Raw genomic sequence first — 144,179 nt, 5'->3', positions numbered from 1 at the left:
TAGAGCCCTGTCACGTGGCCCCCTACATTGGCCCTGCCAACAGAAGCAGATCCAGGCAGTCTCCTGCCTTTGGGCTTTTGCAGGCTAGAGTCAGGATCCTATCTCCAGGCCCCTCAATCCTCAAAGGATTCACATCAAGATCTCAAAAGAATTCTGAGTCAAGGTCTCTGGAGCGTCACTCCATGAGTCATGGCTGTTCCTCACTGAGTGAACAGTGAGTCCAAGCCACCAACATGCCCTCCAGGATGAAAACCATCCCTTCTCCCTTCCTTTCCATACACCCCGGAAGGCAGGTGGCTCTAGCTAGGATTACAGATTATGTTTCTGAGAATATATCTCAGCTTTCTGACTTGACCAAATATTTTAAGCATAATATCCTTCTATGTTATCATTTTAGTCAACTTACAGAGACAAATGTGATTTCATATCTATAAACATGAAGTATGGATTTTTAGATTAATTAGGATATATAATTCTGAGATACAAAAGTTTATATTCATAAACAGTGCGTCCACAATACTCAGGTCAAGGATGGTCTCACACTTGTACTGAAATTCATCTCTGCTCAATTAAAGTTAATCCTGAAAACCCTGTCAAACATATGTAATATCAGGTACTTAATTCTTTCATAAATTCTTATGAAAGTGATGAGGAGGTGGATAGATGGAGAGATGAAATATTTTTAACGCGCCAAATCTAGGAAGTCAACATGAAATTAGAGATGTATTTGGTTTCTTATGCTTCAGCATGATAGCTGTGACCTTGGGAAATGTCATTTAACCTCTGCTCGTCTCAATATCCTCGCCTGTAAATAGATACAAACACGGTCATCACAAAGCCTTGCTCTGAGCATCAGATAAGATAATCCTGGGAGCTAACAGAAGGATGTTAGTGAGATGGGGGCAGAAGTTCTGCCTCGAACAATTTCCATGGTTCCGTGACTCACTTTTACTACCTGCAAAATAGACATTGAAAGTCTTCTCTCCCGCTTTCCCTGCACGGCAGCACGTACAGGGCGTATAGGAGGCCCTTTGATTTCAGGCCCCAGGAGATCTCACTAGCTGTACAACCACAGACCAGCCACCCAAATCTCTGTGCTACAGTTCTCTCAGCTGTTTAAAAGGATAATGATGACTACCCCAGAGAGCAGGGGTAAGAATCAAACGTCTTAAAGTAGCACAGTGCCTAGAACGTAGCTAATAATACTCAGCCCAGGCAACTATTAGAATCAACAGTGTCTTGTGAATTTCCAGGGAAGAATACCATGGGGTTGCCTCTCTCTTTATTGCCTAGATTCAGTCGTTTCTGAATAAGCTCTGTTGCTATGGTTACCTTCCAAAGACACCACATTTGAAAACGTGTTGGGAGATAGGGATTGATGGCAGAAGGCTTTAGTAGAGGACACAAAGCAACTTCAGCAACTGAGACATTTTAATACATGTGAAGTCTTTCTCTTGGAAACCAAAGTCACATTTTGCCAAAATGGAAATGAACTCAGGAAGTGGCGTTTCAGAAGTTCTGCATTTGGCCAGCCTCCTTCCCCCATCACCAGGACCTCAAGGACAGGTATATCTGGCCCCAAACCAACTCCTGAGCATCTCAGTTTTCTCCCCCAGGATCTGGCAGTCTGAAGGATGTTGGTTGCCAGACAGAATTCATCAGATTCACTTCCCAGATGCTATCGCTTCTGATGCCGAATAAAAAATAGGTTGCCCAGAAATTGAGGTTGGAAAGGACAAGGGTATCTGAGAAATGCACAGTGATACACACAGTACAATAAAGGGCTATTCTTGTGAAAATTCATTAGCATATATATTTGGAATATTCCAGGGATCTTCACATCCCTCCAATCCCATACTTGGTCCCTGCAGGGGCCAGCCCTAACATCCCAGGCTAACCTATCCCCCACAGCAGTGTTATAAATGGTTTTCGATCTGTCAAAATCAGTCATGGCTCCAACAGGGAATGAATAGAAGTTGGCCTGACCACGCTTCCTGTTTCCAACTACAGCAAACTCAGGACCTGATGGGGCCTCACAGGCCAGAGTATTGTACACTCAATCCTACTAAAAAGACTCTTTCTTCCTGGTCATTTTTTCCCAGATGTCCCAGGGAGCTGTTCTGCTCTTATTTGAAATTCAAACCACAAGGAAGTCACCTCTAAAAACACAAAGTTTCCCACTTGCCTTTTCACGATGATGCAGCACCACCTAGGGGAGAGTGCCTTTCATTTCTTGCTCATGCACTATAAAATTCCTTTTAAAATATTGCAGCCACCCCTCCCCTTATCTACATGAGAAAGCCACAGAAGCTTCTCTGCACACATTTTTCTAGATCCATCTACAGATTTATGTCAACTGGAAACCCCAGTGGACTAATTTATTACACGATGATCACTGCTAAGGATTGTGGCTCACATTTACAATTGCCATGGAAAAATTGCTTTATTATTATCAGAACTAACAATGATTAAGCACCTACCACATGATAAGGTATATATGTTTGTTTCTAGTATATACAATAGTCCTTAGAATTGGGCATTGTATCTCCATTTTACATATGAAGAAATCAAGGCTCAGCCAGACAAAGAAACTTCCCCAGCATCCCAGACCAGGGCTGTCTTACTGTTTCCACTATAAAATGCGATCTCTTTATCCTAAGGTGAGTTGTGCCAACATGGCAGGGAGGCTGCTCATTTTAATGACTCTACAGCAGAACATTCAAATAAGTATTGTCTCCCAAAGAAGTCACTTTGAAGCCGCTACTGTCATGCAACTGACTAATGCTCCTAACATTTCTGAGTGTCTGTTTTGGGAATTGCCTGCAGAGCCCTGAGCTGCACAACACAATCTCCCGTTACATTATGTTACATGTTTAACCAAAATATGGTGGAGATACCATGATGTCAAGCAATGTAACTTTCCCAGACCCATTCTCTGTAGATTTTGATTCAGTGTATCTGGGAAAGGGAGCAACAATTTGTATTTTCATCAAGTATGCAAGTAAATGTAATCATCAGGAAAGTTCCAGAAATACAGGCATAATGATACATGCATGTGCCTTGGGGTCAGGAGGACTTGGATTACGGATCTAGCTCTGTCTCTTTATTTATTTGTTTTTTTTTTGTTGTTGTTGTTGTTGTTTTTTAATAGAGAGAGCACAAGCAGTGGGAGCAGTAGGCAGAAGGAGAAGAAGCCTCCCTGCTGTGCAAGGAGCCTGATGTAGGACTTGATCTCAGGACACTGGGATCATGACCTGAGCTGAAGGCAGACGCTTACTCGACTGAGCCACCCAGGCATCTCACTCTGTCTTTTTTCTAATTGTGCACCCCTAAAAAAGTCATTGAAAGCCCTTGAGTATCAAGTTCTGTTCTATAAAATGCTATTAATATGTGTTCATAGCCACCAGACAGGGTTGTGGTATGGACTGGATGAGATTACCAATGAAGGGCGCGCACAGTGAGTGCCCGGCTTATAGGAGTCGCCTTGTAAATGGTCATTGCTCTTGCAATATCACCAGTCTCTCGGTTCATCAGATTTGCCCTATGTGACTTTTTGTTATTTTCAAATATTAAATCCACAGTGAAGGGATATCAGGACACACAGAATGCACTACTATAACATGTGCTTAAATAAAAAAGTAAACAACTGAAGACTCTACGGAGAGGAGATGATAGATAACAAATAGAGACAGAAATACATCATCCGTAGAGTAAGAAAATGCTCTAGAAATGAGAAACTGACATTTAAAACAGTTTGACACTCAAGAGAATAACATGTTTCTGGGGGGGAATAAAACCCACAACACACTGACACTAGAGATGGAAAGCACCCGAGTGCGCGTGGATAGATGGATGAATAAATAAAATGTGGCATATGCACACAACAGGGCATTACTCAGCCTTCGAAAGGAAGGAAATGCTCACACCTGCTATCACATGGATGGACCCGGAGGACCCTACGTTGAGTGAAATAAGCCATCACACAAAAGGACAAATACTGTATGATTCCACTCATATGAGGAACCCACAGTGATCACATTCATACAGATGGAGAGAAAGTGATGGTTGCCAAGGGCTGGCAGGAAGGGTAATGCGGAGTTACTGTTCAGGGGGTACAGTGTCCATTCTACGAGCGGAATAGGATCCAGCAGAGCGAGGGTGGTGATGGCCGGGCCTCCATGGAACGTGCTCAGTGCCGCTAAACTGCACACCTACAAACAGTTCCAGAAGAGGTGTATTTACAATTGAGAACATTTTAAATTTAAAAGAAAAAAAACCCCACATGGCTCTCAAAATCAAAATGAAATTCGCATTAGACAAGTCTTGGTGGGTTTGTGTTTCTTAAAGCACCCGGTGAGAAAGGCAGAGAGTCCGTCCCTTTACAAAAGTGAGCACGTCCATGCACAAGTACTCTGACATCCACATCCTCAACACTGTGACCCACACTGCCTCGCTTGCTTCTGGTTTTCTTTGCAGCTACGTGTTTACCCACGTCAGCCAAGAAATATTGCTGGGCAAGGTAGGAAGCTGAGCCCTGTTCTGATCTCCCTGCCCTGGCCTGAGGTGGGGCTTGGAGGAAAACGGTTGTGGAGGCTGGTGCTCCCTGAGGAGGACATGGAGGGAGCTAGAGAGCAGAGGAGCCCTCTTACAGCCCTAGCCCCGTGGCTGTGGTGGGTCCTGCCTGGGGGCGGGGCACGGCTGGGTAGAGAGTGGGCACTTGGAAGGCACAGCCCCGTGGGTTGCACTGTGTGGGCCGCCCTCTTGCCTACAACCTGCAGCAGCTGCAGAGGCACGAGCAGTGGCTGCGACTTGATGTGAACCGTGAGCTGGTGAAGAGGGCATTGCCTGGTCTCCTTCGTCTTCGATTTTCTTTGAGGCTAGCATTTAATAAGGTAAGACAGGAGATTTTCTGATGAGTCTAAGTGACATCAAAGCTCTTCAAAGTTTCTGAAATAGGATAGCATTGGCTCTTTTGTCTAATTGAACCTGAAAGTTATGAAAAGATGAAAGTTTTATGTATTTAACAAATTCAATGTCTTTCCCCGTTCATTGCCCTTTTTTTTTTTTTTTTTAAATAGGAATGGATTTCCTAAAACGATTGGGCAAAAGTTAGATGCTATTCTCTCCCTCTTCGGGATGATGTGGGTCCTAGTGTACAGAGATTGCCTGAGATGGAACTGACGGATTTCCAGAGTTGAAAACTGGAGAAGTATGGTGAAAATTGGGTGTACAAGGAGAAAATAAAGAGAAGAGGTCTTGCCTTTCATCTGCCAGGGAACACTTATCGCTGCCTAGAAGACTCTCCTGAGGGTGAGGTACATGTAAAACCAGCTGGCAGTGTACACAGATAGCCTTAGTGGGTCTTACTAACATGCTGGATGTCTCTACTTTTGAGTGGAAGTCTTTAGAGCAAAATTCAGAAAGTGTTTTAAAAAGGTATTCTATTTTTGGCTCCAAGATAGATAGATAGACAGATAATATTCTAGTATCTTTAACAGAAACCATTCTATCCAGCGTAAACACAGTGTGCTTAGATGTTAACTTCTGGCCATTCACAGAAGCCTGCTTCCTCCTACAAGGTGACAGGGAGAACTCAAAGAGCAGCCTCCAGCCACTTCCAGGTGTGAGACTCAGACCACCAGCACAAAACGGACTGTCCAGAAGAGCTCCTATCTCTAATGACCGCACGGAGGCTGGAAAATCATGAAGACGTTTCCTGGTTCTTAGTTCTGGAGACCCAGCATCTTCGTCACAATCCCCACCAGCAAAAGAGTGCCCCACATCCTGCTGTACCACACCCTGGGACCTCTGCTATTGCTATTCCAGAAAAATCAAATGCTCTACAGTTGTTGGCAGAAAGGACGGTTTCCTCCTCATCTGGCCTTCTTAATCTTAAGCAGGTACATCAGCTTGGAGGAAGCCAGGTCACATCTGGAACTCAAGGCTGTAAGGAAGGTCGGGAAATGTATAGACTTCGTTTCCCTGTGTCCAACAGTGAGCCACAGCACACCCATGCACACAAAGGGGTTAAAAGTGTATCAAGAGATTCTGTCCTCCAAGCCTTTTGGGTAGCCACAAAGGGCTGGGCAGCCAAAGCAACTTTTGGCCACCTTACCTAGCGCTCCCCAGAAGGGGCAATCTAGACAGAGTGGGACCTGATGGCTCACCCCTCAGTTCCCATGAATAAAGATGAAAAGCATTGGCTTTCCCTGTTGTGCTGGGATGTATTATGGGAAGCCAAGAATGTGTCCAGTTACCTGGACAGCTACTTAAGAAGCCTGCTGCTGGCTGAGTTGCTGACCATTATGGACCAGGGACACTCCAGCTGCTGGATAGTTTCAATGGTGAGGTGCAGACAGCTGGGTTTGGGGAAGGCCACATCCTCATAAGAACAGCTCCAGGTAGATGCCCTAAAATCTCTTCTGTTGACTTATCTCTATTTGCTTAGAGACATCCAAACTAGTTGCAGGGTGACTGCTCTAACAACACACACACACACACACACAAACACACACACACACACACACACACACACAATCAGAACTTCACTATCGTGGAGCCAAAAATAGGATACCTTTTTATTTATTTTTTAAAGATTTTTTATATTTATTTAATTGACAGACAGAGATCACAAGTAGGCAGAAAGGCAGGCAGAGAGAGCAGAGGAAGCAGGCTCCCTGCTGAGCAGAGAGCCCGACGCGGGGCTCGATCCCAGGGTCCGGGGATCATGACCTGAGCCGAAGGCAGAGGCTTTAACCCACTGAGCCACCCAGATGCCCAGGATACCTTTTTTTTTTTTTAATTTATTTATTTATTTGACAGAGAGAGATCACAAGTAGATAGAGAGGCAGGCAGAGAGAGAGAGAGAGAGGGAAGCAGGCTCCCTGCTGAACAGAGAGCCCGATGTGGGACTCGATCCCAGGACCCCGAGATCATGACCTGAGCCGAAGGCAGCCGCTTAACCCGCTGAGCCACCCAGGCGCCCCCCAGGATACCTTTTTAAAACACTTTCTGAATTTTGCTCTAAAGACTTCCACTCAAAATTAGAGACATACTTTATGTTAGTAAGACCTACTAAGGCTATCCGTGTACACTGTCAGCTGGATTTACATGTACCTCAAGTATTTAGAAATACTTGAGATAAAAAATTCCATTGCATTTCAAACCCATTTGTATATCACCCAAAAAAATCCACATCACATTTGTCAATGACAGAACAAGAAGAGCTGTTAGGCCCTAAATGAAATTTTCAATTTTTGAATGGTTTCAAAAATGATTTAAAATTGTTTCATCAGCTACTTATGTAAACAAAGTTTCTTGTCAATGCTGACTACCAAGAATTCGAAGACTTCATCATTAAAATACCTTGATTGGGAACTGGATATAGCCATTTCAAGCATGCAACTTAATATTTAACAGTTATGGCTAGAAAGCAAGATCAAGTTTCTCATTAAAGTATTTCAAAAATATTTGGGGATTTTACACAATATCAGGATTTAAAATCTTCTCTAACTCTTTGGGTTTTACTGACTTTCATCCTTATTATAGCATACGAAGACAATATTTTGTTCTACTAAGTGCCAAACAAACACTCAAAATACTCTTTAGTTTAGTGTTATGAAAACACTTCATTTTCTATGCGCACCACGATGTAAAGGTCGGGCTTGGAATGGAGTAGAGTGAGCCACATTATCACATGGAGAATAAGATTTCACAGTAAAGTAAATTTATTTACTTACTATATTAACATTCTAAGCAGAGGATAATGTTCTTGGCTCCTTTCCCTTTTAAAATTTAGTTATCAGAATTTATCACATGTACCACCACCACTATTGTTCCGTCTCATAAAATACCTGCAAGAAATGTTCAGATTATTTATGGTCTCCCTCTGTATGTTACCAAATCATACTCACTCTCCTCTGTACAGCCAGCTCTGAAAACCCAACCCCATGACCCTTTCCCCTCAGACTTCCTCTTCCTTTCGCTTGGAGCCTTTTCACATAGCAGGTTATCTTTTGACAAATAATAATGGCATCTTATCTTGTAAGCAAGTTGAGAGGATCGCTACCTTAACTTCTTCATATCACCCATGATTCTGGGAATACATTAAGTAAGCTCTTCATGGTTATCACTAATTATTACAATGCTGTTTGGAGAATCAAGCATTAGGAATGAACTGAGATCAATTAATAATTTGTTTTCTAATACTCATTTTTGAAAATAATAAAAATATGGATAAAAATCACAATTCTATTCAGAAATATCACTCTCTCCATCTTTATCTCTTTCCTTCCTGTCTTTTTGTGCACATCTGTGCATTATATAAGCTGTATTTTTTTTAATAATGTATATGGAGTTGGTATTTGTTTTTCCATTTAATATAATTGTAGGGTTTTCCCCACATCCAGTAAATTATGCACATCCAGATATTTTACAAATATTAAAATGATGTCTTAGAACAGTGCTTCTCAAATTTTAATGAGCATACAAATCACCTGGGATTGTCACAATACAGATTCTGGTTCAATGGGTCTTGAGATAGGTCCCAAGATTCTACATTTCCAGGAACCTCCCAGATGATGCCGACACTCCTGGTCTATGGACCATACTCTGAGTAGCAAAGGCTTAGAAAATATATATATTCCAGTAGTGATGAACAGACATAATTTTCAATGTCTGGCTCATATGCAGTGAAATACCCCATCAATGGAGTGATAAGGATCCTTACAATGCAGGAGTAATACAAATATTTATCAAGCATGTACTATGTATGCACATAGGCACAAAGAACATTAGAAATCTAATTACTGGTCAATATCAATAGATATCAATATTTCCAAGACTCTGGATGCATCCAGCCAAAGAATATTCCATAGCGACAAAAACACAGACCAATGGTTTCCAGGGAACAAAGGGAAAGGCAAAGAGCGAGGAAACTTTTAGGGGTCATGGGTATGTGTTCATTATCGTGATTGTGGTGATGTTTTCATGGATATTTTATATGTAAAATCTGTTAGAATATATCAAATTACATTTTAAATATATGCAGTTCGTTGTCAGTTATATAATAAAGCCATTTTTTTTAACATGGGGGGGAGAGGAGGGGTCAGAAAGGTGTTTACATTCTACCAGCTGCGTATGCAAGTGCCCACCTCGTCACACCTTCTTCAGCAGTGCGGGAATTCTTAAAAGGAAGAAAAAAAGAGACTGCTGTTTTAAAAGACAAACATATCTCATTTTTTTGGAATGTGCATGGTTTTGATTAGTAGTAGACTGAAATTTGTGTTGATCAGTTCTTTGCTCATTTTTCCTTTGTTATATTAGTGTTTCTCATCAACTTATAGGAGCTCTTTAAATATTTGTCAAAAATGTACCATCTTGGGGCACCTGAGTGGTTCAGTCAGTTAAGCGAATGCTTTCAGCTCAGGCCATGATCTCAGGGTCCTGGGATTGAGCCTCACATGGCATCAGGCTCCCTGCTCAGTGGGAAGACTGCTTCTCCCTCTCCCACATGCCCTGCTTGTGTCCCCTCTCTCCCTCTCTCTCTCTGTCAAATAAATAAATATCTAAATAAAAAATCTATTTTTCCCCTTGACTTGTTTACCTTTGTGTATACTTCATGTAATTGTAATCTATGTAGATATTTTAAAGAGGTTCAAGACTAAAAAAAAAATAAGAATCTTAACACTGCTCCAAACACACACAAGACTCAGAACACAGAATTAGACATAAATGAAATTGAAGTCTTTTCCAAATACCTAATTTCTATTAAAGGTAGCTCACTTATTGCCACAGACTGCATCAGAAGCAAGCTATGGGGGGAGGAGTCAAGATGGCGGAGAAGTAGCAGGCTGAGACTACATCAGGTAGCAGGAGATCAGCTCGATAGCTTATCTAAACATTGCAAACACCTACAAATCCAACGGGAGATCGAAGAGAAGAAGAACAGCAATTCTAGAAACAGAAAATCAACCACTTTCTGAAAGGTAGGACTGGCGGAGAAGTGAATCTAAAACGACGGGAAGATAGACCGCGGGGGGGAGGGGCCGGCTCCCAGCAAGTGGCAGAGCAACGGAGCACAAAATCAGGACTTTTAAAAGTCTGTTCCACTGAGGGACATTGCTCCAGAGGCTAAACCGGGATGAAGCCCATGCGGGGTCAACGTGGCCCCAGGTCCCGTGGGGTCACAGAAGGATCGGGGGTGTCGGGGTATCGCAGAGCTCGCAGGTATTAGAACGGGGAAGCTGGCTGCAGAGACAGAGCCGAGGACTGAGCTCTCAGCTCGGGGTTACCTTGAACCGGTTGCAGGCTGGGTGAACTCGGAGCGCGGCTGGAGGCTGGGGATACGGGAGTGATTGGGCGCTGTTCTCTGGGGGCGCACTGAGGAGTGGGGCCCCGGGCTCTCAGCTCCTCGAGGCCGGAGACTAGGAGACCGCCATTTTCATTCCTGTCCTCCGGAACTCTACGGAAAGCGTTCAGGGAACAAAAGCTCCCGAAAGCAAACCCGAGTGAATTACTTAGTCCGGCCCCCAGTAAGGGCGGTGCAATTCCGCCTCCGGCAAAGACACTTGAGAGTCACTACAACAGGCCCCTCCCCTAGAAGATCAACAAAATATCCAGCCAGGACAAAGTTCATCACCAAGGTAAGCAGGCTCAAGACCTAGGACAGCAGAGGAATTGAGAGGGGGAGAAAGCAAAGCACGGAACTCATGGCTTTCTCCCCATGATTCTTTAGTCTTGCTGTTAACTTAATTTTTTTTCAATTTTTTTTCTTTTTTCTTCCTCTGCTAAATTTTTTAAACTTTTACCCTTTTCTTTTTTAACGTTTTTTAACTAGTTTATCTAATATATATATTTTTTCTTTCTTTCTTATATTTTTTCTTTGTTTTCTTTTTTTAATTTTTTTCTTTTTTTATCTGAAACTCTTTTTATCCCCTTTCTCCCCCCCCCCCCCACGATTTGGGGTCTCTTCTGATTTGGTTAAAGAGCATTTTTCTAGGGTCTTTGCCACCCTTTTAGTATTTTACTTGCTCCTTCATATACTCTTATCTGGACAAAATGACAAGGCGGAAAAATTCACCACAAAAAAAAGAACAAGAGGCAGTACCGAAGGCTAGGGACCTAATCAATACAGACATTGGTAATGTGTCAGATCAAGAGTTCAGAATGACGATTCTGAACATTCTAGCCGGGCTCAAAAAAGGCATGGAAGATATTAGAGAAACCCTCTCTGGAGATATAAAAGCCCCTTCTGGAGAAATAAAAGAACTGAAACCTAACCGAGTTGAAATCAAAAAAGCTATTAATGAGGTGCAATCAAAAATGGAGGCTCTCACTGCTAGGATCAATGAGGCAGAAGAAAGAATTAGTGATACAGAAGACCAAATGACAGAGAATCAAGAAGCTGAGCAAAAGAGGGACAAACAGCTACTGGACCACGAGGGGAGAATTTGAGAGATAAGTGACACCATAAGACGAAACAACATTAGAATAATTGGGATTCCAGAAGAAGAAGAAAGAGAGAGGAGAGCAGAAGGTCTATTGGAGAGAATTATTGGAGAGAATTTCCCTAATATAGCAAAGGGAACAAGCATCAAAATCCAGGAGGTGCAGAGAACCCCCCTCAAAGTCAACAAGAATAGGTCCACACCCCGTCACCTAATAGTAAAATTTACAAGTCTTAGTGACAAAGAGAAAATACTGAAAGCAGCCCGGGAAAATAAGTCTGTAACATACAATGGAAAACTATTAGATTAGCAGCAGACTTATCCACAGAGACCTGGCAGGCCAGAAAGAGCTGGCATGATATATTCAGAGCACTCAACGAGAAAAACATGCAGCCAAGAATACTCTATCCAGCTAGGCTATCATTGAAAATAGAAGGAGAGATAAAAAGCTGCCAGGACAAACAAAAACTGAAAGAATTTGCAAACACCAAACCAGCTCTACAGGAAATATTGAAAGGAGTCCTCTAAGCAAAGAGAGAGCCTAAAAGTAGTAGATCAGAAAGGTACAGAGACAATATACAGTAACAGTCACCTTTCAGGCAATATAATGGCACTAAATTCATATCTCTCAATAGTTACCCTGAATGTTAATGGGCTAACTGCCCCAATCAAAAGACAGAGGGTATCAGAATGGATAAAAAAACAAAACCCATCTATATGTTGCCTACAAGAAACTCATTTTAGACGCAAAGACACCTCCAGATTTAAAGTGAGGGGGTGGAAAACAATTTACCATGCTAATGGGCATCAGAAGAAAGCTGGGATGGCAATCCTTATATCAGATCAATTAGATTTTAAGACAAAGACTATAATAAGAGATGAGGAAGGACACTATATCATACTCGAAGGGTCTGTCCAATAAGAAGATCTAACAATTTTAAATATCTATGCCCCTAACGTGGGAGCAGCCAATTATATCAACCAATTAATAACAAAATCAAAGAAACACATCAATAATAATACAATAATAGTAGGGGACTTTAACACTCCCCTCACTGAAATGGACAGATCATCCAAGCAAAAGATCAACAAGGAAATAAAGGTCTTAAATGACACACTGGACCAGATGGACATCACAGATATATTCAGAACATTTCATCCCAAAGCAACAGAATACACATTCTTCTCAAGTGCACATGGAACATTCTCCTGAATAGATCACATCCTGGGTCACAAATCAGGTCTGAACAGGTATCAAAAGATTAGGATCATTCCCTGCATATTTTTAGACCACAATGCTCTGGAGCTAGAACTCAATCACAAGAGGAAATTTGGAAAGAACCCAAATACATGGAGACTAAACAGCATCCTTCTAAAGAATGAATGGGTCAACAAGGAAATTAAAGAAGAATTGAAAAAATTCATGGAAACAAATGATAATGAAAACACAACATTCAAAATCTGGGGGACGCAACAAAGGCAGTCCTGAGAGGAAAATATATAGCAGTACAAGCCTTTCTCAAGAAACAAGAAAGGTCTCAAGTACACAACCTAACCCTCCACGTAAAGGAGCTGGAGAAAGAACAAGAAAGAAACCCTAAACCCAGCAGGAGAAGAGAAATCATAAAGATCAGAGCAGAAATCAATGAAATAGAAACCAAAAAAACAATAGAACAAATCAACGAAACTAGGAGCTGGTTCCTTGAAAGAATTAATAAGATTGATAAACCCCTAGCCAGACTTATCAAAAAGAAAAGAGAAAGGACCCAAATAAATAAAATCATGAATGAAAGAGGAGAGATCACAACTAACACCAAAGAAATACAGACAATTATAAGAACATACTATGAGCAACTCTACGCCAACAAATTTGACAATCTGGAAGAAATGGATGCATTCCTAGAGACATATAAACTACCACAACTGAACCAGGAAGAAATAGAAAACCTGAACAGGCCCATAACCAGTAAGGAGATTGAAACAGTCATCAAAAATCTCCAAACAAACAAAAGCCCATGGCCAGATGGCTTCCCAGGGGAATTCTACCAAACATTTAAAGAAGAACTAATTCCTATTCTCCTGAAACTGTTCCAAAAAATAGAAATGGAAGGAAAACTTCCAAACTCATTTTATGAGGCCAGCATCACCTTGATCCCAAAACCAGACAAGGATCCCACCAAAAAAGAGAACTACAGACCAATATCCTTGATGAACACAGATGCAAAGATTCTCACCAAAATACTAGCCAATAGGATTCAACAGTACATTAAAAGGATTATTCACCACGACCAAGTGGGATTTATTCCAGGGCTGCAAGGTTGGTTCAACATCTGCAAATCAATCAATGTGATACAACACATTAATAAAAGAAAGAACAAGAACCATATGATACTCTCAATAGATGCTGAAAAAGTATTTGACAAAGTACAGCATCCCTTCCTGATCAAAACTCTTCAAAGTGTTGGGATAGAGGGCACATACTCAATATTATCCAAGCCATCTATGAAAAACCCACCGCAAATATCATTCTCAATGGAGAAAAACTGAAAGCTTTTCCGTTAAGGTCAGGAACACGGCATGGATGTCCATTATCACCACTGCTATTCAACATAGTACTAGTACTAGAAGTCCTAGAAGTACTAGAAGTCCTAGCCTCAGCAATCAGACAACAAAAAGAAATTAAAGGCACCCAAATCAGCAAAGAAGAAGTCAAACTATCACTCTTCACAGATGATATGATACTATATGTGGAAAACCCAAAAGACTCCACTCCAAAACTGCTAGAACTTGTACAGGAATTCAGTAAAGTGTCAGGATATAAAATCAATGCACAGAAATCAGTTGCATTTCTGTACACCAATAACAAGACAGAAGAAAGAGAAATTAAGGAGTCAATCCCATTTACAATTACACCCAAAACTATAAGATACCTAGGAATAAACCTAACCAAAGAGGCTAAGAATCTATATGCAGAAAACTATAAAGTACTCATGAAAGAAATTGAGGAAGACACAAAGAAATGGAAAAATGTTCCATGCTCCTGGATTGGAAGAATAAATATTGTGAAAATGTCTATGCTACCTAAAGCAATCTACACACTTAATGCAATCCCTATCAAAATCCCATCCCTTTTTTTCAAAGAAATGGAACAAATAATCCTAAAATTTATATGGAACCAGAAAAGACCTCAAATAGCCAAAGGAATATTGAAAAAGAAAGCCAAAGTTGGTGGCATCAGAATCCCAGACTTCAAGCTCTATTACAAAGCTGTCATCATCAAGACAGCATGGTACTGGCACAAAAACAGACACATAGATCAATGGAACAGAATAGAGAACCCAGAAATAGACCCTCAACTCTATGGTCAACTAATCTTCGACAAGCAGGAAAGAATGTCCAATGGAAAAAAGACAGCCTCTTCAATAAATGGTGTTGGGAAAATTGGACATCCACATGCAGAAAAAGGAAATTGGACCATTTCCTTACACCACACACGAAAATAGACTCAAAATGGATGAAGGACCTCAATGTGAGAAAGGAACCCATCAAAATCTTTGAGGAGAACACAGGCAGCAACCTCTTCGACCTCAGCCGCAGCAACATCTTCCTAGGAACATCGGCAAAGGCAAGGGAAGCTAGGGCAAAAATGAACTATTGGGATTTCATCAAGATCAAAAGCTTTTGCACAGCAAAGGAAACAATTAACAAAACCAAAAGACAACTGACAGAATGGGAGAAGATATTTGCAAACAACATATCAGATAAAGGGCTAGTGTCCAAAATCTATAAGGAACTTAGCAAACTCAACACCCAAAGAACAAACAATCCAATCAAGAAATGGGCAGAGGACATGAACAGACATTTCTGCAAAGAGGACATCCAGATGGCCAACAGACACATGAAAAAGTGCTCCACATCACTCGGCATCAGGGAAATACAAATCAAAACCACAATGAGATATCGCCTCACACCAGTCAGAATGGCTAAAATTAACAAGTCAGGAAATGACAGATGCTGGTGAGGATGTGGAGAAAACGGAACCCTCCTACACTGTTGGTGGGAATGCAAGCTTGTGCAACCACTCTGGAAAACAGCGTGGAGGTTCCTCAAAATGTTGAAAATAGAACTACCCTACTGGGTATTTACCCTAAAGATACAAACGTAGTGATCCGAAGGGGCACATGCACCGAATGTTTATAACAGCAATGTCTACAATAGCCAAACTATGGAAAGAACCTAGATGTCCATCAACAGATGAATGGATAAAGAAGTGGTATATATACACAATGGAATACTATGCAGCCATCAAAAGAAATGAAATCTTGCCATTTGCGACAACGTGGATGGAACTAGAGGGTATCATGCTTAGTGAAATAAGTCAATCGAAGAAAGACAACTGTCATATGATCTCCCTGATATGAGGACATGGAGATGCAACATGGGGGGTTAGGGGGATAGGAGAAGAATAAATGAAACAAGATGGGATTGGGAGGGAGACAAACCATAAGTGACTCTTAATCTCACAAAACAAACAGGGTTGCTGGGGGGAGGGGGGGTTGGGAGAGGGGGAGGAGGGTTATGGACATTGGGGAGGGTATGTGTTATGGTGAGTGCTGTGAAGTGTGTAAACCTGGCAATTCACAGACCTGTACCCCTGGGGATAAAAATACAGTATATGTTTATAAAAAAAATAAGAAATAAATAAAAAATTTAAAAAAAAGAAGCTGTATATATAAACACATCAACTTCCATCTTTCACATTCACTCTTTTGTTCAGTTGATACAGTAAAATAGGTGAGTTTCATCATTTCTACAGCATGGAGATAGTGATATTAAGATACAAAATATGTTGTGACTTGATCAAGAGTTGTCAGAATTTGGATTTATAAACTCCCATTTTATTGATCCTCTCTCACTGTATGAGAAATAGGTCTGTGAAATCAAACTGGGGCTGTGTGGTTGGGTTTTTTGTTTTGTTTTATTTAAGTCAATTGAATGAATACCAGAAAAGGAAAATATATGAATATTCTCCTGGAGGAATAAATTTCTCTATTCTGATAAGACATATATTATTAAGCTGTTTCCCTTTGCTGTACCTGGAGTCTCACAAGACTTTTTTACACTACAAACCAATAAAGAATACGGAGCCTAGTAATACTAGTATAAAAGAGGAATGCATTTTTTATCTGCCATGCCAATTGATACAAATGCAAAGAAACTACTTCCCCAAAAGCTAGTTACAAGTCTTCCTGAAACTGTCCAATCTTTTGACCATGAGACATAATTAGCCACTAGAAGCAGCAGATACATGATATTCAAAGAATGAACCTTCATTTCTTAAATAAAATATTTTCAATTCTCATTCAGAAGCTTCTAAGGATTAAATCATTTGACCAAAGACACAAAACTCAGTGCTGTCCAATATGGAACCAGAATCCATTTCCTGAGACCCAAGCCAAAGGGCAGTAGAGGATGGAATGATGTGGGCCCTGACATTTTCTAAATGCAGGCTGGATAAGCGCATAAAATCTCTAACAGTTGAATAGTCCTGTGCTGGAGATTTTTTATGACCGACCCAGGGTTCAAGTCTCTCTTAATCCTGTTTCAGCTCGGGTTCACGCTCCAGCCCTGCCCTATTATCTGCACAGTCATGGCAAATAATTTATCCTATTAGAGACAGGGAAATGTGGGCCCCCCCAAGAGGATCCTACTAGCAGCTACACCTCAGTGAGTTAACTAAGATAATGAAAAGAGAGCACAGGTGAGTACTTTGCTAGGTCTGGCGGAGAGCAAGGTGTCCAGGAATTGCAGGTCTGTGTATGTGGGATATCTTAGTTCAACTGGGCTGATGTTAACAGAAGCCCATCAACGTGGTGGCTTATCAACAGTAATTTATTTCTCACAGTTCTGGACGCTGGGAAGTCCAAGATCAAGGCTCTGGCAGACTCAGTGTCTGGTGGGGGCCCTCTTCCTGGCTCACAGATGGTCATCTCACTGCGTCCTCACATGGGAGAAGCAACAAGGGAGCTCCCTGGGTTCTCTTTTATAAGAGGAGTAATACATTTTATGAGGGCTCCACCTTCGTGGACTAATTACCTCCCAATGCTCTACCTCAAATACCATCACGTGGGGCTTAGGTTTCAACATATGAATTCAGAGGCGGGGACATACACATCCAGTCTCTTGCAAGGAGGTAAAATCATACCAACTTAATATGGCACTCAGGATTCATAAGTGAAACTCACTGTGTCTGCAGTGAGTCAAACACTAGGTAGACAGCTAAACCGCAGTTCTGAACAAATATTTCAATAAAAGAATTAACAAACATAATTGAAAAACAGTCCTCAGGTCTGACTCACAACATAACTCAGCTATTTATTAATCTAAAAGACTTCATGAAATGGTAGGAGGAGGAAAGGGGAAAGAAGGGAAAGGAATGATCTCAGCAATGGCAAAAGTGATAGCAATCCGAAGCCTAATAAATTTGGACTCCTTGACATCTCTGCACGGTCTCTTCTGTGCATCTCCCAGAGTGGCCCACGAACCACTTCCATCTCAAATGCCTGTTGCAAATGCAGACGCCTGACCCCCGCCCATTCTGCGCACGCTACTTCATTTCTTCTTACACACGCTGTAGTTCGAGCACTTGGCTAAACTGTCATGTGGTCAACACTGAAAAATGTGGTCAATGCCCGAGTCCCAGAACAGCTTATAGCAAAAGTGCAGATGTACAGACTTTGAACACAAGACCTGCCCAAGCCACCTCAGCCGTAGCCCATCACAACCAAGGAACCAGAGTTTAATGCATAAAAGCTACAGAGCAGAAGTAAAACCTACAGCCCACGAATCTGTCAAATATCTGGGACCTAGAGAACAGGTATGGTTGGAAAAGTGAGCTGTCTGGAGTCACCTTCGAAAATGCCAAGAACATTTCTTCCACTCTTAAAACTGATTTTAACGGTGAGCTGAAGCGTCACATTTGCTATGTTGAGCAGTCAGGTGAATTCTATTGACAACTCAATTGTAGTCTTTATTAAAATTATTTTACAAACTTATGTCTGCTAATACGAAAAGGCTGCTTTGACTTTAACACGTGCTTTGCAGATTTATATCAGCAGTAAGAAAGGCTTCAGTTGAGTAGAGTTTGGTCTTCAAAAATGTGATTACATCCTTCTTCTCCAGCCTTTCCACCTCCCAATTATGGACCTTACCAAAGAAAGGGGAAAATCATCAGTTTGCAAGAAGACAATGACATGTAAAATAAAAACTAGTTTTGAGATCCAAGCATATCAAAGTAACATCAAGCCAACTTTAAAAAAAAAACAAACAAGTTATCACTACATCTGTATCTTCAGGGTAAATACCCAGTAGAGCAATTGCTGGGTCGTAGGGTAGCTCTATTTTCAACTTTTTGAGGAATCTTCATGCTCTTTTCCGGAGTGGCTGCACCAGCCTACATTCCCACCAACAGTGTAGGAGGGTTCCCCTTTCTCCTCATCCTTGCCAACACCTGTCCTTTCCTGACTGGTTAATTTCAGCCATTCTGAGGTGGTATCTCACTGTGGTTTTGATTTGTATTTCCCTGATGCCAAGTGATGTGGAGCACTTTTTCATGTGTCTGTTGGCCATTTGGATGTTTTCTTTGCAGAAATGTCTGTTCATATCCTCTGTCCATTTCTTGACTGGATTATTTGTTCTTTGGGTATTAAATTTGGTAAGTTCTTTATAGATTTTGGTTACAAGCCCTTTATCTGGTATGTTACGTGCACCTGCATGTTTACAACAGCAATGTCCACAATAGCCATTATGGAAAGAGCCTAGATGTCCATCAACAGATGAATGGATAAAGAAGATGTGGCATATATATACAATGGACTACTATGTAGCCATCAAAGAAAAACCCCAAATCTTGCCATTTACAATGATGTGGATGGAACGAGAGGATATTATGCTAAGCAAAATAAGTTAACCAGAAAAAGACAATTATCATATGACCTCACTGATATGAGGAATTTGGGAAACAAGACAGAGGATCATAGGGGAAGGGAGGGAAAAATGAAACAAGATGAAACCAGAGAGGGAGACAAACCATAAGAGACTCTTAATCTCAGGAAACAAACTGAGGGTTGCTGGAGGGGAGTGGAAGGGATGGGGTGGTGGGGGGATGGGGTGGTGAAGGGATGGGTGGCTGGGTGATGGACATTGGGGAGGGTATGTGCTATGGTGAGCGCTGTGAATTGTGTAAGACTGATGAATCATAGACCTGAACCCCTGAAACAAATAATACTTTATATGTTAATTTAAAAAAACAAGTGTTATCTTATAAATTACTCATATTTTAAAGGTTTAGTAAGACTATGTGCCAGGGTTGAAGAAAGCTCTACCAGTGAAAATTCTAAAAACTTTAAAGGCCCTCTAATGGGTGCAAAACTCTTTTCTTGGGATAATCTTCCTGAGAATCCATATAATATCCATTATATGGATATGGGGGGAAAAGTCTTAAATAGTAGCCCATTGAGAGAAACGTGCCATCTTAACCTCAATAATCCTTACATAATCCACGTTTGGATACAGAAGCACCATAATAAAGATGACAATTTCACACTTCACTTATGTGCAGGACCAAGTGAGTGGCATTTAGACAGACATAGATGTAGATATTGACAGAGATAGAGAAATATACATGCAGATAGATAGGTAGATAGATTCATTCATAAGGTTCTTTCTCGATACAGAGACATCTGGAAAGGCTGGCCTAGCAAAGCTGCAGAGCTCAGAATCAAAATGAGGTGTGAGAAGGAGAAAGAACTCTCTAGTTCTTTAGTTCTACTTCTCTAGAATGCCCATCTAGTTTTTCCCAGTGACAAACATCTGACAACAGCCTCACACCAGCCCATGATAACACAAAGCTTTAATTCACATCTTTACTTCCCTTGTTCAAGAAACTCTGGAAATTGAGTATCATGTCATGGGTCCCAAGTTAAATAAGAAAACAAATTATTTACATTTTCCTCTTAACAAAAAGGAATAAAGTTTACCAAATGTAGCACTTATAAGACTCCTAGTAAATGATAGTTATCCACTGAGTAGGAACCACATCATGCACAGAAATGTTCTTTTCCAAAGAAAAAATAACTAAGGTACTTATTCCAACATTGCCGACAATTCCTCTAGAGTCCTCGTAACCAAGCTCAACCCCAAAATCCCCAGCAGAACGGACATCAATAACTGAAAAGTATTTCGTTTGCATTTTTTTCTTACCAAGATTACGTGAAAACCCATTATTTTCAAATGTCGCAATTTCATAGCAAGGAATCCTCTGGGATGGGCTAAATCCAAACAGTAAGTAGATCTAGGAACACACAGTACAGCTACTCTGAAAATGAAAATGCACAAAAGGAGACCCATTACTAATGAGATTATATCTACAATCGTGCTGCATTCCTCTTCTTTGGAGATTTCAAAGTCGAGCTCTCTGCTGACCACAGTTGTCACCGTTCCCTCCTACCCAACTGTCCTCCACCTCCTTGTTACTTGGCCTCTGCAAATACTCCAGTAAACGAAGGCTACAGAAACCAAAAGCTCAGGGGGTATAGCTCAGTGGTAGAGCATTTAACTGCAGAAACCAAAAGCTTATAATAATGCTTTACATGATTATCTCTCAACCATCTTTAAGGATGGCTATATTCTTGATGAGTGAAATATCCAAATAAGAAAGCATTTTATGGCCTTTCTGTGTAGCGTTAACCTCTGTTCTAAATATAATTATTTATGCTACTAGAAGTATTGATGTAAATAAACCAAATGGCAAATGCTCTCGTACATACTGTCTCCCAGAGAGAGAAGCATTTAAAAACCAGAAAGGAGAGAGCAAATACAAAGAAAAAAACACCAAGAGAAAGGCCAGACTGTTAAAATGATAAAATCTGTATGTGTAATGAAACGTGGAAGGTGTAATTTGTTTTTTTCATTGTTCTTGGCCTTTTGGAAAGATTAAGTTGGTTGGAGGGAAAACAAGACCTTTGTATCCTTACTGTCTTCTGTTATACTTTGGCTGTTATCTGAGATAGCATAAAAGAAATGTTATTTTTTAAAGGAATGCTCATATTTCCTTACTTCTCCTCAGTACTTTAGGCTGGGAGCTACTATATTATTAGGCCCAAACAGTACAGTACCTGAAAACGAAAAATAATCTTTCACAGAGGTCTGAGAGAAAGCCTTTCTTTCGGGGGAAATGGGTAACATGTATAGGGAGGGTCACAGTGAAAAAGATGGCTGAGGAACAAGCCAGATGGACTGAGAAAAGGCGTAAAGGTTACAGAGTTGGAAGAGAACGGAAAGGCATGAGCAGACAGAGTGTGAAGCCCTACAGGTTTCCGCTCTCTGCCTCTCTCTACTGTAGTTATGTGCACATCCTATGCAGCAACGAGGACAGAAGTTCCTTGGGGTCACAATCCATGTCTGACTCGTCTTTGTGTGCCCCGCAGGGCCTAGTCGGGCCTTTCCACAAAGACTGACTGAACACGCGGTGTGTGCAACAGCACCTGAAGCATCTGCACGGATAGTTTCAACCATGTTAACCTTGTTTTACTGTAGTACTCGGCTTTAAAACCTAATCTGTAAAAACTGCCTATTTCATTACATGGCTCAACTCCAGTCCACTGTCTTTAAGGAACGTCTGCATTTACACCTACGCTGTAGATTAATGGAGGTAAGTCTCTTGGTATATCACAAGCTCTGCAGAAACAGGCCTTAGTATTGTTACTGCTATTTAATATGAAATCTTTGAGAATTAAACTCAGAAAGCTCAGCAAATGAATGAATGTCAGCAACCTTTGAATATCTGCAGCAGAAGTTACCGCGTCGGAAAATGGAAGCACTTGACTCCTGTTAATATCCATTCTGACTTCAAAATCTGAAAGAAAACAATTAATTTTTCCAATATTGCTCAAAGTGATATTCAGTTTCAAAATGTATACTAACACTACCAATAAGGATAATGGCATCAGACACAACATATGATGAGCTTACGATGGGCCAGACCCCGGTCTGGAGTTTACACGCATCATCTCATTTATTCATCACGGGAACCGTAGGAGGTTCCACTATGTTCACTGCCATCTTAAGGACAAGGGGAAGGAGGCGAGCACCTCGCGAACAGCACTAGAACGTACAGAGCAAGACTCCCAACCTGGCAGTCTAGCTCCGGAGCCAACGCTCCACTAACCTGCCAAGGAAAACTCTTCATCTTTGCCCGAAATAAAGGAAAAGAAGTAAAATATAAACGAGGAAAATCACAGAGCCCCATACCGATATGATAATTGTGTGGCAACTGTATGTCTTTTGAGAAGTATCCTTCTCCCAGAAGGCTACTTAGTGCATCTGCCACCTTCACATTTGGATATGATGTCGTGGATGGCCGTGGTGGCAGGTCAAAGTCTATGGCCTTGTGACAAGGAATATCCAGTTTTAGGCAAGCAGCCAAAATACGAAGCTTGTGAGCATTGCTCTCGTCACCTAAAAAAGGAGGAAGAAAAATACACAGTTAAGAAGAAATATTAACGTCAAGCTTAAGACATTGTATTAATGTACCTATATTGCTAATGATCTGTTTCTTATCAGGAGGAATCTCTGTGTCGCCCTCGTTCCCACAGAGCCTACATCGGTGCCTGGTATTTGATAATGTTTTAAAGTAGAGAAGATCTTTCTAGGTGACTTAGTGTAAACTCTTCACTGAATGATGATAAATGCCCAGGAAGGTTCAAATGCCTTATGATTAACCAGAGGCCAAGCTGGGACTCAAATCCATGTTTCCTGGGTTTAGGGCTGTTCCCCCCACTGTCACTGCCTAAAGAAAATCAGCCCGTGCTATTCCTGCTTCACAGTTTGACTTTGGAATTTCCTAACATTGTTTTTAAAAGAATTTAAACTTCTCTCTTCTCAGACACATTACTGAAGTTTGTACATCCAGCCAGATAGTGCTTTTCTTTGTAAAGACCCAAAGTCAACAATTAATTTCGTTCCAAGAGTAAGTTAAGTTCACTGCTTTGGAAGCTATCTGACTGCTTGATCTAAAAGCCTGTGTCCTCATTACAGGCCAGGAGTGACAAAGTGATGAGGGCTGCAGGAGCTCACTGAACTCAGCTCCAAAGGCGGTATGTAAGGGTTAGGAAATACAAACACCTCCGATCGAGGCATAAAGAACACGATGAACATGCAGCCTTTGCACAAGTGCAGACGGTATAAATGAAAGGAACAACGGGGATGTGTTCTGATCCCTGCTTCTACACGTAAGAGTCTGTCATTAAATAAAGGAGGCTGCATATGTTTGCTGGCTTGAAGCACGGACCTCTGACTTCACCATTTTGGGTCCTTTCCTCGGGAGCATCTGCATGTTTTAACTAACTCCGCTCTAACAATGGCCCCATTCAGAATCACAAGGTAGCTAGCTGGTGGGACTGCCTTACTTCGGCCACGACCGTGTGCTGACATCATACCTGGTATCAGCAGCTCCTTGATGACATCCTTTTGGAGGAGTGGATTGATAAGGGCCGTGGGGAAATGGTTCATCAAGCAAAACGAACACACAGCACTCAACAGATTTTCAGAAGAGATGTTGTGAAGATAACCAGTCAGAGAATTAGCCATAACTTCTTGGAACCTTCAAGGGAACAAAGAAAAGTCAGTTTTCAAACATAAACAGAAAACACGGTTGTGGTAGGGAAAGCGGGGTGTCAGAGAACCAATGGCTTTAAGGAGTCCAAAGAAAGGAAGTGAGAAAATCGGACTGGCAGGATTCGCATGTCTTTCAGGTCAGGTGCCTATCTCAGAATAATATAGATTCTCAATAAATCTTAGTTGGCTACTGCTACACGTCTTGTACAGAGTAAATACTTCATAGGCTGTGACTCATTTAATTACTATTAACACTTTATGGGGTAGGTATTCTTCTTCTTCTCATAATAAAGATGAGTAAACGGGTCCAGAGAGGTTGAAGAACTTGTCCAAGAACAAACAGCAGGAAGTAGCGGAGACAGCACTGGAATGCAAGTCGTCAGGCTCCAGAGCCTTTTAATCGTTCTCCTGAATTGTTACCATGAGTACGTCTGTAAGGTCTGGAATGCTCCCAGTTTTACCTGCAATTAAAATTTTCTAGCTATCAATATTCCGAGTTTAAAGAACTTCCAGCCTAATCCTACCACGCAGAACTAATGTTCTACAGTATGACAAAGCAGTTAAGCATGGATGAAGAAAGCGAAGATCAAGTTAGGTGGGGTCTCTTGCTCAGGGTGACATGACAACAAATGGCATAGACAGGTTCTGAACCCAGGTTAGGCTTAGGACATAAGCTATCTAACGTTCTGTAAGGAAAAAAATGAACGACATGCGAAGAACGGTGATGGCACATAGGAAAGGAAGTAGATAGAGCAGCTTTGCGGATAAGGAGAATTTCAGGAAGTGGAAAATGCAGTGAGCCCTTAGCACAACGAGGCTGTACAGGAAATGGCCTCAGATCAGCTGGGAGGTTCCATGGGCAGCAGCAGATGGCTGAGGGACGGAGTGGGAGGCCGTGACAGGCTAGGGCAGGACTGTGGGAGTTACTATGGTGTGGCAAGAAGGGAACAGGTCCTAGAGACAGCAGTGAGGCAAGAAAGGGTGGGCGGCAGATGACCGCATTTGGAGACTGGGGTGGGTAATCACCTCTCGGATCTTCTCATCCCACTTCTGTACCTCCTGCTTTAGTTAACATCCAACTTTACATCCTTCCCTGCACATGCTCTGCTATTTCTTTCCTCCCTAACTTGAATATGGTGTCGCTTCTGCTCAGAATCTTCTTTCCTGCTTACCTTTCTATGGTTGCCTCCTATGGGACCACCTCCTCCAGGCAGCACTGCTTGGAGGTAGCCCCACATCAGCAGGCTAGCGTCCTGGCGCAGGCTTCCTCTACTGTCATATATTCTGCATAAAATCTATCACTCCAATTTTCATGCTGTTTTTAACTGCCAAAATCTGTGTCTATCTCACCCATTGCCCAGAATCCTGGCAAAAAGGACTATGTCATGGGAAGCCTGGCTGGCTCGGTTGGTGGGGCATGTGACTCATGATCTCGGGGTTGTGAGGTCAAGGTCCATGCTGGGTGTAGAGATTACTTAAATATCTTTAAAAAAAAAAGGATTGTGTCTTACTCATCTTTGTCCTGAGTACCCAAGTACTTGATATAGGTTTTCTGGCTAAATAAACAAATTTAGAATGAGAAAGACACAAAGAAGAGAATGTTTGTAGAAAAAGATGAATCAAGAATAAGGACGTACAACAAGTTGTATCCACTAAATATGTATAGCTTTTTACATGTTAACCATGAGATGAATAAGTAAAAGTGGTTTTAAAAATCATTTCATACAGTTTTTAGTAAATAACTGATGGAGGAAGAAGAGCGGGAAGGGAGAGGGAAGGAGGAGCAGGAAAAGAGAAAGAAGAAGAAGAAGATCTATGGTGACCACAAGTAAGCCACAGACGTTCTGGAGTTCAGGAGCACACTGAGGCCCAGAGATGCAAATCTGGGATCATCTACAGGGTGGTAAGTACAGATTAGGAAGAAAAAAAAGGACTGAAGTGACAGTTGAAAAGCTAAATGTTTTCTTTCTTGGGTTTCAAACCCAGGAACACACTCTGGATTTAATACACACTCTCTCCCAGAAGCCACCCCATAAATAAAATTATTAATGTACCACATGTGAACATACAATGTGCTAAGCCAAATTTTCCACCACTCTCTGCTAATCAACTTCTCAAATGCTCTGAGTTAGCCTGCTTCTAAAAATCCGCCACTGCAGCCGAAGACACCATCATCCTCTCTCTCTCTCCCCTCAAGTGTTCCCTTGGTACATCCATTTACTGCCTTCCTCTGGAAGTCCAAGGCTTGCCTCCTTAAGCAGTCTGGAAGAACAGGGAACATGATGCAACCATGTGGACCAAGCTGTCTCTTGGGATGGCCACAGTGAGTTGAAAAACTCCTTAACCACCCAGTGTTTGTTCTCCTAATACCATGGAATCCACGTGGCTGTTCCTGGAGTTCTACTTACCACTCAGCTTGACACTGTCAAGAAAGTGCTAAAGGTTCACGGGAGCCAGTTGCAGAAGAAAACCAATCGAGGGGAACAGAAGACGACGGAATTTGGGGGATACTTGGAAACCTTCATTAGATGCCTATTCTGTGCCAGGTCCTATACTAAGTACAGAATAACAAAAACCTGGGTCTGACTCTGGAGAAGTTTCCAGCTGAGAAGCAGACACAGGCTTTCTGACAAATAATCACAGCTGTGTCAAGGTTCAACCAGAGATTCATATAAGATGTGACAAGCACAGGGGCTCTGGCGGCAACAAGCAGGGAAGGCACAGGAAATGCGGCACGAACCAAGTTCTTCAGTACAGTGTAGGCTACGGTGGGCAGTTGGAGGCCAGCACTTCTCTGGGTACGTACTCCAAAGGGAGGGTGTGGAACCTAAACTCAATCGGATCTCGCCTTTTAGAAATCCGAATCCTGACGGAAATCCTGACAGAAAACCGCTGAAGTCAAGTCGCTCACCTGATGGCGGAGATGGTCTGTGACTCTTGCCACTGAGACCCTCGGAACTGGTCTAGTTTATTCCTGCCATCCTGTGACTACCCTGCAACTCTTTCACACAGATTCACCCACTTAATCCTCTTAAAGACTCAATGTGATTAGGAGTAACTCGTATGTCTTCTCCCCATTTTAACAGATGAAGAAACCGAAGCACAGATCAGTGGCTTGCCAAAAGTTAAGTAGCTTATGAACGGCAGAGCTGAAGTTCAAACCCGAGTAATACATCTCCAATGTCTGCGCTTCTACAAAAATGGCATCTTACATACATTTTCTTTCATTTTTAGTGGACTCAAACTGATCCGGAGAGGTAGAAAAGATGTTCTGGGTGGAAAGCAGAAGTATGAAAGAGCCCAGCATGTCTGAGGAACTGCTGTGTTTGGTAGTAGAAATGCAAGGTTGTGGTTAAAAATGAAAATTATAGAAAGCAGTAATTTGGGACCAAATGAATAGTCACAGTCAAAACTGAACTATGAACTCAGGGACTGAGGGAATAAGCTAGGAGGGTTTCAAATGAAGACTCCTACGCTGAATTAACAAATAAAACCATAAAGTACAAAGAAACAAGCAAGACAAAGAAACAAACAAACAAAACAAAAAAAAACACAACAAAAATAACTTCACAAATAAAAGACTTGTTTCTTGATATAGATGGCAGACACTGATATGTTCACTTGTAACAATGTACTAAGTTTATGATAATATGTAACCTTTCCTTGAAGTATGTTATGTGGCAATAAAAAAAAATTTTAAAAGAACAAGTACATACTCTGAAGTCTGGCATTTGTAGAAGTGATTGAGAGAAGAATACACATGAAGAATACAGATAATGCTTTTCATGTTTAGAGAGGCAGGATCAGCTATCACTTTCTTCATGAACGCGTCCATCAGATCAGCATGTCGAAAGCCAAGGTTTTCAAATAAAATGAGGAGAAAGATCACCTTTAAAAAAGAATGAATTGAGGGAAAACTTTTTAATAATTATAGAATGCTACCAGTAATTTTTTTTGGAGCTCAAAAAATTAAAACAGCAATAGAACCGTCTGGATGAAGAGAATATTCCCTAAAAAGAAAAATTCTCTTTTCCTCACAAAATCTATTCTAGCAATTCCTGAATTAGGTATTAAGTTAATAAGCAACCTCTTTTTGTAAATGAGAACCAGAGCATACAATGGTTTCCATAATTCCATCTCACTTAAAAATAAATCCTTTCTTACATGCTTTTCATACATCAGATCTAAAAACTACTTTAATATACAATAGAATATTACTTAGCCATCAGAAAGGATGAATACCCAGCTTTTGTATCAACATGGGTGGGACTGGAGGAGATTATGCTGAATGAAATACATCAAGCAGAGAAAATCAATTACCATATGACTTCACTTATTTGTGGAACATAAGAAATAGCATGGAGGACATTAGGAGAAAGAAGGGGAAAATGAAGGGAGGGAAATCCAGGGGGGAGATGAACCATGACAGACTGTGGACTACAAGAAACAAACTGAGGGTTTTAGCGGAGAGGGGAGGGGGATGGGTTAGCCCAGTGATGGGTATTAAGGAGGGGATGGATTGCCTGGAGCACTGGGTGTTAAACACAAACAATGAACCTTGGAACACTACATCAAAAACTAATGATGTACTGTATGGTGACTAATATATCATAATAAAAAATACCTTAAATATACCTTTTCTAAGGTTTTTCAAAATGACCAACTCAATTTTGAACTATTCCCTCTTCCAAACCTAGACAGTTTCTACATTCAAAACATGTAAGAGGTAACTCAAAAATTTCTATATTCAATATTGAGTTGTACAAATGAGAACAGAGATTAACATACTGTGATTAAATTAAAATTTCCAGTTCACTTCTCATTTCCCTCTTGGAGATTCTCACTATTAGTATTTCTCTTTCCAAAACCAATTTCCATGGCAAACTCAATATGCACCTTACCCTCCTAAGTAAAGTGAACCTAGGGACTGAACACAATTACCACTGTTTCAGTACAAAAAGAAGCTTTTACCAGCTGCTTCATTAGATGTTCCTATTACTAATATAGCCCCCAAATTTAAAGGTCCTTACTCTGGAAGAAACAAAGCAACTTTCCATAAACAGAAGATAGACATGGCCACTAAGTAATGACACTTTGCACTTCAAAACTCTAAGCCTGTCACATCATCTGTTTTTACTATTCTAAGTCTAAAAAAGAAAAATAGAAAGACAGAAATAATCCTAAGTATCCAAGTTATCATGCTATCTTTTAAAAAACAAACAGAAGAACAAACTTTGGACTATAACATAGTTTCTCTTTCGGATAGATGGTTAAAAGATTAAATAGTATATTAACAGGAAACTTCTAGACAAAAATGATACGGAGCTATTCTTTCAAAAGTCATTTCAACATCGGAATATTCTGCTCTCTTAACTGCTATAAAGCTGATACAGAAATACCCAGAATGTTAAATGAATTCATCTGCTTCTTGAAAGTTTCTGAGGTTTATTCTAAACTGTCAGCAAACTTACTTGCTTTAACTTCCAGATGTCAACAGTCGCAGCCACATAATCTGCTATTCCCTTAAAAAGATCTAAATTATGGTACCGCAGGTCTCTGCAAGACTGCAATATGCTGATGAGTACTTTAAAAGGACACCCATGGATATTACCTTTAAAAATGAGTTAAATAGACAAACAAAAATTACCAGATAGCTTTGAATGTAAAATCCAAGACACTCTACACTCAAAATGTTTGTTTCTTTAGAAAAATATAGAGCTGTATTTTGTAAAAGACAAACACAACAAAAACTATAGGCAAAATTAAATTTAGATCTAATCCTATCATCAGTTATTGTCTGTATAACAGTAAAGTTTTTACAACAAATACAGTCCAGAACAGTAGATCAGATGCTAAAAATCATGAAAGAAAAATTCCCCTTACCTATCACCACCTTACTGCATTCATCCAGAAGAACAACAGAGCGGTGATTCATGGCAGCTAATGCCTCAAACATGTGCTGGCTATTCAAATCAGAAAATCTGTCTAATTCTCTCAAGGCTTTCATCTAAAGAAAAACAAACTTCAATTTATAATTTCTGGCAAAGTAAATTCAACTTTTATTTTTAAGTAAAAAGGATAAGGTTTGAGCAAAGTGACTCAAATAAATATAGAGGTCAAATATATACATTTATATATACAGGGGCACCTGGGAGGCTCAGTGAGTTAAGCATCCAACTCTTGGTTTCAGCTCAGGTCATGATCTCATGGGTGGTGAGAGTGAGCCTGGTGTTGGGGCCCCAAACTCAATGAGGAGTCGGCTTGAAGACTGTCTCCATCTGCCCCTCCTCTCTCTCCCGCATGTATTTTCTCTCTATCTCTCAAATACATACATAAATCTTTAAAAATACATATATATTCATATATACAAATAAATACCAATCTACTTCTATTACTTCACTCTAGCAAAACTGAACCTAAAAGCACGACATAAGAACTAAGAGCAGATAATAAGAAAATTTTTTTTTTCAAATCTTACCCACTTTAAGAAAATTAACAATGTGTTTACCTCCAGTTTCCTTTTAAGAGCAATTGGTGCATCTTTTCCAACACATCTTATCAGAGCCTGTAATGTAAAGACACGTTCTATTTTCCAGACTCGCTGATCAGCTAGTATCCTGTAATTAAACACAATAAATACCACAATCCTAAATTCTGAAAGCCAGAAGAATTATTTTAGAAGTCATATGGTCGAGCTCCTACTTCTAGGCGAGGAAGATGAACCCTACAGAAATAATCTACCTGCCCACGGGAATGTAAGTAGTTAAAGATTGAAGACCAACCTAGCACTATTTCCTCTCACCTTATTCTACTATCATGAACAAACAAACCACATCAGGAGATTATAGTAAGATATCCCAATGCATAGGCAAAGACAAAGGAAATTAAGTCTTATTCTCACTGACCTATGACATAGATCAGTTGCATCAATTTTATAAATTATAAAACTCAAGCTCTTTTTTTGGGCCAGGTCCTTATCATGTAATCCCACAAAGTACCCAAGTAACTGTTACGAGCTGAACACATGTCCGTGTGCTCCCAGCCCACATCAGTTATAAGATCAATTTAGAATTCAACGTCACCCATACTTTTTTTACGGTGGACCCTAAAAGGAGCATTATTTCTAGTGATCCAGAATCAGGATTTTAAGTTTAATAAGGTATTAAAGTCTCTCCCAACCCAAATAAGGCAAGTCAACTTTCATTGTGGTTTTTGATTTGAGATACACACGGAGCAGAGAATGCCACATGAAGAAAGCACAGGAGAGCGCTTACCGCAATCCTGCTCGAAGAACGTCCACATTCTTACACGGCTCCATTGCCTCTAAAATAGCTGACAAGACTGAAAGACATTTCTCGTCACACTCATTGATACGTTCCTATTGAAAAAATTACAAAAACACAGCAGATAAGCCTACTGCAGACTACCTCACCTAAGCAAAAGCACTGAACTGAAGCTTTCAATTAAATGATTTAAGTATCAAAGCAATAATTCATAGTCAGCCCACAATAAACATCTTTGAGAAAAAAATGTCATATGTAGTGAATTTTCCAAATAACCAATAAACACTTTTACCTATCAACACATTTTTTACATTTACCATTACCACTGAAAACCCACTTGATATTGATTGCATTCCTCTGCTTCTGAAATAACCTTTATCAAACACAGTTTTTACTTCTTAGGACTCAAGCTCAGCATGAAGACAAGGGGCAATCTGTTCATCCCTAAAGAACCTTAGACAGCTGGCCACGTATAACTTCTCTCTATGCTTTCCTGACATCAAACTGTAACTTCAGTTGTGAATCTTCTCATCCACACCTGCTATCATATTTTACCACCACTATCTGGGTATCAAGGGGAGCCCCAGGCTCTGATTTCTTTCAGATCTCTTGGGTTAAGGCACTTATTATCTAGATTCTAGAAATGGCAGACGGCATAATTCAGAAAGTTAATAGTAATGACACAGCTTACTTAGTGCTCTACAATTTAATCACAACCAATTCATACACCTCACAAGAGTAGTTGTCATCACAGGTGGGAAACTTGGGCTGAAAGAGGTATGCTTTCTTGCTAAAATGGCATGACTAACAAGGCACGAAGTCTCAGGTCAAAATCAGGTACTAAGTAGAAATGGATACGGCTGAAAGAAAAAGAAAGGAGGGTTTCCATAGCAATTCACAACATCCCATCAATATCTGCTGTGAAAGAAAAGACCGTTTAGCTAAAAGGCAAATTCACTAATGACCTACTTACCTTTCATTTTTAGCAAAAACATCTTCACAACAGTCTAACAGGTCAATGAGACACAACCATACATATATATATTCTGACTCCAAATATCCACTCATACCGGACCAATGCAGATGCTATGCTGATTTGGATACCTGTCCAAAATCTAGTAAAACCATTACCAACCAGGTAGTGACTTATTATAATCCTTTTTAAATAACTACATAGGGAATACAGTCTACCAAATAAACATGGATATATTGTGTGGTTTAAACACACACACACACACACACACACACAAATTCATTCTTTTTTTTTTTAAGATTTTATTTATTTATTTGACAGACAGAGATCACAAGTAAGCAGAGAAGCAGGCAGAGAGAAGAGGAAGGAGGCTTCCTGCTGAGCAGAGAGCCCGACGCGGGGCTTGATCCCAAGACCCTGGGATCATGACCTGAGCCGAAGGCAGAGGCTTTAACCCACTGAGCCACCCAGGTGCCCCTAAAAATTCATTCTTAATGAAGGACATACAGGAATCACAGTAACATAAAAAGTTAAAAACTCATATCCTTAATAATTTCATAATAGGACTATAGGGGCGCCTGGGTGGCTCAGTGGGTTAAAGCCTCTGCCTTCGGCTCAGGTCATGATCTTAGGGTCCTGGAACTGAGCCCCATATCAGGCTCTCTGTTCACCGGGGAGCCTGCTTCCCACCCCTCTCTCTCTGTCTGCTTCTCTGCCTACTTGCGATCTCTGTCTGTAAATAAATAAATAAAATCTTAGGGGGGAAAAAAGGATAGGACTATATATAAGATCATCCTCAAGAAATTTAAAAATTATTTAATTCTGATCACTGAGTCTAGAAGTCTGAGATGTCCACCCTTAAAAGGTAAATTATTACTTCAATGGACTATCATTTCTTCATCACATCTGGTGCTTCAGTGAGATCAAAGAGGACACTGGCTCCCTTGTTTGAAACTAAAAGTGGTTCTTCTAACCAATTTCACCCTTCCTCCAGTCCATTTTTACTCATACAGTGATCTAAAATATTTTAGATCATACAGTGATGTAAAATATAAAGTTGAACATGTAAACACTTTGCTTGAAATACTTCAATGGATCCCCAATGCCCATATGATAATTCTAAACTCCTTACGAGGGCATAAAAGGCTCTTTATGATTTAATCCCCCTCCGCCCATCTCCAGCCTCAGATCTTGCTCCTACAACCGTAACTGCCCCTCCCCAGTCACAATTACACAATTTCTTCCCTACTCCCTCAAACACATGACCTCAGCAGTCTATACTTCAGCACCACTGAACTACTTTCAGCTCCCCAAACCTGCTAAACTTTTCTTCTGGATGGAGAGGCAATCCTCTTCTTCAAATACTATCCCCTTCACTATCCATCTTTCACTCACAAAGTGCTGCTCATTCCTTGGACTCAACTTGGATATCATCTCCTACTGAGCTTAAATCCTTGTTTTACCATGAACTAGGGGTTTAATTCACCCAGCAAATTAAGACCTACAAATATGATAGTAACAGAAAGATAAACTTGGGCAGGTTATTCAACATAAGCCTAAATTTCCTACTCATTAGTAAGATGAAAGCAACTGTTTTACAAGGTACACTGAGGATTACATGAGGCAATTCTGTTTTCAAACTATATACATATATCTCTGCCTCAAACACTAATCCTGTATCCTCCTCCTGTCTCCTCTTCTCATCATAAAGGCCTTCTCCTAAATTAGAAGTCTGTTATACACTCCTACAAGACAGTATTTTTCTTTCACTGCGCTGGAATCTCTCCTGTGGCCATTATTTTGTCCATTTAATTATATTCCCTCGAGCTCAGCTCAGTTCCTATAATGTAGCAAGTGTCTTACTACATGACATTGGTTAGTTTTGCAATTGCCTACAAAATATGTCTTCTCCTTTACGTTCTAAGAACAAGAATCATGTCTCCTAATCTCTCTAGTAACAAGTGTAGTAAATGGATACATAATTGACACCAAATAAATGTTCACCGTATGAATAAATGAATTCACTAGCTGTTTGACTTCAGCCAAGTCATTTAACATCAATAAATCTGTTTCCTCATCTGCAAAACTGAGGTAAACATTGACCTGGCAGGGCTATTGAGAGGATCAAATAAGTAAAAAGTGTAGGTACTCAATAAATATTAGTTCTCCCCTCTTCTCTCTTTCCTTCAACTAACCAACCTTTTCTTGTATATTTGATATCTCTCATTTTAGTTTATTACTATTAGTCACCTCTGGCAAAGAAAAATGGTGCAAGCTTTCATAAATTTCCATAGCAAAAGGAAGGAAATACCTGGTTAACTTATGGTCTCTAAATCATATATATGCAGAAATAAATATAAACTACCTATTCCACTAATAATTTCTTCCAAGGAGGATACATCTCTATCTCCCCTCATTCTTTTAAGATGTGCCAGCCGTGTAAAATGATATTTACATTTCCTTTTGATTTTACCTGGACCACCCTCAGCAAAGTCTGTACCAGCAGAGTGTTCTGAGGAATTCCAAGCTTCACCATAGCATGAAGACTGAACAGCAAGTGGTCATAGTGCATGATCTTTGATTCTCTCATCATCTGTTCACACAGCTGATTAAATGCAGGGTGGTTAAACATCAGTTGCTTTTCAACACGCTTCTGGTCATCAGACATCCGTTTAGCAATTATCCACATTGCTGAAAAATAGTTACTACTGGGAAATGTAGGTCGTTCTGAAAATTTATCTAACACATCACTCAGAGAACTGCACTCCTCAGACAGTTTTTTATTGCTGACAGGGGCTGGTTTTGTTTCCCTGGTGAGCACATCTTCACTGGAGGCCTTATGATGAAATGCTGCCTTCTTCAATGCATCATCAGAGTCAAGAGAGTGTTTTGAATCAAATGACAGTCTTCTAGGACAAAGCGGTCTGTCGACTGTAAGGACTATTTCAGTGCCTATCCCCTTCGTTTGAAAATTATCTCCTGATTTAAAAATTAAGGCATCCTGAAATAGATGTCTAACAGATGACTGCACTCCATTACCAAAGTCACTTAAAAGAAGGTTTCTTGGGTCCCAGTTTGAATAAACAACTTTTGGTCTGGAAAATCCCAAAGGATATAGCCTTATCGTTCTGCTTGTAGGAACTAAAGTACTGAATTGTCTGAGGTTCCATAAAATGGCACCTGCTCTGTTATTCATTGTGCTATCCACTCAAACACTTTGAAATCACTTTAAAGTAGTTTCTGATACAATACCACTTCAAGAAGGAGTGAAAGAGAAGAAATGCCGTTGTTTTCCTGTAGGGAAAGGAGTTATAAAAGGAATAAAAATTAAAGCAAAGCTTTTACTTAATGAAATGAAATGAACTTAATAGACACCAAAGTGGGAACCTATGGAGACTTTAAAGATTAAAATGGTAAAACTACTATGGGGCACCAGGGTGGCTCAGTCGCCTAAGTGTTGCCTTTGGCTCAGGTCATGATTCCAGGGTCCTGGATACAGCCCCGCACAGGGCTCCCTGCTCAGCAGAGAGCCTGCTTCTCTCTCTCCCTCTGCCTGCTGCTCTGCTTACTTGTGCTGTCTCTCTCTGTCAAATAAATAAATAAAATCTTAAAACAAACAAACAAAAAACAGTAAAACTACTTTACCAATATGGGCTTCCTCCACTTCTCCCACAGTGTGTAAACTGTCTTAGAGAAGGTTACCTTGGAAGCAGTCATTGTATAAATGAGTTTTAAAAATAAATAAAGTGAAATTTCTGGTGAAAAGTGTTCCCACAAAGTTTCTTAAGAAAGGGATTTTATATATGATCTCTTTGATATGAGGAATTTGAGAGGGGGGTTAGGTTGTGGAGGGTAGGGAAAGAAAAAATGAAACAAGGTGAGATGGGGAGGGAGAAACACCATAACAGACTCTTAATTTCCTGAAACAAACTGAGGGTTGCTGGAGGGTGACGGGGTAGGGAGAGGGTGGCTGGGTTACGGACACTGGGGAGGGTATGTGCTATGGTGAGTGCTGTGAAATGTGTAAGCCTGGTGATTCACAGACCTGTACCCCTGGGCAAATAACACATTACGTGTTGGTAAAAATAATTTGAAAAAAAGGGGGGGAGGGTTATGTTACCATTGCTTTGGAGATGCCTTCAATGAAAAAGTTTTAACATTGACGGATCCTTTTCAACATGAAGATTTAGCAACGGCAAACCCGGACTTTAAGAATAGGGACTGGGACAAGAAGAACCGCTGAGGAAAGGAAGCAACAAACCAAAGTGATGCTTGCACGCGGCCTGTGATTGGGAGGGTGACACGATCGGCCAGTATCGCCAGATCTCATGAAGTGTTAGGAGATAATATTTCCCAAGCTGGGCCACCCAGTATTAAGCCACCTCCCTAAAGTTAAGGCCCAAGCAACTCCTGAGACCCTTCTCCAAAGGCAGGAAGTCTACGGTGTAGCACAGCAAAGTGCTCCGCCTATTCTCTTTGCCCACTCACCTGAGGTCAGAACCCCGTGGTCTATATAGACGCAGCCATGACAGCTTTCCAGCGAGAGGGGCGTATCGCGAGATTTTACGGATCCTTCATAGGCCAAAAAGCTTACGTTCGCGGTAGTCGGAGAGGTTTGCTCAGTGAAAAGAAAGTTTACCGAAGAGAATGATTCCTGTCGTTCGGGGTTCGGGGGTGGGGAAAAGCATGAAGCTTTCAAAGACAATGTATGATCGCGTGCCCCAACACCTAGCCTCTCTGGCAGGGTCCCAGACCCTCCGCTCAACTTCAGAGTGCGCCTACGCCACGCCGTGGTTGCCAGGAAACCGCCGAGCCGCGGCCGCTGCGGGTGGGTCGAGGATATAAAATGGCCAAATTCGTGCTTGCGGGTGAGTGGTCCCCACGTCCGCCCTTGGATCGCTCAGAGCATCGACAGCTACTCACCGCCTGTGGTCTCTGGGCAGTGATCTTCTTTTTTTTTCAAGGATTTTATTTATTTAATTGACAGAGAGAGATCACAAGTAGGCAGAGAGGCAGCCAGAAAGGAAGGGAAGCAGGTCCTGATCCCAGGACCCTGAGATCATGACCTGAGCCGAAGGTAGAGGCTTTTACCCACTGAGCCACCCAGGCGCCCCTGGGCAGTGATCTTCTTAACTGCCTTTTGTTTTGCAATTCCAAGCTCTATATGGACCACCCCAGGCTACTTATGCATTTATTTAAAGATGTTTATTGGGCAGGGTCCTGTGCAAAGCACTCCCTGATACTGGGGACACAGTGGGGGAAAAGATATACCCGGGCCCTCGACGAACTTTCAGGCTTACGGAGTACAGAAGCATGTAAACAAGTAATTTTGATTCACTTTAATTAATGAAATGAGGCAGATGTGCACAGGGCTCTGGGAGGTGTTCCAGGAGCTGATTTTTGAAGGGCTGGGATGGGGAGACCATTCCAGAGAAAGGCACAGAGGCTATAAGTCTCATAGCCTAATGGAGGAACTAGGTATGGAGGAAGTGACTGGATCTAGGGCCAGAATGGGAGAAGCAGCCAGATCCTTGGACTTAAAGTGCACACAACAAAGGTGTTTCAACTGAAAGCAATGACGAGTCTTAAAAATTCTTTAAGCAAGAGAATATACTTTACTGGGTTTGCATTTTAGGAAACCCATCTTTGTCAGCAAATGGAGGAAAAGGATGGAAAATATCACTGGCATTTCCGAAATGCCACTAAAGGGTCTTAGTAAAAACAACAGGCTATTTTACCTGCCTCTGTCCCTTCTCAGCAAGTTTCCTGAAAGAGTAGACTGCTTTCATACTTCAGGTCCTCCTTCTACTGAATCTGGCTTCTACTTCTGCCTCCTGTCAGAAATGGCCTTCACCAGAGTCACCAGTGACTTTTACAGAAGCTGTCTGGTCCTTACTGGAACTTTCTGATGCATTAACACAATTGACATCTCCCTTCTGCCTAGAAGTCTATTTCCTTTGCATCTTTATTCATTCAGAAGAACATTTTTGAGCCCTGACTGACTATATGTTGGGAAGGTAGCAATACAGACACATACAAAGAATGTTGTCTGTGGGCCAGTGGCAGAGGTTTCTATAGGAACAATAGCAGGGGCCTTTAGTCAGGCAAAACCTTCCCAGAGGGAGTGGTTTTTTAAGAAGAGATCTTTAAGCAGAGTTACCTACTGGAAAGGAGGTAGGGAAGAAGAGAGTGATTAATGGATAGGTGGCAGGGACTGGGGTTGGAGTGAGGAAAGCTAGAAAATGGAAATAGATTCAGTAGGATTATAGCAAAGGATACAAGAAAGAGAGTATTATGGGCTGAAGCCAGAATTAGATATAGATTCTTATGAGCCATGTTCAGTGTTCCGAAGTGTACTTGATCCAAAGTACATAGAAGACTTTTTGGAAGGAGAGGACATAATCAAATTTGCATTTTATTTGAATGGTGTTCTCTACGGAAAGAGAAAGATTGGACACCAAGACCCCAGTTAGTTGCGATAGTCCAGAAAGGAGATAGTGGTGGCTGGCCTAGGATGGTAGGCAATGAAAATGGAAGGAATTGAGTGGACTGGAGGGATATTAGGGAGGCAGAATTCATAGAACTAAATGTCTGATTGGGTGGAGGAAGGCAAGGGAAAAGAAAGAATTAAAATTATTTCCAACCAGTGGTTTGGGAAAATGGGCTGATGAGTCATTTAAAAAAAAAAGTGGAAAAGTAGGCTTAATACTCTGGATATTCCTAATTCTCTTAAATAACTGAACATAAAGAACATAAGAGAAGGAACAACTTTAATGGGGGAGTTGTGGCAAAATCTATCCTAGGTATGCTGAGGACCTATGAGACTTTCAGAGGGAGATGGAAAAATACAGGAAGGTATAAACATCTAAATAAGGCGATAGCTCAAAACTGGATGTGCAGATTGCTACTTGAACCCAGGAAATGGAGATCAGCCAGGAAGAATGCAGAGTATGCAGATGCTTTGAGGAATGCCAACCTTTTAGTGGATCGATAAAGGAATAAGAACCTACAAAGTATAGTGAGAATGACCAGAAAAGTAGGATGAAAACCTGAAGAATGAACCCAACATAGTGGGTGTTTCAGAAGGGTGGAAGAAGGCAAATGCCAACAAGAAAATGTCTACAAGAAAGGAATCGAAATGTAGCCATTGGATGTAGTGACATGGAGGTCCTCGATAAGCCTCTAGAGAACTGTGGTGAAAGCCAGGTTGCAGGGGGATAGGAAGTAAATGGAAATTGAGAACTGGTGATGGCGAGTGTAGAGAAATCTCTCAAGAAGTGTTAATAGAAGAAGACAGGTGGAACACAAGAGCTAGAGAGGGACACACACTTTATGTTTCTTAAGACAGGAGAAATATAAATGTAACTTGACTGTATTAAATAGGATGGAAAAGGACCATTAAGAATAGGGACAAGACCCGCATCGGGCTTTCTGCTCAGCGGCAAGCCTGCTTCCTTCTCTCTCTCTCTGCCTGCCTCTCTGTCTACTTGTGATCTCTCTCTCTGTCAAATAAATTAAAAAAAAAAAAAAAAAAAGAATAGGGACAAGATGGGGGTACCTGAATGGCTCAGTGGGTTAAGCTTCTGCCTTCGGCTCAGGTCATGATCTCAGGTACTGGGATCGAGCCCTGCATGGGGCTCACTGCTCAGCAGAGACCCTGCTTCCTCCTCTCTCTCTGCCTGCCTCTCTGCCTACTTGTGATCTCTAGCTCTCTGTCAAACAAACAAATAAATAAATCTTTAAAAAAAAAAAAAGAAGAAGAAGGATAAGATGGTAAAAGATATGTTAACCAATTAAGCAGAGTTGGGGGCAGTTCTGAGGGAGGAAGAGGGTGGTGTTTAGTGCCTCCGTGGTGAGGTTAGAGCTGAACAGGAAGTAGAAGCTGTCTTCCGTGAATAGGAGAAAGAAGGAAAGGATGAGTCCAGATGCAGACAGTCTTGAAGGTGTGATAGCAGGAGGTTAGGGGATTCCCCAAATGATGACATTTTGTATGACTTCGTTTTGTTTTTAGATCACTCTTTTTTTTAAGATTTTTATTTTTTATTATGTTAGAGAGATAAAGAGAGCACAGGCGAGGAGAGCAGTGGGCAGGGGAGAAGCAGACTCCCCACTTAGCAAGGAGCCCAATGCGGGACTTGATCCCAGAACCCTGGCGACCTTAGGTGACCATGACCTAAGCCGAAGGCAGACACTTAAACTACTGAGCCACCCAGGCATCCCTGACTTGGTTTCGGTTTTATAAAGCAGAAAGGAAGTTTATCTCTTCTGACAGTGTGGGAAAATGGAGAGAAGGAATAGGTTTGCAAGAAGTGGGCCACGTTTGCAATGGAAATTGTGGAGAACAGAAGAGAGTGCTGATAAGGAAAACAGCAGGATCTCCAGGCAGAGTTGAAGGCCAGTTGAGGCTGTTGACCATGAATTCATAATGGCACCTCTCTGCTTGCTTCTACCATGTTTCTCCAGGGGTGCTTAGAAACAGAAAGGGAGGTAACTGTGTTCATCCAGGGTGAGGGGCTTTTACCAAGCTGTTTTGCCAGAAACATAGTGGGACAAGATAATTTAAAACATGAGCCAGAGTGTGGTTTGAATTCATGAACCAGGGATTTGAACTAAACAGGGAGGCCAACAGACAGGGAGTGGTTGAGAGGGCTGATGAGTTAGAAGTCGCTATGGAGTGGAAGAACTCATGACTGGGAGTAACTGGGGAAGACTGTTGCAGAGGGTTCTGTCCCTCCTACTCGCATCAGATACCCAGTCCATCTACCCTGGCGGCTTTATCTTCCTGCGTGTTGATGGCTGCAAAATACATCTCTTAGGCCCTTACATGGGGCCTGCACTTCAGACTTGTAGGTACATAAGTCTATATATATATATAGGTATATATAGGTACATAGGATATAAGTCTATAAGTACCTATAGGTACTTATAAGTCTATAAGTACCTATAGGTACTTATAAGTCTATAAGTACCTATAGGTACTTATAAGTCTATAAGTACCTATAGGTACTTATAAGTCTATAAGTACCTATAGGTACTTATAGACTTATATCCACTTAGAGAGACTGCACATACCTCCAGCTGCACTTGTCTGTAATTAAACGTCTTACCTGTGGCTTCTGTCCAGTACGTGCAGGATCATCTACCCAAGCCAGAAATTAGGAGTTATCCCAGACTTTTTTCTCTCCCTCAGCTTCTCGTCCCTGCCCCCACAGTACTACTCCCCACAAAACATATCAAATCTACATGTGATTTTACCACCACTCCTCACTTCACCCTTTGCCTTTTAGTGGCTACTAATGAGTAGGTCATTATTAGTAGATCATGCTTAGTTAGTAGCATGGCAGCCCCTTAGAGAATGTGAGGTCTAGCATACTACTGGAGGAGAATAAATATCCAATAGCCTTTTCTTCTTTCCACATTTTATTACTTAAGATTTTGACCTCCTATGAGATAATTTTATTTTTACTACTGATATAGAAATCAGAAGTTTATATGGTGGCAGTTTATACTATAATTTTATGTTATAAAATGTATCATAACTATATGATTAGGTCTATAATTATACAACAAATACTTATAACTACATGATGGTTTCTGGGTGATATAAGAAAATGTTGCAAATTTGAACTCTTTTAGGTAGAGCAGAGTGCCCATATTATGCTAAAGCAGAACTCCTAGCAGACTACTTACAAAAGAATCTTCCTGATTTTCGGGTACATAAAATTACACAGCATCCTCAGGTTTGGGAGGTAAGAAGCCTTCGTTGTTTGTTAAACTCACACACTCACAAAAATGTGTTTTGATTTAATGAAATATTAGCCAGTATATCAGACGGACCTCCAATAATGGATATTCTTGTTCTACTGATATTTTAACAATAAAAAAATTAATTCCTACTTAGCAGATTCAGAACATTATGTGTTTTTTTCCTCGCACCTCGTAAAACAAATGAGGCCCTAACCAATCAGTAGAATAAATTAAGCTGTTTTTTTCTCCCAAGACTCCAGGTAACCTATATTATCCTTTTTAACATTTCATTCTCCTTCATGAAGCACTTGCTTATTTGAAATACCCTTCTTTGGGACTGTGTTTCCCCACAAACAGACAGAGATTTGGGGGAAGGAGTTTCCTTTACTGGGGGGGGGGGGGGGAGTCGTTACCCTTGGGAACAATGCCCTGGGAAGGAATGGGGACAGCAGAGCTATACAGTGGGAGAGGTTGAACCACTGTGGTGCCATGGCAGAGGGCTCAGCTAGCCCTGACCTCTGAAGCTGGGGTGGCCCTTCAGATACACCTCAAATACAGACAAGGGAGCAGGGCTTTTGTACTGACACAACTAACAGTCCTTGGATGCAGGCAGCTTCTGGGCAGGGGACTTAACTCTAGGCCAGGGACCCTCTCTGAGGTCAGTTCCTGGAGAGAGACCCAGCACTGAGCCATCATGTGACCCAGGGAATGGGTGTCTCAGTCATAAAGGGGGAATCTGAATGACATATGACAGGATCTGCTACAGCTCACCAATCGTTGTGTCTTTTGGATCTACATGCTCCATATAAGTTCACACCATCTGGGAACAGCTCTTCTGGGGTTCTGGTTGGTGTCTTTTTCCCTGGGGAAACTTGACAAGAGGACAGTCAGTGAAAGGAACCATAGTCTCTACTGCATATCATTTCAGGGCTGTAACTGACACTCATCACTGTTCTTATCTATGATCCAGTGTCGATCCCCCTCCCCCTCTGCTGGTCTAGGTGACTTCTGAGGTGTGATGACCTAGACCTGTATCTTCAGGGGTCTGAGTCCTAGTTTCCCAGGATGTGATTGGATGTGACTGCAGCAAGTGTACACTTGCTGTCAAAATTGAGCAAGGCAGTGCTAAGGATGCCCAGTGGCTCACCTAGATGCCTGCCCACATGTCCCTGATCAGCAGGGCCAAGTCCTCCTTCCAAGATGGTAACTCCTTTCCTTGACTGCTGTCTCTTGGCCTAGGGGCTCAAAGTAACCAAGCGGTAGCCATAGCTTAATGTTTAATGGAAGGAACTCTTCCTGATAGAAATACCTTGCACCTCTGGAATTTAAAACCTCCAGATCCATAGAATCTAGAGTTAAGTGAAGTGGACTTGGGGAAGCACAAATTCTCCAAGTGGGTCACTGGGAGTGAGAGTAAGCAGGATCACTCTTAATTCCATCCCTCCGTTCCTGGATTCATGTGTTTCATCTAGTGGGGAAAGCACTATACTGAATCATGGTGTATATTGCATCCTGAAAGACAGTGCTTTATCCTTATAAGGTAGCAACCTCTAAGCACCTTCAATGGACAGTCCTATCCCTCTCTCAGGTCACAAGGTGATGTAATATATGATAGGGCCAGTGCATCCCATGGTTATATGCCCAATCCCACACATGCTTTACTCCAGAGTGGTTCAAAGTGATGTTATTCAGAATCCCATGTTGCTAGGTTGAACATTTTATAAGCTCTGGGGCAGGGTGCTGGCCAAACCCTATAAGCATAAAAAGTAGTTCTTTGCCCAGAATCTATGTTGATTCCAGTCAAGATGAATCACTGCCCTTTCTAGGATGGAAGGGGTGAAATGTAATCAGCTTGCTATTAAGAGGCTGGTTAGTGTCTTTGAGGGATAGTGCCATTATCAGGGAGTCAGTGTTGGTCTCTGTTGCCAGCACATTGGACACTTAGCAGCAATAGTGGCTCGATCAACTTTGGTGAGTGGTGGCTTGTTCTCTAGGGCCGTAGCATAACCTCTGTCTCTTTTGTGAACCCATTGTGCCTTCAGCGAAGTGTCTTTATCTGCTGGATTTTCCCATGCTTTTATCACAATAGATGTCCTCTGGTGGGCACTGCCCCAGCCTCTTTTATTTCAGGATTCTGTCCTCCTTGATTCCACTGGGGAGTCCAGCTCTATAATAGCATGTCCCTCAATAGCTCTGGCCTAGGATGGACAGCAGTCTTTATCATTTTGATGAATGTGGTCGTCCTTCAGGCCCTTCTGGAGAACGTAATGGACTAGTCGGTTTCTAGTCTTCAATAGTAGCATATCCACTTCAGCATGCCCATTTTTCTAAGCTTTCTGATTCCTTCTTGCATTGTCTTCTGTGGTGTTCTGGCATTTCTGTTTCATTTAACGTGAACCATCACTTTGTCCAAGCTTTGGAGAGCCGTCCTAGCAACGTGTTACCACTGTCTTCTGAGTGCTTGCTGGGATATGCACCCTTGGGTTTGGAAGAGTGATTTACATTGATAAATTCTCCTTTGTCCAACTTTATATTCCACTCTTGATTCGGCACCCTCAGAGTCCAGTCCTATACTTAGTTCCCCAGTCTTACCAAGATGTCAACATGCCCTCACTTCATGCTGAAGCTCTTTTGGGACAGAGTCCCTTTCTTCCAGAGGCCCAGTGCTTCACTGGTCAGGCTATGTAATGATTAGGGGAACCACGGGGAATCCTCACAGCAGCATTATTTGCTTTAAAGGAAGATAAAAGCGGAAGAGACATCTTAAACATCATCAAGAGAAATTAGTTTCTAAGATTTTATGTGTAAGGTCGCCTCATTACCCATGCCTCCGATGACAAGAATGTTGTCGTGTACTTTACTCACAAGAATGTTGCTCTCTGTCTCTACTCAGCTCTTGTCATTGGAAGGTCTGGTCTACACAAACCAAATATTAATGATTTACACTTTCTCTAATGAATACTATTATAAATCCACAGATAAATTTTAACTCATTAACTCATACCCACATATTTAGACACTAATACCAAATTTAGGTGGCCCTAAGACTGGAAATATCTTACATAGAAGAGCAAAGGAAGAACCAGTTGAATTTTTTTTAAAAATCAGATAACTTGGAAGACTCAGCTTCTCTTTTAAGCTAACCACTTGCATTCCCAGTCTCCTCAGCAAAGAGAGCATCTTTCAGTACCTTGACTTGGTCAACAAATTTGAAGAAATCTTTCGTATTTGATTAATTAGCTATTTCACTCACCACTAATTTCTCTATTTACATTTTACAGTGTAAAGATATCTAAATTTTATTATGTATATTCAGTGGTAGGGAAAAAAAGACAAGGTAGTTCGTGTTTGAATTCTGCAGTATGGAACCGAATTCTGAGACAGATTCAATGGATGACTTCTCTTGGAATAGGAGTGGTTAAAAGATCTGTGTGAAAAGAATAAGTGGAGTCACAAAAAGTCCCCCATCATTTGGAGAGAGCTGTTGGATCGTGGAGGAAAGGGGTTGCTTTTGGGAGGATATAATGAATTCCTGGAATACGCCCAGGTATATGGATTAATTTTGTTTGTCTGCTCAAAACTTTACCATTCTCTCACATTGTTCTTGAAATGTCTTGCTTTCCAAAGTATTCTCTCTGTTCTCTTTATTCTTTTTTTTTCATTTTTTTAAATTAACATATGATGTATTATTTGATTCAGGGGTACAGGTCTGTGAATCATCAGTCTTGCACAATTCACAGCACTCACCATAGCACATACCCTCCCCAATGTCCATAATTCAGCCACCCTATCCTTCCCCCCACCCCCCAGCAACCCTCAGTTTGTTTCCTGATATTAAGAGTCTCTTATGGTTTGTCTCCCTCCCTGGCCCCATATTGTTTCATTTTTTCCCTCCCTAACAGTCATGACCCTACCCCCAACCTCTCAAATTCCTCATATCGGAGAGATCATATGATAATTGTCTTTCTCTGATTGATTTGTTTCACTTAGCATAGTACCGTCTAGTACTCTCTCTATTCTGTTCTGGCTTTAAACAAGAACTTTCCATTATAATCATTGTCAGTGTTGACATTTTCTTTCCTAATATTTAGCTTTACTATGGTGTCACCTCTAGCATGACCACTGAGCTGATGAAGTTAATTGCTCAAGAGAACCTGGAGACACATAAGGAAAAAGAACTGGAAGAAGAAACCAGGAAAGATCTCATCAATCCTTTGCAGGTTTGGATCACCAGGTGGGACCGTCGAACTCCAGGATTCATGAGATTGGGTGTTATATTTAGAAAGGACAATAGTTTGGGATTCAATCCATGGTGGAAGAACATCTGAATCTCAAGTTTGAGATTTGTATGTCTAGATATGTGAATATATACATAGATATCCCTCATTATAGCTTCACATTTAAGTTTTAGATTATAGGTATATGTATATACATACACACATGAAATCTAAGAGCAACTGTATAGCAAAGATCATTACGTCGATAACCCTGTCCTTAGCTCTTGTCCCCTCATTCTGTGTCTCTCATGCTATCTGCTGCTTGCCTTCTTGCTCTTTGCCCTGCCACCCTTCCCTCCCATTCCCTCACTTTCTTTCTCCTCTCCCCACTCTGGTCGCAGTGCCTGCTGCCTTCCCACTCTTTCCCACTTGCTAGAGCTATCCTCCTGTTGAGTGCCGGCCTCAGTAACCAATGTGTGGCTGGACCAGGCTGTGGTTCTTATTATGTTTGCAAGACCCCCTTAGCAATAACCATCAGGAAACATGGGGAAAGGGGGTTTGTTACCTACACATCCTGCAAATGACATGGCACCCCTGAAGCCACACAGTGAACTCACCGGTGGGGAGAGAGAGACAGACAGAGACCAGTCTCCCCGTCGGTGACTTCACTGTGAGAGACACAGAATGAGGGGACAAGAGCTAAGGACAGGGTTATCGACGTAATGATCTTGGAAAGCAAGACATTTCAAGAACAATGTGAGAGAATGGTAAAGTTTTGAGCAGACAAACAGAGAGAGAGAGAGAGAGAGAACATGTGAGCACACATGGGCCTGGGGCTTTGCTTTTATTGGGGTTGAGAGTGGGGGACTTAGGTTTTGTGGGCTCACTCTATATTGCTGAATTTAAAACTTAGGAGTGGAAACTTACATCTTGAAAAGAGAAAAAACAGGTGGCCCAGCTGGCTGGTTGTTGACATCAGAGATCTCTAAAACAATGGAGCCTCAGAGTGGGAGGACCCCTAGCTCCTTACTACTATGGCTGGCAGTCATTTATTACAGATAGACATCTTCGAAGCGGATACCTCCTCAGCAATCAAAACTTATAAAAAACAGAAAGCAAACCTGGCAGGGTTTATTACTATACCTCAGTTTTGCTCCTTCTTCCTTTTTCTTATCTCTTGCTTCTCACCACATTCAGTCTTGGGCACACCTTCCTTAGCACCTTTTGTCTCTGCACTCCCTCTCTCTCGGTGTCCTTTGCTGTTCCTCTTGCTCTCTACTCCCTCCCCAGCCCTCACTGTGTCTCTCACACACTGCCCTTCTTTCTTACTACACCGGCATGTATCCTAACATAATGCTTCTTTGGGAAATTATTGGTTATGAAATAGTTCAATACAGAAAAGAATTAAGAATGATGTACCTCGTTGTACAACATGAACCTCACACCCAGATTTAATAAATATTACATCTCCTTTAGATATTTTTGAATGATTAAAATGGAACAGATACAGTTGAAACCTTCATTGAACCCTTCCCTAAACCTGCTGTGAAAATCAAAAATGTCCAGATGCATTTCCAAACTCCCACCGGGCTGATTACACCTGTAGATTGGTAGCCAAGCTATAGAGTACCCAGATATTTGCTGAATTGTGGGTACAGATACATGATACCTAGCCTAGGCTGATCCTAGGCTTCTTTACAAGGATTTAGAAAAGATAGTCCTCTCCCAAAAAATGTCATTACTTTATAGATGAAAGTATAAAGTAGGAAAGAGCTATGGTTAAATAAAAAACTCGTTATTTCCTTGCCTTTTTATAAGAAAATGTAAATATGTAATTAAAGTACTATGAAACCATTCTTTCAAATTTTGCTTTCTCCATATTCTATTTTATTTGAAAAGCCTTTTAAACAAGTACATTTCTTATTTGGGGATTGTTTTCAGATGGCCAGAGCAAGGGATTAGTAGCAAGAACTTTCTTGCCTTTAAAAGTCTATGTCTATTTACAGGGCGTCTGGGTGGCTCAGTGGGTTAAAGCCTCTGCCTTTGGCTCAGGTCATGATCCCGGGGTTCTAGAATCGAGCCCCGCATCGGGCTCTCTGCTCGGCAGGGAGCCTGCTTCCCCCTCTCTCTCTCTGCCTGCCTCTCAGCCTACTTGTGATCTCTGTCTGTCAAATAAATAGATGAAATCTTTAAAAAAAAAAAGTCTATGTCTATTTAAGATATTAAACCACCCTATTAATGCACCTGCAGAAATATCTATTAAGAATAAAGGCTTAGCAGGAACAAAAGATTTAACTGTTCATAATCCGGCTTTGCATTTTTATTAGTGCATCTGGTCGTGTCTGCTACAACCTAATTCCCATCTTGACAAGTGGCGAAGTATTTGGAATGCACACGGAAATTAGCCTGAATCTATTTGACAATAAGCAGGCAGAAGAAGATCTCCACATTATCGTGACAGAGACGTGGAACCTGGTAGCCCCCTTGCTCCGGAGCATCTCCATCTGCACCCAAGTGGAGGATGCCTTCCGCCAGGCCCACGTGATCATCATCCTGGATGAGAACACTGACGGGGAGGTATACAGTCTGGAAGACTGCCTCCGAAGCCGGCTTCCTCTGTGTAGGCTCTATGGATACCTGATCGAGAAAAATGCTCACGATTCCGTCAGAGTTATTGTGGGAGGAAAAACATTTGTGAATCTTAAAACATTTCTGCTTATGAGATATGCCCCAAATGTGGCCCACAACATCATCGCCGTGGCGCTGGGTGTGGAAGGCCAAGCTAGAGCTGTACTGGCCAGAAAACTGAGAACAACCCCATCATGTGAGTGATCTTCTGTTTCTGATTCTGTTTATTTTAAGATTGTATTTATTTATTTGACAGACAGAGATCACAGGTAGGCAGAGAGGCAGCCAGAGAGAGAGGAAGGGAAGCAGACTCCCTGCTGAGCAGAGAGCCTGATGCAGGGCTCGATCTGAGGACCCTGGGATCATGACCTGAGCCTAAGACAGAGGCTTTAACCCACTGAGCTACCCAGGTGCCCCCTGTTTCTATTTTTCAACAATGTGATTTCAAATCTGCTAGGAAGAACACTGTGCCCCTTAGGATTATTCTAGATATTTGGAATAGAAAGTATGAAGCAGATACAAAGAACTCCCTACTGTGTGATTTGCCTGTGGTGCGAACATTTTTTTCTTACAGATTTTCCTGACAGGCTGACTTTTTAAACCAGTGTTTACTATAATAAGATTTCTATTTTACATGTTATAATTTGAAACCTAATATTTCAATTTTTCATAACAATAATCAACTAAGGTAATCCGTGTTTAAAAGAAGTCATCAGGGATGTGTTTAAGTGGCCCCACCCCACTCCCCACCCGGGTAACATCTGCAAGGTTACTAAACTTGTCCGCAGGGTCCTGCTATCTTGATCAGCCTCTGCCCCCAATTAATCTTGAAACTGGTAGACATCAGAACCTCATGAGGATGAGACTAGATCAGAAAATGGATTATGATATTTAAAAGGGGAGTGCTGTATTGGAAAACATTCATCATCTTTAACAAAGATGTTAGGTGTCGGTGCCTTTAGAGGGAGCAGGTGCAAAAACGCCCATTGAGAATGCAGGGAGGTACAAGGCATTCCCTCAAGACAGTGGGGAGACGATGAAGTATAAGCCTGGCATGCTCTAAATCAGGGCTATAAAGGGCTTCGGGGAGCCCCTAACACATTATAGCAAGAACTGTTTCACCCATCGCTTTACAGTGAGGCTCTAGAACCATCTCTTCTGGTATTCTTGCATACAGATCTTCAATGCCTCACCCCCAGGATCAGTGGTTACCCTAGCCAAGTTGCTATGAAATTTTTCAGTAGGAAAAAAAAAAAAAACATTTCTAATCATTGTATCTCTGTGCCAACCTTACATACAGGTATGTAGACACTGCTTTATCACAAAAGATTTCTGATATGTCTGATATGACATCAAAGTGCCAAGAAGAGGCAGTGTTACAAAATTTAAAACAAGGTGGGGACTTTGAACCAGAAAGCTGCTCTCATATGGGCCTGGTGGTGCCATAAATTGTATGCTCTCCTATACCCAAAGCCAATAAGCAATGAGAAGCAGAAGAAAGAGAAATGGAGAAATGTTGGGTAAAGGAAAGAGAGACTTTGGAGGGACAGCAGTCAATGGGAATGGTCTGCAGAGCACAGCCAACAACGCCAGTTGAGCAAGGGGAACTAACACCAATGATGTCTCCTTGACATCAAGGAGAGTCATTCAGGGAAGAGCCCAGATCCCAAGAAGGTAACAGATCTTTCCAGGATATCCCTTGAGTTTTGTTCACACCTAACCCTATTATGTGCGACATATCCCTTGAGTTTTGTTCACACATAACCTTGTTACGTGTGACATCAGACCATGTGCATTGGGTTGGTTGAAACTCTGTTACAAATGACAGCAAGTCCATTCAAAGAGGCTAGTCAGACAGAGAGCTTTTTTTCAGGCGTAGGTGGTTGCTGAGGCTCCATTGATGACATCAGGACTGACTTGACTCTCTCTTGACCTATTGCTCTGTTCTACTTTCCTCAGCATTGGTTTGATTCTCAGTCAGGCTCTCCGTATGAAGCGGCAAAGTGGCCACTGGTGTCTCCAGACTCATAGCTGAGCTTACCCCAGGAGAAAGAGGGCTTGCTCTCTCAAGTGTACAAAAGTAGCAAAATAATATCTCATTGGCCAGGCTTGGGCCATTTGCCCATCTCCAAATCAATCGTCATGGCCAGGAGTCTGGAATCTGGGACTCATGCCTATTGATAGACCTGAGGGGTAAGGACAGCCCCACCTAAACCATATGGACTGAAATTGAGAAAGGGTAGTTATTTAAAGGAAAACCAGGATGCTGTTAAAGAAAAACAGTAGGAAGCAATGTTAGGAGGAAAAACAGCAGATGTCCACTATGGTTTTCTCTAGCAGAGCTATATAGAGCCTGAAGTCTGATAAGAAAAAGTCTTTTCCCTACTGCCTGCCTTTGAACACAACCATGTGAGAATGTGATACTTGGAGCTGCTGCAGCTGTTTTAGGACCATGAGGGGCAGGCCAAGAGAATAGCATCTTTGAGCTGCTGAGTAACCACCAGTGTTACTGCCTACCTCTACTTGTTATTGTCTGAGAACAGTGAGCTCCTAGATAAGCCAAGTCAGAGAGGGTATTTCATTACTTGAAACCACACATCAATCTTACCTCATGCATAACAGTAGAGAATTTAATCTCCACCGTAGGAAGTGGTATGACTTTGGAAAGTCTTTAAGCAAAAATATAAGTTAATAAATCAATAAAATTACTTATTTTCACTTCAGTTACAACATTCCTAGAAGATCCACAGTTTTAGAATCATAGAGATTTTAATCCCTATTTCTGTCTAACCCCTATCCTCTTATTTTCCTTCACAGGGCTTATCACTTTGTATAGTAGTTGCTTTCTTACCTGCTCCTCTCCACCCCCAGAATGCTGCAAGGGTTTGGGGTGATGTGTTTCCTTCTAAACCTTCCACTTAAAAATGCCTCACACATAGAATCTAATTCAATTATTGATTAGAATGTTCCTGGGGTCCTCTCATTATAACGCCTTCCTTCTGCAAGGAAATGAAACCCATCCAGGAGTTAAGTGATTTGCCCAAATTTCTATTCCAGTCTAGAATCAAGAACTCTTTGTCAGAACCAAAGCAGATAAAAAGTTCTAATGGTAAGCAGAGTGTTTACATTAGGACCACACCAGTGGTATAATTTTCAGTAGCAATGTCTTCCAGGGAGCATTTCAGTATTTCTTGAACTCACTTATATGGTCTACATATGAGCATGATTAGGAATTGCCAAACCCTGATGATTCAAGGAATCATCCATGTCATTTGTACATTCAGGGGAAGCATAAACTTAGATCATTTTATAGCAAAAAGATCAATCCTAAAACAAACAAAAAATAGAGTACAGGCCATTTTTCTTTGATTCATGCTCATTACTATGTTAATTTTAAATTTCTTTTTCTTCACAGGCATCAAAAATGTGATAGTTTGGGGTAACATTAGTGGAAACAACTACATTGATCTGAGAAAAGCCAGGATTTACAGATATGAGAGTGCTATTTGGGGACCTCCTAACTATTCACGCCCTGTTTTGAGCTTGATTTTTGATAGGTAAGGTATATTTCTAAGAGAGGTATACTGACAATGTTGGAGACATATATAATGTTTATTAAAATTCTTTAAATCATCTTAGAAGTCTTTGTACAGCAATGATGTGACAGTGACTGTTCACACTCACCTTTGTTTACGTGCTCTATTGAATTCAGAAAATTCCACGGAACCACAACTGGTCAATCCCCACGCCCAATTTGTTTGATTTTGCAGTTATGAATTTTTATATTTCAGAGTATCCCTAAAGTAGCTCACATAGCCCTTTAAATTTATCTCTCAAGCAAACATATGCAAAATGAGTCTTATTTAACACAGAGAGAGGGAAACATGTATCCAAATTGAAACTGGTGGAAACATTTTCGAGAATAAGGAATTAAGACAGTGAGCGGGCCCTGGCCATGCTGGACGTTCTGTCCCAGGAGAGGCAGGACCGAGGATTGGGAAAGAGCGTGATCTCTAGAACCAAGCTGCCTGGGCTGGGATTCTCAAGCAGCTACTTCCCAGCTGTGTGACTTTATGTTATGTAACTCTGTGCCTCAGGTTTTTCATCTGCAGAATGGAAATGGTCTCATAGTCTGGGTCTTACAGGGTCGTTAGGGAGATGAAATGGCTTGGTACAGCCCCAACAACCCTCTCCCCACTGCAATCAGCACTATCTTTATGACAGGGCGGGGGAGGAGAGAAGGGAAGGAGCGGCTCTGAAGCCTCTTTCTAAGCCTTGCAGCCCCTTTCCAGCTATGACACTTCCTTTCCATTGCCCTTTCCTCAGGCCAGGGATACTTCATCCTTGCTCAGAAATGGTGTGCCCCCAAGCCCACCCTCCTGGTGCCTGTTTCCTTTGGGTAAAGGCAGTGTCTCCTGGAGCTGTAGGCGCTGGCTTAGGAGGAACAGCCCTTTATCAGCTGGACGACTCCCTGAATTTGAACTTTAGATGATAACAACGACTTAGTTATTCCCCCAATTCTCAATGTGCATTATTCAATGTGTTAGGATATCATTTTCTTTAGGATAAAGGATACCACTGGTTCCAAGATAACATCTGCATGAAATAAATTCTTTGTAATGAGAGTGACTGTTCTTGCAGTCTGACTACTTTTCTGTGTTCCTATATTTCTATTACCATGTTTTTCATTTGACACTTCAGGATTCCTTTCTGTGCCATTTCATTGCTTTTCGATTGACCTTTTACAGGACTGAAGAAGCTTGAAGAAGGAAGGTGCACAGGAAGTCATATTTCTCTTTTATGGAGACGATTTCTTATACTGAGACCCATTGACCCAAGGAGCATTGTTTTATTCCCATTCCTCCCTCCATCGTGAAATCATTTCTTTCTTTCCTTATAGTGAGTGGGTAAACAGACAATATGTAGAAACTCTTAAAAAGCTGACAGCCACAGGAAAACAATTTGGAGCCATCTTAGCTGCGCACAGTATAGCTACTACATTGAAATACTGGTACCATGGCTCGCCGCCTGGGGAGATCGTGTCTTTAGGAGTACTAAGTGAAGGTAACTCTGGGTTGGTTGGTTGGTTTGTATCTGGTATTGCTTTCAGATCTCCCTGTATACCTGTGCTCCTGCTTCTGAGTCCCCGCCTTCTGCCTTACCTGGTCTGTGAGCTGATGGACTTCCACTGTTTCATATTCACGCATTCATTCACTCACTCACTCAGCCGTTCAGAAAGTCTGTGACGTTTCGTGTGAGTGCACAGGGAACTGGCACAGCGCTGCTGCCTTCAGGAGACCTAGAGCAGAGGGGAGAAGAGCCAGCTACAAAAACCCGAGTTCCACTAAGCTGTTCTCACTGTATCCCAGCTGAGGAAGGAAAAGCAAGGTCGATTTTAGGGAGATGGCAGGAAGAATCAGGACGGACTTCGATAAGGTGGTGACCCTCCAGGAAGCCTTCAAGTCTGAGTAATGTTTACCTGACAGGCTAGTGTAGGAAGAACATCCCCCAGGGGCCACAGTGGCAAAGGTGTGGGGTCAGGATATGAAGGGCACATCAGCATGCAGACCTTAGGGCACCAGTGGGAGCATGGAAAGCTTGCTCTCCGGCTGCAAATACTGTGTATGTATTTTTTTTATTTAATTTCTTTTCAGCGTAACAGTATTCATTGTTTTTTGCACCACACCCAATGCTCCATGCAATACGTGCCCTCCCCAATACCCACCACCAGGCTCCCCCAACCTCCCACCCCCTGCCCCTTCAAAACCCTCAGGTTGTTTTTCAGAGTCCATAGTCTCTCATGGTTCATCTCCCCTTCCAATTTCCCTCAACTCCCTTCTCTCCATCTCCCCATGTCCTCCGTGTTATTTCTTTTGCTCCACAAATAAGTGAAACCATATGATAATTGACTCTCTCTGCTTGACTTATTTCACTCAGCATAATCTCTTCCAGTCCCGTCCATGTTTCTACAAAAGTTGGGTATTCATCCTTTCTGATGGAGGCATAATACTCCACAGTGTATATGGACCACATCTTCCTTATCCATTCATCCGTTGAAGGGCACCTTGGTTCTTTCCACAGTTTGGCGACCATGGCCATTGCTGCTATGAACATTGGGGTACAGATGGTCCTTCCTTTCACTACATCTGTATCTTTGGGGTAAATACCCAGTAGTGCAATTGCAGGGTCATAGGGAAACTCTATTTTTAATTTCTTAAGGAATCTCCACACTGTTCTCCAAAGTGGCTGCACTAACTTGCATTCCCACCAACAGTGTAAGAGGGTTCCCCTTTCTCCACATCCTCTCCAACACATGTTGTTTCCTGCCTTGCTAATTCTAACTGGCCATTCTAACTGGTGTAAGGTGGTATCTCAATGTGGTTTTAATTTGAATCTCCCTGATGGCTAGTGATGATGAACATTTTTTCATGTGTCTGATAGCCATTTGTATGTCTTCATTGGAGATGTATTTTTACAGCCTCACTGCTTTCGTCAGCTAAAAACTATTTCAGAGGACTTCAACCATTTTTGAAGAGCAGGAATGAGAGAAGAGATGATGTTCTGGGTTCTGGGTTCTATCTAAAACATCTGTTCCATTCTGTTTTACTTTCTCCCTGTGTAAACTCATTCACTGCTAAAGCTTCCCACCTCAGCCTCTCTTCACACTGCCACCTGAACATAATGTTGTCACCTCAGACCAACATAGACCAAACCAAACTCATTGTCTCTCCTCTCCAATTGAATCTACCTCTTGTGTTCCTTATGTTGTTAGTGGAACCACCATCCTGCCTTTTATTCCAGGGCTAACGGTGCAGATCAAGGAAATCTCTCCAAATCCCCCAAGTCAGAAGTCATCTATCTCTCCTCTGTACATGAATAGCATTTTGTTCCTCTGTCAGGGAGCACGTTCCAGCCTCCTCATTGGTGGTGTGGTTCATTGTGTAAGTCCCCTCCATTAGAGTGCATACACCCTGGGGGCAGGGCTCTGGCTGGGTCTTCCTTCACAGTTAGACACTCAGCAAATCTTGTTTCAGTTGCAGTAAGGTATATGGGCACACTTTTAATGAATAAGGTGAATCAAATCAGTATGTTACCTTTTTAGTGTAATAGGCATTTAAAACCTTATCTTTACTTGCTAATAATTTAATTAATCTCTGTAGTAGTTTACCAATAAAAAATGCAATATTGGGGGCGCCTGGGTGGCTCAGTGGTTTAAGCCGCTGCCTTCGGCTCAGGTCATGATCTCAGGGTCCTGGGATCGAGTCCCGCATCGGGCTCTCTGCTCCACGGGGAGCCTGCTTCCCTCTCATTCTCTCTCTGCCTGCCTCTCTGTCTACTTGTGATCTCTCTCTGTCAAATAAATAAATAAAATCTTTTTTTAAAAAATGCAATATTGGAGGTGAAGAGCAGGTAATCCCTGTCTCCCTGAAACCAGGTAGTTATACTCTCATATGTTGTCCACCCATAAGGTTGGCTCTTTATAGATAAAAAAGAGAGTGAAGAGAAAACCACAGAAGCCCTTTAATGAAAGGTCTTTTAGGTCCTGGTTTGTTCATTATCCTCACATTTTTGTTCTACTGACAGCATGATGTCTGTAGACATCTTTAGATGACTAAAATGGCAAGAATAATATTCTCGTTTGATTGATGCACAAAAGGCAGTGGGCGGCAACTTTATCTGAATGTTGCGTAGTTAGTAGTAAGTATTGTCCATCTTTTTATTTGGAACACATCCAAACTGGGTCCTGGCAGCTGCCGGGAAATCATCAACTTCCCCAAACCCTTCTCTCTCCCACCGCAGCCTCACACCGTAGCTATGGGACCACCACAGCAGGCTAGAAGAACGCAGGGCCAAGTGGACAAATTACTTGAGGTCTTAGGCTACTGAGGGGAAAGGAAAGATCATAGGGAGCAGACAAAAGGAGTCCAAACAAAATGGAGGAGAAAGACTGCATGAGTCCCCCAGGTAGAGGCAGGGGGTCTGAACCAAACCAGAGGGGACAGAAAGGGTAACAAGAGGGAACAGTAGTTCTTCTTTCAGAGAGTAACAAAGGAGAGAGTTGTCCGAACTTGGAGAGATGCTCAGGCAATATTTCTAGATTAAATGTTTCAATCTTCCCGGGAAAGGAATTCTCAAAAATTTAGTTCACCATTACCAGTAAAAATCATGTACGATCTCTGTCCTTTTCTACAATGCTTTACATGACTGGTTTATTGTTCTGAGCACTTCTGTTTTGCTTTGCTTTCTATTTGCTTACTACAGGCCAGTTTGGTATTCCTGAAGGGATCGTCTTTTCTATGCCTGTAAAATTTGAGAATGGAGCTTGGGTAGTTCTTAAAGATCTCAAAGATATTGAAATCAGTGAACCAATAATGACCAGAATGACAAGTGATCTCATTCAGGTAATGTCCAAATAGATACAAGAGTGATGACTTTGATAATGACCATAAACTGATTCCTCTGGGCTAAGGCATACACTGAATTTCTCTGGGTTCAATTTATATCCTCTTCCTAAAAACAATCCGGAGGCAATAGGAGCTTGAAGAAGTCAACAGAAGAACCCTACTCATTACGTTACATAATGTGTGGCATGTTAAAGGTATTTGTTGGTTACTTAAAAATCAAGACCCAAAATGTTTTTCTATTGAAGATTAAGTTAGCAATTGTGGTCATTTACTTCTCTGATTCTAAAACTTTTCAACAGGAGAAACTTGTTGCACTTGGAGATTTGATCAGTTTTCAACCCTATCAATCAGGTAACATTTTCAATGTGATATTTTATTGAGCTGCTACTAAAAGACTATTAAAATATTTGTTGGGGCACTTGGGTGGCTCAGTCGATTAAGTACCTGCCTTTGGCTCAGGTCATGATCCCAGCGTACTGGGATTCACATCAGGCTCCCTCTGATAGGGAGCCTGCTTCTCCCTCTCCCTCTCCCCCACCCAAGTTGTGCTCTCTCTTGCTCTTAAGCTCTTGTCTCCCTCAAATAAGTAAATAAAATCTTTTTAAAAATTAAAAGAAAATTGTTAAAACTGAATTGCTCTTGAATATTGATAACTATAATCCACATTTTATCACTTTTAAATGAAATTATTGACAAAATAAACTGCCAAGTTCCATGTGTCCTTCAAAATAAAACATCTCATAAGAATGCTAAAGAAATCCCTTCTTAAAAACACGATGACCTTATAAATTAAATGTATGTGTAACATATGTATTCATGTCCCAGACTTGCTGTAACGAATGACTACCAACTGGGTAGCTTCAACAACAGAACTTACTCTCTAGTGAACAGGTGAGACTAGCAGACCTAAATCAAAGTGTTGGCAGGGACGTGGTCTCTCAGACGGCTCTAGGGAAGCACCCTTCCCTGCCTCTTCTGCTGGTAGTGTTGGTGTCCTGGGCTATGGCTCATCACTCCAGTTTCTGCCTCTGTCTTCATGTGCCGATCTTCTCTCTATGTGTGTCTTGTTTCTTCTCCTTAAAAGGACACCAGTCATTTCAATCCAGTACAACCCGATCATAACTTGGTTAAATCTGCTAAAACCCTATTTCCAAATAAGGTCACATTCATTGGTATCAGGGATTGGGACTCCAACACATCTTTCTGGGAACACAGTCCAACCCACAACATTCCATTCACTTTTAGATCACTTAAAAAAATACATTTTAATAAGCTCATTTTCTCACTGGCACTTTCTCCAATTCTAAACTCATAAGGAAGTGCTATCATCTTTCTTTAATCTCTAAATACTGAAAATATTTAACAACAAGTACGTTACAGATTCCACTCAATCCAAGTAGTTGCTGCCTCTCAGAATGAATTAACTGGTAAAAAGAACCTGGTAGGGGACAGCAGACTGACCTTGGTCCAGACCAGAGAGGGTTTAAGTGAGGTCAAATATGGCAGTGCGGAAAGGGCAGAGAGACCAGACCTCAAGGAAAAGATGTTTAAGGCAGAGGATGGGCTTTGGGAATTCAGATCTTGTTCTGCCTAGTGGTCAACTCACTGGAAATGGGCCAAAGGAAATAAAGGCCAGAGCAGCCTGGAATCCAAGGGCAAAGACACAGAAGTCTGAAGAGCAGTTGGTTTTCACTGGAACTCTTTTATCCCCAGAGTTTAGAAGCCCTCTGTGCGGCTTCCTGCTTTTGCAGAGGAGAGCTGCAAATTCCTTTTTCTGAGAATGGGCTATAAAGCAGTCAGTCTAAATTTGACTCCTTTGACTGGTAGTTAATCCTAAATTTTCCATAATACTTGCATTATAGAGGGTTTGATGAAAAAGAATAACCTGATTTTATGCTATTTTCATTAACAAAGGTCAAGGTATAGATACCTAAATAGATAGCTAGCTAGATAGATAGATCGATCAATCTTGATTCTGTCAACTTCAGACATTGCCCAAAGCACTGTTCCAGAGATTCCAAGATCAGAGCATTGAAAATAATCAGAATTTTGCACAGTTTGGAGATCTCTGCTTATTAGCATATCAATGAGATGATTCATGCATGAGGTTTGTTTAATCTTTTTGATTAATTTAATACTTAATTTCTTGACTTTAAGAGACTGACTTAGCCAAAAGCTATGAAAAGACCACCTTACCTACCTCATACAATGACCAGGAAAATCAAAGAGTTTCAGATGGTAGGTATATCAATTGAAAAAAAAAATGTCCTTTTTAATCCAAGGCTTAACACTAAATTTTGAAGAAAGGAATTTGACCATCTATTAGCCACAAGATAGGAATTAAGTCTTTTATCACTCTCATCCTATATTAAACAACCAGGTCGTATTTAAAATCTATTAAAATCTTGAAGAAAATTACCAGATATTTGTTGAGTACTTTCTGTATGCTGATCACTGTGAGAGACACTGGGGACACAATGACAGAGTTATAGCCACAAGACATGTCTGGAGAAAGGAGCCCTGAGAATACGAAAAAGTAAATGGCAGGATGCACAACGAATTAAAAAGTTCAATAAAACAAAGCAAGACAGATCAAAAAGAAAGAGAATATATGATAAATAATACAGAAATGCGTAAGGAAAGAGAGTTCCTTGTAATATATGAAGGAGAAGACTTAGTCATATCTTCAGATCTAGTTGGGACTTAAGATGGCTAAAGATAATCAAATGATCATTTATTTATTCAGTAACTGCTGGTTCTGTCACACAAGGTGCAAGTATTCTAGAGATCTATTGTACAACAATGTATACATACATATATAGTACAATGTATTGTACTGTACACTGAAAAAACATGCTTAAAAGGTAGATTTCATGTTATATGTTTTAGCACAATGGAAAGAAAGAAAGAAACAGCACCAGGTCCTAGGGACATGAATGGAAATCAAACATTGTTCTTGCTCTCAAGGTGCTCACCATCTAGCGTAGGAAACAGCAAAGCCAATAAAAAATACCCTGTTTAGGGGTGCCTCGGTGGCTCAGTCGGTTAAGCATCTGCCTTTGGCTCAGGTCATGACCCCAAGGTCCTGGGATCAAGCCCAGATCAGGAGCCCTGCCTAGCAGAGAGTCTGCTTCTCACTCTACCCCTCCCCTTCCCCCTCCTCCTCCCCCTGCTCATGCTGGCTCGTCACTCTCTCTCTTCCTCATTCTTTCAAATAAATAAACAAAATCTTTTTTTTTTTCCTTAAAGGGACGCTTGGATGGCTCAGTCAGTTAAGTGTCTGTCTTCGGCTTGGGTCATGATCCCAGGGAGCTAGGGTCGAGCTCCCCACAGGGCTTCTTGCTCAGTGGGAAACCTGCTTCTTCCTCTGCCTGCCTCTCTCTCTCTCTGTCTCTCATTCTCTCTGACAAATAAATAAATAAAATCTTTAAAAACAAACAAACAAAAACCCTATGCTGTTGAGAAAGAAGTGGTATGTATAGAGAGGTCCAGGTATAACTGAACCACATTGGGGCTCTCCTGACAGGGACAGCAAGGTTAGGAAAGGCTTTCAAGTACAAGGGACATGGGAGCTGAATCTGGAAGGATGAGTAGGAATTGCTCGTGTCATAGTGAAAAAGAAGCCTGCAGGTGGAGGAGTCAGAGAAGCTGTGAAATGTGCCCCACCAGGAGGAGACACGTGGGCAGAGGAGGCATTTCAGGCGGCCAGAGGTGTGAACCTGAGGCAATCTAAAGTTGTATTGAGAAGACGATAAATGGAGTAGCTGGCATAGAACAGAAGATCCTGAAAGGATAAGGAGGACTGGAAGAGGCACGGGAGGTCATCCAGTTTGGTTGCTTGAGAGCTCAGCAAAATGGCTGGTAGGTGGCGAGACAAGCATGAAATGGATGCCGTCAGGCTTAGAGAACTAATTTTGCTTTCTCGTTGGCCCCTAGAGGATGATGGAGTCGCCCAAATCACTGCCTGGAGGAGTGTGTTGGCTCAGTTCCAGACAGAATAGGTATTTAAAGAGGTCCCGTCAGACAGTATCTCTAGATATCTGGGTGGCTGCACTGTTGTTCCAGTTGGCCCAGCTGGTATTGAGCAATACTCAGGGAAACAACTGAGGGCTCCAAGGCCCTGGTGAGAGAACTGAGAAAAAACTGTCAGATCTGTCATGACCAAGGTGACTGGCATCTTTCCAGCATGGTTGAAAAAGAGTAGAGTATGTATTCCAGAGTTTAGGCATCAGAACGATCCAAGTTGTTGGTTAAAACGTTAGATTCTTAGACCCTCTACTAAGACATAATCTTACACAGACAAAGGAACATTAGTGGTAATAAAGTAGAGAAAATGGGGCTGATTTCAGGTTGTTTGAGAGGCTGCATGTTGAATGAGCATTAGACTCAAATATCACTTGATAGTGCTTTCCACACTGGGCTTAGTGGGTCATAAAAAATTTTGTGGGCAGGGCGGCTGGCAGCTCAGTTAAGCATCTCACTTTTGATCTCAGCTCAGGTTTTGATCTCAGGGTCGTGAATTCAAGACCCATGTTGGCTCTATGCTGGGTATGGAGCCTATTAAAACAAAATTAAAAAAAATTTGTAGGTGATTAAATCAGTTTAACAACTGCATTTTTTCCTTGAACTGGAATAAAAGTGGTAAGAAAAGAATAAGTGAAAAGACCAGATTTTTTTCCCAGTGCACTAGAATACAATAGAAAAACAAAGATGAGTAGAAAAAATAAGAAAAGGGTAAGTTCTATTTCATGTAACTTCTTCTGTTTTATTGTAAGCACACAAGTGCATGTACTGGACTATAATGTAAAATGCATTTTTAAAAAAATCTTATTTATTCACTTGAGAGAGGGAGAGAACAGAGGGAGAACGAAAAGGAGAAGCAAACTCCCCACTGAGCAGGGAGCACAATGTGGGTCTCAGTCCCAGGACCCTGGGATCACGACCTGAGCTGAAGGCAGATGCTTAATCAACTGAGCTACCCAGGCCCTCCTGTAAAATGCATTTTCTTACTGTGACTTATGGTCAATAAAGTTTGAAAAACACTGACCTAGAACATTTCCTGGTTGTTAGTTATATTCTAAATCCAGTATGTTTTAGCTTATTTTGGTTTCAGAATATAAAGATAGAACGTGTTCTGATCTAATCCAAGATGACGAAAAAGACCTGGTTATGTCAAACAGTAAGTCAATCAAATCACAAACCATCTCTGTAGTGCTAATGGTCATGGCTCATGTTGTCCAGTCTTAGAGAATAATGTTGTGGTCAGATGAACATAGTCCAGTTCCCAAAACTCCATATACGAGTGATCGGGCATCTTGCAGCTCCCCAAGAACAAGACATTCAGAAGAACTTGGAGTGGAAGGAACAGGATAGGAGAAAATGATACTAACTTCAAAAATCAATGTACTTTAGATACTAAAATCTCTGTTCTGCCCTTTCTCTATTTACAGCAGTGAATCTTTTAGATCTGACTCCTCAACCCACCTCTGAAAAGCCATTTGGTCAAGAAGCCATAAATGGTAGGTGGGGAAACAAAACATCAAGTAGTCTTTTCTTATTCTATTAATAGAACTAGGTAGAAGATATCAAATGTCCCCCAGATATAATTAAACCCTCCCCCAACCCACATCCCCAGCTTTGCTTGCTGACATTTTCGAAACCTCCCTTTCTACATTTATAACCAAGGCTATGGCAATGGCAACTGAATCCTTCCTGAAAATGTACAGAATGATGGGCTTTGGAGTGAGGCTAACTATGGAGAATTAGAATTGGTATACAGACAAGAAGCAGGGCCAAGAGAAGAAATGGAAATATGTAACTACAAAATTCAGAATGGGAAACAAAGGAACCTAACAACACTTCACGTAGAAATAGATTAAGGTCAGGAGGGAGGCCAGAATTAAGTTTTGCTTTATATAAAAGATCTAATGATGGTCTTGTGGTTTGATGTCCCTCATAGATAGAAACCCTCTCACACATACTCCCTCGGCTGAAGCAGATTGAATGCAGGAATCCAGGAAACAGGAGAAAGAGAAGAGCAAATGTAAAGCTAATAAAAACATAGGTTACTAATGGATTTTTAAATAGTTACACCTTTTCATTCTTCTCCTTTTACAGATTCTGAAGACAGAAGTGTGGAAGAGCAACAAAATTAGACCAACCATAAAGATATTTGGTGTTGTAATACATATGGAAAGACCCATAAATGCCTGTATTTAGGGAAGAATAGTTTAAAAGATTGGCTTCCACCTTAGATAATGTTATGCTAGACAATAACAGTAATAGTGCACACACAAAAAGTGAGTTCAATCATTTTGTGTTACCTGAATCCACTCACAGGTTTGCTTATTGTCCTAGTTTCTCATATAGTTTGGTGTCAATTGTCTTTTTTTTAAAATTACATTAAAATACAATGGTCAGTCATTGCATCCTTGCCTGTACATGCTTCTAAGAGAGCCTCCTTTCCCCCAGAGGCCATGCCTAAGGCAGGGACAAGAGCGGCCATGTTTGCTCAGCTGTTCTCACCACCTTGGCTTCAACTGATTGGGCTAGAACGAACACACCTTACTCAAGGGGAACAATTTAGATTTTCTCTCATGGTGTCAAACAACTTGCACTGAGAGAAATGGCTGAGTAAGTTGGTGTCTGGATCATGGTAAAGGCAGTGACTTAGAAAGAGCCACACAGTTCTGTTGTGAGGTCTTTAGAGCTAGTCAGGTTCACAGTTTCATAAGGTCTGCCTGGGTATTCTTTCTTCTAGGATTTACTTGGGATAATTATCTTTATAATAAATCATGCTTTTACTTTAGCTCAGATGGAATAGGTTTCTGTTTCTTGACACCAGTTGTGGCCTGAATAAATGGATTTTTCAAAGGAAAGCATAATATTTTTACCATATAATTATATAGTTTAAGTAAAAATTATAGTCTTTATTAAGGTAGTAGTAGTCAAACCAATGTGTTCATATATTTTCAAGCTAATAGAATCTTTTACAAATGCCAATTAGGAACTTTTGAGAGCCCAGGAGTTGCTTTAAAAACTGCTTATTTCTGTGCTTTCTCTGTAGTTTAAATAGCTTTTACAGTACAAATTACTTTCTGAAAATTCAGGAAATTTTCAGATGCTCCTTCATTGCTTCTGCACCATTATGGTTCGAAACTGTGCATGGAGCACTGGGTGTGCATAAACAATGAATTCTTACTCTGAAAAGAAATTTAAAAAAAAAAAAAGAATCCCAAAACTGTGACTAACTTGCTTGTTTCCAAAGTCAGCACCCCATTTGATGTTATTGTAAAGAAAACTTAATATCTGTCGGTGTTAAGGACTTTGGGTAAGGTTTTGTGCCCTGATCCTACCATTTCCCCTGCCTCTATTTGTGGTATCCTCAAGGGAGCATGAACACAGAGAACACTAACTGGATGGAAGTCTCATGGTGCTCTACACATCGCTGGGCAGGTGGTGATCATTCCTCCACGTACAGGGCTTCTTCATGGTAAAACTGAGCTAGATTAGAAAATGTGACTTAGACCACGAAACCCAAGCAAAGCTTCTTGTTTCTTCCCCCTTGAATCAGGTATCCCGATCATGTACCAGCAGAAACCAGATGGCAAAGCTGCAATAGAGAATATATCTATGAAGATCCACCACCTTTCAAGGCAGTGACCCTGCCCTTTAGTGATATACTTTCCAATGGGGGGAGCCCTGACCATTCAGATAGTCAGCAGCTTCTCTAGGTGGACATCTAGAAGGGGCTAGAGAGAGGGGCAGAATTTCGCCTTTGTAGAGACATTGTAGGAAATATTCAGCCCCAGCAGGCTTTTTTTCTAGCATGAATATGAGCTATTGTATGTTTGAACCACTACAGGATGACCAGGATACTCTAGGATAAATTCCCATAGGAGCACACAACAAATTGATATTAATCATTACACATAGTATCACACATTTGTCCCAAATGAATATAAAATATGGAATTACACCAAAAAGAAAGTATTAGTGTTTGCTATTTGTTTAAAAATAATGCTGGTACCATTTCAGAAACATCTATCAGAGAGTTTTGTTTTGTTTCAGCTAATGCACTAGCTGTCACAACAGCCTGATGTGAATAATAGATCAACCTGGGAAATCTCAAGTCTAGTCTTCCTATTAGAAATAACTTTAATATGAGGTTATTAAAAATAACTTCTCTCTATTATTGAAACTGTCATGATAAAGGCATGAGAGCGAAATATTCAGTAGAAAATTTAGATTACTCAGACAGAAGCAGTATGCAAATAAAGTAATTACTGATCACAGAAATACAGATTAAGTGTCTATGTCCTTATAACTATAGCAAGCACTGTTACTTGCTTTCCTGGCAGCCCTACCCCATTACCCTAACAGAACTCTGATTTTATTAGGATGTACAGTAGGCCCAAACCCAGGGCATGGATGTTGCTAGATCTAATCTAGTCCCATGTGCTGGTGGGTGGTCTGGGGGGCATATAACTTTTGTACGGTGATAGATAAGAAGTCTTCTGGATGGGGGGCAGATGGGAGTTGGAGATGAACGAATGGCATAGGAAAAGAAAGCACTCTGGCTTCCACCAACTTCCCTCCTGTGTAAAATGCTCTTCTACAAGGATATAATGCTTGCAGCTTGGGCAGCCATTTTGTGGGTGTAAAGAGACCCATCACCAGTATGATGCCACCAGGAGGCTGGCAGTGTGGAAAGACTTAAAAGCCTGCCACTTGGGAAAAACCTGGCACCTGGGACTGAGACCTTGATGAATTAAAAGTGCCTCTAAACCCACTCTGGACCAACTTAAGAATTTCTGTCAAATAAACAATAAACAGCTATGGTTTAGGCCCCCCGTTAGTTGTCAGCCAGTGGAGATAGTCATATATATAAATATATAAAACTGTACTTAACACTTAAACACTTAACAGCCAACAGCTATATAACTTGATAGAGAAATATCTTTCAATGTGTTATTATTATTTGTTTCAGAGGAACAAATAAGAAATATATTTAGATAATTTAAACAACTGACTTCTCCCACTCAGCCAGGTTCAAAACCTTTATTGACTCCTGTATTTGTAACACGCTCCCCAATTCCAGTTAGTAAATACATAGTTCAGTCCTAGACCAATGTTTTTCAACATTAGCATGAATCAGAATCACCTGTTAAAACAGATTGCTGGGCCCATCTCCAGAGTTTCTAACTCAGTAGGTCTCAGGTAGAGCCTGCGAATTTGCATTTTTAACAAGTTCTCAGGTGATGCTGATGTCGCTGATCTGGGGACCATAGTTTGAACAACACTGCCTAGCCTATGGGCAGTCACACCCTAAGGCAGCCACATCCCTGGTGCCTTCTACTTACACCTATACCCCAGATAGTTTAGTCTGAATTTCACTTTCTGACCACAGGATTCCTCTCCATACTTACCAGTGAATTGTTCTGGGCCTCTTTAATGTTACCCAAACTGGCCCACCACAATCCTATGAACCTTAGGTTTGCAGCCTGCCTTGCTTTTATACATATCGTCTACTCTGCCTAGAGTGTCCCCAAACCTTTTCTCATTGAAGCCTCTTTAGGTCTGACACAGTGGGTAGCTTTCCCTCTCTTGGCCAAATCATTATTTCTTTCTTTTTATCTCAGAGAAACGAAAATCATGGGACTCCAACATATAGAAATAGGTTAAAGAATCTTTTTTCCTCCCTCTACTCCCTACCAGGTACAAGTGGGAGCTGATGTCCTATATACTTGTCATTTGCACATTTGCTGGCCTTAACACAAAAAAACTTTAACTCTAAAAACAAAACAAAACATCTTTAACTCTAAAATTGCCTTGTCCCACAGCTGAATGCTCACTCATTCTGCAGAGGACACAGAAAGGTTATGTAAGCTTCTAGCTGAGCTGCTAGAAGCAGAACTAGTAACCCTCCCAAGAGTAAGCAACTGCTCTGTCCTTCACATTAATTTCTTTTGGGCAGAAATTATGAGCCCACAGGGACATCTAGTCACAACTTTCTCACTTCACGGTATGAAAAAGCACAATTTCTATACAAAGGGGTCATAAGCAGGGGTGTTGCAGAATACCTAGTCTCCTCCTTCCGATAGGTATGCTACCTGTCTCGGGGACAGCGGCCACAAACTGGAGTGTGTCTTGCTCCAGAACAATATGCAATGGTCACAATCAAGTAAGTCCACCAAGCAAATTTTCATCCTCATTCCCCAAGAGCTACCTCAATGTTTGAAAAATCCCATTATGAGCTCTCAGTCCCCATGCTGACTTCACCTACCCTCAGTGTTTGGCATGATTGATCATTTACGCTCTCTGATACACTTCGCTTGCCTTCCAGGGCATGACACTCTCATGCGTTTTTCTTCCTACTGAATGTCCATGAAGTGACCCCCATTCTTTCCACTATCCCTTGCTAGTTCCTTCTCTTCTCCCCTCATAATGCTGGAAAGACCCCAATGATCTGTCCTTGGTTATCTTCTCTATTTACATTCATCTATTCATGATCTCAACTTGTCCCATGACCTTACATGCCATCTATATGTAAGTAACTCCCAAATTTGTATTACCAGGCATTTATCTATTCCAAACCCGAGACTCATCTATGCTGCTTAATATTTCCAGTCAAATGGCTAATGGGTAAGAAAATTAACAAGTCCCAGATTTGCCTTTTAACTCCAACATCTCCCACCCCAAACCTACTCTTCTCACAGAATCTCATTAAAGAGAAACTTTATCCTTCCTCTTGTTCAAGCCTAATCCCTCAGAGTCATCCCTGACTTTTCTTTCTCTCACATTCTGCACTTAGTCTCTTAGAAAATTCTGTTAGCTCTACCTTCAAAATATTCTGGATTCTCCAGAAGCCAATATCCACCATTACCACCCCCTTCTATCTTTGACCTCCTATAAACTATTCTAGGATGGTGGCCAAAGTGGTGCTTTCTTTTAAAATATGAATCATATTCTACCTTCTCTGTGTTAAAAGCCTGTTGAGGCTCTCCATTTACTTCAGAGTAAAAGCCAAAGTCCTTACAATGACCCCAAAGGCCTTATACAATATTTATACCCCCACCTTTGTGTCTCTCTACTACAGACAGACCCATTCTCGTCACACTCTGCTCTGGCCACACTGGCCTCTTGGCTGTATCTTACATCTGCCAGACACCCCTCCCCTTGAGAACCTCTACCTGGAATACTATTTCCCCAAGTGGTATTTAACAAGCATCTCCACTTCAAGTCTTCACTCAAATTACTCTTTCTTAATGAAGCCTACATGTACCATGCTACTTAATACTGTAATCAGCCCTTCTTAGCAATCTCAAGCCTATACTTTGTTTTATTCCATAGCACTTAAAATAGTCTAAAATTATGTTGTTCGTTCTATGTTATACTTATATTGTCCAACTCCCACACTAGAATGAATGATCTTCATCTGTTCTGATGTTTTCTGAACATCTACAACAATGTCTGACATACAACTCTGATCATTATATGTTTTTGATCCCTCTCTTCTAAATTCTGACAATATTCATTATTATTTTTGAAGTATAAAAGAAAAGGAAAAACCAGTGAGTCTCCCAAGGAAGCAGAAAGGTTACTATTAAAGTGACACTACTTGGTAGAAACCACCACCAAAACCTGTTCTTCATCTTGGAAGTATTAGGAGTGTAGTTAGCGGGCACCATTAGTGATCCTCACACAACCAAGACAACAAGACTAATGGTAGAACAAGAATGCCAATTTATAAATCTGAGATTTAAAATAGAATTATTGAGATACCACATGTCCACAGGCCTAACAGTGAATTCACTTCATGCGCAAGACAAAATTATCATCAGAAGGCTTAGAGTCAGAACAAGGAAAATTATTTAGATGATTTGGAAATCTGATGACCTCAGACTCTAAGCCATATACAACAGAGACTGGTTCAGATGGGCAGGGTACTCTTTTCCTGCTTAATGCCAATCAGTTTCTCCTGATTCATTTTTTCAGCACATTTCTTCAGTGCTTATGACGGGTCATACAATGTGGGAACTGAACCCTGAGGATACAAAGCACAATTCTGCTCCCAGTTCTGAGTTGTGGAAATTTCCTCACCACCAAGCAAGACTCCAACACCATCTGGGTATACAATGGGTCAACTCAATTCTGAAACTGTCTACCCGGAGATAAGATCAGACCCCACAGGTTAAGAGCTCAGTCCTAGGAGACTGCCCCCCACCATCCCACTTCAGATACCAATCCAAAGTCCAAGTTGTCCCCTGTGCTTCTGAACTACCCGCTTACAGATCAAAGGTCACAACAACTCTCTCTTTGGATTCAATTAATTTGCTAGAGGGGTTCACAGAATTCAGAGAAATATTTTACCTACCAGGTTACCAGTTTGATACAAATCGATATAACTCAGCAACCAGATGGAAGAGGTGCATAGGGCAGGGTATGGGGAAAGGGCACAATACTTCTATACCCCCTCCAGTGCACCAGTCACTCCAAATCTCCACATGTTCACCAATCCAGAAGCTCTCTGAACCCCACCATTCTGAGTTTTTATGGAAGCTTCACTGCATAGGGATGAATGATTAAATCACTGGCCACTGGTGATTGATTTAACCTCTAGCTCCTCTCTCCTCCCTGGAAATCAGGGTTAAGTCTTAAAAGTTCCAATCTTCTAATCATGGGGTTGGTTCCCCTGACAACCAGCCCCCTTCCTCAGAGGAAGCCAAAAGTTGCCCCATTTGCATAATGAAACATATGTTAACTCTCCCACCCCTTAAGAAATTCCAAGGTTTTTTTATTTATTAGAGAGTGCAAGCAGGGGAGGAGGCAGAGGGAGGAGAGAGAGAATCTCAAGCAGACTCTGAATGCAGCGCCCAATATGGGATTTGATCTCATGATCCTGAGATCATGAACTGAGCCAAAATCAAGAGTTGGACACTTGATTGACTGAGCCACCCAGGTGCCCCAGGAAATTACAAGGGTTTTAAGAGCTCTGTGCCAGAAAGACAAAGACCAAATACATATTACTTATTATAAATCACAATGACACACAGGGACAAACAAGAGAGAAGAGTTCTTTTTCCTGCCCTTAAGAGACTCGCTTTCTAGTAAAGAAGAAAAATAATCAACAAATTAACATAAAAAAAGCCAAGATGACCACAGTTTGTGCTTATAGCTGTGAATAAAGTAATGTATTAAAGCTACTTCAGATAGGGTGGTAATGGAAGCCTAATGAAGCCTAATGAAGCCTAAATGAAGCCTCAATGAAGCCTAAAACATGAGTTTATACCCTTGATCAGAATCTCCCATCCCATCCTTTCCCCATTTCTGGAAACACCATTCTGCCCTCTATTACTACGAGGTCAATTTTTTTCTTCTTTTTAAAACAGTCCATGTATAAGTGAGATTGTGTAATATTTGTCTCTATGTCTGGCTTATTTCACTTAGCATAATATCCTCCAGGTCCAACCACATTATTGCAAATGGCAGGATTTCCTTCTTTTTTGAGGCTCTATAGTACTCCATTGTATATACATGCCACATACTCTTTATTCTTTATCCCTTAGCACTTAAACAACTTAGGTTGTTTCTATATTTCGGCTACCGTGAATAAAGCTATAGTGAACCAGGAGTGCAGAGATCTCTTTGAGAAACTGATTTTGTCTCCTTCCAATATACACCCAGAAGTAGAATTGCAGGATCATATGGGAGATCGATTTTTAATTTTTTGAGGGATGTCCCCATTGTTTTCCATAATGGCTGTGCCAATTCATCCTACCAACAATGTGCAAATGTTCCCTTTCCTCTATTTTATCTTGAGTCAATGTTAGTAACTTAATTTTTCCTTGAAATTGTTCATACATATGTAAGTATATATATATAATTATCCTGTAATTTATATAAGAGGGTACCTACACATTTTGGGGTGCATTGTGTCAAGAATCTTCTTCCTCTCTTGGGAGGTTGAGTCTTCAAATATATATGTAAAAAGCTATCAGATAGAGGGTAAAAAGAACATTGGCTGCCTCAAAAAACAGTACCTGTGGGGCGCCTGGGTGGCTCAGTGGGTTAAAGCCTCTGCCTTCGGCTCTGGTCATGATCCCAGGGTCCTGGGATTGAGCCCCACATTGGACTCTCAGCTCCGCGGGGAGCCTGCTTCCTCCTCTCTCTCTGCCTGCCTCTCTACCTAGTTGTGATTTCTCTCTGTCAAATAAATAAGATATTAAAAAAAAAAAAAAAGAACTACGCTTTAAAAAAAAAAAAATTACCTGTGCACAATAACCAATGGTGACCTAGTTTCTGGTTGGTGTGGAGCCTGTTAGGTCCAAATCAGGGCACATTGTATAGGAAATTTGAACCCTCTTCCTACCTGTTTCCTCAGGGTGGGCTACTCTGATTCAGAAGGTAAAGACTGATAATTGCAAATTACCATTTACAGAACTTACTGCCATGTCCACAAAAAATGCCTCCCTGTTGGTTATAAATGATGTAGCAAAATTGCAGTAACTGGTTTTGATTTATGACCCAAAGCGTTCTATGAAAGAGAAAAGTCTTAATGTGGCTAAGTCTACCTAAGCTTGAACCAGGAAGTACAACAGTAACTAAGACTTTTCAGTTAACAGAAGTAGGTGAAACCCAGTCCTGGTAGCTTTTATCTCAGTCAGTCTGAAACAGTCAGACGGAAAGCTCAGATGATCAATTGCTCATTTGCTTAAGTTACTTTCAAACAACAAACCTTAGTTCATTGGTATGTCCTTAAATATTTGTCTATGTAATTATGTCATTTTGACTGAAACTTCAGACAACTTTTTTTTTTTCTGCTAAGATTTTTGAGCCACATAATTAATCAGCACCAGAGAGTTGCACAAATCTCAACAGGGCAGCATTCACTAAAACATCCAAACGCCCTCTATTGCCAAGATATAATGGAACATAAAACTTATAAATATAATTTCAACTTTAAGTCTCCAATACTCAAAAGACATAGATTTCGTGTGAGATAAACTTACTCTCTTCCCACACTGTCTTATCTGATCCCAGAAAATCAATATCATTTATATAGGAAAAGGCACATGATGGGTTGTTTTCTCCCCTCCTCTTGATCCATTCTAATCCCATTGTTAATCCATTTTTCATTCTTTAAAATGTCTCAAGTTTATTTTTTAAGAAACCAATAGTGTGATACTAAAACTCTTCTTAAAGAAAGGAATACATTGGCTATCTTTGGATATCATACTGATTTTTGAAAACTGATTTTTATTATGAGACATTCTCAATGGATTAGTGACAAATTGTCATAATTGTTTTAAATGCTTCAGTTGGGACCATGGACTCCCAGGCATTCTGGCTTTCCAGGGCACAGAGAAGTAGTATATTTATGAAGTAATATACCTGTGCTTTGGGTTCTAACCCTTTTGAGAGACATTAAAATCAGCTCCTTACTTCTCCAGCACTCTGAAAACACTAGTGGTAAAGTTTTAATGCATTTGGTTCATTAGACAGCATTTTTTATTTATAAAATACTAGGATTCCAAAAGGTTTATTTTTATTTTTATTTATTTATTTATTTATTTGACAGACAGAGATCACAAGTAGGCAGAGAGGCAGGCAGAGAGAGGGAGCAGGGTAGAAGCAGGCTCTCCGCTGAGCAGAGAGCCCGATGCGGGACTCGATCCCAGGACCCTGGGATCATGACCTGAGCCAAAGGCAGCAACTTAACCCACTGAGCCACCCAGGCGCCCCAAGGCTTATTTTTAATCTGAATTTCTCAAAAATAGAGACATTTTCAGATGATACTAAAAATTTCAGAGGAAATATGCACAGATTATTACCATTTTGAACATTTGCCTTATATTTTGTGCCCTTCAAAAATGTGTAGCAGTACCTCTGTATTTATGAGAGAATTAATCAAATGAATTAGATTTCATTTCTAGGTCACTCTTATCTGGGATGGTTAGTAAGGTGGCCATTACCTGGGAAATGGAACCCATCTTACCATATCTTGATCTCTATGGCAACCCTTGCTCTCCACAACACCCAGAAGATGCTTTACTTGCCTCTCATACACATGAGAGCAATACAGAAATAGCCCGTTGAAACAGAGATGTAGGAGTGGCTTTAAATTATTCAAGATCTTTATTACTAATGAATGCACTTTTGTGAGGCCTTAAAAAGGGTTGTAGCCTCAATGTCACTGCTTTGCATGAAATTGCTGGGCAGTCAGAATAAGGCATCAATTCTCCATAGGAATGCCACATCTGGAAATCTGTTATTACTCAGCTTTTCCCTCTTCCAAAACTGCTGAGTAACCTATATAGGCTGTTTGGCTAACCTGCTTCCCAGTAAAGTAAGAAAGGTAAGGAGCTGGCGAGGAGGCAAATCAATTTCATCTCTTGCTGCACTGTGGATGGAGCGGGAGGCTGAACCCTCCTGCACCTACCTGGGGGCTTTGGGGAGAGCTCAGGGGAGAAGTTTCTATATCAAAAAGAGTTCTGATCTGATTGTCCTTGCTATAACTTTTCAAAACAAATCTTACGTGAATATATTTGGAACCTTCCCGGTTTGGGGCAAGTCTGGGATTATCACTTTTGCTGCCATTTTTTTTAAGCAATGAATGTAGTCAGTTTTTGTTTGTAAAATTACCATTAATTCATCCCTTCATTAGAAGAGGAGGAAAGTATTATTGAAATGTAATTATCATGTGACTTTTAAAAACAGTTTTCAACTGCTTATATTAAAAAATGTTTTTTCTTAGAACCATATAAGTTTTCTCATAGCGTAACCCATTAACCCATTCTTTTTGTTGTCAGTAAAAAATGTATATATATACATACATATGCATATACACATGGGTAATTTGAACAATAGTTACAACATGAAACAACAGGCGACTAACTACTTTTTTAAAAAAATAATTTTTATTTATTTGAGAGACAGCACTGAGGGAGGGGAGGGAAGGGGAGAAGTAGAAGGAAAGGAAGAAACAGACTCCCCACTGAGCAGGGGGACCAACACGGAGCTGGATCCCCAGACCCTGAGATCACAACCTAAGTCGAAGGCAGACACTTAACCAACGGAGCCACCCAGGCGTCCTTGACTACTCTTCTTAAAATAAAACATTGATTGAAATCTGTGTACACACACATATATACATATATGTGATAAGGTGTTCAAATGGATAGTATTTGTCAGAAATTTAATATGTAGATTATTTAGCATAGTACTGTTAGAAATTTAAACATTGAGAGCTACAAATTTTGTGCTTAAAAGGTCAAGTAAGCTGGGGGGAGGTGGGGTTGGGAGACGGGGAGGGGGTTAAGGACATTGGGGAGGGTATGTGCTATCGTGAGTGCTGTGAAGTGTGTAAACCTGGCGATTCACAGACCTGTACACCTGGGGATAAAAATACATTATATGTTTATAAAAAAAAAAAAAATTGGAAGGGGAGATGAACCATAAGAGACTATGGACTCTGAAAAACAACCTGGGGGTTTTGAAGGGTCAGGGGAGGTTGGGGGAACAGGTGGTGGGTAATAGGGAGGGCAGGTTTTGCATGGAGCACTGGGTGTTGTGCAAAAACAATGAATACTGTTACGCTGAAAAAAATAAATTAATTAAAAGAGAAAAAAAGTCAAGCAAGTTTACATTTTTTTGAAGTGAGATTAAAATTACAATGCTTCGAAAGTTCCAACTATTCACCATATTAGTTTCAGGAGCTGCTCGCAGTTTCAGAGATACAGCTCCAAATCCCCAAGAGGATACAAGCGTAAGAGGCATCTAGCCCCACATTTCTTATTTTTATCCTCCCAAGAGATTACACAGGGTCCCTGAAAACCTTTATTCATCGTTCCACAGGTGAAATGACTTTGTCTAATTGTCATTTTGTTCTCCCATCTTTCCCCTTCCAACCGCAAAACGTTTTGCTTAAAATATTGGTTTATTTTCTGTTGCAGGGACCCTCTTACCATCTGCCGTTCCAAGAAATTCCTGAAATGGACCCAGGTAAACAAGGTGAGTATCATTCTCAAGTTTCTGAGCATAGTTTGTAAACAAAAAATTGAGGCACAGATGTATTTTCAGACTTCTGAGTTGCAAAACAGGAGACATTTGGCATCTGGCAGAAAAAGAAACTAGTGGGTCATTAAGAAGATTTTCTTTCTTTTCTAAACAGAAATTTGTAATATATGGAAGAGCATTTGGTCTGTTGTCCCGAAAGCACCAACAGTAACTTAGCAAAAGACTTGTTCTCAATATAATTACACCTTAAATTACTATCCAAATACACAAAACGTAGCTTATCTAATTTTTGTATATTTTCATGGTTTAGTTCAAATGACATCACTATAGATATTTTAACATCAGGGGTAGGTTTACAGTACTCTGCGGGCCCAAAGTTGGGTGAAAGGTCTCACAGCTCTCACTGTATAAATATTTGATAATTGGGTATGAAGGCACTAATTCTCCTTTCTACCAGTACCTCTGAATGTGAGGGTAAGCCCAGGAGTGGCTTGTGATTTTTTTTTTTTTTACAGATTTTATTTATTCATTTGAGAGAGAGGGAACATGAACTAGGGGGAGGGAGAGGGAGAAGCAGACTCACCGGCTAAGCAGGGAGCCCAACGCAGTGTGGAGGGTGCCCGGATCCCAGGACGCCGGGATCGTGACCTGAGCCAAAGCAGACGCTTAACTGACTGAGCCACCCAGGTGTCCAAGAACTTGCATTTCTAACAAGTTCCCAGACCATGCTGACGCTCCTCACCTGGAACCACATTTTGAGAATCACTGGCCAAAAATATCTATTTTCGGATCATCCCACCAGAGATGATAGCCTGTTCATTAGAGTCTCAGAATCTGTAGAAAGTGACAAAATAAGAATCATTTAAAGCAAAACATGTTTCCCAGTCAAATTGCTTTCATGAACAAGACCCTATGTAGCTTGGATTATTATTTCTTTAAGCAACTAAAACTGCTTTCTGCATAGTTGTGGGCCTCATACATCAAACGACTGCTTCCTTTCTTGAGTTTTCTCCCACCAGCAGAAAAGGGGAAAAAAAAAAAAGCCTTTAGGAAGCAAAGCGGGTGGTGAATCACCTGGGATGCTCGTTCATTTTCCACGTTGCACGCGATCACAGCTTGCCGTGTTATGCTGCATCACTTCATCAGATGACACTGCAAAACACAAGCTGACAGGAGTGCCATGGGCCAGATGGTACAGCAGGTCCAGGATCGCTCTTCCACCAGCGGCAGCATCTGGGAAAACCTGCAGAGCCCGAGTTTGCTGATTCTCTGGATTCATTTGGTGCATCTGAGAGGAACCAGGGCACAAAAACTGGCCAGTTTCCAGAAGGAAAGAAAATGTGGGGCATTACAGTTTTGTAAACTATTTTTGCACCATTCTGGCTACTCTCGATGTGTTTTCCCTTCTCCAGATAGAGGGCAGAGGTGTTTCTTCTAACTTCTCCATAGTCTCACGCTGGTAAGCTGAAAACTGGAAAGTATTTCCAAAACATGGGGAAATGTTAAATAATAAAAGGTTAAGAGCAAATTGTAGCTTCTTTGATATGATTGCATCTGTTCAAAAAAAAAAAGGAGGGAAATAGGATGTGGAGGGTTCTTAAGATTGCTTGTTAAATGACATTTTTAGGCACATTTACCTGAGGTAAGTGTCTTCCACTCATGGTCACATACCAATCATTGAATTAGGGTATGTTCCAGGAGAAGCTTTTGCTGTGCTCTAACTCCCCAGGTGTGGATCTGACCTGATTTGGCACCATAAGCCCCTCAGTGGGTCAGCACAGTGCCTGGAACCCAATACCCACATATGTAACAGCTAGGACTTTCCCCCACAACACTCCAGGGCAAGAAACATTATTTTCTAAACCAAAACCAAGTCTTTGTAGCTTGGTGTGAAATTTAGACTCAGTTAGGCTTGGGAAGGAACCATTCCTTAAACACATGATAAAAACCTTTTAAGGTTCCTCCACTGAACATCTGATCTGAACTATTCAGGACTTCCTGTCCAGGCATCAGCCCCTCTCCCGCTTCAGGAAAGAGACAGCCATAGCTAGAGTGACCCTGAAATCAAGATTGGTTTTCAAAGCAAGGGAAGTCCAGAATGTGTATATGTGGCAAGGAGGAGGACCTAGGAGAGAGGACGAGGTTGTGGACACAGAAAGTGGGGGATCCCGGTGGTATTTATGTCAAGAACTTCTTCCTCAGTCCACCCAGCTCCCATTCAGCCTCCTTCTGTTGAGCCAGTGCACCTGTTCTGCTCTGGAAGAACAACTTGCCCTTGATCTTGGTCCTTGAAACTCTGTTAGTATTGAGTCAAACCCCCATTTCCATGAATAGCTTTAGTTCCTTGATGGGCCTTTCGTACAAAGGCCTGGGTGAGCTGACTTTACATAGGCCCATTAAACACAAAGAAGCTATTCAATCTTCCAAAGGAGTGAAAAGTTTAGACCTTGGAACACACACAGGAAGGAACACGGAAAAATTGCCTCTTCATCCTCTAAATTCTCCCATTTCTGCAAGAATAAGAAATTAAAATCAACATAAATTATACTGCCATATGGGTGTGAATCAATGAAAGCCACTGGGCAGCCCCCTTGTTTGTGTTTTGCTGTAGGGCTTGCTTAGCAGGAGCTAAAGGGTTGCCTGTGTTTCTACTCACACACGTGTCTCCAGCACACATACCTATTTATCTGGTGAAGAAAAGGAACTAGTTATGACTCTAGAGCTTTCTCTTCTCCACCACACTGTGAAAGGGATGGATAAACACTCAGAACCCGGTTAAGGGCTCAGAAATGTTAACCATTGTTGCAGTGTTCTTGGTGGTGGTAACTCTCTAAAGAAGGTATAATAAGGGGCGCCTGGGTGGCTCAGTGGGTTAAGCCTCTGCCTTCGGCTCGGGTCATGATCTCAGGGTCCTGGGATCGAGCCCCACATCGGGTTCTCTGCTCAGCAGGGAGCCTGCTTCCCTTCCTCTCTCTCTCTGCTTGCCTCTCTGCCTGCTTGTGATTTCTCTCTGTCAAATAAATAAGGAAAATCTTAAAAAAAAAAAAGAAGGTATAATAATAATTCTTTTCTGATCGTAAAAATAACGGACGCTCTCCATAAACACAATGAGGTGATATCAACAAGTAGAATGAAAATAACTATACAAAGAATTTGAACAACCAGAGATAACCTCTATGAACCGTTTGATAATTGCGCTGAGAAATTAAGCTCCAAGTGGCAAGGATTTGTATCTGTTTTGTTAACTGCTGTATTTCAAGGGCCTGGAATCATGCTGGGACCATATAGTAAGAGCTCAATAAATATTTGCTGAAGGAATGAATGGATAGAGAGCTTTTGTGTCATTTTTCCTATATGCATAAATTTTTGTGTGTACATGACTAGTATATATTTACAAAATTGAGTTTATAGTCTACACAGTTTTTTTTTATCCTGTTTGATTCGCAAGGCTGTTTCCACTTTTTAAAAATATTTTCTTTGTTTATCTGAGAGAGAGAGCACGCATGAGCTCTGGGGGAGGGCAGTCAGAGAGAGAGAGAAAAGCAGACTCCTTGCTGAGCAGAGAGCCCGATGCAGGGCCAATCCCAGGACCCTGAGATCATAACCTGACCCAAAGGCAGAGGCTTAACTGACTAAGCCACCCAGGTGCCCCAAGGCTGTTTCCTTTTTATTTAAAAAGTTTAGTAGACTCAGAGAATGTCCTGTAGGATCACTTGCAGCCTAGGACACTGCAACCATTATTTTTTGTTCCCAGGTAGGAAAGAAAGCTCTAGACTTTGATTTCTTCACCTGCAGAAATAACGACATGGCTACATGATCTCTAGGATTCCCTTCTCCGGTGTGGGATTTATCGAATGAGATGGTCCTTTATCCATGATATTTCATGTTTTCTTTCCAGATACCCTTAACAGTATTGAGAATTCCATTTACAGAACAGCCTTCAAATTACGAGCGGTGCAAACTCTGTGCCAGTGTAAGTACAGAATCTCTTTAAAAACTTGAAATTATCTTCTGGAGATTTTATAATTGTAAGGGAATTAATCCTATGGAAAAAATGGGAAATTTCAAACGAATGGATGATGGACATTTTGCTAGAAAGAATAAAAATTGTTCTAAGAATAAAAAGCTTCAAACAAACAAACAAAAAAAAAACTTGAAATTATCTGATCCTGATGTATGGTGTAAAATTCACAGAGAAAACAAGAACTCCCCCCATGCGAGTGACTGCCAGCTCCAGAAGGCTGGGTCTATGCATTTTCCCTATTAGTAACAGAGAAGATGGAGTGGGGAGGGTACAGCCTGTGTGTGCTACCCATGTGTAGCTTGGCTGTCCGACAAGAGAAAATAACTTGTGGAAGAGGTTTTTAAATTTTTTTATTTTTCCTACTTGGTTTCTGGACATTTTTTGTTTGTTTCCATTTCAGGATACCAATATTGACACAAAATAAAATTGTAAAATTAGTTTAGAATCTACACGTGTAGATTTAAGCATGAAAATTAAAAATTCCTTTTACCACGTAAGATTTGCATTTTTAAGTCATACCCCTCTATGTGAACATGCAAAAGTACATTCAGATGAATCATCCTTGGGCCACAAATCTTGAAACGATCTCAAGAATTGTCTGAGAACTGCTTTTTTGCATTAAATTTATATCTGGTTGAACGCCATGACTTTCTTTTCCTATATTGTTATCATGGGCAAAATAAAATAAAATACAGTAAAAGTGTTTCTTTAGTAAAAATTCTTCAAAATGAAATAAATTGGGTTCCATGTATGAAAAACAACAGGGATTCAACCTAAAGTTATTGATTTCTAGTAAGTGTTGAGTGCATTAAAAAAAAATTTCATGTGAAGTGATTTATGACATTTATCAGATCAGACCTTAAAGAAGTGTTATACCTATGACATTTGTCCTGAAGGTTGCAATTTTTGTCATAGTTTGCCTTCTGCCTAATAAGTTATTTAGACGAGTGATTTTAAATTGTGCTTCACAAAGTGCCCAAGGGTCAGAGTAGGGCAGGAAAGGAAGTAGAGGCAAGTGAGGGAAGGGCAAAAGACCATCTCTTCAACCAATGCAACTCGTTTTCTCTATTTTCCCTACTGCAAAAAGGGCCTTTTGAAGAAGAGACCCTCAGCTTAAAAAAAAAAAATTTTTTTTGACAAATTCACGTATAACTCTTACTTATTATTCCAGAGATCAATAAAAGGTAGACTATGCTCATCAAACATTTACCCTCAATTCTGCTATTTTCCTGGGGAATTTCTCCCATTAAAGAAAGTTAGTGGCAAATGTTCGTGTAAGCCTCCCTCATGAATGCCTGGGGTGTGGACTAATGGTAAAATTTGAGAATATACCTTTCTGAACGTTTTATCACCCCTGGCATTAGAACCTGAATAATACTCATGGGGAATATTAACAATACACAAAACCAGTATCTCAAAGTTCTCCCCAGAAGAGATATCCAAACAGTGATCTGAAAACAAGAAAGTCCCAATGCCTGAGATAAAGCACACCGTGAGCTCCAGGCGGCAGGATCTCAGGGCACCAATAAATCTTGTGGGGAGACGCACGCACACCACCATTATCTGTTTCACTGTAATACAGAACTCGCCGCAGAGGACAAGAACGCCTTGTGTACAGCGCGCCGGCCAGGGTGATGAGTTTTGTGACTGAATAACGATAAAACTGTTTGCACTTTCCACCACCTGCAGCCAGGTTTTTATTAAAGTCACAACCTAAAACCTACTCCTCGCTTCTGTACGCTCTTCCCTTGAAAGCAGGATCGGAGAACAAATAAAAAATTTTATTATACTTGCTAGATTTCTTATCTGTGAGGCTGATTTACGAAGTAGAGAAAAGCGCAGAGTTTTATCATTCCACAGACTGAAGCATTTTCAAGGCCAGCAGCTCTGGGCGCCACTGACATCCTCATCTCTCAGATGGTGCAAGTGGGTGTTTATTAATCTGGTCTGTTATCCTCTGTCTGCAAGAAACCATAGGGTTAGCTCTATTTCATTCTTCCTTGTATTCACTGCCTTGTAAAATTTTTAGGAGGTGGTAAAAAAAAAAAAAAGAAATCATTATTTTTTGTAAGCAACGTTCGCTTTATTAAGTGCCTTCCCTAGATAAAAATACCGATGGAACCAAGATCAACAGAAATATCACTGAGCCAAGGGCAGACGGAAGAGTCTGATAATTCAGCAACAGCACTTTTATAAAGATCATTGGTTTGTTAACTTAGGCAATTGCATTTTAACACAACATTCCTTCTGAAGCAAGGCTGTGGACAGGGAAAACTATATTTGAACACGAAAGGTAAATTTGCTCAATTCACTTAATCAAGAGTCAAAAAACTGTTTTCACCACCTCTCTCAGCACAGTGCCCTAACTTCCTTAGAAGGCTGCTTTTCAATATTCTCACTTTTTTTCCCTTTTCAACGTCATCCTGCAAAGCAACGTCCTAGAGGTTGGGAATAATGTTATTATTAATAATTAATAATGTTATATGTTATAACTATTATATTATAATATTATAATTAGTTATAACTATTATAACTATTATAATTATAATTATATATAATTATATGTGTAACTATTATAATATAGTTCTATATATAACTATATAATATAGTTATAACTATTATATAATAATAATAATTAATAATGTTATAACTAGGCTTTACTAACAGATGCACTTTTCCAAAATCAAATCTGCTATCCCACTAATAAGGTCTGAATTCTACACAAGAGATATTCATCCAAATAGTGGTCATATTCTAATTCCCTTTAAAGAAAATAGCTGCTATTAAAAAAGTCTTAATTAAACACTAGAAGACATTTGCTTTATTTGAAGCCTTTATTTGAAGCCTGTGTTCCCACTGGAAAATAAGATAATTTCCTGTTTGCTTTCCACAGTGGACTTGATGGACAGCTCTCTGATTCAGCAAGTCCTCCTCCGTCGCAGCCTCTGGGAAGCGAGAGAGAGCCCGCTCCCCGTGCAGCAGCTCTTTCAGGCTCTTCAGGAGCTTTTTCATAGAGTCAGGGTGGACAAACCAGGACAGGTGCATCCCAGAGCTTCAGAACTCACTCTGAGCCTTCTCACAACGATGTATGACAGGTGAGGCTGTGAAGGTCACGCTGTGGCCTCAAGACAGTGTTTAGTCACCCCTGGTCATTGGCTGCCTAGAGTCATCTAAGGTTTGATTGAGGTTTGTTACATAAGAAGGCTTCTTTGTTTTCCACAAATGTATTATTCATTCAGAAGGGGGATGAAGAAGTACATGGTTATCAGCTTCACTAATACAAATGACCTGTGAATAGCAAAAAGGGAAAAACAAATCCACATTACTTCTGTCTCACACAAACTCATTTCCACTCTGGAGGCATGCCCACCTTTGGCGAAGGTGATTATCTAGCTCTGCATACAAAAAACTACGAAGAAAACTATGAAGAAAACATATTTCTTGGGTCCCTGGTAGCTTATTTCTTATAACCAATTACTGGTTTCTGTTTTGTTTCTCAGGTACAGTAAGGTTGATTAACCTAGGCATGAGTGGCTAACCGTTGTCTCAGTCCGTTTGGGCTGCTCCAACAAAAATACTGTAGACCGGGTGGCTCAAACGACAAACACTGATCTCGCCGTTCCTGAGGCTGGGAAGTCCGAGGTCAAGGTGCCAGCCGTTCTCAGTGTTTGATGAGGACCAAAATCCCAGTTCACAGAGAACGATCTTCTTGCTGTGTCCTCATGTGGTGGAAGGGGTGAGGGCGTTCTCTGAGTTCTCTTTTACTTAAATTTTTTTTTTTCTGAGTTCTCTTTTATCAGAAGAGTGTTAGTCCAGCTCATGAGGGTTCCACTCTCATGACTTAGTCATCCCAAAGTCCCACCTCCAAATTTCATCACATTGGAGGTGAGAATTTTGACATGTGAATTTCAGAGGGATCCAAACATTCAGTCCACTGCACCTGTAAGCCAAATGAGACCATATCAAAGGCTTAATTATGCGTGCCACGGAGTAAATGATGTGTGTGTGTGTGTGTGTGTGTTTGTGTGTGTGTGTATGTGTGTGTGTGTCTGTGACTGTGTGTTCCCCTGGCTCTCGGGTCTACCCTTCTTCTGCCCTACCTCATTCTGTTTACCTAAGGTGGTCTTGACCGAGGAGGGCTCATCTTTTAGAATGCATTTTTTAAAAATCATAGTAAATATAAAACATTTGGAAAGTGCAGAAAAGAGCAAAGAAGAAGAAATGTTCCCCCAAATCCTGCCTCTCAGAGGCAAGCACAGTTTAGCCATCTGGCCAATTCCTAGTGTTCCCTTTTCTAGTTTATTATTTTTTTTAATCACACAAATAATATATAAACATGTTCTCAAGCTATTTTTTCATTATTTCAGACTCCTTAAGCATTAAGCTTTTTAAAAATATTTTATTTAGTTATTTGTCATAGAAAGAAAGAGTACAAACGGGGGGAGTGGCAGGCAGAGGGAGAAGCAGGCTCCCCGTTGAGCAAGGAGCTCAATGAGAGACTCGATTCCAGGGCCTTGGAGTCATGACCTAAGCCAAAGACAGATGCTTAGCTGACTGAGCCACCCAGGTGTAAGCATTAAGCTTTTGAGGAAGCACCTGGAGGGCTCTATTAAGCATCTGAGTCTTGATTTCGGCTCAGGTCATAATCTCAGGATCGTGAGATCGAGCCCCACTTTGGGCTGCACTTTGGGCTTGGAGCCTGCTTAAGATTCTCTCTCTCACTCTCCATCCGCCCTCCCCGTTCCAAAACAAACAAACGAACAAACAAACAAAAACAACTTTTTTTTGGCAAGAAAAAAAACACCTCCAACATTAAGCTTTTGACCATCATTTCTAATATCAATCTCTGCTTCTAACAATCTTCTTGCCTTTGAGGCATTGTTTTGCAGGCGTGGATCTGCACAGTCAGTGACCAACAGATGATTAGGCTCTAAGTGAGGGCCTGTGAGCTTGTGGATCTTTTAGGTACATGTTTTTGTGCTTGTATCTTTGTTTGGTTTCTAGGTATGTGCATCCTAAGGAAGTGATTCTGCCTGCTCCGTGAAGACGAGGTGAATCCGTTTCCCCAGTGCCCAGTGCAGTGCCTAGCACCAAGAAAGCATCCAATAAATATCTGTTGGGCACATGAATGAATGAGGGAATAAATGATGAAATATTTTAATTCAATTTTTAGTCTGCCAAAACCTAGATATAGGAAAACAGACCACGAAAAATGTGAGCTTAAAAAAAAAATAAGAAAGAAAGAAAAGAGAAGGAAATCATGAACTTGGAAAACGATGTCAGAAGTCTCTGTTAATAGTTATAGTCTTTATAAGGCAACTTCACCCAGAATCACCCTGCCTTTCCCATTCTTATCTCTCTGTTTTGTTGCCGTGTAGCACAGGAACGGGTTTGCTCAAGCTTGTGCCTGCAGCTGCTGCCCTGATTGCTTTGTCTGGAGACAGCCCTCTTACAAAATACAGAGGTAACTTACTGAGGAGTTTATCCAGTGCAGTGACCTCCAAATCTCCAAAACACTATCTTCACACATTCCTATTCCCCTGCCGTGTGGCTTTTCTTCAATACGCAGTCAGCGTGAAGAACGTTTTCAAGGTGTCGATCTATTCTTTCTAATTATTCATAACTTGGTCGTCCTTGCTATTTATTTGTGTGGGGATTTTTCAGGCACAGAAGTAGTTATTATTCCTTTAAAGACCAGGACTCTCCTCATAATGCCATTTACCAACCTCATGGTCTTCATCACTGATGTGCTGAATTATCAGGAGGTTGAAATGTGAATTGGTTTTCATTAGTTATCAAATTACCTCATTTGGGAAGTCTTCAAACTAGCAAGCAAATAATCGAGAAATATGGCTTTCCTTTCCTTTTCCCTTCATACCTACAAATAAACTGCTTAGAATTCAAGGCACATAGTCTTCCAAGACGTATGGCAAGTGTTCCTTTTAAAGATTTCTTTCCCCCTTTGTATGTCTAGCTCTTTTTCAGCTCTATGCAGAAAATACCAGGGGAGCTTATGATTCTGGGGCACGCATGACTCGAAGCATTTTGAGAAACCTACTAACAGATCTACAGCAGGTAAATCTCTAATACTTAAGAATTCTAAATTCATTCCAGTTCTATTAGTCACCTTTATTATCAAAGAATCTGATTTTTACAGTGTCAGTTTTTCCTTAATACAGTTCTCTATGCCATTCTTCCCCTCCGTAGCCACTGCTGTTAACCTGAGCATAGATGTGACCATTAGAATCCCTTCCCAACTCAAGCTTCTCCTCTCTCCAACTCTGCCCTCACACTGCAGTCAGTGACTTTTCCAAAATGCAAATGTCACCCTCGTGCTTGAAATTCTTCACTGCCCATGTTTGTCTATAGAACAAAGCCTAAATTCTTCAGCGTTGTATGAAAAGCTTTCATTATTTGACCCAATCCTTTTCTTTTCAAAAAGAGGTAAAATAATGATTTTTATAGGACTATAAAATGAACACCAGTCCAAAAATGTATTTAATTTATGAATTTAAAAAAAGGGTATCAGTAAGGTGTTAAAACTAGTTGAAAGAAATAACCAAAGAGTGGACAAACGGATAGATAAGGAATATTAAAATGAACTTGCAGGTGGATACAAGACTGGCTTTTGGGGGACGTTGGAGTGAGTCCCTAACCAGGCCGGAATTTATTTGCATGTCTATAGATGAGAACTATTTACATTTCAATCTGTTTTCTGCACATTAACTTTGATTCTCTTGCAGAATTGCAAAATAGCCTAGCTAAAGGAAATGATACATACCTCTATACATTCAGGCATCACCATTGAAAAGATCGCCAGTGGATTCTTTTGCTTATTCCACAGACTTTAATTTTTCCTTGCATTTTTTATGCCAATTTCACTTCTGTATATCAAAATCCTTACTCTGCCCAACTTGTGCCAAGTTCTCCTCACCTGACAAGTTCTCCTCCATCTATCGGCAACATTGTTGCCTATCACTTGGAAAATACTGTACATCTTTCAAGTCATTCAAATCATTAGTCACCTCCTCACTGAAAGCTCTTTAACTTCCTGTGTATAACTTTGTTATAGCACTTGTTGAATTTTGTTGCCATTATTATCAGATATATGCCTTCTACACTAGAGTGCCTCTCAAGGGGAAGGACTGTATTGCATTCATGTTTATGTCGCCAATGGCTTACAAAGTGCCTGGTTGTAAGGCCTTCGACCAAAGATTAATGAAAGCACAAATGAAATGCAGTGCTGAAGACTCAAATAGTCAAGGTTTCCATCATTTCCTGTGCTTTAAGAACATACAGATTTAATATTGTTTTTATCCTTGCTAATCAAGGGAATTTAACCCCCTTAAAACAAAAGTATTACTTAACTGTTAAAATGATATTAAATGATGCATCTGAGCATCTACAAATAGTTGGTGCACACCAGATTGTTGGAGCAACTCCAGATTGTCTTGTATGAAAGTGGTTGCTGTCCTAGTGTGTCTTTTACCCCTGTTCAAAGATGCCTCTGCTGTTCTTCCAGCTCCTGTACAGTCCCCACAGTAAGTTTTCTGCACTGTGAAGCAATAATAACTTTCTGTCATTTTTCTCTTGTATCCAGACTGTAAGAAAGAATACTTTGTAAGGTTCTCTGGCTGGGGTCCTGTCAATTAGACTGACAAATGACAGATGAACAAGAGGAGAACAAACAGAAGTTTATTAGCATGTATATGGCACATACACATGGGAGTGCCTAGTGACGAGTAACTCAAAGGGCTGACTAGAACTCAGGCTTACATACACTCTTAAGCTAAACAAAGGCAAATGGGTTCTGGGCTTCCCAGTGGGGAAGGAAAGCAATGAAAAGGTGACCAGGAAAAGTATGATGAGCAAGGGTTGTTTAGTAAAGTTTGTTATGAGGATTTAGGTTGGTCCCTTCTCCATTGATAAGAGTTGTTTAGAGTCCTCTTCTTGCTGGTAGGAAGAAGGAGACATCTTTGGCAAACTGAAATTTCCCTCATAAGTATACATTTTCTTGACAAGTATACATTTTCTTTCCTGCTTTTAGAACTTTTCCTGCATCTGCTGGTTTTCATTGGCCTTTAACTCAAAATAATCCATATGCCAAAGAGGGTGGCATATTCTGGTACTCTTTAGGACCAAGAATTCTGAACTGGGAATAGTCATGAAGGAGGTGGGTAAAGAGGAAGATTATTAGAACTTTAGGACAGGGAGTATGGTTTAGAAAAACCAGTCCTAGGGGCACCTGGGTGAGCATCTGACTCTTGATTTCAGCTCAAGTCAGATCTTGATCCGCATGTCAGGCTCCGAGCTTAGTGGAGAGTCTGCTTGAGATTCTCTCTCTCTCCCTCTCCCTCTCCCTCTGTCTCTTTCTCCTGCACTTGCTCTCTCTCTCTCTCTCAAATAAATAAGTCTTTAAAAAAGAGAGAGAGAGAAAGAAAAACCTATCCAAAGTTACCGGTGCTTTGATTTGGTCTTAACATCTCATGTTCGTATTGATCATAATAATTAATATTTCATTTGTTCTAGAAATTCCCAGTAATATTCAATATATTCATATTTTTTTAAATGGAGTGATGATTTTTTAAAAATTTAGAAAGTTAAACATCAGGCATAGTTATTTCAGAGCTGTTCTGGTGGTGGTGGCGGCACATAGATCCCATTGCCAGCTTTCTGCTAACTCTCAGGCATATCTGCCAGAGCAGAGGTACCACCCAACCATCCTCACGCCTCAGGACTCAAGCTGGTGGAGAGCCAGAGAGAGTGGCAAAGTCCGTCCACCATTTATGCAAGGGGGGGGCTTGGGTGAATATTATGAAAGTAGATGTTCTGAGGGGCATTTTCCTTTTCCTGGAAAAATCCTTGTTCTCACTTTGTAACTACTGTAGCCCCAGACCAGCACCCCACCCAACAAGCCCTAAAAATGTGCCCTTGTTCCAGGCTCAACTGAGGTCAATGAGCCGCTGAAATGGCAGCTCTCCCAGGGCTCTGTCTCCCACATTCGGACGCTCATGAGAAAACTCTTAGGAAGGTGGAAATTTGCATAGCAAATTATCCTCCCATTGACTTCCATTAAGAACTCAGAGATGGATTCCCATAGAAAATTCCAGGACTCACCATGTGATACAAACCACTCCCCCAAAAATCCTAATTATCATTTCAAGTGGCGTTCTGCCTGGGGTAGCATGCCATCTAAGCCACATGCAATCTTCCATAGCACACCTGCAAGAAATTAGTCAAATGGGCAATTAATCCACAAAATCTTTGTGCACATTCTTGAAGCCAAAAATGGAGGTTAAAATCCACTACAGAAGGGAGTTTTCTTTTGATTGATGTCAGCATCGCAGAGCCGGCAAATGAACCCCATCTGATCCCCTTCCCTTATTTTACATGAAGTTAACCTCCCTTTCCAAGGGCTCAGAAACACCCTCTAAATAAGTGTCCGGCTAGTTCCTCAACACTCACAGGCCACAGTATGGATAATGAGTTAGTTTTTCAGACAAAGGCCAAGTGACATAGGGAGTAGTTACTTCTGTTCAGCTGGTGATGGGGTTATTATCAATTTAAAGTACAGCCATCTTGTCACTATTACGCAAATGTTTGTTGACTCCTGCCTGGCTAATTGTCAGCAAAGTGGTTCTAAGTGCCACTTTCCTGATTAGAAGAATGTTTATTCGAGTTGATGGACTCAGCAGGGGGGTCTTGGAAATTACTTCTGAGCTTGCAGGCAATGCCTCTTGACAGCCCATGCTGGAGAAGACATCAGACGTGAAATGAGGACTCGTGACCACATGGGCATAAATGGAGGTGACAGGTACACGTATCTGTGCATCTAGATATTTCAGAGCCAAGTCCCTGGCCCTCTTGGCAGTCACAAGGGATCCTTAGTCCCTAAGTGAAACTCCTTTGGTCACCTTGATTGAAAGGTGGAAACCAGCACAGATGGAACCATTGGAACCCCTACAATGTGAGTCCAAAGGACAAAGCTCTGTGACCACCCCCCCTCAACAGAGTAAGGAGTCATGAAGTGAGATCTCAATTCTGCAGCTAAATCACGTTTTATTTTTACCCAGAGCAAAATATTAAATCTCAAGCGCCCCTTGCTTTAAACAAGGATAATGACTACTGCCCTCTCTCCAGAATTGGTGTTTGTTAAAATGGGACGCTATGAAAGTGTTTGGAAAGATTTTTCTTAAAATGGCTCTGAACATGAATACAGTATCATTGTTACCTATAATTAATTCACAAGTAAAGGAGGGCAAAGCAGGTTGAAAATAATATCCCTGGGAGCATAAGAAGTGAAACATGGAAGCCATCCCCGTACTGCCCCAATTGCTGGACTCTCTTCTCAGTCTCCCCCTTCCTCCTGGCTCCCTTCCTCCCCCATGTTCATTCACTCTCCCCATTCAGACCTTGCACAAAACCCACACACATCTTGTCTGCTTGAATGGGGGCAGTTCATCTAGTGTCATACACCAAGTACTTGGGAGTCCGTGGCTGGAAGCACCAGGACGCAGGCGTGCTGATTCCAGCGGCCATGTGTTTCTCCAGCTTCTCACAGCTGACATGGGGTTTCCCGTCTCTTGTAGATCCCAGCCGTCGTGGGGGAGAGTCGCACTCTGTGCTCTGTGGAAAGTGCTACCCGCAGCTGTTTCCAAGGGGTGAGTGCCATGCAAATGTCCCCCGGAGCTGAGGGCAGACGTGTGTGCTAACTGGTTCAAATGACAGAACGGTGACTGGGCACAGCATCCCAGACAACCTAGTATAAGATACAAACTTCTTTGGCAGAAACAGTCAGAAAAGAAGATAAAACTACCTTTTCCTCTGCACTAGAGACCAAAGCCATGCCTGGCAACATATTTGAGTGAGCCGCTGTTTTTCAGGTGTTGAGCCCAACAATCAAAGAAGAAAAATTCCTGTCTTGGTTACAGTCTGAGCCTCCCATCCTCCTGTGGCTCCCAACCTGCTACCGGTTATCTGCTACAGAAATGGTCACTCACCCTGCCCGGTGTAGAATCTGTAGGAACTTTCCAATCACAGGACTGAGGTACAGTCACTCATCAATATTTCACAGACAGTCATGCTCCAAAGGGGTCTAGGGGTGGAGCTACATCCCTCCAGATTCTTCCGTGGTCCTCACACATCTGGAACTCAGCTGTTATTTTGGGGTCAATAATTTTCTGCATGGGGGATCTTGGTTGATAATAAATTATATTTTATCTTCTACAGCTAAAAGAATATTAAATTCTTCCATTGACACATGGTCTGATCAATAAACATTTTTATTCCTCTAAGAGGAAAATATTTTTTCTTCTGTTACAAAAAAAAAACACCCCACTTCTAAATATTTTGGAATCATGCATAAGAATTATAGTAATAATAATAGTTTATTAAGTGTTAAGTTGAGTGGTTCCCATGGATCATTTCATTTAAGGACTTGCTAAAACCTCTATAAAAGGTGATATTATTATCCCCAGTTTGCAGAGAAGCTAAATAACTTGCACAGGGTCAGCAAGTAATTGCTGGCAGCCTGAATCCTCAGGCGCTGCTTTGCAACCATGATGCCATGCTGCCTCCCAGTGTAGACAACTGGGAACAGGGTCTCAGGAACCAAAGAAAAAATCAGGTTTGCAGGGAGGGGCACAACTAACACCAGATCTTCACTCTGCTTAGAGGAAAGGGCAGATTTGGAAGCTAGGGGAGATCTTTCCATATCTTTGAAGACAGTCAAACCCTACCTTAGGAAAAGGGTGTTATTGTTCTCTCATAAATAAAACAGTAAGGAAGTGAAATTAAAGTCACATAGACCTGGGGAGGAAAGAAGGAAACTGGCAGATCAAGACCAGGCACAGGGATGCCATTATCCTGGAGAATGAATGCCGGTCGGGGCTGAAGGTGTAGTAGGACTGACTCGCTGGGACAGCTGGGTTGCTAAAAACAAGTCAAAGAACGGGGTGCCCAGAAGGGGCAGGAGTGAGGACTTGGGGACTCTGTTCTTCTCATATTATACTTTCAGATCTTAACTAACCCAGATGGTAAACATACCCCCCATGGATATAAAATACATTTGCTGGGTCCACTAGGAAGCTGGAAGATTCTAATTTTGCCGGGAAAACAAAGTGGGTTTGCAGGGAATTCTGAGGACATGGTGACATTTCACTCATGAAAACCTCTCTGCAAATAACTATCCTTTAAGCAATAAAACATAAATGGAAAGGACCTTTGGAAACCGAGCAAACCGAACCAAAGAAATCTCCACACCACAATGAAAGATAAACTCTCTTTACATTGGACCGTGCAGGAACATGAATAGGATTTATCACGTTATATGCATGTTGCGATCATTTAACCAACAAACAAATACTAATTGAGTAGTTACTGCAAGCCCTGCCCGGGACCAGGTACAGGATTCACTTTGCAATTATATAAAATACAACTTTTACACTGAAATATTTTTTCAAAATTATTATGTGTAACATAAAGCAGATATTATTGCTCCTATTTTTTTAAGATTTTTATTTATTTATTTGACAGACAGAGATCACAAGTAGGCAGAGAGGCAGGCAGAGAGAGACGAGGAAGCAGGCTCCCTGCTGAACAGAGAGCCCGATGCGGGGCTCGATGCGGGGCTCGATCCGAGGACCCTGGGATCATGACCTGAGCTGAAGGCAGAGGCTTAACCTACTGAGCCACCCAGGCACCCTATTGCTCCTATTTTATAAGGAGTCTGAAAGAGCTTGAATGACACAGGTCATGCCGAGGCAGAGGGCAAGAAGTGCCATTTTTTAAGTTCAGGGTACCTCCCTTTCTATTGAGAATGAAATTCACTTCTTAGAAATGCCTCTGTGCAAACCATCCTTCATCCTAGACATCCAAGGCAATGTAAAGTACTCATACATGCAGACACCTGGATGACCTGCACAAGGCCATTAGCCTCTCTGGACCTCTGTTTCTTTATAAGTAAAATAAGGAGGGCTGGGCCCATTGGAGTGCTAGGTTTCTTTTAGCTGTAGCCTTCTGCGTCTATTAGAAATTGTTTGAATTTATGACAGTCCTAACCCTAAACTTGTGTTTTTGGCTTTCCCAAACTCTAGCAATAACCTCAAGGCTTTATGTTTTAGTGAGACTAATAAAGTCATTTTAGAGCAGAAGTGTTTGCAGACCTGGAGGTAACAGGAAGAAGGCAAAGGCTTAACCTTCGAAAATAAGAAAAAGTGCAAAGACCAGAGATTGGTGCTAAGCCAGTGTTATATTTTAGCAGGACACATCACATTTATGCTCTATACTAACCATGTAAGTTGAGATGAGATTGGGAAAAAAAAAAAACTTGATTTTTCTTGGTAAAGACATCAACAGACCAATCTCATTATTCATACTACACCTTTCCTTGTATACCTGTAGGTAGTTTCTGAGCATAAAGGAATTAATGCAACGTTAGGGTCACTGTATTTTCCTAGACGAGTCAAGGGCAGCCATACGGTAATGCTGGATAATGCAATCAGGACTTATAAATAATCCTTATTAAAAAACATTGTATTATACGTTTCTTGCAAATAGCAATTGTCTTCCCAATTAGGCAGGTTGAGTAATTTTCAAAGTTTTGTAAAACTTTGCAAAGCCAAGAAGGCAGAGTTTACTAGTCCCATTTTCCTTGTGCATAAACTAAGTCATTCGCTTAACTTCATTCAACTAATGGTCATTGAAAAATCTGCAGTTGTTAACCAGGTATCCTCTGAACAGCTGAGCTGAAGTTCCCACTTCACGGTCACTAGTAATGGTGGTGTATGCATCTGCCTCAAGCCTCTGGCACTAGTGGTCTATGCTAGTTGCTAAAATAGCTATTTCTCCATCCGGGTGGTATCCCTGGGCTCAAAGCCTACTTCTACCACTGATCAAGAAGTTGTGTAACTCGGTGTCAGTTGCTTAAAATCTGATTGATTCAGTTTCTTCATTTGGAAAAACGATAATCATAAGAACACCTTCCCTTAAAGAGATTTCATGGTGATGACCTGTGTGTCCACACATGTATACTGCCTGCCCTTTAGTAAGTGTTCCAAAAAATTACCTACCATTCTAGCCACTGGACACTATTTATTAACACCTTACGGTGGAACTAGGTGTTGGGGTACAGCAATGAACAGGGCAGCTGATGGTTGATTTCACAGACCTTACATTCTCTTGCTCTGCCATCCAGCCTCAGGGGGCTGGAATCCAAAGTTTGGATTGGAATCCAAGTTTTGATTCCTCTGTTCTTTAGAATAATCCCAATGACTGAAATTCAGGTCTGATAGATGTGAGGTGCTCCAAACCCTCCTTCGTGGCTCCAGCCCCCTTCCCTCACTCTTTCTCTTTGTGATTTCATCCTCATTGGTCTCCAGCCCAAAGGCACACTTCCTCCATGAAAACTTCTCACCCACCCCCAGGTGTCTCTCTGCCTCTCTCCCTCCTACAGCATTTGCCTTCCAGTGCCTCATATGTGGTGCATAATCACATATTGCTTAACTTTGCTAGTTAGTACTGCAAGCTTCCCTAACCTCTTTCTGCAGCAAGACATGAAATTTGGAGAGCGCAGAGATGTGGTACCACCCTATTTTTCCTGAGTGTTATGAGACACCCCTCCTTCCCACCGTGTCTCAAGATACTCTCCTCCCCTGTTACCACCGGAAACTTAAGGATGCCACGGTTCATATGGGAAGGACTACAGTGTTGATGTGTTAAGAAACTTGGATGCAGGGGTCTCTCCCTGACCCTCTCCCCCACACACTGGCTAAGAAGAACTAGCCCTCCTCCACCCCGTTTCTTTCCTACAGACAGACTTCTAGAAAATCGCAAATTTTATTTCAGATTCTTTGTCCACAATTTTACCTTCCCCAGTACCATGCAGGAACGCAGGTCCTGTGTTATCAGATGTTGACAATTTTCAAAAGGAGTCAAAGGTCAGAATATACTGAAAAATCTCCTGGTTTATTTTATTTTTTAAGTGGGCAACTAAATTCAAAATATATGAATGCGTCGTGCAGCCACAGAAAAGGTGGCCCCAGACTTAGGAGTCTATCCCAAGGTTTGTGGCACACAGTACCCTGCGTAGGCAACGTGCTTGGTATATTCACGGGGGCATGAATCAGACTTCCAGACTGTAGTTTGTTGGGTGAAACTATGTTAATATAATGCCGTATTGTTAAAAGGTGCCACCGAAAGATTAATTCTTTGAGTAAATAAACATGTTAGAGTCTTTTAACATCCCTACAAAGTTTGGGAGAAGTTTTGCACTTCCTTGATAGTGTAGATGTCTCCCGTATGTTTGGGGTGCTCATTGTACACCTGATCTGGTCACGGGCTGGTTGTGACATTATCCACACTTCCACTGTTATTGGCAGATACCGCTGTCTGAAGTGTCTCAACTTTGACCTCTGCCAAGCATGCTTCTTTGCTGGGCTTCACAGAGGATCTCCCCAGAAAGCCCATCCTGTGATGGAGGTCTGCGTCCAGGTAACCTCTAACCCACTGCACACCAATGATTTATGAATCCAGTCAGGGCCAGCTGCAGCAACTAAAGAACTTTCCCTGGATAAAACCACAGATTGTGTTCCTTTCATTCACGATAATATGTAAGACCAAGGAAGTAACAAACTCCACCAAAAATATCTCTCAATATCCATATGCTTTCTCTACATCATAGATTTTAAAAGAACTTTTGGGGACATGAAAAGGCCAAACAGAGTTCAATCTCATGGGACTGGTCCCACAATATATGGCAGAAAATATCTGAGGAATAAAAGGGGAGAAACATTGGAAGTGAGTACGGGTTCAAAGAAAAGGCTTGGTTTGGTAAAAATGAGAAAATCAGGTTTCTGATTACTACTATCTTTTGGGGAAACTTTTCTCTTTTCACATGTCTCTTCCCGAAATTCCAGTATTTTTTCTTCAGGAAAAATGAAAGGGAAAAATTACTATCTGCCTTTGGATGGAAAGACTAGAAAACTAAGACTTCGTAGTTGCCTTTTAATAGTTCTTTAAGAACATTCTAAATACTCAGCAAGAGATTTCAGACCTTTTGAAGAAAAAAGAGAAATAGGGTAGTCAAGTTTAAGCAAAGAGCATTTTCATTTTCCCGGAAAGAACACTTTCTTCTCTTCACTAAGTTCCTGTTACTCAGTCTCTCCGTACAGAGGTATCACCCTCAAACAGGGCAGTAATGAAGGATGTGGGTTAGCTGTCCCTACCAAGGACAGATCTCCCTCCTTCTCTTTAACATGAATGGTCCACTAAAGTCAAGTGCTTGGAACTTATTAAAGAATTCCCCGTGGGCATTGTTTTGCTGAACTTGGATAACCCAGAAGCTTGGGTTCATTGGCCCATCAGCTCCCTTTTCCTAAAACTCAGGGGAGGAATAGGGCTTATCGATGTTAGACTGACACCGTGTGGTCATTTTGTTATTATACGTCAGATTTCAAGGGCGAAAATCTTTTAATAAGACGCCTCATTCCTTTGTTCCTTTTGGCAAAGGTTCTTAACGTGGGGTTGACGGGTGGACTTTGGAGGGTCTGTGAATTCACCGAAATTTTATACAGAATTAAATGTATGGCATTTTTCTGGAGATAAATCCACCAGTGATCATCCAGTTCTGAAGAGAATCCACACCCCAACTGTCGGCAGCCCTGCTCCGTACCCCTTCTTGCTTTAGAATTCCACGTTCCTGGATCGATTTCAAGAAGAGGGGTTAATTATAAGCCAGTGGTATTTAATTTGGAAACTTACACTCTGTGGACAAGCAGAGAGGGTGGCAAGACATTCAGGTAGTACGGAAGGAGGGTGCTTTTCTGAGGACATAAAAGTGAGTGAAGTCATTCCAAAAACTTTCGTGGCGGCCAGTTTGCCCAAATGAGGAAAAAGGACCTTGTGTACTCTGCTAGGACTCTCCTTTTTCCTGGTGGCCGTTCCGGCAGATGTCAGCAAAGGAGAATACCAAATGCCTGGTCAGGACCCTCAGAAGCAACCTGCTCCGAGGACGCTGTAGGAGAAAAGAAACTTCGAGAAGGAGGTGGCTGCTGGACCAGGCGACTCCAAGGAAGCTAGCTACTGACGCACAGGCCAGGTGAGTGTCTGTGAGTGACAGTCCTGCAGAGCGGCAGCCCAGGGGCCTGGTTTCCTAATGCTGGTCAGAAAGAAGGCAGGAGGCTGGGCTGGCTGCGGGCTGAAGATGCACTTTCCCTCCAGAAATTATCCTTAATTTTCAAACAGAACAAGAGCCAAAAAATACTTCTACATGGCCCATCCCATCTTTTAGAATTATGCCAACTAAAGCATCAAACACAGAAAACGTTTAATATTAAAGTATTGGAATGACTGCTTTATATCCTTGGGTTGTTTGTTTTTTGTTTTTCTCTTTTTTATATATCTTTAGTTTCTATTGGTTTGCTTTTGAAAGCCTAACTTAGAATGAATATTTAATTTTTATTAAAAAGGGAAAGGAAAGACACTCAGAATCCTATCACGCACAGACGAATGCTAGTCACGTGTTAGTATTACCAAAACAGGAATTATGCGGTAGATACAATATTACATTCTTCTTTTCTTTTCCCTATGGAGAGTATTTCCCATGTCATTAGTTTCCAAAATATTATTTTTAATCGCCTCACTCTCATCCTTATAAGGAAGTATCATAACATACAAGGAATCCCTTATATCATTGAACATTTTGGTTATTTTTAGAATTTGCCCCCTGAAATTCTGTAGTCAACATCCCTATTCATGCATCTTCCTATAGTTTTAATATTTTACTAAGATAAATTTACTCCAGTAAAATCATTGGATCAAAAGTTGTGAACTCTGTTAACTCTCAAAATTCAGAACACCAAATTGTGCTCCAGAGGGTTAAGTCAAAACATACCCAACACCACTGGTATATGAGGTCACCCATCACTTACCGAAAGATTACCAGCCTGAAGATGACTTTAAAAAGTCTTTGTGATGGGGCACCTGGGTGGCTCAGTGGGTTAAGCCTCTGCCTTCCGCTCAGGTCATGATCTCAGGGTCCTCGGATCGAGCCCCACATCGGGTTCTCTGCTTAGCAGGGAGCCTGCTTCTCCCCTCTCTCTGCCTGCCTCTCCGCCTACTTGTGATCTCACTCTCTCTGTCAAATAAATAAATAAAATTTAAAAAAAAAGTCTTTGTGATAAGGCTACTTGGCTGGCTCCGTAGGTAGAGCATACAACTCTTGATCTTGTGGACTGTAAAGTCAAGCCCCACATTGGATGCAGAGATTACTTAAAATTAAATCTTTTTTTTTCTTACAAGAGTTTTTGTGATGTTAATTTTGGAAGTAACCACTTCTTCAAAGTTAAAAATTGTAGAAAATAAAGCAAAGAGATAATGTTTCTGTGGGCTTATGATCATCAAACGTTTGGGAGGAAAAAAAAACAGAAATATTAATTCACTACCATTTTATCTAGTGAGAGTAGAACAGATCAATTTAAATCAGAATGGTATTCATTTACGAATTCCTTTTGTAATTCCTAATCATTTCTCAGACACCCATCGGCATATTTCTGTCTTAATCCCAGAGCTTATTTTTAGGGTCCTTTTGTCATTTTCCAATCTAAACATGTTTTTTTTTTTTTCCATTTTATTTATTTTTTCAGCGTAATCTAAACATGTTTTTATAGCTCTTTAAAGGAAAAAGTATATGTTGACATTACAATTAGATGCCATTTATTATACTTATATCACATTTACTTAGCAGGTTGTTATCAATATATCTTCAAAGTTAGAGAATTTGAGTATCATCTGATGTGTATCTTTAATATAGTACAAGGAATTTAAAAATAAGAACAAAGATATCAGGCACCAATTCATCTGTCTTCTTCAAGGCAGGTTTCATCTTTCCGTAGCAAAGGAACAATACAATGTGTCGATTAGTCATCTGGATTTATTGAACACTTGAGTTCTTGTCTAAATTCCTACATTCTCATACTTAGAACACAGAGATCCAGACTCTTCACTTGATTTCTTTTGGCCACTGAAGCCAGACTGATGTTTTGAAAGTAAAACTATGATGGCATCCTTCAGGTGCTTACCTCCCCCAAACTCCCAGCCTCAGACCCCTCCCTTCTCCTCCCATTGTTTTAGAGCTAAAAACTAGAAGTCATAATGCCTTAGAAAAGTTCTGCATATCCCACCCCCAAAACCTCTCCAGTTTCATCTCCCCAGCTCCACATTGTTTGTGCTCCAGTCCTCATTCCTTCCCCCTCCCCACAAGACTAAGCCAGATTCACCCCTCTAAGGACTTAAACCTTTACTTTAAGGAAGTATCCCAAGCCCAAAAACCTGCATGGCTTGAGTCTCACTCCTAAAGACCTAGAAGGGGAACACCTGGGAGGCTCAGTTGTTTAAGCTTCCGACACTTGGTTTTGGCTCAGGTCGTGATCTCAGGGTCATGGGACAGAGCCCTGAGTTAGGCTCCAGACTGGGCATAGGGATTGCTTAAGATTCTGTCTCTCCCTCTCTTTTTGCCGCCCTCCCCGCTTTGCACACATGCACATGCGCGCTCTCTCTCTCTCAAAAATAATAGTAATAATAATAATAATAATAATAATAAAGACCCATAGAGGTCTTTGTTCAAATACCATCTCATCCATAAGTCCATTTGCGACTACTTAACATTTCAGCCCCTGTCCCCCTCTGGCACTCACAATCCTTCTCCCTTGCTTTATTTTTCTGCAGAGCATTTCATCAGTACCTTACACCCTATATATTTTACTTTTATTTTTTGTTTGTTTGGTATAATGTAAGCTCAGGGGCGGGGGTGGAGAAATTTTTATTGTTTCCAGATGTATTTCCAGAATCTATAACTAATGTCTAAATTTGACAAATGCTCAATAAATGGTTATTGAATGATTGGTCAATGGACTGAATAATACAGTGAGGGATGTGTGATGAAGGGATTGATGGGGGTAATAAGGTAGGTCACAAACTCTTTTAGAATGGAGCATGGGAAAGTGTCACGAGAGTGATTACAAAGTGTTGGGAGAAGGTAGTGGGATTCGACTGAGCTTGGTCCTCGGTCGGGTGTGTAGCTTTGGGGAAGTGGCTTCACGTTTTTGTGACGCAAGTGTCTTCACCTGATAGTAGAGATAATCTGTCCTACTCCCAGAATAACATCAGTAGAGATAAGAGGAGGAAAGGACATTCAATTGCTGTGCAAAGCTAAAAGTTTTTAGAATGTCAGTGTCTTCTACTCTGTCCACTGGAGTACAACAGTGTTCCCCAAAGTAAAATTCTTATGTAATAATTTTCAGCTTCACCTAGATATTAATGAGTTCAGAATTCTGATTAGTGTCTTATCTAGGAGAAAGGAATGTGGGACATTATTATTTAACAATGTGGTAAGAGGCAAAACACATCCTTAATATCTATTAAGTTGACACATTAGTACTGACCATCTTCTAAGAGATTTGTGATTTGGCCAAGTGATGATACTAAATTCATTCATTGATTTAGCAAATATTCTGCAAGGTAATAAGCCTCCTTTTCATGTGGTTTCACTTACTTTACATATAATAGTTTACGCTGAGAACACTTTCACTTGCAAAAAACATAACTGAAAGTTAGGTGTCAAATATCAACACTTATTAAATAGTTTTGAAAGTTCTTGCAAATATAATAAAAAAGAAAATTAAAATGGTGAAACAGAAAAAATTACTTTCATTTGCAGCTAATATGATTTTAAGTTCCCAAGAAAGCTCAGATAGCTCTAGTAAAAATAACTAGAATAAATAGGCTTTGAGTGGTGGGAAATAAAATGCATACACACAGATTAGTAGGTCTTCATTATGACAGTAGTAGTCAGCTAGAAATTTTATTAAAATCCCCTTTACAGTACCTGTAAAAATTATTTTAAAGAGAAACTTAGGAAAAAAAGCTTAGCAAAAAGGATACAAAAACCACGTTTAAAAAAACTATGATATTACAGAATAAAGAAAATAAGACCTGAATGAAAGGAGAAACATACCAAATTCCTGGAAGAGAAGACTCTGGCATAAGAATTGTACATGCTCCAAATATTAATACAGTTATTCATTATTCACAGACTCTGTATTTATGAATGCACTTACTCATGAAAATTTATGTATAACCCTAAAATCAATACTTGTGATGTTTCCCTGGTCATTTGCAGACAGGCACAGAGTGGCAAAAAATTTGAACTGTTGATGCACCCCTGAGGTCGAACTGAGAATCATTCTGTCTTCTTGTTTCAGCTCTCATACCATAAACACGTCCTTTTCACATTTTTGTGCTTCTTAATGGTGATTTCAAATGGTTTTTCAAATGATTTTTAATGGTGATTGCAAATTGCCCAAACATCGTGCTGAAATGTTGTCTGCTCTTCATAAGCACAGGAAGGTTATGAAGCGCCTTAAGAAGAAAATATGTGTGTTAAATAACCTTCATTCAAGCATGAGTTATAGTGCTATTGACCATAAGTTCCATGTGAGTGAATTGACAGTGTGTATGAAATAAGGTGTCCATATACAAGACACGCATAAAACAAAGTTGTATGTTGCTTGGATGACAAAAATAATCTGACCAGAGACTAGCAAGAACCCAACCTTGTATTTCCCCTTGAAGCAATGGGGTCAATTTTCCCTAATTCATTGTTAACAGTGACTGTGTAGAGTATAATGGCCATCAATAATGAGAACCAACTGTAAACTAAGTGCATTTCCAAATAGAATCACGATGTTTTTTAAATGGGAAAAAATTATTTTGAAGACATTTTTGGAATAATAAATTAAACAAGAATATTTAACATTATGAAATTGAAGACTAGTGGGAAGGGATGTTCTTCATCAGATATTAAAATGTACTATAGACAACTAAGACCAAATAGTATTATATAAAAAAAGAATGGGGGGCACTTGGGTGGCTCAATTGGTTAAGCATATGACCTTTGATTACAGTTTAGTTCCTGATCTTGGGGTCATGGGATCGAGCCCTCTATCGGGCTCTGGGCTGAGCATGGATCCTGCCTGATATTCTCTCTTTCCCTCTCTCTCTGCCCCTCCCTGCTTTCTCTCTCTCTCTCTCTCTCTCTGTCTCTAAAAAAATGGAATAGACATACAGATCTGAGAACAAGAATACAAAATTTAATGATTGATATAAGCCTAAATGGGAACCCAACATATGATAAATATCGTGTTTTCATTCACACACACAAAAAAAAGATGCATAATTGGCTATCCATCTGGGAGTGTGCTTGGCAGGTCCAAAGAACAGCGAGGAAGCCAGGGTGGCAGAGTGCAAGAAAGAGGAGATGCTGAGAATAGTCTAGACGGAAGGCAGGGTGGAGACAAGGGTAGAAGCCAGGTCACGTAACTTTCTAAATGTTCTTCTAGTGTTTCAGTTTTTAACTGAATTTCAATCCATTTGGAATTTATTTCAGCAAGGGTCTGGCTTTGCTTTCTTTCAGATGCATAGCCAATTATGCTAACTTTTCCCCAGTTAATTAAAATGCCAACTTTGTCACATATCAGATTTCCTTATATACTTGGATCAATTAAGATAACTTATATTCTCATCCTCAGATCTATGGGTCAATTCTTATATCTACTCTAATCTATATGGTCATGGTGGTGTTATAGTAAGTAGAAGAGAAAGCAGCTGTGATCTGAAATGGGGAGACTGTAGGTGGAGCCAGTTTGGGAGGAACGATCAGGAGTTTCGTTTGGGATATGTTAAGATTGAGATATCTCAGACATCACATGGAAATGTTGAATAGGCCACTCATGGCTGGAATTTGGGGGAAAGACTCCCAGAGGTACAAATTTGGGAGTTGTTGACATGATGGCTCTTCAACTGTGAGATTGTATGAGATCATCAAGGAGAGTGAAGACAGGAAAGAGGAGGATAGAGGATTGAGCCCTACAACAGTCCACACTACAAAGTTGGAGAGCCATTTAGGGAAGATGAGCCATTAGGGGAGACAAGAAAGATGAAAGATCTGGGAGAAAACTGAGAAAATGAGGAATTGTGGAAGGTAGGTAAATAAAGTGTTTTAAGGAGGAGGGTGTGGTCTATTCTGTCAAATGCTGTGCTAGGGCAAGTAAGAATTGGCCTTCGTACTTCGCAATGAGGGAATCATTGAGGACCGCAAAAAGAGCAGGGTAGGACGGTGGTAGCAGAAAAAAATCAGACTAGAGATGGTTTAAGAGAGAATGGGAGCTGAGGAATTGAAGATACCGAATACAATTCTTTCCAGGATTCATTACAGTAGAGGGAAGGAAGAGAGAGTGTAGATGGTAGGGTACTTGACATGAAGAGAACGTTTTGTTATGATGGGAAAAGTAACAGCATGTTTGAGTACTGAAGGGGATGATCCTATAGGAATGAAAGTACCACTAAATAGTAAATAAGGACACTCACGACAGCACTAGAGGGGCGGGGCAATAAACCAGAAAGAACCGAAGAGTCCACCGGTAGGAAAACGGTGGAACACCCATGATGCAGGCAGACAACAGAATATAATGAATCCACTTAAATGAACAAATTTAAGCCCCTATCCATGACACTAGAGAGCATTCATCATCCTCCATTAACAAAAAGAGTAAGTGGCAGAACAGTGTGCATGAAATGTCATTTTTGTTCCAAAAACAAATTCAGTATATATATTTGATGTTTGTATGAGTCCAGAAAACGGTATGGAACAACCCAAAGGAATCAAAATGATCTCACATAGGGTAGAAAGAGAATGTGTCACTCAAAGATATGTGACAAAGAAGTCCAAGGTTATCCCCAAATGCCCAACTGCTTAACTGCATAATTAAGTGTACCACACAATAATCACTTCTCTCCCTGTGAGCCCATCATGTCCTGTAGAAATAAAATCGCATCATGTCAATAACAATCGTATGTTCATCTGTCCATTAAATATAAAATCTCTGTGAGTGGGGAGTTCTCAGCTTTTATTTTCCATCCTTTATCTGCAATAACTCAAGATGGTGAGATGCTTTAAAATCATTTTTGAATAAAGGAATGAAACTAAGTGGAACTGCTTAAAATGGAATATGCCTGACCTAAACTGACTGCTCTATTCTATGTTCTTTCCAATATGACACGATAATTATGCACACATCTGCACTCAGAACCCCTAGTATCTGACCTGAACAGGATGACCTTGGGGATTTTATGCAGTCATTCCTTAATTTCTTTGCATTCTTATTTCTAGATCATCAAGAAGGAGGGCAGTAAATAGAATCCCCATTTCCATTATTGACCAATTGCTGTCCATCACCTAAGTAGTTGGATGGGAAAAGGCACAGGAAAAAAAAAAAAAGTCATGCTACTTTAATGCTATTTTGAATATCAAAGTTAATACCTGATTTAACATTTTCTAAAAAGGCTTTCCTCAATGTCATGCCTGATAATTAATTATCACTACAATGTCTTATAAACCTCTGCTTTATAGCAGGATCTCGATTCCGTACGGTAGCTCTGAAGTACCAATACATGCAAGTCGGACTAGACCAGTGGAAACTGTAGCCACAGAGGCTTCCAGACAAGTATCTCCAACAATATTTCAGGCTCAGCAAACTGACAACAGCCCACATCCTCAGGTGAGTCCAAAAGGGAAAGGAACCAATGCACAAACAATCTGGACCACTTTGTAAGGATGCCGTGAGATTCAGTGTGGTGTGCGGAATATTTTCAAGATGTTCACATGATCAAACAAAATATTGTTTAAAATGATTTTTTATCTCCAATCATAAGGGGTTACATATTTATTACAGAACATTTGGAAAAGCCAACAAAGAACAAAATTACAATTACAAACCATGATATAACCACTATTTTAGTATTTTTAATAAGATTTTTCTTTTCATTCCAGTATAGTTAAAATACAGAGTTATATTAGTTTCAGGTGTTGAATCACAATATAGTGATTCAACAACTCTATACATTACTCAGTGCTCATTGTGACAAGTGTACTCTTTACTAATATTAATATTTCAATGTTAATACGTTAATATTTTGGTGTACTTCTTTCCCTGCAAATACTTTTGATATAGTTTACATCACACTGCAGAATGTATTGTTGATATAGTTCTTTATCAGTGTTTTATTGTGAGCATTTCCCATTGCCATTACAAATCTTCTGACACATTGTTGTGTAGGTTTCATTTAAACGATGTAACATTATTTAACCCCTCTTCTCTTCTGTTGTTGGATATTTGAATTACTTCCAATTTTTGCTAAAACTTGAAATTATACTATTGAAATCCTCATACATTATTCTTTATACATGATTTCCCAAATAGTTCGGTAGGTTTATTTCTTTAGGTGGGATAACGAGGATGAGAAGTGGGACTATTTTTAGACTCTTAATACTTACTGAAAAATTACTGTTTAGAAAGGATATACCAAACTGTGCACCCAGTGAATTCAAATAACGATTTCTCTTGATCCTTGTTACTCTTCCTTGTGACTGGTTACTATCACCAGGTTTTGAATTTTGTTACTTTTATGAGCAGAATATATTTTATTTCCCTTAATGTCCATTTCTTCTTCATTTAGAAGGCAGTTGTGTTTGTTCTGTCGGTGTCCTCTGCCCAGTGTGACCCATGCAGCAGCTTGTTTTATTAATGTAGTTGAGCTTTTAAAACTTTAGCTATGGGAAACCTTTCTTTATGGTTATTTCCTTTTAGTCCAACTTATAATGTGACTTGCTACATATAGACATTTTTAATTCCTCTGAAAACATTATTAACCTTTTCTTGTCTGACTTCTTACACAATTTTATGCATGGGAAATTTTTCTGCATTAAAAAAATCAAATGAGCCTTCAGCTGTATTGCTGTAACATGGATTGATTTGGGGGGGGGGGGCGGTGGTAGTAACGTGGCTTGATTTTTTTGGACATTTAAGGTTTAAATCAACCTGGCTTTTATTGTGGATGGCACGTTAGAAGGTGAGGATATTCCCCTACTCCCAGTTTTTTAACTGAAATAGCCCATTCTTCAGGCAGCCCCCAGGAAAATCAGGGCTTGGACACACGGCATAGTCCTTCCCTCAGTTCCCCAGGCAGAAACAAGAACTGGGGTGGTGTTTAATAAGTGTGGCTGGGGTGGGATGATGGATAAGAGGGTCTAGGGCTCCCTCTTCTGGTGTCTTGCTGACATCATTGTTATTTTGATTTTTTTGAGTTAGCTATTATTAAACAATTATTCTTCTAGAAGGACTTTAAAATCATTCCTAAGATGCCAAGTTAATCTTACTAGGATTTTGGTTTGATTTGCATTAAACCTGTATTTCGAGGTGCGAACGGCTGTCAGTAATGGCTTTATGTGGCTTACTTCTCAGTCTAGGTTTCTCACTGAGGGCACCCGGCTCTTTTATGCCTATTGTTCTTATTTTGAATAAAGACCTTTCCCATTGTACCTTTTTCTTAATTATTGATGATGGTATATTGGAAAGTTATGGATTTGTGAATGGTTTTCTTATAAAGAGAAACTTTTCTGAACTCTCTTAATTTCAAATACTGGTCTAGTTTGACTCTCTTGCTTCTAACTAAATAATCATACAGTGTGGCGGGGGGGAGATATTTTGGTCTCTTTCTCTCCAATATTTAAACCTCTCATGTCTACTGCATGTCTTCATTCCCGAGAGAATCCAGATCTTCTAGAACCATACTGAATAATGCAAGAGATGACCTGGCAGCTTCTTTTACTTTAAATGGGAGATTTAATGAGGGCACTTCTCTTATGCTTCTCCATTAAATATGATGGTGTTAGTTGTTGGGTTGAAACTCCTTTTAATTTTACGGAAGTCCTTTTTCTATTCCTTTTACTTTTTGTGTGTTTTATTTTGCTTTTGTGGAGATAGGCAATCAGAAGTGATTTTGAATTTGTTTATTTTAAGTCTCCTTTTTAGCCTCATTTGAAATGATCTCGTGCTTTTTCTTGTTGGGAACATTGCACCAGTAGTCCCTGAGAGTAAACGTTCCTGGCATTGCTGAAAGCAACACCTGTATTTGTTCATAGTGGATCCTTTTTAAATACGACTTAAACTTGCTTTGCTTATTTTTCATTTAGAATTGCAACATTTATGAGTCAAAATATTCTCTCTCAACACTGTCTTTTTCAGTTTTGTGCATTTTCAGCAGTTACTCCTTTTTCATCTTCTCTTGTGTTTGAAGCAATTTATCTAAGATAAGAACTATTTTATTTTTTAAAAAGATTCATTTATTTATTTGAAAGAGACAGTGCGAGCAAGGGGAGGAGCAGAGAGAGAGAGAGAGAGAGAGAGAGAATCCACAAGCCGACTCACCAGTGAGTGAAGAGTCCAATGTGGGGCTCGATCCCATGACCCCGAAATCACGACCGGAGCTGAAATGAAGAGTTGCAAAACCATCTGAGCCACCCAGGAGCCCCAGAACTATTTGTATCTTAACAACTGACAGAATTTGGGGCACCTGGGTGGCTCAGTCGTTAAGTGTCTGCCTTGGGCTCAGGTCATCATCCCAGGATCCTGGGATCAAGCCCCACATAGGTGCCCTGTTCAGTGGGAAGCCTGCTTCTCCCTCTCCCACTCTCCCTGTTTGTATTCCCTCTCTTGCTGTCTCTCTCTGTCAAATAAATAAATAAAATCTTTTTAAAAATTGACAGAATTTAAGTGTAAAACCCTAGGACACTGAAGCCTTTATAATATTTAGATAATTTTTTCTCTTTCTTCAAAATTAATGCTTTCTTCGGTTAACTTTGATAATTTAATCTTCTTGAGAAAATTACTTCCACAAGGTTTTCAAGTTAGTTAAAGTATTTTAAACTTACTGTTTTATTTGTCAAATCTTCACATTTCTACTCGAATTCAACTCAAATATGCTCACCTTTTACACCAAAAGAATAAAGTCACATTTGTATCAGAAGGATCAAATCAGTATCTATTAAGAAAACCTATATTCTCAAAATACATAACTCCTGGTCAGTCTCTGGCCTATTTCACATACTCAATTGCATAGTTTTTCATGAAGAGTAGCATGTATAAGGTTAATCGGATGTTGGCAAGCGTGAAGTTCATTGTAAAAAAGTGCTTCCGCTAAAAACCATGAATTAATGGCTATGGTGGTCCACACAATTAAATATAATTTGTATTGTTGTCTGGGCGTGTTATAGAAGACTCAATATTAACACCCTTAAGAAGACATAAAACCGACCCTCATTTACATGTAACTGAGCAACATGAACTTTCTCTTACCTGTTGCTCTCCAAAGTGGTCAGTTCTCACCGCCACAGTAGAAGTCCCCTTTGCAGCCAGTCACCTGGATTGTCCACTTAGCGGACCAAGCTCAGCTTTGAGGGGACTGGGGCTAAGTCTGCCTCCTAAAGGTAAGCTGCATTCGGCTCTGAGGTCTTTACATTACACCGGTGTCCATAGATTCCAAGTCTCTGCCCCCCAAACGTGCCCCTATAACTTACAGATAAAGATTCCTTCTCCCCGTAGGGGTCTTATGGCAACTCGCTATCACACAATGTGATGCCATTCAGAAGTGTGGGGGAGGGGGGACGGACCAGTACGTCCACAAATAAAGGAAACTGTCAGGAAATTTGGAAGAGAAGACGTAAGGGAAAGAACAAACTTAACAAAAAAATTCCAATGAAATTTTTCCATCACAGGAATTAGAGATGACATCTCGGTGGAGTGTGTGTGTGTGCGTGTGGTGTGTGTGTGTGTGTGTGCGTGTGTGTGTGTGCGCGCGTGTGGTGTGTGTGTGTGTGTGTGTGTGTGTGTGTGTGTGTGTGTGTGATCTAAGGTCTGCAAACACTTGATCACGTTCTCAGTGGCGCGTTTCTTTGCCCTGCCCTATGCGACCGCACCGGTAGGCGTTCCCTGCAATCAGTACAATCAGTATAGTCTGCCCCTAAGGAAGGTCTTCAAAATCGTATCTGTAATGCTTTTCAATCACCCAAGAAAAATTAAAGTTCCCACACGCAGTCGTGCAGGCGGGAAGCCGAGGCGAGGTTGGGTCCTGCGGCCAGCGGAGCACTTCCTCCTCCCCCCTGCGCCCCCTGCGGTCGCTGGCGCGTTAACCCTCGCGGCCAGAGAGGAGCCTCTGCAGGCCGCGCCGCGGACCTCGCACGCCCCCTCCTGGGCGCCCGGCAGAGCGGTCCGGCTTCCACGTGCGGAGTCGCGCGGAAAAGCTCCTCTAGCTCCTGCTTTGAATAAGAGGAAGAGCCGTTTTCACAATCCAGCCCACCCCCCCCCCTTTATAAACTAAAGTTTCTTCTTTCCGAAGGAGGAAATTTAACAGAAGTTCTGTGTTTGGATTTCTCTACTTCACTCTCGTTTCATTCTATCTCACGTCCTTCATGTTAATTCATGCAGTACGTTTCCTCCTTTGATTAAAAAAAAATTTTTTTAGGGGCGCCTGGGTGGCTCAGGTCATGATCCCAGAGTCCTGGGATTGAGCCCTGCATTGAGCTCTTTGCTCAGGGACGAGTCGGCTTCTCCCTCTCCGTCTGCCTCTCCCTCAGCTTGTGCTCTCTCTCTGTCAAATAAATAAATAAAATCTAGAAAGAAAGAATGAAGAACATTTTTAATTATGCAGAACGAAAGAAAGAAAGAAAAAGAAAATTTTTTATTATACAAATAGGACCTCAATCTGTTTGCCTTATAAAAAGTTAAGATATTTCAGATAATGACAAAGTTATTTTCAACGCTAATTCCCAACCCAGGGAGGGTTCCTACTTGCCCAGAGGTAATCTGTTTGGGGTAGGTCTTTGCATTTGTTTGTGGTGTATTTATGCATTTTCAAATATCCGTGCGTGGGCATGTGTCGTGTGCATGCCCAATGTGGGCACACGTCTGGTATCTATTAATCTTAAAAGCTGAGAATGCTGCCCACACATACCTGCTCAAGGAAGCAGGTACAGCTTGGTTCACTGCGGCACTGCCTATACTTTGTAAAATTGGAAACAGCCTCACGTGTGTCATTGAGAATGACAAACTAAAGCATAGGACCTGTTGCTAACCTGAAATGCTTCTCAACGGCAGAACGACACATGCCACATGATAACATTGATATTAATAATATAAAGTTCACTGATTCAAAGACTATGTGAGGCATTGGAAGCTGTTTGAGCATTTGAGTGAAGAGGCAAATGGGCCCAGGTCACGCAGAGGGGCCACCGAGTACACCCCAACCAGATCGTGTGACTCTATGTCTGTAGTTCAGCTCCTTCTTCCTGCCCTTCCCTCTTCCTTTCTCAGGCTGTTCCCGTAGACCAGTGTTCCCAAGGTGGCCAGTCCCTCTTCAGATCGTTTGCAGGAACCAAACCAGATGAGACCACCGAGTGTAGCCACAGCTGCTTATAAATGTAGAGTAATGAAATCCAATCTCCCATCCAGACATGTGGGAGCCAAGGGCCAGTTCATGGTGTCCCAGAGCTGGGCCAGGCTGGATCAGGTCAGGACTTGCACTTGGGTGCCATTCAGGGAGCAGAATGTGATATGAAGAGTGACAAGCTTTGGCGGGAAAATCCCAAATGGGAGCTGCTGAGCTGATCACTATTAACGCAAAGAGCCTTGGTGATTTCAAAGACATAAGCTGTGACTCTCAGTACACATCCATGTGGAGAGCAATGGAAAGTTGAGAAAATTTAAGTAGAAGGTGGTGGATAGAAGGGAAAGATTTTTTTCTTTTTTTTTTTAAGATTTTATTTATTTATTTGAGACAGAGTGCTCACAAACAGGGGGTAGGGCAGAAGGAGAGGGAGAAGCAGACCCCACTGAGCAGGGAGCTTGATGTGGGGGCTCGATCCCAGAATCCTGGGATCAGGACCTGAGTCAAAGGCAGACACTTAACTGACTGAGCCACCTGGGTGCCCTGAAGGGAAAGATTTCTTGAGCTAAGAAGGAGAAAGTGATCCAGCTGCTTTTTGTAGATGCTTTTGGGGAAGGAGGTTTTCTGGGCAGGAACCTAACTCAGGCAAAGGACTATTATAATGGATTTTTAAAACCTAAAGGTCTTGTTGATGTTGAAATCCTTTAAAGAAGGGGCACCTGGGTGGCTCAGTGGGTTAAAGCCTCTGCCTTTGGCCCAGGTCATGATCCCAGAGTCCTGGGATCGAGCCCCACATCGGGCTTTCTGCCCAGCAGCAAGCCGGCTTCCTCCTCTCTCTCTGCCTGTCTCTCTGCCTACTTGTGATCTCTCTGTCAAATAAATAAATAAAATCTTTAAAAAAAACAACAACAACAAATCCTTTAAAGAAAAGCATCATATAAATACGAGATCATGAAACTTCCCTGTGAGCATATGAACATCTGTATCATATCTGAACCGAAACCCCAACACCACTCACTTTTTAATATATGTAATTAATATATATTATATATTTAACTTATGCATATAATTATCATGTTCCTATGGTGAATTTTTAGGAATGTGGCTTAAATTCAAACCAAAAGCCAAAGATTTATTTTCTGTATTTCTTGCTTTAGACTGTGGTCAGCCTCAGGAATGAACTGAGGAGAACTCATGAATCCATTAATGCACTCCACAGTGAAAGAAGGTAGGACCCACGTGGGAATGCTCAAACACTGACAACAGAGACAAACCAAGAGCATTTCATTTTTGCTTTCATGGCAAAAAATTCTACAAAGATATCACATGCCTTTTTTTTTAACTTAGAAGAAATTCCTTAAAAAGAGAAATAGCCCAATAGGAAGGTAAAAGAGGGCTTTGGCTCTATTTGAGTAGTTAAGGATAACATACATAATCTGGTTAATTATATTATGGTTGGGGGATGGAGAACAGCATAGGAAAAAGAGAGAAACTCTTATCACTGGTGGCCATAAGAAGAGCAACGCTGCCTAAAAAACCAGCTAGAGATGACTTCTAAGAATGTATTTTTGTCATCTGCTATCAAATCCCTGGGCTGACTCCTTTCGGAAAAATCCATCATAAAGATACATCTGAAACTCCAATTATGATCAAGGATTTTAGAGTCAGACTCCCATTTCACCTGAGTGTGACTGTCTGGAAGTTTGAGGGCTCTCCTTCAGAGACTCTCCCTTTGGGTAGAAGCCCAAACCAGATTCCAAGACTTCTTTAAGATCTTGGAAATTGGTAATTAGGAATTTCAAAGGCTCTAACATTGAGAAATCTTTTGCATTTCCCACCGGTAAGATAATTTCTACAAATTCCACAAATATGCCCACCACACTGATTAAAGGTAAGATTGTACTTTAATCAGCCAATCTTGATTGTAGATGTACTCTGTAACAGGGACTGTTTTAGGCCTGGGCTGGGGGATATCTGACAACAAGCAAAAAAGAAGAAAAAAGTTGCCAGAATGAAGAAGCAATAAGCAATTATTAAGCAATAGAGTAATTAATAAATAACTAAAATAATAAATAAAATATGTTCTATGTCATATAACGTGACTGTCCAGAGGTTTGAAGACTGGAGATGAAGTCCAAAATCTCAGATCGTATCATGCTCTGTAACAATTAGACCTGAAGACAAGTAAAGTAGGGAAGGAGATGGGAGGTGGGGGAGGCAAGATTCAGAGTCCCGGTTTGCCGGTTCCAGGAGGGCAATCAGGGATGGTCTCATTAAAAATACAATTGTGAGAGGTGACTTGCAGGACATGAGAAGTAAGGAGAGCAAGAACCTGGAGAAGGAGGGTTCCAAGCAGAGGGGCCATAGAGCAGACTCTCAGGGGAGGTCATGCTTGGTGTGTTAGAGTAGCCAAGAGCTGTGTGTGGCTGCAAGACTGCGGGAGCAAGGGGAGGCAGAGAGCAGGTGAAAGAAGACGGGGGTGGGTCTTGGCCAACTGTTGGGACTTGTCTGCCTCCGAAGGACTTTGGCGTATTCTAAATTAGGGGGACCATTGGAGAGTTTTGAGCAGAGGAGTAACATGATCTGCTTTATGTTTTATTTTATTTATCATTATTTGGTTTATGGTTGTTTGTTTATTTTAATGCTTTAAAAGAATTGCCCTGACTGCTTGGTTCGTTCTTAAACTAATAAATAACTAGACTTAGGAAGAGGAGCCAAAACAGATCCACAATTCATGAGCTGCCTGCCTCGTTGTTCCTTCCCTATCCTGGTCAGGTGTTAGGTGTTTGGCCAGGACATGTATACTTTCGTTCTAAACAGAGTGATTTGAGACCAAAGGATAACAAATCAATATTCAAATGTGAGTAGCTAGTCAAGGTATGCTACCAAAATTATTCCCTAACAGGCAGGATGAGTTTTCTAAAACACCTCCAATGCTGATGAAGTTCTTGGTGGAGTTATGCACATAGGAGGCACGAAGGTCAGCGGTGCATGCTGAATGGTTGAACAATATTAAACAGCATTGATCAATGTGAAATAATAGCGGAGGCATGGACTTCTCCAGCATCTTCTTCCACAAAGAAGACTCACAGCCCATGTCGCTAGGAAGCTAGTTAGTGTGCTGACCTCTTTCCCTTTCAAATCACTCAAAGGTGTCCTCTTTGCAGATTCCTTAAAAAACGGTTAAACCAATACAAAGACAAGTTGCAAGCCATCTATGCCTCGCAGGAAGAAAAAAGTTGCAGATTTGAAACCAGGATTCACAGGCTTACAGCCAACCAGGATAGCCTGTGGACCCGGCTCCAGCAGATAGGGCAGGATCTCCAGGTAGGAAGTGTGGAACGTCCGGAAGTCGGACCTCAAATCCACTGGCCGTGGGAGGACTTCAGCCTGAAGCTTCTCACCTCATTTTGATCAGCCTCTTCTCTTTCCCTCTTCTCTCCATACCCTCACCTCCTCCCACATTCACCCTCAGACTCTATCCTTCTCCTTCAGACCCACTAGGAGAATTGGTGGTAGTATACTCGTGCCAGTTAAGAAACTATATATATATATAGTTAAGAAACTCGATATATATATCGAGAGCAAAGCGGTCCTTTACAGCGCTGATATTTAGCCTCTTGGTTTGTGCAAACTTTTTACATTCTTAAAACATTTTAAGGATCCCAAAGAGCCTTTTTGTCATATCTATTGTTCTTTATCTTGATCAAAATTGAAAGTGAGAAGTGGCTTAAAAGTTTATTAATTTAAAAATGAAATAAGCCCATTATATATGGGATAGTTTTAAACAGTAACTACATACTTTAAAAAAATTTTTAGAAGAGTGGCATTGCTTTATATATTTTTTAAATTTCTTGAATATTTGACTTAATGAAAGATTTTCATAACTGCTTCATTCAATCTGTTGCAAGATGTTATAGTTGAAGTATATGAAGAAATCTGGCCTCAGAGATTTGCCATTGAAAAAGAGAATAATATTTTATTTTATTTTTTAAAGGTTTTATCTATTTATTTGACAGAGATCACCAGTAGGCAGAGAGTGGGGGGAAGCAGGCTCCCTGCTGAGTTCAATCCCAGGTCCCTGAGATCATGACCTGAGTCGAAGGCAGAGGCTTAACCCACTGAGCCACCCAGGCGCCTCAAAAAAGAGAATAATATTTTAATAGTCTGTTCACGTCATTGAAGATCTTTTTCTTTGGTAGTACACCGACACACAATAAGTGCTTGTTTCTTAAAGGATAGTTGCAGCATTATATCTGAAACTGTATCCACTTCACACTCTGTTTCATTAAAATACAAGGTTTTGTTGTGCTCTTTGAATGGGTTTTCTACCTATGCATGATTTATTGGTGTGATACACTGGTAATGTGGAAGTTCCCCAAGCTATGCCAAGCTTCCTAAAGCTCATTATACACATCCACCCCCACCCTGCCAAAGAAATCATATTCATTAATATCACCATTATCCTCACTGGGAAAGTCTTTAGGAATTGGAAAGCTGTTAGGCACGTGGTGATGTATGTATTTTCTGAAATTCTGATTTTTGCCCAAAAACTCAACTCTTAAAGTTGGCAATACATGTTGTTAATTATTTCCTTACTGTGCCAGTCTCACTTCACTCATTTTTGAGAAAATATTTACCAAACATCCAAGTCTGAATTAGAGTCTGCAAGTCATTCTTTCACACAAAAGGCAACTTCTGTGTTTCAAAAATATTAGAGTTATTTTACACGGTTCTCATTTCATCATACACAATGTTAAAAAGACAAATTGTAATTAAGAAAATCAAGAGTTTTAGGTCATCAAGGATATTCTTGGGGTGCCTGAGTGGCTCCGTTGGTTAGGTGTCTGCCTTTGGATTAGGTCATGATCCCAGGGTCCTGGGGTTGAGTCCCATGGTAGGCTCCCTGCCTTGCAGGCAGTCTGCTTCTCTCTCTTCCTCTGCCCCTCCTCCTCTCTTTGTGCTCTGTCTCTAGCTTTATCTCTCTCTCAAATAAGTAAATAAAATCTTAAAAAGAAAAAAAGGGGGAAAATTCTTAAGTGGAACTATTCATTGTTGTTATTTGGTTGGTTGTTTTTTAGCTGTGAGAGCATGGCTGTGAGGAGTACCATGACCACTAGCACTGTTTGGTGTTGCCTTGATTTGTACTAAGACACCAAGAGTGCTTTACCTCCTTTAGCCTTACTTATTTTGACTTTTCACTATCTGGGCAAATGTCAACACAGTGACCATCTAAGTATCATTGTGGAAATAATTTTGACTTCACAGACCTCTGAAAGGGTTTTAGGGATTTCCAGAAGTCTGTGGACCACACTTTGGGAATTGTGCCCTAGATTTTATACCTATGGCTTATTATGAGCTCCCCCCACCCGACATAGCTCCCCAGGTGGATCCTTATGAACATGTTTTATTGTAATACATTTTAGCTACCAATTCAATAGATGCTGATGTTCTTAGAAATTCCTTATGGTATTTTTAGAACCTGAACATTTAGGACCTAGATTTTTTTCCCAAATGCTTCGTGATTACTCCCTGTGATATTTTGAGAATCTGAGCTGTTGTTTCTTTTGTGGATAGTTTTAGATGGACATTGAACTGACAGCATAAAATAAAATCAATAATCATGAATTTGGAAAGGAGAAAGAAAAATCTTGCATTAAATATCCTAGTATGAGATTAAAACTAAACGCATTTATGAAAATGGTAAGATAAATGTCGGTTTCTTCATCAAGTTTTCTTTATTCAGGCAGTGTTACAGTCACTCCCTCCTTCCTCTTCTTCCTGTCAAAGAATGATTTCCAAGGGTGACCATGGAAAGGCTGAAAGGCTTTGCAGGGGAGGAAGTTCTTCCCAGGTCACGAAAGCCACTGAGGATTGTTCAGAATGGGAACCTCTTGCCTCCCCAACCGCAACTGACCCCAAAGTCACCAAAAGTCACCAAAGTCAAGCAAATGCAGAGCATGCTCTACCAAATTCAGAATCACCAGAAGCCATTTCGCAGCTGAAGTCAACACAAAGCACCAGGGCACAAAGCCAAGCACAAAAGATCTCAAAGGAAATCTTTAGCTCCCCAACCTGTTCTCAGGAGGGACTGCCGCGGGACAACCCCCAGATTGTTCCCACTGAAATGAACAGTCCTACTCTGGCACTGGCAAAAAGGAAAGAGACAGTTAACATCCAGGAGGGAAACGATGAGCTCGAGGAAAAGGAACTGCGAGAACTGTTGTCAAAACTTGCAGATGCCTTCACTCTAGAAATGCCATCAGGTAAGGTTTTCACAATCTACGGAGATAGTGATGGTCAGGGATTCAGGCTGCCTTTTAAACACTTAATTTCTGTTACAGCAGGGAGGTGCAGAGAGAGAGAGAGGGAGAGAGAATCCTCAAGCAGATTTCCTTGGTGAGCCAGGAGCCCTACATGGGGCTCCATCCCAACCCTGAGATCATGACCTGAGCTGAAATCAAGTGTTAGATGCTTAGCCAACTGAGCCACCCAGGTGCTCCTAAATACTTGATTTTATAGTATTATCCCAACAGTGCAATTTATCAAGTGAGTAACAGAGTTGAGAGCCTTTTGGACATCAGTAGCATCAGTGAACTTGATGTCTAGTATTGCCCAGTTCACAGTGTTTTTGTGAGCATTAATGTTGTTAGACCATAAGAGGCTTTACCACAGCACCTGACACAGTCCAAGCATTTAATAATAGTAAATAACTACAAATATTTTAGAAATCAGCAGCTTTCAGAAGCTGAACCGGAGAAACAGAAACAAACAAAAAAAAATGAGATGAAGATGTCAAAGACTAAAAGACTTTTCTAGAAAAAGAGCCAAGTTTTATGTGAAATTTAAATTCCGTAGCATTTACATTACAAAATATTAAATTATAAAAGATGAAATAAATAACAAATATTAGACGATTTTGTTATTGCAGTTAATATTATCAATAGTACTACAACAAATATAACTGGGCAGCCTGATGTTACCACTTACAAGTGGGGGTAATAAGGATCGTCTTCCTAGAGGATCACTGATTAGGTTTCTGTCATGTAAGTGGTACCATCATTAGCATCACCGTCTTCTTCGTAAGATACAGCTCCTCGCTAAATTCTGAAGGCTCTTGTAAAAAATGTTTTTTAACTATAGTTATTTCTTTTGTTTTGGACTGTCTTATTTATAGTGTTTTGTTACCTTAATATAGCTATGTACATATATCCATGTCTTTTTTGAAAGCCTCAGATCTTTTGTATTTGAGGGATCTCTAGAGATTTGTGATAAAATGAGGGATAATATTCTCATGTGTTTCTGAATGGGAGGAGGCCTTCTCAGAATATTTCTGAATTGCTGGATGAGTTTGCTAGAACTACCATAGCAAAGTACCTACCACAGGCTGGGTACCTTAAACATCACAGATTAATTTTCTCACAGTCCTGGAGGCTAGAAGGCTAAGACCAAGGTGTCCCTCTGTGGGGGCCCCTATCCAGATGTGCTCTTTTTATGAAGACACCACTCATATTGGGTTAGGACCCACCCCACATAACTTTATTTTAATTTAATTATCTCTTTAAAGAATCTACTCCAAATATATTCCCATTCTGAGGTACAGGGGGTGAGGACTTCCACATATGAATTTAGGCAAGGGCACACACAATCCTTCCCATAACAGCTGGAGAGCTATAGAAGCAGGACATTATAATGTCAGTTGTGTATTAAAGTTGGCAGAGCCCAGTCAATGAAATCATTATTTGGTGATTCTAAAAATATGTGCTGTGAAGAGCTGGAGTTATAGTCCTTGTATTAGAGAAGACAAGAGCACAAAAATGTCAGACGCATGCTCAGACTGCCCGAGACCAAGACAGGATGGGAACTCCTTGTGCCTAATTCTGAGGCCGACAGAAGTTTCCTCCCACTGTTTCTATCTTTACTTCTTTGGGGTCATGGTGAGCACTCAAAGCAAAGTCAACATCTACTTGAACTTCTTAGGAAAATTTCACATAAAAATTTGACTTTTATTTTATAAAAATCTTTTAGTCTTCACATCTTCATTTTTATTTTTCATTAGATTTCTCCAGCTGAGCTTATAAAAGCTGCTGATTCCTCACAGCCTTCACAAATCCAGCGGGCTGTGTTGCACATTCCAAAATGCTAATAAGCTATGTTGACTACACACGTTGGGAAGACATTGTCCCAACACTTATGCAGTTTTATATCTGAAACTGAAAGATTCTTGCATATTTTAAGTTACTTTATCAAAGTTTATTTATTTAAAAAATTTACATACCTATATATACACACATGATTATATTATTATCAGGAAAGAATAAATAAATTATATAAATCAGGAAAGAATAAAGCTTATTTCTACATTTAGATGATGCAATAATGTATAAAGATGCAATTAGCATTGTCCAGTCTTGTAAAAAATGAAAAAAAGAGTCTTTAAAAATTACCTCTTCTTCCACTTCAAATTTAAATAAAACCAATGAGATGCTTCTGTTAGAAGTATACATTATTATACAAAAGTGCTTAAGATGTTAGCAAGAAGGTGCACATTTTCCCTTTTTGTTATTATAGTATGTATATTTTGTGATGATTCAGCAATTGCTAATTGATAAGATTTAAACTGACAGTTTTATTTCTCTTATATCAGCCTTGTTTCCATAATGCTCTTTTTAAAAGATTTTATTTACTTATTTGAGAGAGAAAGCCAGCGAGCAACAAAGGGAAAGAGAAAGAGAGCATGACTGGGAGGAAGGAGAGGGAGAAGCAGACTCCCCTGCTGGGCAGGAAGCCTGACGCCAAGGCTCTATCCCAGGACCCTGGGATCATGATCTGAGCTAAGGCAGACGCTTAATGGCTGAGCCACCCAGGTGCCCCTCCTTCATGCTTTTAAGCATTTATGTTAATCTCTGTAACTATTTGCATTTATTAAATACTGTCACCCCTCACTCAAATATTTCTCTAAGTAAGTTTATATCTTTGTTCGGTCTGGTTTTGAATATGATCCTCTTTGCAAATTCTACTTACCCACTGGCAATGTGGATTATAAAAGTACACTCCATAATTTATGCACATTCTATGCACGCTTACCAAAACTACACCAAACCTAATCAGAACCAGAAGTGTCATAACCACGCTGATGAAGAGGAGGAAAGGCAAATAAACTAAAATAAGGTATTGGTTACCTTTGTTTTATCGCTCGGTCACAGAGGCATCAGATGACAGCAGGAAGCTTTTGGCCATTTTACTGCTCCAGTTCTTTTTTTTTTTTTAACTTGATGATTATTTGGAAAATTAGAAAGTTTCACTGTTTGTAACATGCTAAGATTTACTCAGATAGTGTCAACATCTCCAGCCAGTGCTGTGATCATCCTAGTGATTCAGCCAGGAGTCCTTGGCTTCACCCAGAATGGAAATCAAATGCGACCCACCAGGAGGCAAAAGCAAAATTTATTGAAGATATATATATAGAGAGAGATGAACAGTGTGTCCAGGAGACTCAGAAGGGAAAAGAGAGAGTCTTGTCTTTGCTTGGGGTCTGGGCTTCTTCTTGGCAATTGTGGTGTGGTGCGTGTGTCTTCTCAGGCATGCAGGAACTGGGCAGAACAAGGACAGAGTCCAGGTGTCCATCATAAGCACTTATTCCTGGAGTCAGGAGGTCTTGGCGTGGAGATATCTAGCGTCGGCGACCTGGAATAGGCACATGATGGCTCTGCCCGGTCATTCCCTCCCATCTATTATGTTGGAAGGACCCCCCCCCCCAAATATCATACCTCTTTGTCCTTTCCAAGAAGGACAGACAATAAGGGGTGTATAGGTTGGAGATGCATGTTGTAGCAAGAATAGAAGTAGAAAAAGAGGCAACACCCAGCTTTTTCCCTCACAGGGTCCCTTCAGTTTCCCTGCCTCCCTGTAGCTGACAGTCCTTTCAGACTGGAGTTTTGCTAAGGATTCAATACATTTTGGAAATTAAGATGAATCTTACATTACTTAAAAGCTTAATACGACTAAAACAACAAGCATGATGGTCAGTTTGCAGAGAGTTGTAGACATTTACTGAATAGAGTCATTCAGTACCAAGACAGGGTAACAGGATGTCACGAGACTATGAGAGTTTAATAGAAAGTATGTAGAAGAGGTTCCCCAAGCCTCTTTAAATTCCAAATGTTGGGTTGAAAATCAGTAGCAAACATTTTGCTTAAACTTGCAGTAAAGGAATTCAATTTGAAAGCGTCTAACACTATTTGCTTCTGCGGTGAGAAAAAAAAAAGACAACACTCTAGGTTTATTTTCTCATTAAATGATTTTCATTCCATTTGTGAGTGAAATTTCCTGTGTCATCTCTGAAACCCTTTTCCAAGCTTCTCTCCCTTCCCTGTCATCTGTTTGCCACTGTACGTTTTAAGGATGAGAAGGGAAGGCCAGGGAGTGGATGTGGGAGGATTATTCCTGTCCCTTTCTTCTTCACGTGAGACTATCATCAGCACTACTATTATAAATAATCAGAAAACGAGGCTTGAACTTTAGTAAATTCTAAGAACATAAAGGCAGTGCAAGCTCAGGAGAGAGAAGTGCGGCACTCTATCTTTAGCTCACTCATTTAAGAAGGTAGTCTTCTCAAATAATTGCCTGGGGATCCCGGGTCAGGGGAAAGGTATACTGAAATCATACTGAATCTTTCTCTGTCTCTCTCATTCTCTCTCTCAAACATATGTATGTATGTATGTATGTATGTATGAAAAAGTAGAAGCAATCACCCTTGATGGGAGAAGATACAGACCTCCAGCAACTAAGCTCCATGAAGGTAGAAAAAAAATTTCTAATGAATTCATCATTCATTCACTCATTTATTCATTCAACAAATATTCCTCCAACATTTACTCTGTGCTAGATGCTGGGCCTTCATTTTGAAAGGGGTACATTACGTTGTTAAGATACTCTAGCATTAAAAAAAAATACTCTGGCATTATGTGGAGAATGGTTTGGAGAAGGACAAGGGGGTGAGCACAGAGTCTGGGTAAAACTTGTTGAAATCTAGGCAGGAAGTGGTAGTTTGCCCCGGGGGGGTGGGGATACACTTACTGTAATGGGGAGAGCTGAGATGGGGGACTGCACATCAGTAGTTCTGTTTGGATCACAGTGTCAGTTCCCTGAGGGACATCGAAATGGGGGATATCAGAGTGTTCATCAACATGTACAATATGGAGCTCACAGAATTCTTAGTACAGAGTAGATATTCAACGTATATGGGTTTGCTTAATTAGTTATTGTTGTGAGGAAGACACAGGCTCAGCATTTCTGTTTCCCAGCATAGTAACTCTAGACTAGATCACGTAATACATTCTAATCTCTATATCTACCCTTCTGGTAACCTCCTCTCACATCACTGATTCATTCAGAGACCAGATAGATTTTTAATACATTGAAGTGAATTATTCTCCCATTTGTATTTCCTTTGGACTGTTGATTTCACAGATATTTCTAACATCTCATTAGGCTACCACCTGTGAGGTACATTAATTCAGTCCCGATATGCATGGAATCCCAGGTGTATGCCACACATCATGCTAGGTGCTAAGTGAACGTATATCTGGCTTTTTTTAACATTTCAAGGGACTAAAGCTTAAAAAGAAAACAGCCAAATAGTAAGAAAAACTTCCCACGAATGAAATGGATTGTTGTTCTTCTATTTCTTTATTGTTGTATTTTCAGTTTTCAGGGGCTGAGAAGCAGAATGTCCTAAAATAAGTTTGTCTCTGGACAAGGTTTTGTATTCAGTCAGTAAAATATTATTTATTCAAGATTCTTATAATTCTGGAACAATAGAAAACAGATAGATTTAAAAAGCCATGAATCCTCTCCTCTTATGTTCAACAGAAAACCACATAGAGGAAGCCATTATATAAATCATGTAACTAAATTATGTAAGTAATAAGTCTTTCTAAGTTTTCATTCCCTGCAATTTTATTTTTTATTAATTATTTTTTGATTTATTATTTACCAATAATATTATACTACATGTTCATCATAGTATTAAAATATCTAAGTGTACAGGATTTTTAAAAAATGGATTGTTTCATTGTGTCCTTCCCTCCTTGTTACCAGTTTCTCAAAGGTAATACCTGTTAACAGTTTGGTGAGTTTTCCTTCCAACATTTTTCTCTGTACATTTTATGCCTTTCCTTTCTCAACATAAAATTTAGATTGTTCTTTTGGCTTTTTTTTTTCACTTGACAATATACCTTAGACATTGAGCAATTTCATTTTGTATCACATGGTACAAATGTACCGTTATTTATTTATGAGTCTGTAATTAAGCTGCTTCCAATTTTTTATTACCATAAAAATGGTTTGGTGATTATCTTTATGGACCTATATATTTGTACATATATGTGAATACACTTATAGGATCAGTTCCTAGAAAGGTAATTCTTAGGTTAAAAATTATGCATATCAAACTTTTGGTTGATAACTCCCACACTTTAAGTCTTTCTACAATACAATCCCTATTGTAACAGATCATAGGGGGCCACTCCAACCATTCATCAGTAGCTATACAGCAGAGGTTCTCAGAGCGTGGTTCCTAGATCAGAATCACCTGGGACCATATTAGAAATGCAAATTCTTGGGCCCCCTCCCTGATACCCTATATTAGTTAGGGACTGCCAGAGGAATGGAACCAATAGGATAGAGAGAGGAAGATATAGAAAGAGACTTATTTTATGGAATTGGCCCATGTGATTATGGAGGCTGAGAAGCTCCAAGATCTACTGTCAGCAAACTGGAAAACTGAAAGAACCAGTGGGTGGGGTTCCAGTGCAAAAGCTGGCAGGCTAGAGACTTAGGAAGAGCTGCTGTTTTGATTGGAAACTGAAAGCAGAGGAAAGCTGATGTGGAAGCCACAAGGCAGTCAAGCAGAAGGAATTCTCTTACTCAGCTTTTCTGCGTAATTCAGGCCTTCAACTGATTGGATGAAGCCCAACCACATCAGGGAGGGCAATTATCTGTAGTCAGCCTACAGATTCAAATATTCATCTTGTCCGGAAACACCCCCATAGCACACCCAGAATAACGTTAAACCAAACCTCTGGGCTTTAGTAGCCAATCAGGGTGAGGCATAAAATTAACCATTATTTGTACTGAATCAGAGCTCTTAGAGTAGGAGCCAGCAATCTGTCTTTACACCCTGCAGGTAATTCTGATAGACACCAGAATTTGAAGACCACTGCTCGAGAGTGGGCTTTCTGGCTACTCAGATTTGTGCTCAGAGTCATGGAAAAATGCCCTTTAAGAACCCACAACCAAGTGCAATTAGGAATCGATCATGGCAAATAATAGCCATCTTATTTGTCAGCTGGTAGAAAGAGGGCCTTGTCATCAGGACCTGGGGACAGATGGCTTCCATATCTTCTCTGTGTTAGAGCTTTAGCAAGATCAGCTTGAAAACATACAGGTGCTTTCTCTGAAGGACTCTCCCATTTGTTGATTTCAGGCCTGCAGCCTTCAGTAAACATGGACCTGTACCGTGGAGCTGAGCAGCTGTCCAAGGCCTTCTGTGCCCTTGTTGATCAAATCACCTTGTCCAGCTTGAAGTGATTAGGAGTCCAGGCTCCAAGCCCCTTAGGATGGTGATGAAACATATTTTCCAAAATCTATACTAAAGAATTAAGTCTTTTGCCTCTCAAGAATTTGGTGTGAAGCATGAAGAGAATAAGTTTTATTTTTTTTAATCTCCCTGCTCATGTGTCTTAGTTCTTCAGTTCAGAGTAAATCCTTGGGAGTGAGAGGTGGGAGAGGGAGATGGAAAGAAGAGGCCAAGTTGAATCTGGGTGTGCTGAGTTTCCCGTAGAGGGCTCTTCTTAATTTAGATACCTTGGTAGTGATATCCAAGTGTGTGATTTACATGAATTCATGCTCCTGTCTTCTTCAAATGTCATTTAAGTTATTGAATTGATGACCAAATTTTCTATCCGGATGCTCCTGACGGAGGACAGGCAGAGAACTAAACACACACACACACACCATTGAGTGAATGCAAAACGGGTGAAATCTGAATAAACTCTGTGGATGGGACCCATGTCAATTCCCTGCTTGCCTTACTCTACTGTAATTATGCAAGGGCACTACCATGGAGCGAAACTGGATGAAGAGTACATAGGATGTCTCTGCATTATTCCTTACCACTGTATAGGAATCAACAATGATCTCAAAATAAATTTATTTTGAAATCATGAACATTTCTTGCTAATATCCTGTATGTGGGGTGCCTGGGTGACTCAGTGGGTTAAAGCCTCTGCCTTCGGCTCAGGTCATGATCTCAGGGTCCTGGGATCGAGCCCTGAGTCTGACTTTCTGCTCAGCAGGGAGTCTGCTTCCCCCACCCCCTCTCTCTGCCTGCCTCTCTGCCTACTTGTGATCTCTGCCTGTCAAATAAATAAATAAAATCTTTTTTAAAAATAATAAAATAAAAAATAAGATAAAATCCTATATGTGGTGAGTTTGGCTAAAATAACTGTCAGCCTCCCTTCTCTGCATGTATGACTGCAGTATAAATGCTTAATTCCATAATGTCCAACGATACAGCTGATAATTGTTTTACTGTTAGAGCACTTAGCTTCTAAGCACCTTATAAACACTAACTCATTTAAAAACTAGCAAGTAGATATCGAATTTTATGAGGGAGCTATGGCACAAGGAGGGTCAGTAAGTTTTCCAAAGTTTCTTGGCCAGTAGTTGATGACGCTGCGATTTGAACCTGGGTTCTGAGTCTGTACTCTGTTCTGTACTTTCTCTCAATAAATATTGCTCTGATTTTAGTCTTTTGCATATTATCTTCATGTGCAATCCATGCTGCATTTAGAGAGGACTTTTTTTATTTATATGGATTTTTATTTATATGATCTATAATTTCTAGTACTGCTCCAGAAGAAAATAACATCCAATTGAATAGGATTAGGACTAGGTTATCCCTGTTCAATCTCATATTTACTTTTCAGCCTATTACAAAATTTTTATTTTTATTTTATTCACTGTCCTTCTCACTTTATCCTAGCTTGTTCCTTACGAGCTTTTTTTATTAACATATAGTGTATTCCTTAAGAGTTTAATAAGCAACCCCTAAAACACTGATGAGCAAGCCACACCGCACAAGACAAATCCTGCCCACTGCCTGTTTTGTTCATGCTATGAGCTAAGAGTGGTCATTACATCTTTAAAAAATGATTGAAAGAGTCAAAAGAATATATTGGGACACCTGAAAATGATACAGAGTCAGATTTCATTGTCCATAAACAAAGTTTTATTAGAACACAACCATGCTCATTCATTCACATGGTTGAATTCACATTCAATGGTTACTTATATTCTACAAAAGCAGAATTGATTATTAGTTGCAATAGATACCAGATAGCCTACAATCATGATATTTGCTATCTGATCCTTTACAGAAAAATTTGGCAGCCTCTGTTGTATAGTACCCAGGTGAGGGAAGAGCAAAGGGCAGGCTTTTCTGTGAGCAGGCGTGGCATTTCTTCCATGATTTATAAGAGATAATAAGTTTACATGATGGTTTTAGGAACATGATAAAAGGTATCAGAGAAAGTGGCAGAAAAGTAGAACCATGAGCCCACGTAAAAATACAATGTGGCAGCTTTAACGTGTTCACTCTCCCAACCAAGAAAAGCTGAGGCTGGTTCTCGGCCCCACTTCCTTCCCCAGACTCATTTCCCCTGTTGTTAGAACATGGTTAATTCTCAATTGCAGCTGTGTCTTCTGAGAACCTTTTTTTTTTTTTTTTGCTTTTTTAGCATCTTTATTGAAGTATAGTTGACGTACAATAAACTCCATATAGGGGCGCCTGGGTGGCTCAGTGGATTAAGCCGCTGCCTTCGGCTCAGGTCATGATCTCAGGGTCCTGGGATCGAGCCCCGCATCGGGCTCTCTACTCCGCAGGGAGCCTGCTTCCTCCTCTCTCTCTACCTGCCTCTCTGCCTACTTGTGATCTCTGTCTGTCAAATAAATAAACTCTTAAAAAAAAATAAACTCCATATAATTACGATGCACAGTCGAAGTTTTGACATATTACACACTTATGAAACTGTCACCATAGTCAAGTCATGAACATACTCATCACTCCTAAAAATTCCTTCAAGCACTGATTGTTGAAAAGACTACCCTTTCTCCATGGAATTGTCTTTGCATCTTTATCTAAGGAATATCTAAATAAATATACTCCAATTACATTTAGATGAGGTTTTTAGTTAAAGGAGTCTCCTCAACCTTCCATGAAAAAGCATTTACTGATGTTTCCTTTAGATCTGGAAAAAGCAAGTAAATTGCTAACGTATCTGAAATTCAAACTGACTGTCCAGTATTGGTTGTGAAAGAACAATTGGAAAGAGGAAGTAATTAGAGATAAAAAATCACATTGTGTCTGGATCTCAGATACATTTGCTCATTGGACTTCTGTACTGTGAACCTCATCAGGTCTGTTCATTTTTCAGGGAAAATTTTTTTTATGGATTCTTTTATTATAATGCTGTTCATTTTACTTTTAGTTTGTTTTGTGATGCAAAGTTTAACTAACCACTTACAGAGTTTTAATATCTAATCAAAACAGAAAATATGCTAGGGCACATGGTTGGCTCAGTGGGTTAAGCCTCTGCCTTTGGCTCAGGTCATGATCTCAGGGTCCTGGGATCGAGCCCCGCATCAGGCTCTCTGCTCAGCAGGGAGCCTGCTTCCCCCCTCTCTCTATGCCTGCCTCTCAGCCTACTTGTGATTTCTCTATCAAATAAATAAATAAAATTTAAAAAAAAATAGAAAATATGCTAGTTATAAAATACTCATACTTACTGTTATTTTATTAGGGTTTAGATTACCAGTAATGGTAACATCAAATGTTGAAATAAAGATACTCCAATAATGTTACTTGGGGTCCAGAGCTTTTATTAATTTTGTTTCCACTAGAAGAATGCTTTATTTGCCATTTTTGTGCATTTTTGTTTGTTCTTTGTTTTATATAGTATTCCAAAATACTATTTCAAACAAGAATTAGGTATTACAGTCAGTAACTGGTAATTAATAAATATAGTCCTCTTCTATGCTTATACATAAGCAGTGGTCAATGGCTTAAGAAGTCATGCAGTGTATTCAAGTTAAATGTATGGCCCTCTGGTTCATTAATAATATCCAGCATCCCAGAACAATTTGTCAGAGTGAATACAAACAATCTGACAAATAATCTGGAAGCTATTTTAACTCTTTGGAAGCTATTTTAACTCATCAGACAGTGGGATGATCTGACAGTAAAGCCACCATTTGAAGGAACATGCGAGCAGGCTAAAAGAATGAAAGCTTAAGGAAGTACTCTGAGAGAATGTGGCTTATGATTTAGCTCTGGACATTCCCACCATTTCAATTAAACAAATGATCAATAGTCAAGAAAAATATGTTTGTTTGTTTGTTTGTTTGTTTGTTTGTTTGTTTTTTAATTCCAAGATGGGAGTTAGCTATGATGTGAGATTTATTTTCTCTTTATTTCCAGGCCACTGGTGACTTTTCCAATGAACTTAGACCCACCCCTGTGCAAGTGCATGCTTATCAAATCTTCAATCAACTCCTTCTTCTTTAGGAAAGGTCTTCTTAGTTGCTGAGCGTATGCACCTGAAAGTAGAGAAAAGGAACTCAGTATTAGAGCACCCAATTATTCTCAGGTTAATTAAATATCAATACCTTGGTTTTAAAAGAAAGTTTGTTGGGGCACCTGGGTGGCTCGGTCAATTAAGCATCTGGCTCATGGTTTTGACTCAAATCAAGATCTCATGGGTTTTGGGATTAAGCCCCATTATGGGCTCCATGCTCAGTGGGGAGTCTAATTGAAGATTCTCTCTCTCTCTCTCTGTCCCTCCCCCTACTCTCTTCATGCTCTCTCTCTCTCTCTTTCTCTCTCAAATAATAAATCTCTAAAAATAAAAGAAAGTTTGTTGTTTCTGTCACTATCTAAGTCTCTATATATTTATTGCAAGAATGTATATGTAAATCTCTGTTTTGTGTCCTTTGCAATTTAAATAACAATGTAAATTATAATAAATACAATTCCTTGTTAATTAATACATTAAGACTTTTTTCTGATTAAAAAAGTAAAAATGGTCATTATATGATTTTTATATTAAAGTGCTTTGCATATGCATTTTATTCCATAATTTAGTTAACCATTACATTTAAATCATTTCCAAGTTTTCTGCTGTTATAAACAGTATTGCAGTGAAGATCCATGTACTATATTGTTGGCCACATCTCTGAATGTTTCCTTAGGATAGATTTCTAGATGAGTAATTTCTGAAGATGTTACTAGGAAATTTCTTGAAATAAGCAAAGTAAAAAATCAAGCATTTATGAAACTAATTACATATATACATTCCTGAAGCATTGTTTTCTCTAATGCTTGGTGTTTAAAAAATAAACAACAAAATAACATTTGCCAGCTAGTTAGACACCAACTGCAAATATCATCAAATTATATAACTAAATTTTAATTTTCTCATCATGAAGGAATGCAAAGATTCACAATTTTTCTAGAACATTAAACAGCCAGTCTCAGGCAGGCGGGTTTTTCTGTTTCTCTCACTGACAGAGAGAGGTTTGTTGAAGGAAAAGGCCATTATTTTTTGACACAAACAGGGATATACTTCAAAATCCCTTCATTTGCACTGAAGCCCTATTAACCCATGAGTTAACCTTAACTCTCTAATTCTCTGGGAGTTATCAGTCTACTCTTTTCCTCGATTTATAACTCTCTCTTTCTCTCTGCCTTGACATAATGTGTCATAATTTAGTGGTTAAGCTGGGTACACTCTCTTCACACCTTCTGGACATTTTAACATTCAGTTATTGACTCATATCTTTCTAGACTAAATAATAATGATCTTTTGAGTCTTTCCCCAAGTGATGCTATCTCTAGCCCTCAGAATTTTTGGAATTCTCATTTCTGGATACCCTCTGTCCCTGACAAGCATTGTTATAAACAACTACAGTATTCAGGTCACCACCCAGTTCAATAAGCTGTCTTTGGTATAAAGCTCTTCCAGACTCTACCCATAGTTAAATACATGCCTTTCATTAATTCCTTCCTACAATATCACAGAATATTAGAATGGAGAATGTAAAGAGGGCCTTCTAATTCTTTCCTCACCCCTCTTTTTCAGATGAAGAAACTGAGGTCTAAGTAAGTTAGTGAAGTTAATTGAGGTTACATAGACATATATGATTTCTTGTTTTCATATTTGTTGGCCCAATATTGACAAACATATTATATTAACATACAAAATTATATAGGAGTTTTATGTTTTTAACAAAGCATGATTCATAGCAACATTTCTCAAGTGTGTTTAAACTATTTAAATTTGAGGACATCAAAATAACTAAAAACTTTTTGCATATTATGTAGACACATTCATTTTTCCCTTCTGTTCTGGTGATTTGATTTTCCCAAGAATTGTAGAGACAGACATCTCTTCACCCTCACCCCCAACCCAACCTGGTAGTATATTAATCCCCCAAGGACAATGGAAAAAATTAGTGGAGAATCTGTGCAGGTACATCCAGAGCCCAGTTGAGCCACTAGAGATTTAATCAAACCTCTTGAGATGAAATCTCAATGTTCCAGCAACTATTTAACTTTTAAACATGGTATCTCCTTGACCCAAGACCCTCTTTGACAGTGATTATACAACCAAAATGGAAAATTTTGTCTCCTGATCTGCAAACAATTGTTTATGTCAAACATTAAAATAACTTCAATAAAGTGAAATATTCCCTCTTGCTCCATAGCCACTCTGGCTAAAATTTGCAGAGCAGCTGAGTCAACAACAACTCTGTAGCAAGAAAAAAGAAGTGGCTCCCAGAGCTGAAGATAAATCTACTACCTTAAAAAAAAAAAAAAAAAAGATAGAAATGCCATTGAAATATGCTCAAAAAAATTACGCATAGCTTCAGACTATTCTGATAGTGACACAGCAGGCAAGCCGACTGAAAGCTCTTTTAGAAAAAGACCTTGTGTATGTATATAATTATTTTAATGTTTGTCTGAACTCAAATGTGATTTTCATTTATTCTATAGATATTTTAGTAATTTAAAGTGAGTGCGAAATACCAAAAAAAAACCAATAAATATTGGTGATGACTTGAGTATGACAACTAAATATGGTAAGAATGGGAAAATGAGTCCTAGACTACAAAGGAAGAAACTATCCAATTCTGTGGATGCTGATGTCTGAAGAGCCTCTGCTTAAAATGGTTTTTAAATATTGGTAACAAACATCGAAGGACACTTATTTTTGTATTTCTTTAGGAGCTAAGCTGGTAAAAGAATATTTCCTCTAAAAATGGAAATTGGTTTAAGTTACAATAACACTTGCCCAAATAATAAACTTATCTATACATAACAGCAGTGGATTATCTGGTTTAATAGATCAGCAAAGCATGAGGATGTTTAGCTAGTGAGGTTAAAGCAAACTAGATATATAAAGGCTCTATAATATCTCGGGAAAGGATTGGCCTAGAACCATGACTGTTCAGTGCTATTCTAATAGAGAAATTATAGGGATATATAACAATTCTCACAATAAAATATACAAATGTAAAAATTAGTTATGCCTCAGTTTTGCACTAGTGCGTCAGTAATTCCAAGAGTTATTACCACCCAAACAGCCTTTGCTGCAAGGACTGTAAGCTCATTGGTTGAAACAACATTAAAAAAGGAAAAAAAATAATTTGAATAGGGCTAAGTTATCTATTTCTCAGCTTATTCACAGTGGCTCATTTGTTCTAATCCTAATTCCACAAAGGACATTTCTTTTATTGCCCCCAGAGAAGACTGTTTTTGAATATAATATTTGCACCAGTGAGCATTTCTAAATTTGTCGGAAGTTCCAAATTACTAAAAATTAATCACTCCACTTGCTGGAAGTTAATTACATATTTGAGATTTGTTCAAGAAACAACAAGGAGTAAATCTGCAAGCCAGCCGATTTTTCTGCCCTTCATTTCACCAACTAAATATATCACAAGGAGCCCCTCCATTTACAGGGAGCTTTTTTTTTTCTATTTAAAAAGGGTGAGAGCTTGTGTGTTGTGAATATTCCCCAGACTCACGTTCAAATCTTCCCAAATCCACAGCATGTAAAGACAGGTTATGACTGCTAATATTCAGGCTAATCACTTTATAGTTTTGTTTTGTACTTTGGGAATCATGCTTTTCCTTACTTGTATTTTTATTTTTCCTTGCTGCTGTTCACATGAAGTATGAGAATGAGGAAAATATGTGGATATATAAAGCTACCATGAAATACAAAAGGAAGTGCTATCCTATCATTTGTGTGCTCTTGTATGCTCTTGGGTTCACTCCTGAGAGCACAATTAATTTCCCTAAAGCAATTTCCCTCTTCCTCACAACTGAGCACATTCATACTTGATTGGCCCTTGTGAAAGACATGGGACCTAGAGTTGACCACCTTGATTTCTCCCTGTGTGTTGTGGATGCGCTGCTGAAATCTTCTCTTCCTTCCCAAACAATTGCCTCCTTCCTAATCCATGGTTCCTGGAGAGGACACAGTCCACATAGATGTCCCAGAAGAGTTGAGCCAGATCCCAAAATAGTGCCCCATGCTTCAAGTTCTCAGAAGACTTCAGGTAGATCATAAAATCCCAGAAACCAGAAACAGTGTTAGAAATTCGAGGCTTCCGCATTTCCAGGAGGAGCACTGAAGAAGATTCCCAGCACTGAGGATCAGCTTGGTTAAGAGACAGCAGGTCTGTCTGGCTATGGCAGAAGAAAGGAGACACACAGCACATTCCCACAATCAGCAAGGAACAGGTAAGGGTCAAGGGGCGGTAGATCCCTCTTCTGTTCCCAGGATCGGCCATGGCACTGAAACTGCATAGAATGGAAATAAATAATGAATCCTTGCTTGAGCTCCAGTCGGTAATGAAAATAATTATGCCTTTAAAAACCTTGGTGCCAGCAAAGGAAATACACCATTGTCCCTAGGAATAGTCTTATCATACCTCCCCTAAGTCCCATTCTATCTAAAATGACACATTGCCAAGCCATGTACTATAAAACCAAAATATTTAAATAGGAAGTACTTATTCCTAAGACATGTTCCTTTATGAGATGAGTAAGTGAACTTGTTTTCCCTAGAACAGAGGAACATAATTTAAAAGAATATTAAGTAAAAATTTAAAATCTTGCTGCATGGCTTTAATTATTTTATAATATAGTTTAGCCTACCTATTCTAATCCAGGACCCCCATTCAATTAAGAATTTTAATTTATTTTATCCATAGATCTTTTCCTATTTGAAGACTTTCAATTTTTAAAAAGCAGAAGAATTGTAAAATGTTATAAATAAAAATGAACATAACGTAGTGTGCTAAAAGTAGGGGAGCCAAGAGGTATATATTCAATCCATTAGAGTAGAATCAATTGACATTTTATCAACCCTAAAATGATCCATGATTCTGATATAATTTTCATAAAGATAATGTTTTTATCATTTTTTTCTTCTTGCTATGAATCTCAAGAATTTTAATGAAAACATTTGCCTCTCATTCAACTTTTCTGGCTCTCAAAGCCTGCTGTAATAAAATTAAACTATATAGAGGCCCCTGGAAGGCTCAGTCGGTTGGTTGGGCCTCCCACTCTTTGTTTCTGCTCAGGTCATGATCTCATGGGTCGTGGGGTCAAGCCCTGCCCCCCACCCCCACCCCCTCTACACTTAGCAGAAAATCTGTTTGAAGAGTCTCTGCCTCTGCCCCATCCCCCCAACTCTGTCTCTCTATTAAAGAAATAAATCCTTAAAAAATTTAACTATATAACACTTTGAAATTATGATGTTACACTTCAAACAAGTGCAATGAGAAATAATGTCCTTAAAATAATACTACCCTAAATTTTCTTTTTTCCGAGGAAAAAAGCTTATCTGACTCTTTAAGACCACACAAAATGTATATCACGCTTAAACAATTCTAACATAAAGAAAAAACAGGAGGACATACACAGCTCCCTTTCCGTTTATCTTGTATTTCCAAACCTCTTAGATGTGAGTATCACGAAGGCAAGCAAGGCACAGCTCATAGGAGTACGTCTATCCTGGAACATTTAAGGATAACACCGTAGGATTGAATCCTTCTTTTCTACACAGCAGCAGAACATACTGAGGCCCCCTTAAATCAGTATTTCAGAAATGCCTTTGAACATGCTCTTTCCTATTTGGAAAAGGCATGTTGAGATTCAAGGCTATTCAAAAATATTTCAGATCACTTACACAGGATCTCTCCCTCGACAAAATTGTATTCAATACGTCCTCTTCTGAACTAAAATATCAAAGTCAAGTTGCCCCAAAGGCTGTTTATCCTTAGGGGACACGTCCAAGTCGCCAGAGGTTACTGGAAGACAGAGCGCGGGACGCTGTCCACCGTGCTGAAGTTAGAGTAGTCCAGGACTCCCGGTCTGCTCGCACCACAGCACTCATCTTACTGGCTCTTTTAGGTTCTCCTCTCAGGACAGTTATCCCCGAGCCTGGAAGTTCTCAACGCTGGGGTCCTTCGTGCGTCCCGCTACCAGCCCCGCGCTGGGCTCGCTGCGTCCCGATCCCACACCTGGTTCAATGGCCTAATCCTCTTTAGGGCGGAGATGCCAAGGACCTGCTGTGTCCTTTGTGCCCCATTATATTCTTTACACCGATACTCAACTCCCAGGTTGTAGGAGGGCACTCCTTCGCACTTACCTGCTCAACCCTCCCCGGATTCCCTGGAGTGTGTGAAGAGGAAAAGCGCAGGCTGCTTCCCGAGCGAGTGACGGTCCCCAGCCCCGGCGTCCTGAAGGCTACGGTGCCTCTTAAGCAGTGGGAGTGTTCGGCGCCTCTCCAAGTCTACGTCAAAGCGCCGGGAACTGCCGCCACCTCTCGCCCCCAAGTCCATCTCCGGAACCCTCTTCCTCCGCTCCCTCTCCCCTGGAGATCTCACTTCAGGTAACCCGCAGGCTTAGCTGCACACACGCTCACTGACCCTGACGCACACCTACCCTCCACCCAGTGGAACTGAGTCTGTATGCGGTTTGGCTTCCCGGTCTTACCTCGGAAGGCGCGGAGCTCCCGGCAGGAACTGGAAAGTTGGGACTTAGCTCCGCGACAGTCTAGAAGCAAGTGGGGCTCCCCAGATCCCCACCCTTCAGGCGTGCCTTGTTTGAGAATAAAAAGGGGGAACCCCGGGACTCATGGGGTCGGAAAGAGCTCTGAGGAAATAGGGCGCCTCCTAAAGACATCTGGGTGTGAATTTCTCCTGCCTAGCTGTAGTCTGGCTGGAAGGAGAAAAACGCACCTGGGGCAAAGATGGAGGGAGGAAAGGGCATGGCCTTGCTGGCAGCTCTCCCTCTCTGGGGACAGGAGACTCCATTACCTCCAGGCCCTGTGGCCTGGATCCCCTCAGGAGTCCGTGTTGTTGCTGGCATCGCTTATGTCAGTCCACCCCTCCAGATTCACAGCCGGGTCCCTGCTTTCCGCCTGGGACTCCCTTTTGGTGCTCCACTCACAGTTAAGATCTTACTGTGGGGCTAAACACTGTCAAGAGTCCAGGGCCCTGTAGAACATTTGTGTCCAATTCCACTGAAACAAACCCAGCCTGGGGGCCTGAAGCAAAAGTTCTACGTTTGCTTTCTACGTTTGCTTTCTACGTTTGTTTCCAGGGTTTGCCCCTCACCTCGAAACCTTCTAAGTGTCCTAAAAACCACTTGTAGTCTCCATTAACTGGAGGTTTTTGTGCCTGTTCAGTAGTATCCATGGTTACCTTCCAGAAGGGCACAGGGAGGAGCACAGGCTTGTGGCAAGGTTTACTAAAGACAAGAACTGACCAGCTACCCAAGGGATAGAAATAGAGCTCAGAAAAGGATTCCTGAGGGGTTCTGGGCTTTTTCTCCCACTGTGAAACTAGATGGAGTGTACTTCAGTTTCTCAATCTATGAACTGAGCATGCTAACGTCTGCTTCTAATTATACCCTAAGGATGAGGGGAAGATAATAGGTGAGGTCTTGAACTTGCTTCCTGGACTTCAACATGCTCTCAGCCTTTTGGAGAAGTTCATGAGAGAAACGCAGGTGTGGGAGCACAAGGAGAACCTTGTGGAAAGGAAAGGGAAAAGAGAGGGAAGGGCAGGTATTTTTGAGGAAGTGACTAATGAACTTCTTGAAGAAGAAATTATATAGGTGTCCTGGGCCAAAAGGAGAGGGGATAGTCTCCTCCGGGCAAGGAAATCAGCATGAGCCAAGACATGGAGGGAGCATCCAGCAGTTCTGTGTTTCTGGGAAGAGAAGGAAAGGAAAGAAGTATAGATACAGAAGGAAGAACAGAAGTAAGGTTTTGAGGATTTAATTCTGGTTTGGGGCATGTCGACATCACCTTTGAAAATACTTGTATATAAATATGCAGTGCTTATTTTTTTTTCCCAGTGCCTATGTGCCAGGTGCTATTGTAGATGCTATGTACGCAGAAGGAACAAAACAAAGTCCCTTCGCTCATGGAGTTTACATTCTAGAAGGAGTGGGGAAAGAACATTTATATTTTAAGTTAAAAATTACACACACACACACACACACACACACACTTGGGTGGCTCAGTTGGTTGAGCATCTGACTTTTTTTTTTTTAAAGATGTTATTTACTTATGAGAGAGAGCAAGAGTAAGGGCAAGTGAGCTGGAGATTGAGGGTGGGGGAGAAGCAGGGAGAGAGGAACAAACAGATTCCAAACCCAGCACAGACCCTGTGGCCAACTCCAGGCTTGATCTCAAGACCCTGGGATTATGACCTGAGCAGAAACCAAGAGTCTAGCCTTTAGCCACCTGAGCCACCCAGGTTCCCCTAGCATCTGACTCTTAATTTCAGCTCAGGTTCCGGTCTCAGGTCCTGGAGTTGAGCCCCTCTTGGGGCTCAATGCTCAGTGGGGAGTCTGCTTCTCTCTCTCTCTCCCTTTCCCTTTGCCCCTCCCCTGCTCGTGCTTCTCTTTCTTTCTAAAATAAATGGATAACTTTTTCAAAGAATTACATATATTTATAATGATTTGTGTTTCCAGTTTCTCTGCTGAACATTGAGTTTACAGCGACATGTCAAATATACTTAACTAGCTAATTAAATAAACAAACAGTGCCATGTATGAGTCAATAATGAGAGTCTATCATTCCGAGGCCCTCCAAAAGGTACATTTGGTGAAATGTGTCAGATACGGTAAGAAAAATGAAAAGATCGTGAAAAACTAAAGCAGGATTGGAAAAGGATGTGGAGAAGAACTATTCTATATAGAATACTGAGAAGCCCTTCCTAGTGAGGAAATACTGAATAAATTCTATTAAGGTGAAAGAGTGAGTCATACATAAATGTAGGAACAAATGCTCCATGTGAGGTACAGGGGAAGAATGGAACAAGTGTGTTGTGAGGAGTGTTTTCTGGGTATAGTGATAGGAAGTGAGGCCAGAAAGGTGGCCAAAAACTGATTCTGGCTGCTCAGTAAAGAATTGACTCTGTGAGACAGGGCAGAGGCAGGGGATGTGGTTGGGAGCTGCTACAAAAATTTAGACCAGATATGGTGAATTCAATAAGTGTTAGCAGTGAGTTGATGAAAGTAGTGGATTCTGAATATATTTTGATGATTAAAAAAAAAAAAAGAAAACAAAACAGGACTTATTGATGGCCTGGATACAGAGTGTAAGAAAAAGAGAGAAACTGAAGATGACTTCAACTTTTGGGGGCTAGTCAGCTGGAAGTTTGAAATTACCCCCAGCTGAGAAATGAAAAGTATTTTACGGAATAAGTTGGGGAAAAAAACATCAAGAATTTGGTTTTCAAGATGTCAGGCTTGAGACAACTGTCATCCAAATGGAGATGCTGAATTGGCAGGGAAAAGGTGGAGATGAATGATAAACACTTGGGACACAGCATTCAAGAAAGAAGTCTAGACTTGGGATTTAGGTTTACCTGTAGGCAATAGTTAAAAGTTCACAGAGAATAAATGAAACAAGATGGGATTGGGAGGGAGACAAACCATAAATGACTCTTAATCTCACAAAACAAACTGGGGGTTGCTGGAGGGAGGTGGGATTGGGAGAGGGGGAGCGGGCTATGGACATTGGGGAGGGGAGGCGAACCATAAGAGACTATGGACTCTGAAAAACAACCTGAGGGCTTTGAAGGGTCAGGGGTGGGAGGTTGGGGGAACAGGTGGTGGGTAATGGGGAGGGCACGTTTTGCATGGAGCACTGGGTGTTGTGCAAAAAGAATGAATACTGTTACGCTGAAAAAATAAATAAAATGGAAGAACTTTAAAAAAAAAAAAAAAGTTCACAGAAAAGTATGTAAAGTACGTAAAATAGTAGCCAGAGAATAGAAAGTGAGATATGCCCACATTTAAATGATTAAGAAACAGAGTTAAGGGAACCAGAAATGTGTGGTGCCTTACAAGCTGAAGAGATAGAGATTTTTCACAAAGAAGGAAGAAATCAACCATATCACACAGATTCAGAAAAGGGGGTCAATAAAATGAAGATAAGGAATTTTCCATTGGATCTGAAAAATAGGAGGCTGCCAAGTTTGCTCATTAAGAGAAAATTTCAACTGAGTGTTCAGGGAGGAGTGGGGGTGCTGAGGAGAAACGGAAATGAAGAAATGCAGACAGCCCCTATGAAGCACTTCTGTGAAGTTAAGAAAAGAAGAGGAAGAAGGACTGGAACGGAAGATTAGGGATTAGATCTTTATTGTATTCGTAGGCTGAGGGAGATAAACCATTAGAGAGAAGGGAAGTTGAAATTCAGGAGAGAAGGACGACTAACAATCTCAGAGGAAATAAGAAGCAAGGGGAATAAGAAAATTTTTTTAAAAAGTGGTTAATGGAAGGGGGCATAACTTGCTCTATGAACAAGGAAGAAGGGGGGGCTATCTCTGGGTATGGTTATGTCTGTAGGTAGTATGGTGGGGTGAGGTGCAGGAGTTGAGAGAGATGGTGAGACCTGGTCTCAATTCTCTTAATTAAGTAAGATGCATAGTCATCCACAAGAAACGGAAGAGGGAAGATGTTAAGGAGTGAATTGAAGAGTGAAAAGACTTCGGAATAATTATTTAAGAGAAGAGAGGAGATAAGAGAGAAAGGGAGACTAAAAAAAGTACTAAAAGCTCAGGCAAAGTTTGAGACCATAAATTTGTAACAAACAATTTTGCATGCATCCCTGGTTTTTATGAGGCAAAATAACTTAACAATGAAGACTTTAATGCTCTGTATCCAAACTGCCTGGGTTTATACTGTGTCTTTCTCACTTGCCGTATTTCGTTGATTCTTAGATGCATTTTTTTTTCACATTTAACACCGCTGAAATCAGAATGTATCTATCAGCTGATGGTATCTTGCAATGAGAATTGCAGCATTTTCTTTTGCTTTTTCAAAATAATGGGATGTCTACAGCTGATTGTGTCTTTGATTTGATGTAAAATTGTGGGCAAATTAACCCCTGTGAAACAGTTTTCCTGCCTGTAAATGGGCAAAAATATCTCTTATGGCTCGTGGAAGTAAAATTAGATCATACATGGAAAATACTTAAAATGCAGCCACATATAGCAAACAATTGAAAAATGCTGGATAATACTTTTCTCCTGCAGTGTTCATCCAGTTGAACATAGAAGAAAAGAATGGTCATTATTACATTGGTTTAGTATTAGAGTTTTGTTGAGCAAATGCTGATGAAGAAGGTTGCAAAGGACCGAATGTCATGAAAGCAAGTTAGAGGAGGAGCAGAGGCTGGGGTGCTGGAGGAAAAACTAGAAAGTGGAGGAACCTGGAGGTCTCAGTGAGAGGGGAAAAAGGGCAGCTGTGAGAGGCATAAAGAAGGTTCTAGTCGGGGAAAGGGACATTTATGTTTCACACCTCAGAGGTGGAACAGCTCTGAATTCTGAGCACAACCACTGAAATGAGTGACTGAAATGGAGTAAAATTAGAGACACTGTAGATGAGCTCCACCTTCCCTTAAGTCTGAAGATAATGAGCTGAAGTGGTTGCCCCTGTTTATAGAAGCTGAGGGTGTGTGACCTTGCTGTCCCAATGAGGTTGCCTATACCAACTCTTACAATGAGAGTAACGGGTTTAAAAGTATTTTTTTTAAAAGTCTAGCTTGTGCCTATTCATATCTTTTTTTTTTTTTAATATAATTACTTGGGACTGGATGTTTTGACCTTCAGTAAAACTTTCACAGTGCCACACTGGAAAACATTGCCCTGATGAAACATTTCTCATAAACACAATTTGCCACCTTGCACTTGAAAATTAAATAGTCATCTTATTGAATACTTTTATTTAGAAAGGGATCCTAATGACTACATACTGTGTTGTATGTATATTTAGTTGTATGTATATTTAGTATTCCTTGGTTAACAGAGAAATCTGGAGAGATTCTTGGGAAGAAATATATGTCTTTCATCTGAACCTTATAATCAGCTCAATAATTGCCGGTGAAAAAGAGCAGACTAATTCTTGAATTTAGATAAAACAAAAGCTGCCACCAAATGATTTGAATAAAACACTTTATACTCTGTTTAACATGTAAAAATGTTTAGTTTGATATCTTACCCTTGTGGCTTCATTTCCATAAACTAAACTCTCCCTAACAACGCTGACTTCTAGTCAGCAATTACATTTTACAAAACATCATTTTCATATAGTTGGTTTCTTGTGACCCTAAGGAAAACGCATTTTATCCCCTTCTTTCCCCATTTGCTGTTAAGATAAGGGGTTTTCTCTGGGTGACATCGTCGGTAAAAGTTAGAACATGGTCTGTTCCAAAACTTAGCCTTATTCACTGTCATTTGTTTGTCTTACATAGTGCGCTTGAACAAACACACGTACTATCTGTCACTCTCTGTTCTCTTCATTGTATGGTCTATCCTCATTCCCCTACTTGTTCCCCAGTACCAGCTGGGGGGGAGATATGGCAGGTCCAACTTAGAGAATCATTTTAATAAGCTTACATCTGGAATCACTCTATAACATAGTCATTCTAACTTGTTAAAAATATTCAGGAAACCAATGGGTCATTTAAAATTACATGATGCCAAAAAAAAACTGGTTCGACTGGCATTTGTCATCCAAAGAGTTGTTTCAGTTTTATGCTGTTGCAGCCTAAGGGCCAAAGAATGACTCGAGACATAAATCGCAATTAGCTGAATGTGCCCCATGGGTAGATTTCCTGATTTTTGCCACTTGAAGCAATTCTCAAAGACATTAAAAGGGACTTCCGATTAATTTTAATGAAATTCGAGAGCAGTTATATGGATAGTTTGCATCTTCAACAGTACATTAATTTGCAAATGATGGGGACAGCCTTGAAGAATTGGACGCTTCTTTAACATTTAGGATCAGATAGTAAAAATAATTACTTTCTCTCATTCTTTTATGCTTTTCCATAATTTGAAGATGGCCATAAACAAGGACAATTTCCTGGAATGCCCACTGGGGCAAGTGGGTGAGTCATTCTTTAAGTGTTATCAGATTCATAAGGACACATTGCAGTGAAGTAGTCAGATGATATTGGACATTGATTCTAAAATGTGCAGGAAAGGAAAGTTACTCAGCATGCAGGAATAGTTCATTCATGTTTTTCCTGCTTGTACAAGTAAAGATACAAGTTGTGATCCTAGGCATGGTGGTGGCTTTTTTCAAAGGTACCTCTCACGATACATCTATCCTTTGCTCATCCTTTCCATTAGGTTGCAAAGCCCATAGGGATTCTTATGGCTTTGTCAGGAGTTGAGTTTCTCTTGCAATAACCCTAGTCATTCAAAAGTGACCGTAGTAAGGCCTGTCTTTTGGGCTACTCATTTCCAAAGGAGACTACAATACCAGTGATTTGTTTTCAGTTTGGTTTTTCACCAAAGCAACAATAACAAAAGTCTAAGGTTTTAGTGATAGTAAGCTTCTTTTTCTAAGGCTTCAATTATGGCAGAGTAGCAAAAAACAACATAAAAAAGCTACTTCACACATGTAGGAGCAGTAGAGGGGTTCACAACCAGAAAGTCAGGGGCCCAGTAACAATCATGCATTTTTGCCAAGAAGAAAACTTCTGTGAAAAGGTCAAATAAGCACATAGACCTACATGTTGAAGGCATAAAACATTTCACTCATGGTATGTGCAGGGCTCCTGGGATTAGGAACTTTTCTTAGATTCACGTGCCTCTAAGGGAGTTAACTTTGCACCAGATTTTGTTCATACTTTGTTCTGCCACAATTTTTTTCATACCTTTGTTATGCACTTACCCTATTTTAATTGACATACATATGCTTATCTGTTTCTACTCACCTTCCTACTCCTACCCTAACCATTCCTTCAGAATGGGAATCAGGTCTAACTACTCTCAGCGTCAGAGCCCAATTCACACATAATAACTTCTTAATCAATGCGGGTTTAATTTATTTGAGAACAGTCTCATTTTGAACCTGAGACTGCAGCAGTGAGTGTCATTAATCAACTTTGGGTTGGTCAAATTTCTTTTTTTTTTTAAGGTTTTATTTATTTAGGATAGAGAGATAGCAAGAGAGAGAACACAAGCACAGGGGAGGTGGAGAGGGAGAAGCAGGTTCCCCACTAAGCAGGGAGCCTGACATGGGGCTCAGTCCCAAGATGCTGGTATCATGACCTGAGTCAAAGGCAGACAGACACGTAACGACTGAGCCAAGGTGCCCAGCATTGGTCAAATTTCTTATGTCTGGACAAAGAAATTATAAGGTCAAGCAGCCAATTTTGCTTTTTTTTCCTTTATCCAGAGCCCCGAGTTTTTTCTCATGCTTTTGCTGAATGGAGTTATTACTTTGAGATGATTATGAATACATTCTCTGAAATGAAGTTTTTGCTTGAAAGACTATAATCTAAAGGTAAATGCTAAGGATGAAAGTACAAAATCATTTTCCCCGAGGAAAAAACATCTCCCATTCAATGATAAGATTTTAATTTTTAGTCATTAGAAAATGAGAAACATTCTAAACCTAGTTTGAGACCATTTTTGTAACATGTTGTATTAGCTAGAAATGCCTTTAACTACAAGTAACAGAAAGCCTGACTATAGTAGCTTAAATAAAAAGGGATTTATTTTTCTTACCCAGTAGGAAGCCTGGAGAAGAGTAGGTGCTGATACTAATTCAGTGGCCCAAAATATCGGGTCCTACATTTCTTATTCCCTTAAGCTTCCTTCAGACTCTCAGATTGGCTACCACAGCTCCAGACATCACATCTACATTTAAGGTAGGAAGTCAGCAGAAGGATTGTTCCAGCCTACTTTTTAATCAAGAAAATGAAAACATTTCTAAAGCATTTATCAACAGACTTAGACCTAAATTCATGAGCTACACCTAGGTCATATGGTCATTTATGAATGCAGGTAAGTTTGAGAGAAAGAACTCCAGTGGAAGGGGGTAAAATACTTTGTCCAGGGAGTTGGGAATTGCTTTTGGGGAAACAATCAGCAAAGGCAGCCGGAGAAGACAACATGAGCTGATGGAAAACCATGCAACCTTAATCCTACATTGGGATAACTCTTTGGCTGCTTATTTTTTATTTTCTTAGGTCTTAACTTCTTTATCTTAAACATGGAGGTCTTATTATTATTCACCAAACATTACATATTTGAGAAAGAGAAGATGCTAGTAAGAATGCAGTGATGGTAACATAAACTACTTGGGGATGTATATGAAAGCCCCTTGCTTCTAGCACTTTGAGCTAACCATTTCAGCTGTCCTATGCATCAATGTTTTCTGCAAATTATATGAGTCCAATTAGATAATCACAAAATTCTTTTCTGTTTCATCAATTAGCTATGATTTGTGGTAATAATCCATTTATTAAATAAGTATCTAGAAATCCTGGGGCTTAGAACATTATTGAAACTGGGGGTTGCTGGGGGGAGGTGGGATTGGGAGAGGGGGAGCGGGCTATGGACATTGGGGAGGGGAGGCGAACCATAAGAGACTATGGACTCTGAAAAACAACCTGAGGGTTTTGAAGGGTCAGGGGTGGGAGGTTGGGGGAACAGGTGGTGGGTAATGGGGAGGGCACGTTTTGCATGGAGCACTGGGTGTTGTGCAAAAAGAATGAATATTGTTACGCTGAAAAAATAAATAAAATGGAAAAAAAAATGAAAAAAAAAAAAGAAATTAAAAATCTGAAGTGGTATCATCATTGTAGAAAGGAGTTACAGATTTCTATACCCCAGAAGTAAGTATATACTTCTCAATGTAAACACCAGAGAAATGCTTGCACTTGTACACTAATAAATATGTATACGAATGTTCACAGACACACTGTTCATACAGCAAGTACCCAGGAACAACTCAAATGTCCAAAGAGTAGGGAATAAATGAATTGTAGTACTACTTCAATTACTACTTCACAGTAGTTACAATGAATGAAGTACATCTTGTTGGAACACCATGGATGGTTTTATAAATAAATTATTGGGAATGAAAAGATAAGTCCTGAAAGTTTATATACAAAATGTCAATACCATATTTATAAAGTTAAGACAACTAAAACCAAACAGCACATTATTAGGACTATGTAAAAGAATATAACTACATGCTTCAGATGGCAATGAAATTATTATTATAGGAATCAAGGTAGTAATTACATTAGGAGGGAAGAGTTCAATGGACAAGATGGAGGAGTTTCACACGAGCGATATTAGTTATCACACTGAATAGTAGATTTGTGGATATTTATTATAGGATTTTAAATAAATATGTAGGTAAGTAAATAGATATGTTCATGCATACAAAAGTCCTGTGGACTAATGATAAAGTATATCAAGAATTGATTCTGATTACTTATATTTCAAGTAAAAATTATTTTTCTTTTTTAAAGACTTTATTTATTTATTTGAGAGAGAGAGAGAATGAGAGAGAGAGAACATGAGTGGAGAAAGGTCAGCAGGAGAAGCAGACTCCCTGCCGAGGAGGGAGCCCGATGTGGGACTCAATCCCAGGACTCCAGGATCACGACCTGAGCTGAAGGCAGTCAAGTGACCAGCTGAGTCACCCAGGAGCCCTCAAGCAAAAAAAATTTTTAAGTCCATACCACCTGTAGGAGGTCTTTAAGATAAAGACCTTATTAAGCTATGTTCTTCCTTCCTCCTATAAAACAAATGATATAGAACTTCATTCACCAAAAATAGAATTTCTTTGTTACTTAGAATGTCTCCTACTAGAGCACCTACTCATTTAACTAGTGCTAATAAAACAAGGTGGGAAAGCAGAAATGTATCCTAACAACCTGCCCTGAACCCTAGTCCCTCTTGGGATGACCACATTCTATTCTCTTTGACCACCAGTCCCATCTCTGTGCTCCTTCAGGAGAAA

At 40.5% G+C, this 144,179-nt stretch overlaps 4 protein-coding genes and 1 long non-coding RNA gene across 10 annotated transcripts; 2 read left to right on the top strand and 3 right to left on the bottom strand.

Moving 5' to 3' along the window:
- Window positions 1–3,995: 3,995 nt before the first annotated feature.
- On the bottom strand, window positions 3,996–10,350 carry LOC123950845. The gene is made up of 2 exons (XR_006820312.1): window positions 10,293–10,350; window positions 3,996–4,211 (listed from the first exon to the last, which is right to left on the bottom strand). It is a non-coding gene; the product is annotated as an uncharacterized LOC123950845 (long non-coding RNA).
- A 6,820-nt stretch (window positions 10,351–17,170) lies between these two features.
- FASTKD2 (FAST kinase domains 2) lies at window positions 17,171–36,998 on the bottom strand. Of its 2 annotated transcripts, none has more exons than XM_046019350.1 (12): window positions 36,867–36,998; window positions 34,852–35,672; window positions 31,397–31,500; window positions 30,631–30,739; window positions 30,006–30,129; window positions 29,594–29,733; window positions 27,839–28,011; window positions 23,915–24,108; window positions 22,758–22,964; window positions 22,281–22,362; window positions 20,709–20,823; window positions 17,171–18,653 (listed from the first exon to the last, which is right to left on the bottom strand). In XM_046019350.1, exons 2-12 carry the CDS (start codon window positions 35,572–35,574, stop codon window positions 18,534–18,536), a joined length of 2,091 nt encoding a protein of 696 aa, XP_045875306.1. In that variant the 5' UTR covers window positions 35,575–35,672; window positions 36,867–36,998; the 3' UTR covers window positions 17,171–18,533. The 2 variants fall into 2 exon arrangements, with proteins under 2 accessions (XP_045875306.1, XP_045875307.1); XM_046019351.1 differs by having other exon boundaries at window positions 23,945–24,108.
- Window positions 36,991–64,525, top strand: MDH1B (malate dehydrogenase 1B). Of its 5 annotated transcripts, XM_046019352.1 has the most exons (11): window positions 36,991–37,246; window positions 42,015–42,127; window positions 45,538–45,672; window positions 46,217–46,359; window positions 48,670–49,166; window positions 52,386–52,527; window positions 53,871–54,034; window positions 57,233–57,372; window positions 57,675–57,726; window positions 62,826–62,894; window positions 63,493–64,525. In XM_046019352.1, the coding sequence occupies exons 1-11, from the start codon at window positions 37,225–37,227 to the stop codon at window positions 63,528–63,530; spliced, it is 1,515 nt and encodes a 504-aa protein (XP_045875308.1). In that variant the 5' UTR covers window positions 36,991–37,224; the 3' UTR covers window positions 63,531–64,525. The 5 variants fall into 5 exon arrangements, with proteins under 5 accessions (XP_045875308.1, XP_045875309.1, XP_045875312.1 ...); XM_046019353.1 differs by lacking the exon at window positions 45,538–45,672; XM_046019356.1 differs by lacking the exons at window positions 42,015–42,127; window positions 45,538–45,672.
- Window positions 64,526–75,368: 10,843 nt separating this feature from the next.
- DYTN (dystrotelin) lies at window positions 75,369–123,343 on the top strand. Its single transcript, XM_046018103.1, has 12 exons — window positions 75,369–75,387; window positions 79,292–79,366; window positions 82,311–82,512; window positions 84,796–84,881; window positions 85,392–85,492; window positions 90,007–90,078; window positions 90,301–90,464; window positions 94,795–94,906; window positions 96,364–96,512; window positions 112,918–113,077; window positions 115,497–116,016; window positions 123,240–123,343. The coding sequence occupies exons 1-12, from the start codon at window positions 75,369–75,371 to the stop codon at window positions 123,341–123,343; spliced, it is 1,764 nt and encodes a 587-aa protein (XP_045874059.1).
- Window positions 123,344–127,271: 3,928 nt separating this feature from the next.
- Window positions 127,272–131,671, bottom strand: FAM237A (family with sequence similarity 237 member A). Its single transcript, XM_046018104.1, has 2 exons — window positions 131,260–131,671; window positions 127,272–127,411 (listed from the first exon to the last, which is right to left on the bottom strand). The coding sequence occupies exons 1-2, from the start codon at window positions 131,669–131,671 to the stop codon at window positions 127,272–127,274; spliced, it is 552 nt and encodes a 183-aa protein (XP_045874060.1).
- Between the last annotated feature and the right edge of the window lie 12,508 nt (window positions 131,672–144,179).

This window comes from Meles meles, chromosome 9 (assembly GCF_922984935.1).
Source record: "Meles meles chromosome 9, mMelMel3.1 paternal haplotype, whole genome shotgun sequence".
NCBI lineage: Eukaryota > Metazoa > Chordata > Mammalia > Carnivora > Mustelidae > Meles > Meles meles.
This window is presented reverse-complemented; position numbering and strand designations above follow the sequence as displayed.

Excerpts from the sequence above, each read along its gene's own strand:
- FASTKD2 (XM_046019350.1), bottom strand. The coding sequence starts at position 35,574 with ATGAATAACAGAGCAGGTGCCATTTTATGGAACCTCAGACAATTCAGT. Across the intron at positions 28,012-29,593 it reads ACATCTGGAAGTTAAAGCAA|GTGATCTTTCTCCTCATTTT; the intron begins GTAAGTTTGCTG and ends TCTTTTTTAAAG. Across the intron at positions 22,363-22,757 it reads GCCACACAATTATCATATCG|ATTTTGAAGTCAGAATGGAT; the intron begins GTATGGGGCTCT and ends GTTTTCTTTCAG.
- MDH1B (XM_046019352.1), top strand. The coding sequence starts at position 37,225 with ATGGCCAAATTCGTGCTTGCGG. Across the intron at positions 42,128-45,537 it reads AGCATCCTCAGGTTTGGGAG|GAGTGGTTAAAAGATCTGTG; the intron begins GTAAGAAGCCTT and ends CTCTTGGAATAG. Across the intron at positions 62,895-63,492 it reads TGGTCAAGAAGCCATAAATG|ATTCTGAAGACAGAAGTGTG; the intron begins GTAGGTGGGGAA and ends CTCCTTTTACAG.
- DYTN (XM_046018103.1), top strand. Across the intron at positions 79,367-82,310 it reads GGTGCAAACTCTGTGCCAGT|TGGACTTGATGGACAGCTCT; the intron begins GTAAGTACAGAA and ends TGCTTTCCACAG. Across the intron at positions 116,017-123,239 it reads CACTCTAGAAATGCCATCAG|GCCTGCAGCCTTCAGTAAAC; the intron begins GTAAGGTTTTCA and ends TGTTGATTTCAG.
- FAM237A (XM_046018104.1), bottom strand. The coding sequence starts at position 131,671 with ATGGCCGATCCTGGGAACAGAAGAGGGATCTACCGCCCCTTGACCCTT. Across the intron at positions 127,412-131,259 it reads ACACACAGGGAGAAATCAAG|GTGCATACGCTCAGCAACTA; the intron begins GTGGTCAACTCT and ends CTCTACTTTCAG.